This window comes from Spinacia oleracea, chromosome 5 (assembly GCF_020520425.1).
Source record: "Spinacia oleracea cultivar Varoflay chromosome 5, BTI_SOV_V1, whole genome shotgun sequence".
Lineage (NCBI taxonomy): Eukaryota > Viridiplantae > Streptophyta > Magnoliopsida > Caryophyllales > Amaranthaceae > Spinacia > Spinacia oleracea.
The window spans coordinates 49,629,080-49,773,258 of NC_079491.1; the positions used below are offsets into that span (position 1 = coordinate 49,629,080).

At 38.4% G+C, this 144,179-nt stretch overlaps 6 protein-coding genes across 7 annotated transcripts; 3 read left to right on the forward strand and 3 right to left on the reverse strand.

The window, feature by feature from the left end:
• Window positions 1-35,227: 35,227 nt before the first annotated feature.
• Window positions 35,228-53,322, forward strand: LOC110775208 (uncharacterized). The gene is made up of 7 exons (XM_021979807.2): window positions 35,228-35,625; window positions 37,104-37,198; window positions 39,806-39,923; window positions 40,037-40,155; window positions 46,413-46,599; window positions 46,701-46,844; window positions 52,794-53,322. Exons 1-7 carry the CDS (start codon window positions 35,356-35,358, stop codon window positions 53,082-53,084), a joined length of 1,224 nt encoding a protein of 407 aa, XP_021835499.2. The 5' UTR covers window positions 35,228-35,355; the 3' UTR covers window positions 53,085-53,322.
• Window positions 53,323-54,526: 1,204 nt separating this feature from the next.
• On the reverse strand, window positions 54,527-58,326 carry LOC110775214 (BTB/POZ domain-containing protein At5g03250). The gene is made up of 4 exons (XM_021979814.2): window positions 58,034-58,326; window positions 56,629-56,698; window positions 55,279-56,547; window positions 54,527-55,043 (listed from the first exon to the last, which is right to left on the reverse strand). The coding sequence occupies exons 1-4, from the start codon at window positions 58,090-58,092 to the stop codon at window positions 54,528-54,530; spliced, it is 1,914 nt and encodes a 637-aa protein (XP_021835506.1). The 5' UTR covers window positions 58,093-58,326; the 3' UTR covers window position 54,527.
• A 9,537-nt stretch (window positions 58,327-67,863) lies between these two features.
• On the forward strand, window positions 67,864-76,321 carry LOC110775209 (protein IMPAIRED IN BABA-INDUCED STERILITY 1-like). The gene is made up of 11 exons (XM_021979808.2): window positions 67,864-68,443; window positions 69,420-70,054; window positions 70,141-70,299; window positions 70,421-70,703; window positions 72,182-72,625; window positions 73,047-73,331; window positions 73,419-73,742; window positions 73,830-74,057; window positions 74,773-74,870; window positions 74,995-75,112; window positions 75,968-76,321. The coding sequence occupies exons 1-11, from the start codon at window positions 68,024-68,026 to the stop codon at window positions 76,316-76,318; spliced, it is 3,345 nt and encodes a 1,114-aa protein (XP_021835500.2). The 5' UTR covers window positions 67,864-68,023; the 3' UTR covers window positions 76,319-76,321.
• A 10,649-nt stretch (window positions 76,322-86,970) lies between these two features.
• LOC110779764 (amino acid transporter AVT1I) lies at window positions 86,971-119,370 on the forward strand. Its single transcript, XM_056828719.1, has 4 exons — window positions 86,971-87,343; window positions 105,630-106,237; window positions 106,387-106,833; window positions 119,147-119,370. Exons 1-4 carry the CDS (start codon window positions 87,202-87,204, stop codon window positions 119,237-119,239), a joined length of 1,290 nt encoding a protein of 429 aa, XP_056684697.1. The 5' UTR covers window positions 86,971-87,201; the 3' UTR covers window positions 119,240-119,370.
• On the reverse strand, window positions 94,005-101,149 carry LOC130460908 (uncharacterized). Of its 2 annotated transcripts, XM_056828717.1 has the most exons (4): window positions 100,331-101,149; window positions 100,013-100,125; window positions 95,459-96,471; window positions 94,005-95,368 (listed from the first exon to the last, which is right to left on the reverse strand). In XM_056828717.1, exons 3-4 carry the CDS (start codon window positions 96,152-96,154, stop codon window positions 94,763-94,765), a joined length of 1,302 nt encoding a protein of 433 aa, XP_056684695.1. In that variant the 5' UTR covers window positions 96,155-96,471; window positions 100,013-100,125; window positions 100,331-101,149; the 3' UTR covers window positions 94,005-94,762. The 2 variants fall into 2 exon arrangements, with proteins under 2 accessions (XP_056684695.1, XP_056684694.1); XM_056828716.1 differs by having other exon boundaries at window positions 100,013-101,149.
• Window positions 96,465-100,025, reverse strand: LOC130460909 (uncharacterized). Its single transcript, XM_056828718.1, has 2 exons — window positions 97,808-100,025; window positions 96,465-97,621 (listed from the first exon to the last, which is right to left on the reverse strand). The coding sequence occupies exons 1-2, from the start codon at window positions 97,985-97,987 to the stop codon at window positions 96,548-96,550; spliced, it is 1,254 nt and encodes a 417-aa protein (XP_056684696.1). The 5' UTR covers window positions 97,988-100,025; the 3' UTR covers window positions 96,465-96,547.
• Window positions 119,371-144,179: the final 24,809 nt, after the last annotated feature.

Genomic DNA, 144,179 nt, shown 5'->3' on the forward strand with positions numbered 1-144,179 from the left:
ATCCCACTTCCATCCAAGCACTTCTAAAGGTTGAACTTTCCCCATGGGTCTTTTGTGGTCTATTTTGACTTTCTGACAGGTTAGGCATCTAGACACAAACTCGGCAACTTCCTGTTTCATATTAGGCCACCAATAGATTTGCTTTAGGTCTTTGTACAACTTGTCACCCCCAGGGTGCACAGAATATGGAGTATTATGCCCCTCATCCATAAGACGTCTCTTGAGTTCTTCACACTTCTGTGGTACACACCATCTCCCTTTGAACCTCAAACTACCATCTTCATGAATCTTGAAATCTACTTCTTTCCCTTGACCCATCTTTTCTTTGATTTTCTCTAAGCACTCATCCCCAGCTTGACTTTCTCTAATCTCCTCGAATATAGACAACCCCAATGACAATGCACTCAGTTTTGCTTTGGTTTCCCCAGGATTTACTATTTCCAGGCTAAGTTTCTGCATGTCTCGACACAACTCTTCAGGCACTACCAAGACATTCATACTATGGCTAGATTTCCTACTCAATGCATCGGCAACTACATTTGCTTTCCCCTCATGGTACTGAATGTTCAAATCATAGTCCTTGATCAACTCTAACCATCTTCTTTGTCTCATGTTGAGATCATTCTGGGTGAAAATGTATTTTAGGCTTTTGTGGTCTATGAAGATCTTACATGCTGCCCCATAGAGGTAATGTCTCCAAATTTTCAAAGCGAAAACAATCGCAGCTAGCTCTAGATCGTGGGTAGGGTAATTAGCCTCATATGGTTTTAATTGACGCGACGCATACACAATCACCTTCCCATTTTGCTGTAACACACACCCCAACCCATTCTTCGACGCATCACTATATACCTCAAACCCTTCATTCCCATCAGGCAAGGTCAAAACAGGTGCTGAGGTTAAACGCTCTTTGAGAATTTGGAAGGCTTCCTCACATTTTTCGCTCCACTCAAATTTTGATTCTTTCTTCATCAAGTTGGTCATGGGTCTTGCTATCTTTGAGAAATCTCTCACAAATCTCCTATAATACCCAGCTAGACCTAAGAAACTCCGAATATCAGACACATTCTTTGGAGTAGGCCACTCACTCACAGCTTGAATCTTGGCAGGATCCACAGAGACTCCTTCCTTTGACACATAATGTCCCAAAAATGCTACCTTTTCCAGACGGAACTCACACTTAGAGAACTTTGCATACAACTGGTTCTTCCTAAGCGTCTCCAAGATAACCCTCAAATGTTCATCATGTTCCCTTTCATTCCTCGAATAGATCAGAATATCATCAATGAATACCACCACAAACTTATCTAGGAATTCATGGAAAATCATATTCATCAAATCCATAAATATGGCGGGTGCATTGGTTAACCCAAAAGGCATTACTGTAAACTCATAATGGCTATAACGAGTCCTAAATGCAGTCTTAGGAATGTCTTTCTCAGCTACCCTCAATTGGTGATATCCCGAACGCAAATCAATCTTTGAGAATACACTTGCCCCATTCAACTGGTCAAACAGGTCATCTATCCTAGGCAAAGGATATTTGTTTTTGATTGTTACGTTGTTCAACTCCCTATAATTAATACATAGCCGCATACTCCCATCTTTCTTTTTGACAAACAATACTGGAGCTCCCCACAGTGATGCACTAGGCCTAATGTACCCCTTGTCGAACAAGTCCTGCAATTGTGTCTTTAACTCACTCATTTCTGGGGGTGCCATCCTATAAGGTGCTTTGGATATAGGTGCGGTTCCGGGATTTAACTCTATGGTAAACTCAAGGGCTCTAGCCGCTGGCATACCCGGGATCTCATCCGGAAATACATCTACGAATTCTCTTACGATTGGGACATCCTCTATCTTTACCCCAACTTCCTTACTCACATCTTGGACACTACAGAAAAATAGTTCACACCCTTTATTGACCAATTTCCTCACTTGCAATGCGGAGATCACCCCAAAGTTCCTAGACTTCCCAAAACGTCTATATGATATTGATTTCCCAGTAGGGTTCTTTAGGCTTACTTTCTGAATCTCGCAATCTATCCTGGCCTTGTATAAGCTTAGCCAATCCATCCCCAAAATCACATCTAGGTCCCCCAAACTAAATTCTATCAAATTAGATGGAAAAGTGCAATCTTTTATCTTCAAGGGCAAGTTCTTAAATAATTTCGTACACCTTATGGTTGCACCAGTAGGCATACTAATAGGTAAATCAATTGCCTCAAAATCTACTAGCTTCAAACTTTTAACAATAGAGGACGAAATAAAAGAATAAGTTGCCCCTGAATCAAACAACGTTTTAACAGGTAAGGAGGGAACAAAGAAAGTACCCGAAACTACATCTGCAGAACGTTCAGCTTCATTTCTACTCATTACGAATAGCTTTCCAGGAGCCTTGTTGTTATTGTTGTTTCCATTGGCAGGTTTGTTTTGGTTTCCCTGGTTATTTGGTGCCCCAGCAGGCTTCGAACTTTGGTTCCCCGAATGGTTAAACCCTGGTTTCCCTTGGTTACTACTCCCACTACCATTCTGCTCTTTCTTCTGCTTTGTGAAGCACTCAAACTCCCTATGTCCCTTCTTAAAACAATAGTTGCAAATTACCAATTCCCCTTTACAATCCTTCCCAGGGTGGTTGTTTTTGCACCTCCTGCAGTGGTATACTCTGTCGGTTTGGTTTCTGTTGTTATAGTTATTCCCCTGGTTGTTTCTTCCTTGGAAATTACCATTACCATTCCCATTTCCATTTCTATTCCTTTTGAAGTTCCCCTGACTTCCCCCAACATTAACCTCTTTCCTTTTATCCCCAACAGCAATATTCTTTTTGTCTCTCCTGGTCTGCAGGCCATAAATATGAGCAGCTCTCCCATACACAATGTCTAAGGAAGTAAAGGTTTCCCCGCCTAATCCCAGTTGGATCTCATCGGTTAACCCCTTCTCAAACCTCTGAGCCTTTAGTTCCTCAGTAGCTACCACCTCAGGTGCAAACCTCGACAAAGCTATAAACTTACTGTAGTATTCAGCAATGGTCATATTCCCCATCCTAAGGTTGATAAACTCCTGGGCTTTTTGCTTCCTCATAAAAGGAGGATAAAACTTCCCCCTCAAAGCAACAATAAAAGAATCCCAATTGAATCCCTCAACAGCACTTAGTCTAGTCCCATTTTCCCTCCACCAAAGGTCGGCCTCATCTTTCAGGTAGAGGACAGCTTGGCCTACTTTCATATACTCAGGACAGTTTACCGCCCCAAATAGTTTCTCAAACTCCCTGACCCAGTTTTCAAGGAAGGTGGGGTCTGCCTGCCCCTTAAAGTATGGTGGCTTAACTTTCGCAAGCCTTTCAAACATGTCCCCTGCAGAATCGGGGCGCTCAGTTCTTTCCTGGGTTAGTTTTTCCGCCAAGAGGCAAATAGCAGCAGCTAGGTCACTATTATTGGCCATCCTAGAGCGCGACCTGAAATTAATATACTCTAATTCAGGTTCAAACTTTACTTATATTATCCTCTAGTAATGCAATATCACATCAACATTCAAAATTCACACAAAATGAACAATCATGCAGAACATTCAACTGAGAGACAAGGAATAACTTCAAACATCACGAATAATAAGGTAGAATAAAAGAATAAAACATTCCCCCTTGCGTGCCCGTAATAAACCTTGATCTTTTAGATAGTCAATAATCTAGCTTTTATTCCTCAGAAGAATGTCGATAACCATCCTAAATATTAACACACATGTTCTCAAAATAAAGAAAAAGGTTCTACGATATAAACATAAACTGTGGTTGGGCGAATTGTCCAACATTTTTCTCACACACAACTAAATATGCAAGCAAAGCTAAAGGGAAACATCATCAGACTTGTCCTTTGATTCGCTATAACCTTCTAGGGTGAATAACTCATATTTAAGTTCATCATCATCATCCATATCAAAATAATAAGCTTCCTTTCTTGGCCTAGAGGATCTTCGTAGACCTTGAAGTTGATGATTAGCTTCCTCTAGCTCAGGCTCAGGTTCAGGTTCATGTTCAGGCTCGGGTTCAGGCTCAAACTCAAACTCAGGCTCAACCTCCAATTCATGCTCGAACTCAAACTCAAATTCATGTTCGAACTCATACCCAAATTCATGCTCAAACTCAGGCTCCGAATCGCTTTCAGGTCTCAAAACAGCTTGATAAATATCGACCCTAGTTTGCCCTCTAGCACGATCAAATTCACGAAGGGCTTCATCATCACTATCAGGTTCTCCTGCTCTTAAAACTTGACGCAGAACAAGTTCATGGCTGGTGTAACTGTTAATGTCAGACTCGTAATCCATTTCATTTTCATCATCGCTTAGAACAATAGGGTTAGAATTGCTCCCTATTCTATTTCCTTGTATGCCATACATGATTAGTGATCTATAACAATTAAACATAGTTTCTATGTTAGTAATTAGTACTCTCGCTTGCCGTATGATCCCACAATAAACAACAAGTAAGAATATGTATTAATGGCAAAGCATAGGAAAGACACGACAGTTAGCAGGCACAAAAGTACAATCATGTTGACATAATGCAGACACAATGTTCCTATTCTATATGCCCTTTCCTATGCTACCCATCTCTCAGAATAAACATAGTATATCAAACATTGAAGCATAAAAGAATAAAACGAGAATGATTTATAAGAATTAATTTGTTTAAACGAATAATTATTTAAACGACAAATAATTAATAAATAAATACAATATATATATATATATATATATATATATATATATATATATATATATATATATATATTTACGGTACTGTAGCAGCAGCAGTAAATTTTTTTTTTTTATTATTATTATAATTACGAAAATATTAATTTAAATTTAAAAAAAACGAAATACATGAAGTCACATAAACAAGAACGTATTTCAAAGCATGTAATTCAAGAGTTGATTTTAAAATAAATTCAAACATTTCTAACTAATAACTTTCAATTTATTCACTAGTTGTAGTTTAATTCAATGAAATTCTTTTTACGTAACTAATTAGTTAGGTAGGCGCCTAAAATTTAAAAGGTAGACACGAAATGTCAGTAAAACCTTTAGCTCTGATACCACTTTGTAACACCCCGACAATTCCCATTCTCTAAATTAACCCTTTTTAAATATAACTGTAGGGAATTATCAAAGTATTATCGCCCGTGTGAAAACGTAACGGCTTATTCAGAATTTTGCAGCGGAAAACATAAAACTAACTTTTAGGTTCATAAATAATCTTATTACATATTAGGTCCAAAACCAATTAACTGAAATAAGGAAATACGAATAGTACGACAATTTCAAATTTAAGTTAACAAACCAAATCACTTAATAAAGCAAATATGACTACAAGCTCTCTAATCCCGATCCCAATGACGCATCATCTTCAAACCTGTAGATGGGCAACGCTTATTGATCCTTAGAGACTGCTCACCAAAGTTGGGTCATCACAGGATCAATAAGGCATAGCCATGATCAACACACACAAACAAAGCACGTAATCAGCAAAGCTGAGTACTACATACTAAAACAATGATAATCCTAACATGATACTATTAACGAACAACCCTAACATGATACTAATAAACATAAACAAGGGCAGACATAACATGATAATTTGACGACCATACTTGACTAGACTAGGCTAGACCTACAACAATAATATTATTTTAGTTGAAATAGACAATGGACCGAGTTGACCGTCCGACAGCCTTCACTAAGGAAGACGAGGTACGGGCGCGACTTCGTAACCTCAGAGACCTGCGATATCGAGGAACATTTGAATAAAAATAGGACACGGTGATCAATCCGGCCCGAGATAAAGGCCATGGGCTACCACCATGAACCCCAACTCCTGTTTGTCCGTCACTTTAGACGTGCACAGTCTAAAGCTATTGCTACTCAGTTTCACTTTACATGATTTACAAATTGAGACTCTGTTATGACTCAACAATCACATAAGGCATATAATCCACATTCGTTCACAACTGTTTTTATCTTGGAATTAAGTACGTGATTATAAAGGCATCAATCAAGACTCATTCCAATTTACCCAACCTTTCCTTTAACAATGATCAACCCTGTATATGGGTATAAAGTTTCAACTTACTAAACAAGGTCCTCGGCCCTCATAAAGTAGTGAAAAGCTAAAAAGGGAACAACAACCAATCGATCCAAACCAATCATATAGAATAATCTAGTGTCCCAAACCAACATGTTTGTGTGAGGGGTCGAAAAAGCGCGAGGCTAATGCGTGACCTGTCCCTCGTGGGTGTGACGATTCTTTTTATTCAATCAAGTGTAATTGGATTTCCTGTGAGTATACACCCAATTGACTAGTAATATAGGAGTCGCCGTTCAGTTTTTAACGACAATGAGAAAAACTGACAAAACCCGGTTATCGTGACATAAAGGGAGTGCAATTATGTTTGACCACGACGGCCGTAGGTTCCCTTGTGTTCCCTGGTGTGGGGATCTCTCAATATACACCCGCAAGGTAGAGATTGAGGGTTCGGGGGACTGTAACTACCGAGAGGAGTAATTCGCTCGTCGATAAGTCCAGAGGCAGGATATCCTTACTAGCTCAGCATAAATAATTGAAGGGACATGCGTTAACTATTAAACTAATCTGAATTGATTTTAGCAATATACAACATATAATACTAATTCGATCGTGATTATCTGATTTAAATATCATTAAGGGACCTAGCATGATAATCCGATTTCCCAAAAATATTATATTTATTAGGCGTGATAGAACAATCATATTAGGTTAGTTTAACAGTTCATAAAAAGGGCGAGGAAAGCAGTTAAATCATCGAAAAGGGACACATTACGACACACCCTTGAGAGGTGCGTCAGGATTCTCAGAAAACTAACCACTTTGACTTTGCTATTTCTCCTTTTTATTTAACGAATCTCGATTATGGGACAGGATACGTTCTGTTCGATTTATGGATCGATTGCGACAGAACGCGTGAACAGTTTCGCAGTGAGAGGCTTAGGCTAAGGGGTTTTGAGTCAATACTCAGAGCATATTATGTGTTGTTGTGTGTTGTTTCACGTCGAAACTAAGGGTCTATTTATAGGGAAGAGTTCGTGGAAAGATAGAATTGCAGAGTTCTAATCCACAACGAATTAGGAAAAAATACGTACCCAGGTATTTTCAGCGCCCAGGCCTGGGCGCCGAAGATTTCGGCGCCCAGAGCCAGGCGTTGAAAATAGGGTCTGGGCAGTTTTTTGTTTAGTCAGATTCGGATTCTAAAATCCGTAGAGTTTGAGATTAATTTGAGTTTTTTAGCGCGTATCAATTTGTGACGGAATGCGTCTGGGCCCGTTACGAACTCTAGGCTCGTTAGGATTTTAATTAATACGTAACTCTTATTTCCGAACCCTATTAGGAATAGGATTCACGCGGTTTTCTATCTCATTTAGGATTTATGTTGGAATGCAATACCTAATTCTGACAGGTTTCTATCTTTTATGATTTTGCCACTTTTAGAAGCTACCTTTTACGGCAATTGCTATTTTTAGCAGGTTTCCATAAATAGCAGGTTTCGGGTGAAATGAAATGGGGAATCGAGATTCGTTTATTTTATAGGAGATGTGTTGTCAAGTGGAGTTCTTATGCTTTCATCATCGAACCTTTCCCTTGCGGGAATGGGGACAAAAGTAGGTGTCTACAGTTAGCCCCCACTTTGACTGAGTCTTGGAGTAAGACGATGGTCAAAGTATTAGACGGAGTGCGCCGCACAAGCCATGGTGTATGTGACCTGTTTTGCGAGGGTCTCACGAGCCCCCGAGTGATAACATTTGACTTAAGGGTCATCACTTGAAGTGTCGACATATCCCTCACATGTCATTGGGATTTGTCAACTGATAGTATAGAAACTTCCTCACTTTGTCATTGGAAGGATCTAAAGGTGCGTAGAAACTCCCTCACTTTGTCATTGGGAGTAGCTACAAATGTTTTCGAAATTAAAGCTGTAAAGTGTAATTGGGTCTGGCCAAGCCCAATCACGAGGTAAAACGTTTTTTAAAGATTCTCATTTTCAGGGCTGGCTAAACGAGAAAACCCCCTTGTTTTTATAGGAAGTAAAACGAAGGAAAATCCAGTACCCTTGTTTTTATAGGAAGTAAAACGAAGGAAAATCCAGTAAAAGTTATCGTTGCAGCGACTAAGGACCTGCGCTGTTAGTGACGCAGACCCCGCCCGCTGAAGGTGGGCGAGCCTGTCCTCTAAGGGGGACCCCCCGCCCGATAGAAGTGGACGAATCTGTTTGATGTTTTTGAAAATAAGGACCTACGCGGTTTGTGACGTAGACCCCGCCCACTGAAGGTGGCGAACCTTGTCCGCTGAAGGTGGACACCCCGTCCGCTGAAGTGGACGAATCTGTTTGAAATTTTTTGAAAATAAGGACCTACGCGGTTTGTTACGTAGACCCCGCCCACTGAAGGTGGCGAACCTTGTCCGCTGAGGGTGGACACCCCGTCCGCTGAAGTGGACGAATCTGTTTTGAAATTTTATTTTGTTTTGTCTTTTTTTTTTAAAATAAGGACCTACGTGGTTTGCGCCGTAGACCCCGCCCACTGAAGGTGGCGAGCCTATTTTAAATTTGAAGACTTTATTTTTCGAAAACTGAGGACCTGCGCGGCTAGTGACGCAGACCCCGCCCGCTGAGGGTGGGCGAGCCCATTTTGATTTTCTTATTTTGCCTATGTAGAAGGGCTTTTGTGATTACAACTTGTTGGGGGGTCGTAATTTTCCCTGATTAGATGTGTCCTGTAAGTGGGTCCACATTGTGTATATTTTTGTTTAACAATATTTTTTGAGTTATCCAAACATATTATGGTGCGTAGCGCAGTCTGGGAATGTGATTTTGATTGCACGCTTTTTGTTGGAGTCCACTTTTCGTGAGCCCCCAAGTGTTGGGGTTCGTCGGTTGTTTTCCGCGTCTTGTAATCATGTTCGGGGTCAAGCTCGTATGTGCGAGCGACCTCCTATAGTAGTGTGCTATTTTAGTGAAGCCGTGGAGTGCGACTTTAGCTTTCAGGTGACATCCGGTTTTGGCTTGGCCCGGATTATCCCTTTGACAGACAGACATTTTCTATTTGGAAAACCAATGACTTGACGACACATATTTTGGTGTTTCGAAGAATGACCATGATATTTAACTTGCTTTTCTTTGAAGAGTGTACATGAGCGTTTTCTGAGATGAGTCTAAGTTTCGACCAAGTTTCAATGTTATTATTATTTTTTGCTTATTTGGGAGCTAAAGGTGCTTTGGGCTTGATCTTACTTGTAATAGGGCCTCGTGTTTTAGCAACACGGTCTTAAGTCCTTTCCTGTTCCGTGTTTTTTGTGAAATCTGGGCCTTGGGCTGCATTTTCAGCGCCCAAGCTCAGGCGCTAAAAATTTCGGCGCCCAGGGGTGGGCGCTGAAATTTCTTTCCTGGTAATATTTGATTTTCGGATTTCTAAACACGTTTCCGAATGGGATCGGGATGTTTATTGGGTGCGTTCAGCTATATATAGGGGCTAGGTACGTCCTTATTTTCCACCACTCTCAAATTCTTTCTCTCTTTTTTGCTGTGCTCTAATTATTTACTGTTTTTGTCATGTCGATCCCTACTTTCTCACTATAACGGACTGTTAGGCGTTGGCTACGAGCCCTTACTCCCACAGAAAAAGCTTTGTTAAAAGAATACCACTTAGAGGCACTTTTAGGCTTACAACAAATTAATATTGATTATAATTTTCTGCATGCTGCCCTAAACTTTTGGGACTCCGATCATCATGTTTTTTCCTTTCGGGGCAATGAAATATGTCCTTTGCCTGATGAATTTGCTGCGATCCTTGGTTATCCTACTAATGCTACTCCTGTTACCCCTGGCACTATTGAAGAGGGTAAAACAACCATAAGGGCTTTTCTAGGGCTAGATGATAACATGTTTGCTGAACTTGTTGTAGATGATAAGGTTAACTTGGCAAAACTCGTAAAACATCATTTTAGGCCTAGTAAGAATATGACCGAACAAAAATTGAACATTCGAGCCCTTGTATTTTGCTTGTTGAATCATTATTTGCTGTCGAATAATAATGGTGAGTTCGGTGACATAAGGCTGATCCCCTTGATTAGCCAGATGGAAAGTTGCTATTCTATTATGCCGTTGGTTGTTGCTGAGACTTTGCTGAGTGCGGATGAGCTGAAGAAGGATGCCAAATCCGAAATTTTTAAGGGAAGCCCCCTATTACTGCAGGTAATCTACTTTTTTCTTTGCGCACATATACGCCACTTTTCTTTTTTTTCCTGGGGCTGAGTTTCAGCGCCCAGGGCTGGGCGCTGGAATATTCGGCGCCTGGTCCTGGGCGTTGAAACTGCGCCCCAGGAACCTTTTTTTCTTTCTTTTCATTCTTTTGATTCGATCGTACCTGTTTTTGCAGATTTGGCTTGCGGAACGGCTTAGACTTTTAGAAGCTCCTGCCGATCCTAAACATTATCGCCCTATAGCTTTGGGTAACCGAAAATACTTGCACCAAGGCCAGGACGAGCCCGAATGGACCTCCTTTTTTACTTATGGCATTTGTTCTATTAAGTGGGTGGTACCATGGTGGGGTTTGACTACTATGACAGGGGGGTCTGATGTATCGGTTTATATTTCTTTGTCGGGGCTATCTTGTCCCATTTATATTTTCCCTTACCGAGTCATGCGTCAATATGGTTTAAGGCAGACTATCCCCTTTTCTGATACGGTACCACCTAAGGTAGCGACCTTTGCACAAACACGGGTCTTAGCGTGGGCTAGGTATTATGTTGGTCTCCCGCGTTGGGCTGTAGCTACAACTGGGTTTGTGGGTCTTTCTGAAAACTATAAGTTGTGGATGAGTTCCGATGACAAAGATGTGAGGACCGAGGCTCGTAATGGAGAGCCGGCTGAGCTTTTGATACCTCGTATTCGTGTTAAGTATGAGGGTCCTGATTCTGCCAGACCTCGTACCTATAGTTTTAAGACTGTGAAAGCTCGTCCTGATCGAAAGCGAAAGGAAGTTCTTCCCCATTCCAGTGTCAGGCCTAAAAAGGTGCCTAACATGAAGGGGCCTGCTGTTGTTAAAAGAAATGCAAGCTCTCGCGGAGACCGTCGCCGGAACAATGTATGGGTTAGGAAGGCTCAGCCGCCTGTAGAAACAGTGGCTGGTCCAGTCGATGATAGTAATCCTTCTCCCACCACTGTTTGTGCCCTTGAGGCTGAGCAGGCTATAACTGAGAATGTTTCTAAAGCTTTGGCATCTTTGGAAGTTAGTGTCCAAGAGCCGGTTCTTATGGAGATTGATATTGGGGCAGCGCAGAAGACTGTGGGGGTGGATCCTGCGAACATTGCTCTCTACAAGACTTTATTTGATGATCCGGAAGAACTAGAGTAGTGTAGTTCTTGCTAGGGTGTAGGTGCCCTTTATTTATTTCAGTTGTGTTTGTTTTTATTCCTAGCACTTTGTTTTCCTTCTTATTATATTTTAATAAAGGCGTATTTTTAGTTTCCATTCAATTTTGTTTATATGTCTAACACTTTTTTACACAAAGAATATAATTTTGTTATTATTATTTAGACCGAATCCTTGGTAAGGATTGCCTACGTATCTTGTCAGAATCAGGTCGCGCGTAGTTCTTAGCTTTAGAATAAGTTCTAGTATGCCGGATCTCGGTAGATATGTCCATAAGTGGAAACATATCACTTAATCGGTCAAATGAGTGAAGTATTTGCCATTATTTTCATCTGCCGTTTTCCATAGGTTGCGTAAAATACAACGCGTAAAATTCGACCAATTTGTTGGTAAACTTACTTGGATACGTACTGTACCCCCAAGTGTTCGTTATTTTTCCGTTGTGTGCGGATAAAATGACGAGCACTTTTCGAAAAAAGGAAAACTTTTGGCAGGCAGAGAGTTTCAATGCCCAGCTGGGGCGTCAGAAATTTCGGCGCCCAGCCCTGGGCGCTGAAAATAACTTGGGCGGTCAATTTTGACGTTTTTGCTTCACATGTTCTTGCGTTTTTTTCGTTTTTTTTTTTTTTTTGTGCCTTGATATTTTGCTTCATAGTTAAAGTTAATTTTGAGGCTGTTTTTGAGGTTTTTTTACTGTTAGCGTGAAACGCATTTTTGTCCAGATTAATTTTTTCTATTGGTGACTCAAAACAGTTTTGAAAATGGAGTTAGGGTGCGGAACTTATGAAGATCTTTGTGGAGGGTATGATGGAATCTTATGTGAAAGCTGTTGGTGGACTCTACGTTTTATGAATTTATTTTTTTTGGTAACATTTGCATTTGTTTTAAATTTTTGATTTCTTTTTGATTTTGGGTTGCATGGGTTGGCTCTCATGATGTCATTGGTTGGCTTTTTGGGTTTTGAGGATGGGATAGTGTGGTTTATTTTGTGGGTTTCGGGAACTGGTTCACATGGCATTATTTCAAAACCGAGTGGGCTTTGTTTGTTGGGCCTATAGTGGGCCGCTTCTTTTTTATTTTGCAAGTATATTTGGTGTTTATTTAGTGTTAGAATAAAAATTTTAGGAAAAATATTACGCCTTTATTGGTTTGGAAAGTAAGGAAAACACACTGAAATAAAACTGACCCATATTCTAAAGGGCCTTAGGACCATCTAAAGTCTCTATTGTTTTTTCTATCAATCTAAAGAACTACTAGGCGCTTTTTACTAATGGTGCTCTATGTGGCTCAAGCCTGGGGTTTAGTCTCATAAAACTTCGGTCCTTCACCGGTACTCATCTTGAATTCCATTCCTTTTGCGTTGACCCACTGATATGTCTTCACCCATCCGTTCTCGACCTCTTCTAGTGTCGATACAGTAGAGATTAACCGGGTTGGATCGAAACTTTCATCTTGTAAAGCTAGGGTAGTCATCGCAGTCTCGTTCTCCATAGGCCTCGATTCGTTAAACAATGTCCATAGAGCCTGGTTGTCCAATATTTCAGCTGTTTTAGTCTTGGTGGGGTGGGGTGCCTCATCCAAGGCGTGGCAGTCATGTAAAATTTCAAATCCGGGTTTCAGCAAGCCATCCTGAACGAAGGGTTCAGGGAAATCACAGCATGGGTGTTCTTCTCCTTCCCGAACAAACATCCCATTAAGGGTCCTTTGATATGGGGGAAGGAGGGTGGTTTGCTTGGCTTTGTTAAGGCGTAGCCTAGATAGGCGGTCAGTAATATCTTCCTCCGTTGGTTCATAACCTAAGCCAAAGGGAGTAGATTTGTCGGGAAAAGGATGGAATGTGCATTCCTTCATCCTTATGCCCAATGGGGTTCCTGGGAAATAACCTTGAGCCAACAGCATTCTAGGGATGACTCGGGATGCATGCGGGTCTAGGAATGCTGGATCATAATCTTCGATGAACTGGATTGCTTCTTCCATTTGAAACCCATAAAGGTCATCTGCAGTTTCGGCTGTTCCAACCATAGTACAACTGACGTCGAGAGGAGGGGCGCGGATTTCTAGTATTACCCCGTTATGGTTAAGCTTAACCATTTGGTGCAAGGTTGAAGCCACACCTCCTAAGTCATGGAGCCAAGGTCACCCCAAGAGGAGGTCGAAAGTGGGCTTGATGTCAATTATTTGAAACTCCGTGGTGCGTGCCACAGGCCTAGTTTGTATGGTAAGGTTGATTTTTCCCAACACAGGCCTTCGGGAGTTATCATAAGCTCGTACCCCTTGTGAGGAGGTTTGGAAGTCATCGCTTCCTAGCCCCAAGCAATGGGCGGTTCGCAATGGGCAGACATTAACCGCCGAACCATTATCTACGAGCGCTAGGGGGATGTTTTGTCCTTTGCATCCAACCACTAAGTAAAGGGCTTTATTGTGAGCACCCCCCTCTTTGGGTAAGTCTTTATCAGTGAAAACTATGGCCTTTTCTCCGGCATCTCTCGTGACATGGCTAACCAATGAGTCAGGTGTGATATCTATGGGTACTGAGATGAGGTCAAGTGAGCGAATAAGCTTTTCGCGATGTTCCTTTGAAGTACACATAAGATCCCAGATGGTCATCTCAGCCTTGGTTCTTTTCAGTTGTTTCAGGAGAGGATTTTCAATGACTTCCGCGACGGTGGCGTGCCGCCCGTTCTCAGGAGTTTGCCTAACCGGGATGTCGTCCATAGGAGGTGGGTGAATATCCGGTTGGTATATCCTTCCAGATCGGGTGAGGTTGTCGACCTCGGGCTCCTGAGGGGTGGTGTCAATGAGAGCATACCCGGGCCAAGTTTCAGTGAAGAGGTCCTGGCCCGAGACTTGAGATAGGTAAATATCTTCAGCATCATCGTTCCACACACCGCACACTTCCCCCTCGATTCGATCCATAGGTACCACAGCGAGTGGTGCACCTTGAGGTGTAATATACACCGCGGGGTCGAAATTCTCTAGTTGGTCGAGAGAGATGTGACAAGAGCCGAGTGGGCTCTTGTTGTTGTTGGGTTTGCCAACGTTAGGGAGAGGTATTACTTCATCCTCTATCATGTCCTGGATCGTATTTTTTAGATGCCAGCAGTTTTCAGTGTCATGCCCATTTCCTTGATGGAATTTGCAGTAAGTACCTTCGACCCAATATTTGTTTTTGAGAGGAGGGTCACGGGTGGGGCCCATAGGTCTCATCTTTCCTTGATTAGTTAGTCTTTCAAAGGCTTGTACCAAAGTTGACCCGAGTGGGGCAAACTTTCGGTCTCAGACCCATCTTACAGGGTATCTTCGGGCGGGAGCCTCTTCTACAGCATGGACTTCTTGGGCTTGAGGTGTGCTACCCCGATTATAGGTGTTGGTCTTATATGCAGGTTTGCTCTGTATGGTTTTGGCGAGGTCGTCCTCGATTTTTATTCCCACATCATAAACCCTTTTGAAAGTGTCGAGTCCCAGGTACCTAAGGTGTTGCCTGTAGGGCGGGTCTAAGTTGTCAATGAATTTTTGGACCAATTCTGTTTCGGGAGGCCTATTGATTACCTGGGCCGCCTGGTCCCTCCATCTAGAAAAGTAGGTTGTGAAACCCTCATTTTTCTTTTGGAAGAGAACTTCCAGCTCGCGCATGGTGACTTGGAAATCCATGTTCGACGAATATTGCTTGATGAAGACATTGACAAAGTCTTCCCAAGTGTGGAAGAGCTTAGGGTCCTGGTGATAGTACCATTTGAGCGGCACAGGTTCCAAGGACAAAGGAAAGGCAGGTAGGTACATGGACTTGTCCACGCCTTTCAAGTTCATGGTATTCACAAAGCTCAGTAGATGATCACGGGGGTTATCCGTGGCCTTGAACTTTGGTAAGTCAGATGAACTGAACTTTTCTGGTAACTTGCCAGAAAAAGGTTCAGGCTCGAGGGAGAAGTATTTGCTCCCCATGGTTTGCTGTAGGACCATTTTTTCGATCCTCTTCTCGTTTTCGAGGTCATTTTTGGCTTGCGCAGCCGCTAAGGCTTCATTTTCCATTTTCAGTTGGCCCATGAGTTGGGTCATTTGGACCATCTGGTCTCGCAAATCTTCGATGGACATGTTTGGGGGTGCGAATCGAGGTTGGGGAAGCGGAGATCCTTGAAATGAGGGACGACGGACGGAGCTTGGGGTTTCTAAACCTGATGTTGGTGATGTATCTTCGAGACGTACTAGCCGTTGATTCCCTGATCGGCACCAAGTGGCAGGACCGGTCCTAGGCATAAGATAAGCTAAAGTTTAGGTTCCCAAAGTTTCAAGCATTACTTAGTCTAGACTTCGACTCTCTAAATTGGTTTTTCACTTTTTCGCTCTTTCTTTTGTCGGTACACTTTTTGGGGGTTTTTTTTTATTTTGGTCATTCTTTGGATTTTCGAAACATTTGCCCGTGTGACATTCATAGTTGTTAGCATGTTCGGTTTTGGTGCCGAGCATTGCCGTCGTAGGAGGCCTAACGACGACACAAAGAGTTATTAATTTTTCACGAGTCGCCTTTGAAATCGAGTGCTTTCCTTACGCCCTCGTAGAAATTCTTTTGATGAATATTTTTTGTGGCTACGTACTTTCTTTTTGCTTGGGCACCGAGGCTGCTGCGCCTGACCAGAAAGTCAAGCAGCAACTTCAGCGCCCAGCTGTGGGCGTGAGAAATTTTGGCGCCCAGCCAGGGGCGTTGAAAATGCGTCCCTGGCTGGTTCTCGTTTTCTGTTTTCTGTTTATGCGACTTCGATTTGTGTGCTTGCCTAATAACGTCCTTTACGCGTGACAGCGATTGTGGGATTCGTTACAGGCCATCCCGAGCGTCGCTTATTTTGTGGCGATCATTCGGGTTTGCGGAACACGTGTTTCGGTATAACTCTTTGGCAAGTTAGTTCATGAATGTTTGGGCAACTTTTAAGGTCATTGGTTTTCTAGGATAGTTTGTCACACACAATCACATATTTCGCTACACATAACTACATTACAAACATGGATTTGAAAATTAAATATGCCACGTAGTATATGATAGGCTTCTATGGGTAGTTTATTTGCGCCTGGCTTGGTACCGCTTCTATCGTAGATCCAACACATGCCCCGGTCAAGGTAGTGTCTTCAACAGATGAACTTCGCTCAAGAGGCCAACCCGCAAGTGCAAGCCAAGGGGGCATGCAGGCGAGAGGGACCTAATGGGCGAGCGATTGGGTTCGGGATAGGTGTACTACCTGCACAAGTACCGAGTGGGAAACATGCGCGGCGTATACACCCCCCTATTGGCGAAAAGGTATCCTTAGTCCCAACTCCCGAGGGAGCCGAGATTCGTTATGATGTTCTGCCCGTTCACATTAATATGCTGATTTTCAGGTCGTCCCAACTTGATGGGGAAATAAACGCGGGGTAGGATCGTTTCACCCTTCGGCTATTTTTATTACCTACAAGCACGAATATTTCCTTCACTATCCCCAGTGGAGTCGCCACTGTGAGGGGGTCGAAAAAGCGCGAGGCTAATGCGTGACCTGTCCCTCGTGGGTGTGACGATTCTTTTTATTCAATCAAGTGTAATTGGATTTCCTGTGAGTATACACCCAATTGACTAGTAATATAGGAGTCGCCATTCAGTTTTTAACGACAATGAGAAAAACTGACAAAACCCGGTTATCGTGACATAAAGGGAGTGCAATTATGTGTGACCACGACGGCCGTAGGTTCCCTTGTGTTCCCTGGTGTGGGGATCTCTCAATATACACCCGCAAGGTTGAGATTGAGGGTTCGGGGGACTGTAACTACCGAGAGGAGTAATTCGCTCGTCGATAACTCCAGAGGCAGGATATCCTTACTAGCTCAGCATAAATAATTGAAGGGACATGCGTTAACTATTAAACTAATCTGAATTGATTTTAGCAATATGCAACATATAATACTAATTCGATCGTGATTATCTGATTTAAATATCATTAAGGGACCTAGCATGATAATCCGATTTCCCAAAAATATTATATTTATTAGGCGTGATAGAACAATCATATTAGGTTAGTTTAACAGTTCATAAAAAGGGCGAGGAAAGCAGTTAAATCATCGAAAAGGGACACATTACGACGCACCCTTGAGAGGTGCGTCAGGGTTCTCAGAAAACTAACCACTTTGACTTTGCTATTTCTCCTTTTTATTTAACGAATCTCGATTATGGGACAGGATACGTTCTGTTCGATTTATGGATCGATTGCGACAGAACGCGTGAACAGTTTCGCAGTGAGAGGCTTAGGCTAAGGGGTTTTGAGTCAATACTCAGAGCATATTATGTGTTGTTGTGTGTTGTTTCACGTCGAAACTAGGGGTCTATTTATAGGGAAGAGTTCGTGGAAAGATAGAATTGCAGAGTTCTAATCCACAAAGAATTAGGAAAAAACACGTACCCAGGTATTTTCAGCGCCTAGGCCTGGGCGCCGAAGATTTCGGCGCCCAGAGCCAGGCGTTGAAAATAGGGTCTGGGCAGTTTTTTGTTTAGTCAGATTCGGATTCTAAAATCCGTAGAGTTTGAGATTAATTTGAGTTTTTTAGCGCGTATCAATTTGTGACGGAATGCGTCTGGGCCCGTTACGAACTCTAGGCTCGTTAGGATTTTAATTAATACGTAACTCTTATTTCCGAACCCTATTAGGAATAGGATTCACGCGGTTTTCTATCTCATTTAGGATTTATGTTGGAATGCAACACCTAATTCTGACAGGTTTCTATCTTTTATGATTTTGCCACTTTTAGAAGCTACCTTTTACGGCAATTACTACTTTTAGCAGGTTTCCATAAATAGCAGGTTTCGGGTGAAATGAAATGGGGAATCGAGATTCGTTTATTTTATAGGAGATGCGTTGTCAAGTGGAGTTCTTATGCTTTCATCATCGAACCTTTCCGTTGCGGGAATGGGGACAAAAGTAGGTGTCTACAGTTTGTATCAATCATCCATACTAACATGTTACAGTTCTCTTAGTGAAAAATAAGTTCAATAAGTTTGCCCAACAGTATTAAACATGCACATTCCATATAACCAAGTTCATCCATAATATCAACATCACCAAGTTCAACAATAATATCAACATAACCAAGTTCAACAACAAATTCAACATGGTTTCAACAATTAGCACACATTCCAAGCACGCAGGTATGTACGTACCTTGTGTAAAAAAACTGATAGGCCACTTTAACACTTTCAAAAGTCGCCTAAAGAGAATTCTCCGCCTAAACAACCAACAAGTAGTCTCAATCAATTTCTAATCATTGACAACCATAATAAAGCATTCTAAATGCATCCTAAATATATTTAGAACTTTCCCCAATATCAAAACTTGAATATTTGATTTCCTAGCATCATAATTATTGAACTAGTGATTGAAATTCGTTGAAAACTTTTGCAAACATCGTACTTTAAATTTTCAGCAATATAAATTCATTTAAAAGCTTCACCAAGGTCAATCTACGTTCCTAGTATCTCAAAACAACCAATTCAATAATTCATACTCAACCTATCATGATTAAAAATCATAAAAACCTTGAATTTCATACTTTAAACAATCAAAATTCATATTTCAAAGTAATTTGATAATCTGAAAATTAATAACTTTATTATATAATTTGCATAATCTGAAATTTATAATTTAAATTACAAAAATCATCACTTTAATTCAAGAAACATAATTCAAATTAATAAATCATAAATAAGCCCTAACTTATAATTCAATCAACCAAAACTTGAAATTAATTCGTTTATAAACTCAACCAACATCTGAAAATCATGTTCAAACCATAAAAATTATGAATTTAATATCAAGAACATAATTTAAATTAACAATTATAATTAATTAAAATAATTAGTTACTTAGGGTTTAAGAAATAACCAAGAACCAAAGAGGAGAGAGAGGTTTGGCCGGCTGGTAGGTGGTGGCTCACGACGAGCTTGACCGGCTGATTGTTGGCTGGCCTAGGTCGCGGTAGCTGCGCGACAGTCGAGGACGTTAAGGGGAGGACGAAAACAGAGGGGAAGGAAAGAGGGAAGACGAAAAAGAAGGATGAAGAGGAGGGTGTTACCGTACTGGCGGCGGCTAAGGAGTGCTGGACGGCGGCGGCTCGGCGACGGCGTGGAGGGAGAGAGGACGGCTGAGGGTGAACGTGAGATTGGAGGAAGGAGTTTCCTCTTTTTTTTTTTCTTTCTTTGGTTTCACGTGAGTATGGAGGGGAGAGAGGAGGGTTTGGTTTGGTTTGTTTTACGTGAATGAGAAAAGAGAAGGGAGTATGGTTTTGGGGGTTTTGTTGGTTTGGGCTTTGCCCAATTGGGCTAGGAGTAGAATTTAGGTTGCTGAATCCGAAATGGTTAGGATTTGCTTTCTAATTTCAATAGAACGTGATTTCAAAATCCGAATTCGTTTTAATGTAAAATTCAAAAATCAATTTTGATTTCATAAATCATTTAAAATATTCAAAATGTAATAACATAATTATATTTTAATTACATATTCATTTCTAAAATTCGTAAATTACATTTAAATATATTAAATATACGTTAAAATATATAAATAAAATATAATAAAATTACGGGGGATTACAAGGCACTCACAATAGTTATAACTTCAACCCCTATCACAAGCTTAATACTCATAATTTGGTCACTCTTTCGAGACACGTCCACTACATCCGCACTAAGTTCTCGGTCAATAAGGATATCTACCCCATTCCTACCCCTAGCTTTTCTCGAATACCAAAGCTTATAACCCCATGGAGTTATTTCTCTTGCCTTGTTTCAAACCCACTTGGTCTCCTGCAAACATAATATGTTAATTCTCCTCTTTCTCATAACCTCTAGTAATTCGACTGATCTCTTTGTCAAAGAGCCGACATTCCAAGTCCAAAACGCATCCTGCTACCCCTACCCTGTAACACCCCAACAATTCCCTTTTTCTAAAATAACCTTTTATAAATATAACTATAGAGAATTATCAAAGTATTATCGCCCGTGTAAAAACGTAACGGCTTATTCAGAATTTTGCAGCGGAAAACAGAAAACTAACATTTAGGTTTATAAATAATCGATTACATAACAAGTCCAAAAACCAATTAACGGAAATAAGGAAATACGAATAGTACGACAATTTCAAATCCAAATTAACAAACCAAATCACTTAACAAAGCAAATCTAACTACAAGCTCTCTAATCCCGATCCCAATGATGCATCATCTTCAAACCTGTAGATGGGAAACGCTTATTGATCCGTAGAGACTGCTCACCAAAGATGGGTCATCACAGGATCAATAAGGCATAGCCATGATCAGCACACACAAACAAAGCACGTAATCAGCAAAGCTGAGTACTACATACTAAAAACCATAATGATCCTAACATGATACTATCAAACGAACCATCCTATCATGATACTAATAAACATAAATAAAGGCAGACAAAACATGATAATTTGACGACCATACTTAACTAGACTAGGCTAGACTGGACTAGACTTTTATAACAATAATATTATTTTAATTGAAATAGGCAATGGACCGAGTTTTCTAGCTAGAGGCTTCACTAAGGAAGACGAGGTACGGGCGCGACTCCGTAACCTCAGTGACCTGCGATATCGAGGAACGTTTGAATAAAAATAGGACACGGTGATCAATCCGGTCCGAGATAAAGGCCATGGGCTACCACCATGAACCCCAACTCCTGTTTGTCCGTCACTTTAGACGTGCACAGTCTAAAGCTATTGCTACTCAGTTTCACTTTACACGATTTACAAATTGAAACCCTGTTATGACTCAACAATCACATAAGGCATACAATCCACATTTATTCACAACTGTTTTTATCTTGGAATTAAGTAAGTGATCACAAAGGTATCAAACAAGACTCATTCCAATTAAATCCAACCTTTCCTTTAATACTGATCAACCCCTCTATATGGGTATAAGGTTTCAACTTACTGAACAAGGTCCTCGGTCCTCATAAAGTACTGAAAAGCTAAAAGGGAACAACAATCAACCGATCTGAATCAATATATACAAAGTAATCTAGTGTTCCCAATCAAACATGTTTGCATCAATCATCCATACTAACATGCTATAATTCTCATAATGCAATATATATGCTTAACATGTCCATCCAACAATATTAAACATGCACTTTCAACATAACCAAGTTCATCAACAATTTCAACATAGTTTCAACAAATCACACACATTCCAAGCACACAGGTATGTACGTACCTTGTGTAAACAAACTGATAGGCCACTTTAACACTTTCAAAAGTCGCCTAAAGAGAATTCTCCGCCTAAAACAACCAACAAGGATTCCCAATCAACTTCTAATCATTCGCAACAATAATAAAGCATTCTAAATACATCCTAAATATATTTAGAACTTTCCCCAATATCAAAACTTGGATATTTACTTTCCTAGAATCATAATTATTATATTAATGATTGAAATTCATTGAAAACTCTTCAAAACATCATACTTCAAATTTCCAGCAATACAAATTCGTTTAAAAACTTTCCCAAACCAAATTATCATGCTTATAACACAAAAATAATAGTTTTAATAATTCATACTCATTCCACCATGATTTAAAGCCATTAAAACATTAAATTCATGCTTTAAATAATTCAAATCCTTGTTTCAATATAGTTACATAATCTGAAAATTAAATTATTATTTAAGCATAATATATAATCTGAAAATTAAATTATTATTTAAGCATAATATATAATCTGAAAATACTAATAAATCATAAAAAAAATCATAAATTTAATTCAAGAAACATAAATCAAATTATTAAAACATAATTAAACATTAATTAGTTTTAAGGGTCTAGAAATAACCAAAAGTGAGGAAAAAGGTTGGTCGGAGGTGGTGCAACAGCGCGGTGGTGCAACGACAAGGGGAGAAGCCGGACGGCCGACGGTCAGACCGACTCTAGGCGGAGGAGTACGGCGGTGGTTGTGGTGCCTTGCGCAAGGAATACGAAGAGAAGAAGAGTGCTGCGCGTGTGGAGGAGATAGGAGGAGGAGGGTGGCCGACGGATGGCGGCACGACAACAGGAGGTCGGTGGAAGCAGGCAGGAGGTCGACGCAGGTGGCTGGTGGTGGTGGCAAAGTGGTGGTTGCTGGGGCAATAATAGAAACAGCCAAGTAAAGAGATTGAAAAAAAAGAACGAGAGGAAGAAAGAACGAAGCAATACAGGGAGAAGGAAGAGGTTACCGACCGGAGGACGACTAGTGGTCGGGTGGTTGGTCGCCGGAAGTCGAGCTTGGTGGCTGTTGTGGTTGCTGTGGGGAAAACGGAATAATCGAGTGAAGAGCGGGGCAAGAAAACGAACGAAAGACAAATGAAGAAGAAGGAGTTACCTACGAGGGACGACGGTGGTCCGGTGGCTGGCGGCGGCGGTTGGGCAGTAGCAGCAAGGGGGAGCAATTCACAGTTCACGTGAAAATCCTTGAAGGAGAGAAGGGTTTTTGTTGGTTTGTTATTTTTACGTAAAATTGAAAATGAAGGGAGGAGAGAGTTTTGGGTTTTATTAGTTTGGGCTTCACCCAATTGGGCTAAAATTAGGATTTAGTTTTAGAACTTGAATCCAAAACCGGTTAGGATTGTTTTTCAATTTCGAACGTGTTTTCGTAATTCAAATTCTTTTCAACATAAAATTCTAAAATTATTTTAATTTCATAAATCGTTGAAATATTTAAAACGTATAAAAATAAATATTCGTTAATTATATATTTATTTCTAAAATTCGTAAATTCTATTTAAATATAATTAACTATACATTAAAATATATTAATAAAATTTATAAAATTACGGGGGATTACAATCTACCCCTCTTAAAAGAAGTTTCGTCCCGAAACTTGACACGAAAATTCACACATTATTCAAAAGTTTTCAACTTATTCTTACAGAAGAAATACTTGTGCCACTCATATGCACTCTTTTGCCCACTTAAAGTTGCTTGTGTTACTCATGAATACAATTTTCTTATGCGGAGAATCTATTTAGTTGCATCAACATGCATAAGTTGCTAAAAATGAGCATAAAATGCATAAAATTGCCATAAAAATAGGTAAAAAGCGCGAATTTCTATCGCATTCTACCCCCTTAAAGAAAACGAGTTACGCCCTCGTAACTCATCTCAGGGAATAATTCTGGATATTTCTAATTCAACGAATCCTGTTCTCAATACAACATTTTCACGGAGGTCATTCCAGTAAGTGGGATTTCTACACTTATTTGCATACAACGCCTCAATAGGTGCCATCTTAATGCTCGCATGGTAACTATTTTTGTAAGAAAATTCAATCAAATCTATGTGGTTCTTGACTACCCTTAAAGTCAATTGCACAGGCTCTCAACATATATTTTATAGTTTGGTTAGTCCTCTCAGGCTGACCACCAATTTCAGGGTGGAAAGCAGTACTCTTTTTTCAATGTTGTCCCCAAGATTCAACTGGACCTTATTGCTAGAATTTCAGACTTTTGTGCTCGGTAAGGATCTTACTTGTTGCCCTATAAAGGTAATGTCTCCAAATATTCGCAGATAACACAATAGCAGTTAGCTTTAGGTCATGGGTAGGGTAATTAGCCTTATAAGGTTTCAATTTATGCGAACAGGTGCGGAGGTCAAACGCTCTTTTAAAATCTAGAAAGCTTGCTCACATTTCTCACTCCCCTTGAATTTCGATTCCTTTTTCAACAAGTTGGTTATTGGTTTTGCTTTCTTCCGAAATTCTTTCACAACCTCCTATAATGGTCACCTAGGCCTAGAAAACTTCAGATATCGGACGCGTTCTTTGGACTAGGTCACTCACTCACAGCTTGAATCTTAGCATGATTTACAGAAACTCATTCTGCTCAACTTTTCCTTTTTACCGAACCTCATCACGCCTTTCATGGATGCATAACTTTGGGCTTAACTCTTAGCTCTTTCACCAATTCATATAATTCCTCCCATCTTTTCAAGACACCAAATGATTTCTAGCGATATTGGACCACTCGAATCTTCTCTTAAATTTATTCCTTTACGTAACCTAGTTTTCAATCAATTTGGTCCTTCACTTTCCCGTCGGTGTCACTTATACACACATGACTTCAAGATTTCCATACTTCATCTAATAAAACTACATTATTTCTAAGCGTCTCCAAATAATCCTCAAGTGTTTGTCATGCTCTTTCTCATTCCTTGAATAAATCATGATATCATCAATAACATAATAACGAACTTAATTCGGAATTCGTGGAAAATCTTATTCATCAAATCCATAATTATGGCAGGTGCATTGGTTAACCCAAAAGACATTACTCTAAACCCATAATGACAATAACGTGTCCTAATGAGGTCTTAGGCCCTTATCAGCTATTCTCAATTGGTGGTACTTCAAACACAAATCAGTCTTCGAGAACACACTCGCCCAATTCAATTGGTCCAATATGTCATCTATCCTAGGCAAAGGATACTTGTTCTTGATGGTGTTTAGTTCCCTAAAATCAATGCATAATTTCATACTCTTGTCTTTCTCCTTAACAAACAACACAGGAGCTCCCCACGGTTATGCACTAGGCCTAATATACCCCTTAACGAAACAACTCTTACAACTGTGTCTTAATTCGCTCATTCAGGAGGTGCCATGCTATAAGGTGCCTTGGATATAGGTGTCGTTCCAGGATTTAACTCTATAATGAACTCAAGGGCTCTAGCAGGTGACATACTCGCAATTCCAGTCGTAGACACATCAACGAATCCAATGACCATGGGAACATCCTCGATTTTCACTCAAACTTCTTTACTCACCTCTAACACACTACAGAAAAATAGTTTACACTCTCTATTCATCAATTTCCTCACTTGCATTACAGAAATAACTAAAGGTTCTTGGATTTCTCAAAACGTCTACATGAGGTCAACTTTCCAATAGGGTTCCTTAAACTTACTTTCTGAATTTCACAGTCTACCTTAGACTTGTACAAGCTTAGCCAATCCATTCCTAGAATTACATTTAGGTTTCCCAGATTAAACTCTATCAAAACAGAAGGAAAACACAATCTTTTATCTTCAAAGGCAAGTTCTTAAACAACTTGGTACACCTTAAGGTTACACCAGTAGGTATACTAACAGGTAAATCAATCACCTCAAAATCTACTAAATTTTGACTCTTAATAAGAGACGACGAAACAAAAGCTTCTTCCGAATCACATAATGTTTTAACTAACACGAAGTTAATAGAAAAAGTACCATGAACTACTTCTGCAGAATGTTCAGCTTCATTCCTACTCATCACGAACAGTTTGCCTGGAGCCTTATTATGGTTGTTGTTCTCATTGGCAAACTAATTATTGTGGTTTCCCTGACTGTTTTGCGACCCTACAGGCTTCGAACTCTGATTTCCGGATTGGTTATACCCTGGCTATCCCTGGTTACCACTCTCATTACCATTTTTGCCCCTTTTTCTGCTTAGTAAAGCACTCATACTCTCTATGCCCCTTTTTCTGACAATGGTTGCAGGTCACTAATCCCCCTTTGCAGTTTCTACCAGGATTGTTGTTACTGCACATCTTACAGTGATACACTCTCTCATATTGGTTCCTATTGTTGTGCCCCTGATTGTTCCTTCCTTGAAAATTTTCATTTCCATTTCCATTCCTATTCCCATTCATATTCCTCTTGAAATTCCCTTGGTATTCCCCAGCCTTAAACTCTTTTCTTTTCTCCCCAACAACATTTTTCTTGTCCCTTCTGGACTACAGGCCATAAATATGAGCAGCTCCCCCTTACACAATATATAAAGACGTAAAGGTTTCCCCACGAAATCCTAAGGTGGTCATGCTATAAGTCTGCATAGTATTCAGCGATGGTCATGCTTCCCATACTAAGGTTTATGAATTCCTAAGCTTTTTGCTTTCTCATAAAAGGTAGCGTAAAATTTTCCCCTTAAGGTAGTAACAAATGAATCCTAATTTAATCTCTCAGCAGCGCTAAGCCTAGCTCTATTCTCTCTCCACCATAAATCAGCTTCGTCTTTCAAGTACATGACAACTTGACCCACTCTCATGTTCTCAGGACAGTTCACAGCCCCAAACAATTTCTCAAACTCTCCAACCCGGTTTTCTAAAAAGGTAGGGTCAGCTTTTCCGCCAAGAGGCGAATAACAGCAGCTATGTCATTATTGTTGGTCATCCTAGAGCGCGACTTGGAAGTAATATATTCTACTTTAGGTATAAAACATCACTTAATTGTAATCCCCCGTAATTTTATACATTTTGTTTATATATTTTAACGTGTATTTAATATATTTAATATATATATTTAAATATAATTTACGGATTTTAGAAATGAATATGTAATTGAAATATAATTATTTTATTTCATTTGGAATACTTTTAATGATTTACGAAATCAAAATGCATTTTCGGATTTTACGTCAAAACGAATTCGAATTACGAAATCACGTTCGATTGAAATTAGAAATTTGGATTCTAACAACTTAAATCCTACTCCTAGCCCAATTGGGAAAAGCCCAAACCAAAAATAAAAACAAAACCCAAACCAATACTCCCTTTCTCTTCTCTATTTTCACGTGAAACCAAAAGAAAGAGAGCAAACCCTCCTTCTTCAACCTTACGTACAACTCAGCCGTGTCCTCTCCTCCGCCTTTCTCTCCACGACGCTGTCCCATCCGCCACAGCCACCGGCGACCTAACGCCGGTAATCCTCTTCTCCGTCGTTCCCTTTCTTCCTCCGTTTACGTTCTTTCCTTCCCCTGTTTTCGTTCTCCTCCTAACTTTCTTGATTGTCGCGCAGCTGCACCGCGACCCAGGCCAGCCACCACCGTCCGCCGGTCAAGCCTTGCCGCGAGCCACCCTCTGTCAGCCGGCCAAACCCCTCTCTCCTCTTTAGTTCTTGGTTATTTCTTAAACCCTAAGTAACTAATTATTTTAATTAATTATAGTTGTTAATTTAAATTATGTTCTTGATATTAAATTTATAATTTTTATGGTTTGAACATGATTTTCAGATTTGGGTTGAGATTATAAACGAATGAATTTCAAGTTTTGGTTGATTGAATTATAAGTTAGGGCTTATTTATGATTTATTAATTTGAATTATGTTTTCTTGAATTAAAGTTATGGTTTTTGTGACTTAAATTATGAATTTAAGATTATACGAATTATATAATTAAGTTATTAATTTTCAGATTATCAAATTACTTTGAAATATTAATTTTGATTGTTTAAAGTATGAAATTCAAAGTTTTTATGATTATTAATCATGGTAGGTTGAGTATGGATTATTGAATTTGTTGTTTTGAGATACTAGGAACGTAGATTAACCTTGGTGAAACTTCTAAATGAATTTATATTGCAGAAAATTTAAAGTACGATGTTTGCCAAAAGTTTTCAACGAATTTCAATCACTACTTCAATAAATATGATGCTAGGAAATCAAATGTTTAAGTTTTGATATTGGGGAAAGTTCTAAATATGTTTAGGATGCATGTAGAATGCTTTATTATGGTTGCCAATGATTAGAAATTGATTGGGATTACTTGTTGGTTGTTTTAGGCGGAGAATTCTCTTTAGGCGACTTTTGAAAGTGTTAAAGTGGCCGATCAGTTTGTTTACACAAGGTACGTACATACCGGTGTGCTTGGAATGTGTGCTAATTGTTGAAACCATGTTGAATTTGTTGTTGAACTTGGCTATGTTGATAATATTGTTGAACTTGGTGATGTTGATATTATTGACGAACTTAGTCAGGTTAAAATTGCATGTTTAATACTGTTGGATGGACATATTGAACCTATAGTGCATTATGAGAAATATAACATGTTAGTATGGATGATTGATGCAAACATGTTTGATTGGGAACACTAGATTACTTTGTATATGTTGATTCAGATCAGTTGATTGTTGTTCCCTTTTAGCTTTTCACTACTTTATGAGGGCCGAGGACCTTGTTTAGTAAGTTGAAACCTTATACCCATATAGAGGGGTTGATCAGTATTAAAGGAAAGGTTGGATTTAATTGGAATGAGTCTTGTTTGATACCTTTGTGATCACTTACTTAATTCCAAGATAAAAATAGTTGTGAATAAGTGTGGTTTGTATGCCTTATGTGATTGTTGAGTCATAACAAGGTTTCAATTTGTAAATCATGTAAAGTGAAACTGAGTAGCAATAGCTTTAGACTGTGCACGTCTAAAGTGACGGACAAACAGGAGTTGGGGTTCATGGTGGTAGCCCATGGCGTTTATCTCGGACCGGATTGATCACCGTGTCCTATTTTATTCAAATGTTCCTCGATATCGCAGGTCTCTGAGGTTACGGAGTCGCGCCCGTACCTCGTCTTCCTTAGTGAAGACTGTCGGACGGTCAACTCGGTCCATTGTCTATTTCAACTAAAATAATATTATTGTTATAAGTCTAGCCTAGTCTAGTCAAGTATGGTCGTTAAATTATCATGTTTCGTCTGCCCTTATTTATGTTCATTAGTATCATGTTAGGATTGTTCGTTTAATGGTATCATGTTAGGATTATTATTGTTTTAGTATGTAGTACTCAGCTTTGCTGATTACGTGCTTTGTTTGTGTGTGTTGATCATGGCTATGCCTTATTGATCCTGTGATGACCCATATATCTTTGGTGAGCAGTCTCTAAGGATCAATAAGCATTGCCCATCTACAGGTTTGAAGATGATGCATCATTGGGATCCGGATTAGAGAGCTTGTAGTTATATTTGTTTTATTAAGTGATTTGGTTTGTTAACTTGGATTTGAAATTTGTCGTACTATTCGTATTCCCTTATTTCCGTTAATTGGTTTTGGACTTAATATGTAATCGATTATTTATGAACCTAAAAGTTAGTTTTATGTTTTCCGCTGCAAAATTCTGAATAAGCCGTTACGTTTTCACACGGGCGATAATACTTTGATAATTCTCTATAGTTATATTTATAAAAGGGGTTGTTTTAGAAAAAGGGAATTGTCGGGGTGTTACATTAATAGTGTCCTATACCACGTAATATCGCCCCAACAGACAGAATTCACGTAAATCAAACAATCATTTACGAATGTGCAACAATTATTTACGAAGGTGCAATAATCATTGCAAAATAATCCTCCTCGATCATTCGTGAACGACATTCACATAGAGGACATCCGATCGAGGGAAAACAAATCAAATTCAATCATTACAAATAATAATAATAAAAGAAATTATTCCTCTTCGCGTGCCCAAACTAAATCATTGACCACAACTGGATAATTAAATATTCAACTTTAATTCCTCAAAAGAAACTTGTATTCCTCAAAATAAACTTTTATTCCTCAAAAGAATATTAATAACAATTTCTAAACCATAATAACGTACTTGTCCCAAAATAAAATGAAAGTTCTATGATATAAACACAAACTATTGTTGGCGAGTTATGGAATTCTCAAATTGGAAACGAATATTTTAACTTTTATTGCTAACTCTATAAAGGTTTAGTACATCCTTGAAAAGAATAACGAATAATCAAACTTTTATTGCTTTAACTTTAAACTGATGTAGCTTTGCTACTTATTCTTTAACATAGAACTAAGTAACTATTACAACTTCAAATGTATAAGGCATCTTGCCTATCTGCTCTTTCCTTGGAAACTTGCGGAGTGAAATCTAGATCTTCAAGATTCGTCGAACTCTTCCTCCAGCTCCCTATCTGAATCACTAGAGATTTCAATAGTAGGCTCATGGGCCCCTGGGTTAGGGTTTTCTGCCTCAACCCCTATATTCTCGTCCTCAATGGCTACATCATTTCCCTCTAGATCATTATTTACACCCACTCCCATAGGTTCCTCAATAAATGTGTCCCAAGCATGACTCCCTATGTCGTCTTTACCCTCCTTGAATCGACTTTCTGCTACCTAAATAATGATGGTCGTAATCTCTGAGTCGTATCTCCAACTACCATCTTAGTCCATACTTAGCCAAATTTGGTGTTCCATCATTAGAATGCAAGTCTTTAAACCTATCTTTGAGTTCTAGGTATGGCATTTGGTTAGGTAAGCAATGAACAATAGTGGATGATATGATGCCTTCTCTCATTAAGGTGGCTTGGTCTTGTATCCTAGCAAAATACTCACATCCAAACACGACTTGGAATCCTATGGTGGTGTACTTGGAAAGCCACATTTTATTCCTAAAAGAAACAACTTAAAGTCTCACTAACGATTTCCAAACCAAACTATAATCAAAGTTCAACAAAGCAATAAGTTAGGTGGAATCAAACAATTTCTCAAATGCACATTTAAATGCAACACTTGAACATTTAACACATGCATATAGCAATTAACTTCTTATGCTAGAATTAACTAGCTACTAATGCACACGTAATTCTATCCTATATGCCCTTTCCTATATTACCCGTCTCTCGTAATAAATCAAAAAAAGTAAAACATTGAAACACTTAGAATAACAAGAACGATTAATGAGAAAGAAATTTTTATTAAACGAATAAATAATAAACGAAAAAATAGAATAAGATTTTTTTCTTTAATATATATATATATATATATATATATATATATATATATATATATATATATATATATATATATATATATATATATATATATATATATATATATATATATATATATATATATTTCGAATATATTTAATTAAATTCGAAAAAAAAGAACGTACCTAATTCACATAAACGAAAAGTTTCAATAAATAAGTTAATTTCAAACTTAAATAAGAAATATTAATATGCTTTCAAACAAAATAAAATGAATTTGGTCCCCCCTAAAAAAAGTACGCATTTTTGAATGATATAATAGGTAGGAGCTCAATTATAGGAAATTCGTTTTAGGAAACTAGCTAGTTTAGGCGCCTAAAAATTATTGAAGAAAAACCATAAGCTCTGATACCACTTTGTAACACCCCGACAATTCCCTTTTTCTAAAATAACCTTTTATAAATATAACTATAGAGAATTATCAAAGTATTATCGCCCGTGTAAAAACGTAACGGCTTATTCAGAATTTTGCAGCGGAAAACAGAAAACTAACATTTAGGTTTATAAATAATCGATTACATAATAAGTCCAAAAACCAATTAACGGAAATAAGGAAATACGAATAGTACGACAATTTCAAATCCAAATTAACAAACCAAATCACTTAACAAAGCAAATCTAACTACAAGCTCTCTAATCCCGATCCCAATGATACATCATCTTCAAACCTGTAGATGGGCAACGCTTATTGATCCTTAGAGACTGCTCACCAAAGATGGGTCATAACAGGATCAATAAGGCATAGCCATGATCAACACACACAAACAAAGCACGTAATCGGCAAAGTTGAGTACTACATACTAAAAGCCATAATGATCCTAACATGATACTATCAAACGAACCATCCTATCATGATACTAATAAACATAAATAAGGGCAGACAAAACATGATAATTTGACGACCATACTTAACTAGACTAGGCTAGACTGGACTAGACTTTTATAACAATAATATTATTTTAATTGAAATAGGCAATGGACCGAGTTTTCTAGCTAGAGGCTTCACTAAGGAAGACGAGGTACGGGCGCGACTCCGTAACCTCAGTGACCTGCGATATCGAGGAACGTTTGAATAAAAATAGGACACGGTGATCAATCCGGTCCGAGATAAAGGCCATGGGCTACCACCATGAACCCCAACTCCTGTTTGTCCGTCACTTTAGACGTGCACAGTCTAAAGCTATTGCTACTCAGTTTCACTTTACATGATTTACAAATTGAAACCCTGTTATGACTCAACAATCACACAAGGCATACAATCCACATTTATTCACAACTGTTTTTATCTTGGAATTAAGTAAGTGATCACAAAGGTATCAAACAAGACTCATTCCAATTAAATCCAACCTTTCCTTTAATACTGATCAACCCCTCTATATGGGTATAATGTTTTAACTTACTGAACAAGGTCCTCGGCCCTCATAAAGTAGTGAAAAGCTAAAAGGGATCAACAATCAACCGATCTGAATCAATATATACAAAGTAATCTATTGTTCCCAATCAAACATGTTTGCATCAATCATCCATACTAACATGCTATAATTCTCATAATGCAATATATATGCTTAACATGTCCATCCAACAATATTAAACATGCACTTTCAACATAACCAAGTTCATCAACAATTTCAACATAGTTTCAACAAATCACACACATTCCAAGCACACAGGTATGTACGTACCTTGTGTAAACAAACTGATAGGCCACTTTAACACTTTCAAAAGTCACCTAAAACAACCAACAAGGATTCCCAATCAACTTCTAATCATTCGCAACAATAATAAAGCATTCTAAATACATCCTAAATATATTTAGAACTTTCCCCAATATCAAAACTTGGATATTTACTTTCCTAGCATCATAATTATTATATTAATGATTGAAATTCATTGAAAACTCTTCAAAACATCATACTTCAAATTTCCAGCAATACAAATTCGTTTAAAAACTTTCCCAAACCAAATTATCATGCTTATAACACAAAATTAATAGTTTTAATAATTCATACTCATTCCACCATGATTTAAAGCCATTAAAACATTAAAATTCATGCTTTAAATAATTCAAATCCTTGTTTCAATATAGTTACATAATCTGAAAATTAAATTATTATTTAAGCATAATATATAATCTGAAAATACTAATAAATCATAAAAAAAAATCATAAATTTAATTCAAGAAACATAAATCAAATTATTAAAACATAATTAAACATTAATTAGTTTTAAGGGTTTAGAAATAACCAAAAGTGAGGAAAAAGGTTGGCCGGAGGTGGTGCAACAGCGCAGTGGTGCGACGATAAGGGGAGAAGCCGGACGGCCGACGGTCAGACCGACGCTAGGCGGAGGAGTACGGCGGTGGTTGTGGTACCTTGCGCAAGGAATACGAAGAGAAGAAGAGTGCTGCGTGTGTGGAGGAGATAGGAGGAGGAGGGTGGCCGACGGATGGCGGCACGACAACAGGAGGTCGGTGGCAGCAGGCAAGAGGTCGACGCAGGTGGCTGGTGGTGGTAGCAAAGTGGTGGTTGCTGGGGCAATAAATAGAAACAGCCAAGTAAAGAGATTGAAAAAAAAAGAACGAGAGGAAGAAAGAACGAAAAAATACAGGGAGAAGGAAGAGGTTACCGACCGGAGGACGACTAGTGGTCGGGTGGTTGGTCGCCGGAAGTCGAGCTTGGTGGCTGTTGTGGTTGCTGTGAGGAAAACGGAATAATCGAGTGAAGAGCGGGGCAAGAAAACGAACGAAAGACAAATGAAGAAGAAGGAGTTACCGACGAGGGACGACGGTGGTCCGGTGGCTGGCGGCGGCGGCTGGGCAGTAGTAGCAAGGGGGAGCAATTCACAGTTCACGTGAAAATCCTTGAAGGAGAGAAGGGTTTTTGTTGGTTTGTTGTTTTTACGTAAAATTGAAAACGAAGGGAGGAGAGAGTTTTGGGTTTTATTAGTTTGGGCTTCACCCAATTGGGCTAGAATTAGGATTTAGTTTTAGAACTTGAATCCAAAATCGGTTAGGATTGTTTTTCAATTTCGAACGTGTTTTCGTAATTCAAATTCTTTTCAACATAAAATTCTAAAATTATTTTAATTTCATAAATCGTTGAAATATTTAAAACGTATAAAAATAAATATTCGTTAATTATATATTTATTTCTAAAATTCGTAAATTCTATTTAAATATAATTAACAATACATTAAAATATATTAATAAAATTTATAAAATTACGTGGGATTACATACCCTTACCATGAAATATTGGATAGTTAACACCTCCTTGGGTGGCGCGCCACTTCCAGGCGACGACTTAGCAACCCTTGCATATTTTCCACTACACCCAGGCCTAGGAAGTGTAGCGCACCCTTACATATTTGACACCACCACCAGGTGTAGCGGTGGCCGCAGCTTATGGGCGACGACATAGCAACCCTCACATATTTTTCACTACACCCAGGCTTAAGAGGTGTAGCGCGTCGCTGAGAAGGGGACGCCCCCACGATATTCCATTGTCGATTCATGTCATGATATGTGAATTAGTTTTACGCTGGCAGCCACCAACCTACCGCAACCCTTCTCCTATATCCGGGCTTGGGACCGGCAATGAATGCCGCATACGCGACACTCACAAGTGAATGCCGCATATGTGACACTCACAAGTGAATGCCGCATACACGACACTCCATTAAATTTTGTCAAATTTGTGAATTAATGGTGGTGAAAAATTATGTGAATTCATGAAAGATAAGGAAGCAGGGGAAGAGAAGAGAGTTAAATACATGAAATCTGGAAGAAAAAAATATATCAGAAATATTACCGTTATTGTGGCCCAACATAACATTTTCATATATTTTTCCATTTTCCAGGTGGTGAAAAACAAATTTAATTTTTTTTTAAGGTGCTAAAATACAAGTTTTACTTTTTTAGGTGGTAAAAAATAAAATTCTAAATTGGAACATCATTATGGAACAAATGGAGTATAATGATAACAAAATTGTATGGTAAAAACTAACTTTTTACCTATTAAAGTAGCTCTTTTTATCTTCTTAAAAAGATTGAGTTGCATAGCTTTTCTGCTAAAACTCAAGCTTGAAATACAAGCGAGTAAGCTCAAGCCGAGCTCTATTTTATTAAACGAGTTCAGCTCGAACAATACAATTTAAAACTCGTTCAAGCTCGAGAATACCCGAATAAGAATATTCCTTAACCAGTTTGGCTCGATAAGGTTATTACTCCGTTCGATTGTGCTCATTTCCAGCCCAGGTTTCTGTTGGATAAGCGAACCCGAAAAGCCATTTTTATTCATGCAGTAGCTTCAATTATGGCATCGTTTTCATGCTCAATTTCTTCTCCATTACCCCCAAAACTTATTTCTCACAACAAATTCCAACCGATTTACCTACCATTCCCAAACTTCCGCGCAATTCCCACATACAACATCAAAAATCGATCCACAAATTCAACTAAAGCTACTACTACGACTTCACCTTCTGGGCAAGAGTTGGACATAGCAGACGAGGACTCATTGGGCATTGACAATCTCCATCAGTTTGTTCAACTCAGCCTCGGCAATTGGGTCGGTTCTTTCTATGTGGGTATCTTTTTCTTCCTTCCCATATCCTCTTTTGTTAGAAAATTTTATGGGTTTTGTTTTTATAGGTAGGGAATTATGGATTTGAATAATTTACATGATATATATACTCCTTCCGTCCCATAATTATCTTCCTGTTTGACAAAAAATACGAATTTTAAGAAAAGTGGAATGTAGTACATTAAAAAGTGGAATAAAGTACAAATGATATTGAGTTGTATGGAAAAGTGGAATAAAGTACATGTGAAAGAGAATATAGTACATGAGAAAAGTGTTAATGAATATAGTACATGAGAAAGTGGGGACTTTAGTAGTCAAAATTAGAAACTGAAGATAATTTTGGGACGCTCGTTTAGGAAAGCAGGAAGATAATTTTGGGACGGAGGGAGTATTTTTTTACTGTAATGTTGATTAATGCATCTTCATCATTAAGTATGTGTTTTATTTGTTAATTCATTAGGTAAGATTTAGGTGGTAATTAATGTCAATGAAAAAAACTATTTTTTGTTCATAGAAATGCTGGACATTTTATTTGAAGTTGCACTTTGTATCATTCCTTTAGTTTATGACATTGTATCCGATGGACTGGATTTTGGGGTAATAATTAAGTCAGTATGGTTGGTGTTTGGATGCTCTTATTTCGAGAGTTAATTGTGATTTTGTGGAGGTGATATCAGATGTATATTGTGTAACATTTAGACTTCATGGCGCTTAAATAAAGGATGAAGTTAATGGATAAAATAGCGTTTGACAATTGGTGTTTGCTAGCTCTTATTTTGAGAGTCAATCTGGGAGGTGATATAAGATGGAAAGTGAGCAACATTTAGGGTTTTAGGTGCTTAATAAGGCTGGGGGTAATGGGCGTAATGTTCCACGAAGTTGTTCCTGTTGGGTTTTTAACTTTTCTTTCTGTCATACTGCTTCTGGTAGCATACAACATATATCATTTAGTGTCTTGCTACAAAGGTTTTGCTTGCTGAATTACTCAAGATACTACGCCTCAGAGGGTTTCCTGCCAGTGGTTACTAGTTTGTTAACTGGATGAAGAGCTGAAAATGATCTTTAGTCTGAAAGGTTCTTGCAGTTAAAAGCTTTGGTATTAGATGATATTAGTGTATAGGAAAAACACCATGTCTGAAAATGTTATGTTTTTGCCACTTTTGTAGTTAGATCACATAGAAGGTAGTGTAAACCCTTTGCAGACGGAGGATTCTATGTTTTTGAATTGTTAGGCTGCAAACTGGTCTGGCTTTTGTAATAACCACTTTAGTATTTGATAAGAAAAAACAAAGAATGATACTATCACAAAATTAGAAGGACGCGTTCACCTATTAGTTGTTGAAAATTGAGTTTTTGGGTTAGCTTACAATTGTCGCAAACTTTCTTTTCTGTGTTTCTCTTTGATGTATTACTCATGCTAACTAGCACAACATTTTTCTTTTTGATGCACTTATAAGCGGTATGTTTAATGTTGGCAGCAATTTGATGCTACTGGGAAGCTTCTGCATAAAGTGACTACTAGGCTTTCAGCTGGCTCTTATGGTGAAGATGAGCTTATTAGCCTCATCCAGACGTATGTTAGCTTCTCCCTTGCTTTCTCATTGAAGCTCGAATAGATAAATCTATGATGTTCCACTATTATCTTTAGATTGCCATCTTTGACTCAGTAGATTGGCTGATATTTCATAATGTCAAGATTAAATTTGGTGTTAGTAATAGCTTCCAATCCTTAACATATTCTTGGAGATTTACTGGTAAGATTTCGAGAGATTTATTATTGAACGTTGAACTGGCATTTGAGTATTGAAACTGCTCGTGGGGTACATTTTACTGTTGGATGTAAATTGAACATACTACACAAATACACAGTTGTAACTTAAAAGTACAACTAATGATTTATTCTAGGTTATATCAATTGAACTTTTAAGGTATGGATACTTCTAAATAATTAGCCTAAACCTCTATGTACCTGGTTGAACTTGTAAATATGATTGACCTTTATAAAAAATATTGTTATTGTCTATAACAACTTTGATATTATGATGTGAAATGTGCATCTTACGTAAGAAACTTTTTATCAATGGAATGTGGGAAACCTTTATGCAGGGAATATATGCCAACCAACAATATGTTTGGAATTCTCTGAACACCATAGATGTCAAAGAAGCTAAAAATACAACTTGAAGTTGTGATCCCATAAGGGCCATAACACATCCACCTCATTATACTTATTACGGAAGATACGATCATCTTGCTCCAACTAAAGTCCTGAATCTCCACTATAAATAAATTGTTTACACCAAAAAACACTAGCACCTCATAATGCTTTGTATCACATGATAGATACAAACACTAGGGGTACAATTCTAGTTAACTTGTGTGCCTGCAAATTATTAAGAGTTAATTTCCTTTCAAGAAATTTCCATCCACATAAGCCTTAAATGATATAGAAAATAGAGAAAGCAGTGAAAATTGGAGTTTTCTGTAAAAGTATGTTAAAAAAGTGACGTGATAATCATTAAACTAGAATCTATGACTAGGATTATATGAACAAACATAGGAATCTAGAAACCTGATGGAGAGGCCACATCAATGCCACGTCCTTCAATTATGTATCTTGTGGATTTCATCTAATTTGGAAGTCCCACGGCTAGGTGTTTCCTTCCGACCATGAAATGTGAAATAGGTGTATTCATGTGTGGAGTAAAGTAGATGAATGAAAATTTTAATGGATGGACAAACAAGCTGTGGTGTTCTAGGATTTTCTTTAATCTATTTAGCTTTTGTTGCCCAAACTTAGGAATGGAATAAAATACCTTTGAGAAAATTTCACGAGCTATTGGAAACTGTGGTGCCAACCAAAGCATACCGATGATTGTTTTAAAGACTAATACCTCCTAATTGTTTTGGACCAAATAGAGTTAGTATTCCAAAGAAAACTCTACAACCATTTTCTCACTAAAGTGAAGTTGTACAATACAATATTCCTAAAATCTGAATTTGTTTATTTACTTACGACTTTGTTCTCTTTACCTGGTGTGGTTTGATTTTTGTAATTTCTAGTCTGGTTTGGTCTGATTCTCCCTAGTATGGTATGAATTTTTCTGATGTAGTCTAATTTGCCTGGTCTAGTCTAATAAGCAATAAGAATAAAGTGAAGAGAACAAAAATGTAAAGGTTATCTCTATTCCCCACAACAACCCTTCATGAATGAATTTTGTATACTTTTCGCTAAGTTCATAACTCCCCAACCAACATCCTAAAAAGGTATAGGCAGTAAACGAAACAAGGTATTAAATAAGAGAACTTCGAGCTGCACAACATGGCAGAGAAGCAAGGTTAGTTGGAAACGAAAAATCCAAATTATTATTAGAGATACTCGACGTACTAAGGATCTCAAGGCCATTCACTTGTTTTAGCAGTATTTCTCAGCCACCCCTTCGTTCTTTATTGGAAGACTACCCTTGTACATTACCCCTTCGAAATATTTATATAATAAATCAACCTAAAAAAGGATTACAAAATAGTGGATCACCTAATCTTGGACTTAGGACTCCTAACACCAACCTTGTTAGGCTTCTCTTTAATAACAAGATTGTAGAAAGGCATCCAAAATGTACGTCTCCTAAACCCTTATGTCATTGAGGTCATCTCCAACTTGTCCTCCATTCTTGTACTTTCTGCTAGTTGCTCATATATAGGTGTTGGCCTAGTTCAATACTAGTGTCTATGCATGCATTATGTGTGTGACATTTTACATAAATATTGTAATTTATATTATTAAGTATAGTAACACTAAATATTTCTTAAAATAATATATGGTGTATATTTATAAATGTTATTAACATTTATGGAAGTAGTGTAGGTATTTCACAGGGGGATACCAAAATTCCCTTATATAATAGAGATTTAGGCCCTAGAAACTCACCTGAAATCTTGGTCAAACACTCTTTGACTTTTGGATTATTAGGAACTTCAACTAGATCCAAGGGTCCAAACTAAGCAAGCCCTCTTTAGTATATTCATAATAATTATGGTGGTTATAATCGCATCAATTACCATCTTTATGTTGAAATTCTGTTGGATAGTGTGATATTGTCATATCGGGATATTGTGATCAGTGACTCCTTTGGTTTGCAGTTGCATAACTTGCATGCTATTTTCCTGGATTACTATCCAGGTTGTACATAAAACAACCTCTATCAGGCACATCTGTTTCTGGATATGAGGAGGAGCCAGAGTGGGCAGAGTACAAAATTAAAGAAAGTAATATGTTTACTGTCGACAAGTATCAACAGGTATTTCTTTACTTAGTGGTAGATGATCTTTAGATTCTTAAGCTTATGCCTTGGTTCTAGTGAATTTTCTCAATTACTCTTTTGATTTTGAAGTAAAACTGATTCATCTACAGATCGGCTTCTTTCCGAATGAGAGGGCATTTGCCCTAAGATACCAGACAGCAGGTATGTTAGAAACTGTATTACGACAGGGGGTTCTTGGGGAAGATGACACTGGAGAAGAATCTCCCAGGTAGGTGGTGTCTTCTCTGCTGCAATTTTTCCAGTGTTTTTTTTGTTGAGTACCTGAAGATATCTTGTTTAACAGGATTTGTTCTGGGAATATCGGACGTTTTGAATGTTAAATAATTATGTGGAATATACAACTAATAACACCCAGCTTGCTAATATTTCCATAATGACACGTTACATTGCTGACACGTTGCATTACTACTTTGGAAACACGTAGATACATATTTCGCTCTTCGAAGTCCATGTAGTACTTTCTTACGCACGAAAGGAACTGCAGATTGCATATGGATTACAAGATTAAGCTTTCCTAAGTTTAAACTTATCATTCAACTAAAATTTTCTCTAGTATGAGGCCTTTGATATGCCCTACATTTCTCTTTTGCGTGACGCAATTGCAAGTTAGACCTTTTTCCCTCTTTTCTGTTCGACATGGTTTAAATTTTCTTACAAAACCAAAATGAATAGGTTAGATCTGGATCAATAAATTTTTCCAATTAAAACCAATATTTTGTTACGACAACGACAACAACAACAACAAATCCAAAGCTTTTTCCCCAAAAGATGAGGTCGATTGCATGAAATAAGAATCTATCTCCCGTGGTCTCCACAAAGGCCCTTTCTTTATTCGCTTGTATCTACTGCTTCATGCTTTGGCAAGCCCACTTTCTTCATGATTTCTTTAACTCCTTTCATCCAAATGATCTTTGGTCTTCCTCATCTTCTATTGATATACCCACTATTCCAACACTCTACATGCCTTGCACGTGCATCCTGTGGCAGATGTCTCACATGCGCATCCTCAGTATCTGCAATTCCATCCTTCCTCCAAAGGTTAAACTCTCTTTCAGATATCAGGCGGGTGTTCAATATTTTAGGTTGGCTGTGGAGTTATCTAAAAATGATCAAAGGTTACACCGATACAAAATAAAAGTCACCTATTTTTTACTAATAAAATTTCTCTCTTTCAAAAAAATACCCCTTATAGAATCACTCATATTGTATAGGTGACTTTCAAAAGTTTACCTATTTAAAATCACTTCCTAATGTACAAAGTTTATCAAAACATGATAAAAGTTGCCCCAAAATTGTTTATAAGCTATCCCAAAATTAGTATAGGCCGATCCGGGTGCACACACGACCTTTTATTTCTATCTCTGAAGGTGTTCCCACACATCCATCTCAACTTCCATCTCTTTGACACCCATCTTCTTAGTCCGATCTTTCCGTAATGCCCAATATTCTAAATAGCATTCTAGTTGCCGTCCTATTGAATTTTCCTTTTAACCTTAAAGGCACGCTATGACCGTACAATAACCTGGTTACGGTGTTCCATTTGACACACTTGGACATAATTCTATAAGTTACATCTATCTCCTCCAATATTCACGAGTATCTCTTTACCATCTAATATCACGACATCCGCCCTCCCTCCCTTCTCAATACTAAAATGGCTCCATCTACTCAATTTTAATCCGACTTAGGCTAAACTCTCGATATTCTAAGTGTTGTCTCCAATGCTCCATCTTAGCATTAACCCCAACACTAGTCTCATCCACTTAAACGATATCAAACAGCGAACACCACGGTATCTCATTTTGGATAAACCACAATGCAAAGAAGAAATAACAACATAAGATCTTTGTTTACATAGGAGCTCAAAATATTGTGTTGGCACCATTCCTTCATGTACATCAGCATGTAGTAAGAAACTAGGTCGGGTCCTGTGTAACGTATGGAACACAAGTGAAAAAATTATATTCTTTTCAATGGAAATATATTAAAAAGAAACTTTAATAAAATAAAATAAAATAAACTGCAAGTTTTGACATGTTCTACTGGGAAATAAGTGGGGGAAAAAAAGAGCATTATAGTATTATAGATTATCTTGTATGCAAGTGTATATTCCTCATTATTTTTGTCCACCACTAGCTTTTTTATTTTTTAATAGGGGTGAACATGAGTCGGGTTTGAAACAAATATTGTTCAGATATCAATCTGATAACCAGCCAATAAATACATGATATCCATGAACCAATCAATCCGATAAGATTTGATTACCAAAACTTCGGGTATCTTTGGGTCGGATATCGGTTATCCGATATGATATCAATTAAATACTGAAGTTAGTGAATTGTAAATGAAATTCTAAAGTTAGTGATGTTATTAAGAAGTGTTGAATGATACTCCGTCCATCCCACAATACGTTTTAAACTTATCAAATATTATTTTATTGGAAAGGTAGATGTGAAATGAGATAGTGGGGTATTTTTTTTTTTGGTTGAAATGTAGATATGATAAAAGATAGTGGAGTATTTTTTTAATTGAATGTGAGAGAGTGTAGGACCCTAACTATTTGATATTGGGTAGAGAGAGGTATTAAAATAATTATAGGGCCTTTTCGCGGGACAAAAGTGTAAAAATTAATATGGGAGTATAGGACAGATGTAAATGGAAAGTGTACAAAACTAATACAGGACAAAGGGATTGTTAAAATAATTTAGTTTTAAAGTCTAACTTTACTTATAACTAAATTATTTTAATACTCCATCCGTCCAAATTAATCGTCGCATCTAGGTTTTCACGAAGTTTTTTGTGCGATAAGTTATTGTATGCTTATCTATTAAGTATATTTAAAAAGAAAAAATAGATGTGATGGTAGACAGTAGAGTAATTTTTTAATTGACTGTATGTGTGGGCCATGAGTTTGAGTAGTTGGAAACGAGAGGTAATAAAATATTAGTGGGTCCACGCCATTAAAGGAAATGTTACAATTAAATTAGGACAAATGTAAGTAGAAAGTATGATAATTAAATTGGGACGGAGGGAGTATCATTTAACACTTAATAATAACATTACCGCAAATTCTCGATAACATTAACAATAAAAATCACTATTTAGTCAAATTATAAGTGATTAATAAACACCTAAAGAGTTTAGAATTTCGACCAAAATGTTTAAGTAGGAAAATAGGAAGAGAAAAGCTTATCGGATCTTTTTAGCGTACCCGTTGATTTTATCCGTAACCGTACCCTCCCGATATATTGATTTTGGATCTTGTACGAGTTCTGATAACCACATCGGTTAAGGTATGCTAATTTTTGGATCAGAAATCTAATCGGGTTACGGGTTTTGAAATAATTTTACTCTAACACCGCTTTTTCACCTTGCCTCACAGGGGATGTTATAAAATACTATACACATATACACAATCTCCTGCAGTTTTGGTATAATAAGAGCAATTAGTGAAAGAAAGTTGAAATTCATGTTGAATATAATATCACACTCAATTGAGGAATTATTTGCTGAATTTCATTTCTTAAACAAAAGCATAGTTGGTATGTTTTTTTTTGTCATATATAATTAGATCTTCTATAGAGTCGTTATTTCTTGCAAATGTGCAATCTTATATACTGACTGAATTTATGACGAAGAGAAAATGATTATTTTTTATTTCCGTCTGTGTTTTGAAATATGTTGGCGGATATTTGTTGACTGTATGTATTAAAGGGTTTTATTAACATGTAATGTTACAAAATTACAATTGTACTAATAAAGAAAAAATCGAATAATTGAGTAAAAAGTTTGTTAAAGAAAATAATAATACTTCCTCCGCTCCGGAAATATCGCATCGTGGTTGACTTTTACTCCCCTAACCATTACTTTGACTTTTAATATCTCAAATCTTGTGCAAGTAAAAATTATAAAAAATTTATATTTAGAAAATTTATATTGATACGAATCTAACATGACCCCACATGACTAAAATTTCCTTACGTACAAATCACAAAAATTGGCCAAACGCGTAGTGTGAATAGTGTAATAAACAAATGGTGCTATATTTCCGGAACAGAGGAAATATTTTTTTTCATAAAAGAACAATCATATACTATACGTGTTATTGGGTAAAAATATATTTATACAGAAAGAAATCACATGACTAAATTAAAGGGAAAAACAAGTAATGTAACCAAAATTCGTAATTCTATTCATGCTCAACGTATATTTTTCAAATAAGTATTATCATATTATTATACTTCCTCCGTTCCATAAATATTGCACCATCTTGTTTTTTACACTATTCACACTAGACCTTTGGTCATTTTTTGTGATTTTTACCTAAGAAAAATTGTAGTCATGTGAGATCTTGTTAGATTTGTATCGATATATATAAATATAAAAGTTTTATAATTTTTACTTATACATATTTCGAGATATTAAGAGCCAAGTATTTGTTGGAAAACGTAAAGTCAACCATGGTGCGATATCTATAGAACGGAGGAAGTAGTTTCTTTCTATAATATTCGTTGTGATACTCCGTATGTTAATATGAGTTACACTTTGACCGGCACGGAATTTTAGGAGGGTGAGTTAATTTTACTCCCTCCGTCCCAGAATACTTGACCTGTTTTCCTTATCGGGCCGTCCCTTAATACTTGACCTGTTTCTAAAATTGGAAATATTCTAACAATATTATATTATTTCTCACTCCACCCCAATTAACCCACCTACCCCCTACTCCATACAAAAAATAATTAAAAATTCAACCCCTACTCTCCCCCAACCCCACCTCTTAACCCACCTCCCACTAACTACATTAAAATAATACCCCATTATCAACTACTACCTATTAAATTAAATAAGTCAATTCAAGTCCCTTAAACTCTATGCCGGTCAAACCGGGTCGAGTATTCCGGGACGGAGGGAGTATTAAAATAAGATGGATGTGGGATAATGAGTCATTATTTATTGTAAAAAATTGATAGTGGATGAATTATCTTTTGTGGGAAAAAGAGGATGTGAGTAAGTGTAGGAAGTTAGGAACCATTAGAGAGAGAGAAATTAATATAATCGGGAGTGGGGCCATGACATACCAAAAATAGGAAGTGTAACTCATATTGAAATACGTATGCTTATAGAAAATGTAAATCATATTAAAATACGGAGGGAGTATATATAGTTTATAATATTGAAGGAAAGAAATAGAATAGATCATATATATTCTTCAAATCAGTATAACATATTATTTTCGATTTTTTCTTAGTATTTGAAATCATATTATTTTTTGCGACATATATAGTCTAATATACTCCCTCCATCCCAGTTTAATCGTCGCAATTTCATTTTTTGTCCGTCCTAATTTAATTGTCATACTTCCTTTGATGACATTGACTTACTAATATTTTGTTACCACTATCTTCACACTACCAAAAGTTATGGGCCCACTTCCTCACACATTCAATTAAAAAGTTTCTTCCACTAACTCCCACCATAAGCTTCCAATAACGTATCGCATAAATCTCTATGAAAAGTCTATTGCGACGATTAAATTGGAATGGAGGGAATATTTCGTAGTACTTTATCTTTTCCATAATGTTACTCATGTTTACTATTCGTATGGTCAAAGTTTAAATTAGTAGTATAAATAATAGAAAAGTATTAATTTGTGGGATCTCATTGGATTTTTTCAATGTAAAATCTCTGAATATCAATTAATTTTTAATAATTTTTACTAATGCGAAAATAAACCTATTAATAGTCAAAGTAGTTCAATACTTCAATGGAGACCGCGTATAATGGAAAAGTGAGAAACATCATGAAATGGAGGGAGTATAGAATGGAAGAAAATTTAAAAGATGGAAAATATCTAGTTATTTTTTTTTTCTATTAGACATTAAAAAAAACACTGAGGAGGACTCACCTGGAGATTACACGTGTCATTACTGCTGTGTTTTTAGTATATAGTTATTGATTGATTCCCCACTTTCAGAGTTACTTTTTGATTTGAAAAATAATGAAGATTTTTTTTACTCAACCTCACTTATCTAATTGTAGAATAGTTTTCGACGAAAACCATGGCCTTCAAAATCATGGTCTTCATAAAATGACTAAGTTGACACTTGGACATTGTATAACACTAGTGGCTTTTGCTAAGTCCGAGTAACATAAGCTAGCATATGAAGCTGCCATAAATTACTCCAACATGAACAGTGTTGACAAATAGGATAGAACACCCGGAAGAAATGGATAAATGCTACCGAAGTAAATAAATAACACATGTAATTCTAGATATTTTAGGCATTAAGTTCAATTTGGGGGCCGGAGGAAGAGAGTGTGACTCCGCTTTAACGCTTTTAGTGTCAGCCTTTTCTTAATTGTCGCCAGTATCTCAGATTTAACCTCACAACGTTTTGAAAAAAGATTCTGAGTATTTTTCAATTCAAAAAGGATTGCTATATCATCTTTCTTTTGTTTACACAGAAATTTGAAGCTGCCTTCTTCCCGCCCATCTATTGTCTGTGAGAATTGCCTTTTCTCTATCAATAAAGATATGCGTGCTAGAGCATTTCATATCATGGACCCAAGAGGAGTTTTAGAGATGCTTCTTATATTTCTTGAAGAGAGAGGAGGCACTGTCGATGCACCCCCTTCCTTAGCAGACTCCGAGGTATCACTAAGCACCCTTGTAAAGTTAGTTTCTTTAATTGTTAAGTGGAAGTAAGAAGCCATGGAATTGAATCATTAGCTGATTATTGTCAAGTTTGGCAGGATGACGTGAACAGGCTTTTACCTTTTCTTGGCCGATGGAAGGGAAGCTCACTTACCAAACGCAGTGGTGTGTATGGTGCAACAATGGCTGAACATGATACAATAGCTTCCCTGGAAATTGATGAAAGTGGTCAGTTAATTCAGGTACGGGATTCCCCTGACGATTGAACTATAATTTTGGATGCTCTTATTACTTAAACGAATATTTTAGTGTTTGTTGAAATGCTTGATAGAGTAAAAAGTTTAAAGTATGTGCATCTGCTTACCTTGATGGTGTTCTTGTGTTGTATACAGTTCTGTTGCATTTGTAAGCTTATCTGTGTGCAGTTGAAACAATGTAAAAGGGAAGAATATTATGGATATGTAAACTCATTGTTGCTTCTACTAAGAAAGTAAATGAAAGTTATGACGCATTTGTGTCAATCCCTGAAGCCAGTTTTTGAATAGAATTAAGGGCTTCATTTTTTAATATCTTGGCATCATAGTGAACCCATTGAGATTAGAGTCAGCGTTTTGAAGTATTTGAGTGGATGAAAGGTAGCTTCTTTATTAATCAGTTAACTTAATGGGACTAGGTTATATTATGTGTCATTAATTTTTTGTTTTAACAGAGAATCTTGTTTAATTATCAATTCCTCAAGAGTGAAGGGCATTGATATTTTCCCTTTTGCTTTGAAAAATTTTCGGGCATAACTCTTGGGACGAAACCCTCAAGATTGGGGGTTGGGTAGCGCAAAATCTTTTGTGCACATTAGAAGGTGTATTTATTTGTAGTCTCTTGATTGGAGACTGTTTGGGAGATGACTCAAGCGTCATGTCCTTTAGATAATTTTGTATGTACTTAAACAATATATCCTTGATTTGTTTCTCAAGTTATATTTGGAAAACCATGGCCTGTAAGAAAGTTGAAAGCATATGTGGACATCATGCTTCGAGTTGGATAGGCTCTAACCCACAGACCTATACTATTATATTGAAATGCATTTTGTTTTATGGATGGTCCACATTGAATAACACAATAACACAGAGCTTGAAGTTGATGACTTTTGTTTCATGCATCAAGATTCAAATATCCATCCAATGAGGGAAGTGACAGTTTTTTGAAGTAATATTATTTAATACTACAACTTATCTATACAGGGAAAAAAAAGGGAAAGCCATAATCCTATTGTTATTTCTCTCACAAGTCACAACCAATTCAACACCACAACCTCTTTTCACATCTTCTTACGGATTTTGATAAGACAAATTCTCTAACCTTAGCTTATATGGCTGTTGCTCATTGAGATGATAAGAGTCAGTACGAATGCTATTTAATATCCACAGTTACATCTCCACTCCGTGTTAATTACCACCCACCACTCACCCATTTTGTCATGCCACAACCAGTCTATGAAAAAGCGCTCTGAAGCGCAAAGCGCTAGGGAAAAGCGCTAGGGAAGAGCGCTTAATTAGTCCTAGGCAAAGCGTTTTGGAAGAAGCGCAAGCGCGTGAAGTGTGTTTTTTTTGCACTTCATTGAAATTGGTTTTTTGTTTTTTTTGTTGGAACCTTCTGTTTTTATGTTGTTATTGTGTTCAGGACCACACCCTATTAATCCTTAACAATAGAAAGTGGGCCAAGAGTCCAAAAGAAAAGGAAAAAGAAGAAAAGAAGAAGACAACAACTGATGATGTTTATAGTATATTTGTTTCCTAGTGGATAGTGCATGATGAGAATTATGGTATATGCTTTGTTTTTTTTAGAACATTGAGTAATAAGGAAGCAAATCTGATGTTCAAATATTTATGTGGTTTAAATACTCTATTTTACTATTATGTGTGTGTGTGTGTATATATATATATATATATACATGTATATATATATATATATATATATATATATATATATATATATATATATATATATATATATATATGTGTGTGTGTGTGTGTGTGTATGCATACATAATAGTAAAGAAACCTTTAATTTTTAAAAAGTGTGTTTCATTTGGATGAGGGGCTCGCCTTGTGCTTGCGCTTTGCACTTTGGCCCTTAGATTTTCGGGGGCCCTATGCTGAGGACCAAAATCCACAGGGGCTCGGTCTCCCCTTCCTCAAAGGGGAGGGAGGTTTCGGCCATGGATTGTGCTACCTTATTACATGATCTTTGAGAAAAGGTAAAAATACATAAATCAAACAAACTAGCAAGGGAAAACATGTCATTTACAATCATTTGAGTAATCGTCTTCTCCTTCGAGAATTATTTACAAAAAAAAAAGAATATAAATAAAACGCAAGAAAGTAATTTTAACACTCCGATAATAATAATAAGATATGATCATAATCCATCTTTTCTAAGCACCTTCATATAATTAAAACTCCATAATAGTCTTCTCCAATCTCCATAGATAATATTCTCACATTTATAAGACCTTTAATAGTTGAAACATAATTTACATAATTTAATAACAATTGATTTGAATATGTTATATGTTGTGGGAGTTTTTCCAATAGTCAATGTCGAGGAGGCATCCGGTTCCAGGTAGAGCTAGATCCAATAACGGTTGGTCACGTCACCTAAAAAACAAGAATATTCCCGTAGGAATATTCCCTCCGATGCTTAAGTAAGATTAAGGGTTTTAAGAGAGAGAAAGAATGCTAAAATGTAAAGAGAAGAGAGAGCAATCAATGTTATGAATAGTGAGGTATTCAATGTATTGAAACTTGTGTCCCTTTTCCTTGGGAAATTGGGGTATTTATACTGTATGCCTCTTTATGGGAAACCCTAAAGAGGAAGGTATATGATTGGCTGATTAATGTTGAGAGGACATGTGTCTTTGTTTGGGCCTTGGGCCAGAAACTTTAAGGCGACTATTACTTAGCACTTAACCCAATATGGAAAAGTAGAGTGAAGCAATATAATGTCCTAGGTGCCATGTGGCTGATTACATGTCTATGTAGTGACACGTGGCGTGTCTTGATTGGCCCACGTAGGCCTGGTATTTTTACCCACATCATTACACTCCCTACGTCCCAGTTTAATTATCACACTTTCCATTTGCGTCCGTCCCAATTGAATTGTCATATTTCCTTTTATGGCATGGACCCACTAATATTTTATTATTTCTCTTTCAACTATTCAAGATTATGACCCCACATCTCGATCATACCATTAAAAAAATTATTCCACTATCTCTCACCCCACCTACTTTTCTATTATACTATACTCCCTCCGTCCCTTAATACTCGCCCCGCTTTCCTAATAAAGCCGTCCCTTAATAATCGTCCCGTTTCTATAAATAACATACTTAATATTATATTATTTCTCTCATTTAAACATGGACTCATACGTATGCCTACTTCCTAAAAAACATTAAAAGATTCAATCCCCACCCTCCCCTACCCCATCCCCACCCCTTTATTTGACACATTTTCCACTAACTATATTAAAATAACACCCCACTATCAACTACCATCTAATAAATTGCCTAAAACTATGTGTCCGTCAAACCGGGGCGAGTATTATGGGACGGAGAGAGTAGTAGATAACCCTACAACAATTTTTTTGCATAAAACACTGTGGAAAGCTTAGTGCGATGATTAAATTGGGACGGAGGGAGTAGAAAATTTGAAGTCAAAAATCGCTGATGAATTTTGAGTTAAGCATAAATCACTGTAGTACCTGATCAATTGTTGACATGAACCCTACTGCCTTTATTCTCAGAAAACAACCAAGAACCAGATGATCTATGCTAAACTCGTGATCAAAACCAAAATTGATTTAAAATCAACCCATTTTCATTGTTTCTACATTTTTCTGGAGACGTTATTAATGTTCTTCAAACTTGCATAAAATAGCTTACTAATTAATGTTGACATAAATCTGAATCATATCTATAATACTCATGTGGCAAAGTTCCTGGAAAGAATCTTCTGTCGTTATGGGGTCCCCCATGAGAGAATTAGTGACCAAGGAACCCATTATACACCTCATGTGGATCTAGCTTTCAACAGCGTAGAACACATTATGAGAGATGTTGAAGGGGGCTGGTTGTAATTCCCCAACTCAAAAGATTGAAGCTATTTCAATAACTGTCGAGCTCTTTGTGGTGTATGCCTTCATTTTTTTTCCTATGGATTCCATAAGCATAGCTTTAGCGTATATCATTTTAGGAAAATCGATATTAACAGGATTATTGCCATCACATAATGTGCAAGGGATAAAACCATTCCTGATTATATAGAATACGATCAACCTGTGTCTATAATGTTTAGATTGTTTAACACCCAAATCAATTTGTTTATGGTCTAAGTTTGTGAATCAAGTTCCATTATTATTTCAATTTAAGCTTATTATGTTAATGATTATAAGTTTTAATAATTGAATTGGAATTACATAGAAACATGAATGAGGTCTCAAAAGGTGAAAAAAGAAAGTTCAGGTCCTGAAAGGTGAAAAAACGAAAAGGTTAATCCTCAAACTTTTGATTTACTTTGACCTTTTAACCCAAAGAACCTAACCTTTAAACTACTCTAGTTAAATTTGACCCGAAAAAAGGAATGGGGTCCCAAACAGTGAAAAAATGGTATAGGTCATAAACAGTGACAAAACCAAAAGGTTCGACCCGAAACATTAACTTATCTCAGAATATAGATGATTGGTACAAAATATTATAACCATGGCTGCATATGTTTGTTAGGTAGCCAATATCCTGAAAGTGTGCCAACCAGAATTTTATATTTTGGAAGAATTGATGAGGGTTTTGCCTTTCCGGGTATACGTTTTTTTATCTGTATTCATCTAAATCAGTGAGGTCTTTCTTCCCTTAATGGAAATGCGAATGGTTTGGGCAAACCACCTTTTGATGCCAAATACTCAGTAAAGCAAGAACTGTATTCCTATGCTAGAACCTTAACTGACACAGTTGTTACTAAGCTTTGCGTTCAGGGATAGAGATCCAAGATCCCGCTTGATGGCTCTGGAAGCAGCTTGTGGGCTATGATTGGAAACCCAAGTTTTATAAATCCGGCCTCATGTTAGGACACGACCTTTCTATGATGATTCGAGATAAATTTTCTCAAATCTTTAACTTCAACGCCAAAGCCTCAAATCAAATAGGTTTGGATGTTGAAAGAAAGGCTAATGTTCTGGGCAGTATTCTAAGACTCCATTGTCACTCATTCATTCATTATTGTTTCCCCAGTGCCTTCAAAGAGTCTCCCCCAACAAGTGGGGTAAGAGAGGTCGGATGGACGCAACCTGCCAATCTTACCCCTGCAATAGAAAGGCTGTTTCCATATGACCTATAAGTGATAGCGGGATGACCATCCTCTACTTCATGGAAAGGAAACGAAGAGGTTTTGAGAGCCATTTTGATTTAGTCCATAAAATGACTGAAGGTGATAATTATTAAAACGACGGTGAAAGTTTCCAAGAAGAAAAGTTGTTGCTGATTTGCTCAATACTCTTACTAAGTGGTTTTAGAACAAGTGAATGAGGGAGGTTCTAAACTTGTAACACTGAAGTTGTAAAACCTGATTAGATTATATGATTACATAGGATTTAAATGATCTCTCTGGAAGGGAAATCTCTTCTCTCAATCAACCTTAACAGATTTTCTGTGGCATGTTACAGAAAATTTATGTGGCTATATCTAGTCAACTATTGTTCTGCCGGAAGAATATCACATAAAAGCAATGTTGAATTATTAATATGGAGGACTTAAAGTAGAATATAGTTAGTCTCTCAGAGCTAGGTACTGTATTCACAAGACTGGGAGGTATAAAAATTCACAACTTAGAAATAGGTATTGTATCCTCTAGAATTTTATGTCAAGAGACTAGTGAAGCTAGTCATTGATAACTATCGTGTTAACTTGCGATATTAAACATATATCATGAGAACTAATTCGGACCTCGAAATATATATGGAACTCTTAAACCGACTCTGTATGCTCTCTCTCTTTATCATAGTATATTCTTGCATAAGCTCGTCTGGTAGCGTTCCATTATTTTGATGGTTGAAATTGATGCAAAGCATGTGACGTGATATGATAATTTCCTTGGTTCATGTGTATGGTTCCTAATAATCTTTTCTATTAACATGTTTTGTAGGACATAAGTTCAACTACCAAAGGAACCGATGTCACTGCCAATGTTCGCTGGACGGGCACAATCTGTGATAATTTGATAACATTTGATAAAGGTTTCCAGTTCACTTTGCTGCCTGGAGGTATGTATATGGGATGTCCTACTGATGTGGCTAAAAGTATTGCTGAACTGAAGTCTTTTCATCTCGAGTTTTGTTGGCTTGAGTCTTCTGATAAAAGGCAGAGATTGGTTCGCACTTTTGATATTGAAGGTTTGGCTGTGTCTTCAACCTATTTTTTTGAGACAAAATTGTAGTACTTCTTGTTTAATGTATTATTACTTCTTTTCATCTTAAATCAATTATATTAAACAAAAATTACTACAAGTATGTTTTGAGGGTTTCTGCTATACTTATCAATATATTATAAAAATTTATAGGGAAAGTTCAGCCAGTTATCATAATTCATAAGGCTCTGTGTAGGATATTTCGGATTCAACGTTATTTTTACATTCTTGAGTAAATCTTTTCATCCATTCCATTTGCTTCATAGTATATGATTTTTGAGCTTGTATAATTTAATGTTTTCCCTTTACGAGGTCTAAATACTCATACAAGTGAATCAAAGTCATACAGCATACTGATACATACTTCCTCCTTTTTTTTTGTTTTAAATGACACAGTTATTTAGGCACGTTTGCAAATGCACAATTTTAACATTAATATCTTTAATTATTGATAAGAAAAAAGTATAAAAAGTTGATATTTAAAAATTATTTATTAAGACGAATCTAATAAGACCACACACGACACGACTATGTTTTTTCTTAAATATAAATCACAAAAGGAAGTCAAAAGAGCTTGTGTGAATAGTGAACTCAACTGTGTCATGTAAATAAGACCGGAGGAAATATGACATTGCTAGACCCTGACACCCTGTAAACTTAGCCTAAAAGGAAAATGTCCCGAATAAAAACCTAATATATCAAAGAAGAAAATGTTCCAAATACAAAACCTAAGTACTCCTGTACAAATCTACAAAATCAACATCTTTAATGTTCACTAGTGGATTGGCTATGGATTTGGATTATCTTCCCTTGAATCCTAATTTCAATCCAGACCATCTTCTTGTCTTCTTTGTAAATTTGATTTTCAAGGTACTCTGTTGGAATTGCTACACCATTCTGCAGTTTGAATCCGATTTGATCACCATATTATGTTGATATCTCCGTTCTTTGTCACATGACATTTGCTGTGTGGGTGCATAAAGTCTATATGGAGTACACCTTTCTTTTCTTCTAATACACCAAAGTATCCCAATTCCAGATGAAGGACCCATTCTGCTTCATTTTCTTTCAGCTTTTGTAATCAGACAATGTCGTCTGAGGTTCTGAGTCATCACCAGCTGAATGTGTTAAATTTATCACTGTCTGAACATATTGAACGATTTTACAAATTCAGGGTTTCGATTTCTTTACCAATGTGGACGAAACACTCTCTTCCTGTTTATAAAAAAACTGGAAATGAAAGGAGCACGCATAAACAAAAAACATCTAAACTTGATTATATTAAAACAAAATATCCAACTCTTATTCTATTCAAGCTTGCTAACATTACAATCAACTAGGTATATAGAAAAGGTGATGACTAGCAAACTCTGCAACACAATAAATAACAAGAAAAAAATTGTAGAAACTAGCAGTCTTTCCAACTAATTTAGCCAAGCAAAAAAAAGAAGCAAACTCAAAATGATAACCCTTCTAATTTTGATTTGTATTTTCTATTTCTGGAAATTTTTTATTTTCCAACTCTTGGTTTTTGAGAAGAGATGAATGTTGCGCTTTTATAAGAGCGGGTTTTGGATGGATCAACTGAACAGTAGCTCGCGGTTTTGGTCTGGCAAACATTCTAGAAAATATGCTCCATTTTTTCTTGGTCTTGGCCATTTTCTGTATTTCTTTTTTTATAGTTTGGTACTCCTTCTCAAGCTCAGAAACACGGTTCCTGACGTCACCGGCAACCACCAAAGCTCGATCCTGGTCTACAATCTCATCCTGATCCCTATTTTGCGAGCTATCAACATTATCAGATAAGAAAAACCATCCAGAGATCTGAGTTCGAAGCCTTAGTTGTTCAAAGAAAAGGACTTGGACTACCATCCTAAGTGGCAATCTTTCATTTTGTGCTGCATGAGTACTGGCTTCTAGTGACAGCTTCTGACAATTCATCAACCTGCAAATTTGTTCTCTCTCTGACTCTGTGAGCCATGGGTGTGCCTGTAATAAGTAGCACAAAAAGAAATTATAAGTATTGAACTCTTGAGATTATGTGATATGTGCAATATATGAAGAGAATGAATTATCCGCTATTTCACGAACCAGATGCTTACAACTGAAACATTTTGGTGCAGAGTAAGTAATAATAAGTGTAGTAGAAAAGTATTTTGAAGAATCTAAATTGCATTTATGTTGTGGTGATTTGTGGAAGACGGAAAAGGGAAGTAGATGATACCTTGAGATAGATATCAACAGCATGGTAGAAAGCATCGTATCTAGGCCTTGCATAATCAGGAATGACAGCAGCAAGAGCTTGGAATTTGGGAGGCTTAACATTGACATCTGGGGCAACTTCAGCAAGATAAGAATCGACAAGTTGAGCCACCAAAGTCATGGAAGCAATAGATTCAGATGCATTTATCAAGTGCACACCATCTTCTGCTGTTGTTGGAGAAGATGTTTCTGATACACCTAACTGCATTTTCATGAAATGATCAGCAATCCTCTGAACACAATCTATATCATACAAAGTTTCCAACGCATATCCTGTGTTTGGAATAAGCAAATCTACCAAAGTGGCTTGGTCTAGTTGTGCTCCTACTCTTTTCTCCAAAGTTTCCAAACAAGGAGGATTGCAATGTAAGTTGATAGCTGTTTTGAGTAATCTAAGAAAAAACTTGGTTGGTGTAACGCCTTTTTGTGCAGGAAGTAGATTTACTATATCTTCAAGAAGGTTCCCTTGGTCAACCTCAGACGAATGAGCAGTGGAAGCCTCTGATCCTTGCTTTGCAGTATCATTTTCAAGTTGTTTATTGAAAAGAGGAATATTCTTGGTAGCATAAAACATGATTGAACCAGAAACTCTTTCGGGTTTCATTCCCCTTGCTTCAACAGCTTTAATAAGCCTCTTATAAAGTGAAAAACTAAGAGAAGATGCATCCTCGTACCACCAATCATCAGCAGTAGCAGTAGCAGTAGCAGCAGTAGTAGTATTACTACTAGTAGTAGTACTAGTAATGTGTGATTTGTTTGCAGAAGAAATCCCGTTCCACAGAGACTTCTCCTTGGAATTCTTAAGTTGTCCACTAACTGGCCAACCAAATAAGCTTGGGTCTGAACATGCTTTAATAGCTAAAGAGTTTATGCACCTCGAAACAACATGAGCTTCCTCAGCTTGTTGGAGAACTTGTTCAGACGTCACAAGAGCTTGCATTGAATCTGTCCAACTGCTGAATACTTCACTGAAAAAGGCCTCAGTTTGGGCAACAAGATTTCCCTCTCCATATTCTTCACTCATTTCAAGGTATTCTCCTGCACATCGTAGTGATACTACATTGGAGGAATTAATCTCTATCTTCATTCCATAACAAAATTTGGCAACAACTTCAAATGTCTTTGATCCACCAGGTACTTGATCCAGTTTCACTACGCAGTTTGATCCATCTTCACTTGTCAACTCTTCAATCCTCTTCTCTAATAGCCCACTTCTTGAGATTAACGGAAACTGCCAATTTTTAAATTATAAGTAAACTATACAAATGAGTATATCACACAATTCACATTCCTATTAAGATAAAGGTACTACCTTGTGTAAGTGAAATGATATTTCTCCGATTTCAATGGTAACATCACTTGCTAAGCCAGATGAACAATGCCTGAAAATAAATCGTAATCAAACTATCAAACCAATAACAATGGAGCCTTAGTTTTGGTTAATGCTACAACCAAACAAATCAAATTTCGTCTTCTATTTTTTATTATCATGAATATGCATCTATCATCTTTATAAAAACTAGCGTACTACTCCCTCCGTCTCTTTTTGTTCTTTATGTTTTCCTTTTTGGTTATTTCAAAATGTTCTTTACATTTCTTTTATATTATCACATAAATGACTTAATATTCTATCAAAATTTGTGTCTAACTATTATTTTAACCAATTAAATTCATTGGGTCATTATTTAATGTCTCATACTTTTTCATTGGGACATTAAAATTTTCTCATTTCCCCATATCAGAATTTTGATAAAAGTGAAAACATTATAAATAAACGTAATTTATCTTGTTTAAATAAAAAATTAAATAGTATACGTATAAAATTATTCAATTATGTTTAACCAGTTGTGATTTGTTACTCCATAGTATAAGAAGCACAAATCAATACAAATAATATTTGATGTGTTATTGTAATTAACTCATTACCTTCTATTAGTACATTATCATAAATAGTTGTCGTTACAATTGATGAAAAAGCCATAACCTCTTTTGTCTTAACAAATACTCGGGACAACAACAAGAAAATAAATAAGAAAACAACAACAATCATAATAATAATAAATAGAAATAGAAATTCCCAGATCCTCCCTTTCCCTGAAGAACAACTTCAAGCTATTTTTCCCTAGCTAGAGAGATGAATTTGTCTAAAATCTTAGGTCGAATGCCTCGAAATCCGTACACAAACCGATTTTAAAGATTAAAAGCATTGAAAAAGAGATGCATAATTTATTTATTTTTGTTTTTATTTTTGGTGCGTATGAACCACAACGGCAATATAAATTACAAAGATACATAAATTGATAAATTTACCAAGTAAATTCTTTGAGGCAAAAGGGTTTATGCAGTGATTAATTAGAAGACAATTTCTCCATACGCACATCCATGAAAACCTCACAAGAATTATGGGTTTTCCAGACGTATTCGTTCCACATCAAAGGACATATATGTGCACTATTCTAACAAGATTATTGTTTTGTTTTTTTTGGTGCTAATGAGTCATAAGGACGGGGATGAGAATCGATCCCAAGATCACCTGAAACCGGGATGAAAGTTCTAACCAACTGAGCTATCCATCACTCTCACTATTCTAACAAGATGATAGACTTACATAATCCATCCCTTGGTACATGAGACCGTGAAATGAAACAGTAGAGAAATTTAGAATGTACAAGTAAAAAGATGGGAAAATGAACAAGTGGTGAAAGGAGGTAACATACCAAGCTTGGCCTTCGCGACGTAACGAGTCCGATTTAGACCCAATTCTCATGCATGCCATGTGTAATCTAGAGATGATGAACACACTAATTAACCATTAACTGAACAACAAAGATAGAGAGAAAGAAAAAAAAAGATAAGCAAATGTCAAAATGAGTGAGAGCAAAAGAAAACTGGGGTGTTTTATTTGTAATTAATTTTTAATTTCCTACCATAAAAAAAAAAAAAAAAAGAAATAATACAACATAGAAGACATCTAAATGAGATTAACAAGTTGCGAGTCTTAAGGTTGGTAAAAGGTCAGGCAAAGAATTCATCTATTCAATAGGAATAGGATGCTTGATCTACCAAAACCTTAATCCTAGGAATTACCATAACTAATTACTTTTAATTAAATCCCCAAGCACTATAATGCAGTAATTAATATTGTCCTATCCAGGAACGGGGAGCTTCTTGTCACACACGCGTGACGCGCGTGAAATAACAAAATTTATTACAAAAGGTCTTGCACGCACAAGGTGTACAATAAATTTATTGTACACCAAGATAACTTTAACCCTTTTTTTTTGTAACTTTAACCTAATTTTGATTAACTTTTATATTAATAAAAAAATTGATAGATAAATATTTTAAAGGGTAAAATGATTAATTTTATACATTATTAGTGATTTTGAAGAAATAAGTTTTACTAAAATGAAAAAATTTATCACTTAAAAATATACAACTTTTACATATATAAACTTAACTTTTAAGCATTTTGGGTTAACTTTTACCCCGGTGTACAATATTTATTGTACACCCATTATAAATAAGAATTTGTGAATTCACTAAATGCCCTCAGTTTTTTTTAAAAAAAATTGCCTCAAATGCTTAAGATCATTCTAAAATAAGAAAATAAAGATTTTTATTACCCTTCTATTCAATGGAAATCAACTTATAACTCAAAAAAAATAAATTAAATTAATCCCCGTTTTATTTGATACCTAGAGGAATGGTATGGGTCAAACCCACCTTCCCCCAAGGTTTCTAAACCCCATACCTCATGGGTTTAAGGTATGGGTTTAAAAACTTTCTAATTTTGCAAACCAAACACTAGGTGGGGGTTTTAGGCATTCTAAACCCATATCTGATATCTAAATTTTGTAAACCAAACGCCTCCTCAAACTTATTTTCTTGTAGTTGTCATTAGGAACTTCATTTATTTGCTACATCTCACGATATTAAAACAATTTATCTCAGCTAAAATGGTCTCGATTAGTACCACAAAAATGGCTTCTGATAGGCCTCTTAGCGTGAGAGGAATCAACCCCCAAAATCCAGATTTTTCATTATTGGGATAAAAAATGATTTAAGACAGACGGGCTGAGCCAGCTATAAGGACTCCGAGAAAAGCAAGTGGGGAAGTTTTTTCTTTCTCAGTGCAGTTTTTTTCGTCCCTCTTATTTCTTTTATTTAGGCTTAAAATAAAGTAAAAGATTACCAGAGCTGCTTTATTCTAAAGTATAATTTCCTGTTTATACTATGCGGTCTCAAGCAATCGAATAAAGTAATGAATATAATATGTTCTTTTTCTATTTTTAATTTATTAATTTCAAATCCTTTCACTCTTTTCAGTTTATGCCAAACTTTTGCCCGAAGCGAAGGTGGTAGTCTTTAAGAAGGACTTAACCACAAGTGCATTCGTCAAACATATTATATTTGACCTTGATGATTTGGCCACATTTTTCCATTTAATAATGTAGCTCCATACAACTTTAGAACCACATTAGTTAATTATTTTAGTTAATCATCAACAAAACCATATTGAGTCAACACAAAATTAACGAGAAAAAAACCTAACTCCAATTATTTATTTATTTTATTTTATTTAGATAAACTCCAATGATCTATTAGCCACAACATACATGCATACTCCATTACTCCGTAGTCATTTTCAACTTTTCATTTAATTTAATTATATTAATTTGAAATGAGTTACGTGTAGAGATTCACTTTTGAAAGGAATGTCGTTTCGCTTCGTGCAAGGGGGTTAACGATGATTATCAGAGTGATTAACACCATATTAATTAGTTTATAGTTTGACTTTCCACCATAAACGAAACAATGATATTAATAAATTGAATAAAAAAGGTTTATTCTTCGTATCTTCGAAAAGCTCTGTTTTGGACTTATTTATTTATTTATTTATGTATTTATTGTTGTATGGTTGTCCACTTGTGACACTAGCTTGTCCTCTTAGCAATATCAAAAACTATTTAGATTTTAAAGAAAATTTAATATTTCTAGATTTGTATGTCATACTAATAACTCCTAGCAAGTAGCTGAGACGGTATCCATCATGAACTTGCTTTAAATAGAAACTTTAAAAAAAAGGAAAAATTGATATTATCGGTCTCAACTATGGCCGATTTACTTTAAAAGGTCCCAACTTTTGATTATGTCAGGGTGGTCCCAACTATAGAGAGTGTTTTCCAAAAATGGTCCCTTAGTTAAAATTAAGTGCTAAATAACTTAATTAACACTCATATCTCTCGTGCAATAATCATATTTTTTAATTAAATGAAGTAAATGGAACAGTATGATATGCTTAAATCAACTTAATTAATAGTTTAATAAACCAAAGGACCATTCTTGGAAAACACACCTTAAAGTTGAGACCACTCTAGAATAATCAAAAGTTGGGACCTTTAAAAGTTAAACGGCCATAGTTGGAACTGTCAATATCAATTTTTCCTAAAAAAAATTAAAGGAAACTTTGAGAACAACTTCCTTTTATATACTATCTCCATTTCAAAAATAAAATCTTTATCGGTACTATTTGCATAAATATAAAGACAAGAGTAGAAAACTTGGTTGAATATAATAATATATCGATAAAGTATAAAAAATGTGTACAAAGGTAGGTGAGTGTAAGAAAAAATAAAAGGATAAAGTAAGAAAAAGTGAGTGAAAATTTGTAAAAATTGTTGGGTAAGTAAGGTAATAATTTTTTCATGTCCAAATACAAAATAAAGAAAAGTGTAAAATATATCAACAGAGTAAAACGGAAAGTTAAATATCATATTGAAACAGATGTAGTACTAATTTTGCGAACAATTGCTTTTTGTATTAGTTTTTTGTAAAAACTATCTTAAACATGCATTTGAGTTGGAAACACTGCCACTTTAAGTTTTTCTTATTTTAAAACGAAGATGTATAATTCTTAATTGTTTCAAGTGATTCAAAGTTCATTCTCTTTCTTTATGTAACAAATTAACTAACAATCAATAGAGTTCAACCTTGCTTTTTTAATTTGATGAAGGTTCAAATGAATGATAATTTTTTTTTTTTTACTTCTAAAATCTTTGTTAATTTAAAGATCAAATGAGTTGTTTTGAAGTATCAGTCTCTATGAAATCCTTACAGAAAAAGCAGAAAAATAAACTATGAATCACTTAAAATGGTTCAAAAATGAAAGAGATAGCTTGCTTATAAAATGAGAAAATTGTCAAATGGTACTGTTACCAACGCAAAAATATAGTTTAAGGTAGTGGTTTAAAAAAACAAAGTAAAATGTAGTTATTCACAAATTTTCCTTAAATAACAGATTAGTACTCCCTCCGTCTCTTTTTGTTTTTTACGTATTCCATTTTGGGTGTTTCATTTTGTTCTTTACATTTCCTTTTATATTATCACATAATGCATTAATATTCTATCAAAATTTGTGCCCAAATATTATTTTAACCAATTAAATTCATTGGACATTAAATATTTCTCATTTTCCCAATGTCAGATTTTTTATAAAAGTGAAAACATTATAAATAAACGTAATTTTTCTTGTTTAAGTAAAAAAGTAGAGGAATCTCAATGCACATTAAATAGTCGTTAAATCGCGTGAAAAACATCAAACGTAAAAAACAAAAAGAGACGGAGGGAGTACCTTGTTTCGTTCTACATATTTTCTAGCACATTAAATTAAGACAAACTTAGATAAAATAAATTTGGATAATTAAGTTTTTTAAATACGTATGTTTTTTCCCAGACAATTTCATAGAAAATAAGTTTCGATAAGAAAACTGTAGATAAATCCACATGAGATCAATTCAAACAAAATATGTTTAACCATACAACGCCTAATGTAGTTTTGGGGAAAAAAGATAGATGCTCTTTTACATAATAGTTAAATTAATTGATTGACAAAAAGTATGACATTTATATAAAGATTTGAAACTAACAAGGCCATAACAATTGCATCAAATAAAAACTTCATTTTAAACAAAGTTATGATCGTTGCATATCGAATATTTTGTATACCTTTTTTATATACATATTAGTTTGGTGATTTACCCCAAAGTGGGGGTCCATAGATCTTTTGTACTCATGGTGAATGTAGATGATTTTTGTTTTGGTTCATCTGATTGAAGATATTATGTAGTATTATCAATACTATATATTAAACGGATTTTTCATGAAATGCCCCCGAGGTTTGAAAAAATTCACCAAATACCCCTACACTTTTCATAATACACCAAATACCCCTAATTCAAAACTTAATACACCAAATACCCTTGATGACGTCATCAACTCCTAATCAACCCAATTAACATATAATTAACTCAACTAATCCCTAATTAACTCCTATACTAAACCCACCCATTAACAAACCTAATTAACCTATCCATTAACCCAATAACCCACCCATTTATTTTCTCTCTTCCCTCCCTTCTGCCATTAACCACCACCGCGTTCACCGTCAGCTCCCTCCTTCTGCTTCCTTCCTTGTCTCGCAGCTCAGCTCAATCGAAGAAAAACCCGGTCATCCCTCTTCCTCTCTCCTCCCCTTTTTTTCTCCTATGTATTCCACCGTTTACTGCACCACCGCTCACCGAGAAGTTGGTGCAACAAGGGATGATGTTGAGATTGTTGTTAGCTTCAAATTGGGTCGACACAAGACAAATGGGTAATTTGAAATCCCGAATACATCGACGGTTGTACGTCGTCGATAACACCGGTTAGAGATGAGATGTATAAGTTAGTCGCTGAAATCGCTGGTGAAGATGAGAAGTTTATGGTCGTGGATGAGTCAAAAAACATTTGACTCAATTTATGTAGGGTTACGTGCTGGAAAATGAATACTTCGTATATGGTTTTCTAGATACTTATGTTATGATATACAACTTTCGTTTTAAAAAATCTTTACGTTTTTCGTTTTAGTATGGTTCATTATATTCTTTACACTTTGTTTTATTCTATTTTTGGATATAAAAGTTTTACTACTTTACCTTTCTTACTCTACAATATTTACCATATTTTACTTATTTTCTCTTACTTTTATTCATTTTTTTTCTTACACCCACCCACCTTTTACACATTTATCTTACTTTATCCATATTTTATTATATTCACGATCTAATAGGACTGAAAGTCCCTAAACTTTGCCAAAAAGAGCAGTTTAGTCCCTACAGTTGCAAAATAAGCATTTTAGTCCCTCAAATTGGATGGAATAAGCTATTTGTTAACACCGTTTGATTTTCGTTAAAGTCAATAAAATAATAATAAAACTGCTTAAAAAGAAAAAAAAAACTAATTTACACGTGTATAAATGAATGGAAACAACTGTTTTTAATTATAACTTAGCCTTTTCACATAGCTTTTTCTCCATTTACACATTTCAAGGTTTCACCCTTTTCTCTGCGATTTTTCCTTTGTCAAATTTCGTCCAATATATGTTTTCTTTATCCATGTTTCTACTAATCTGGAGTTTGTCACGGAATTTCCCCTCCTGAAGCGCGTGCTTTAAGGCAAAGATTGCCCCATCGGGCTGCAAATTTGGAATGTTGGTTGATTTTTTCATGAACCTGACCATTAAGTCTCGAAAGCTTTCGCCCCCCTCCTGCTGTATAGCAGTCAGTTCGACGGTGGTTCGGTCGGGGTGATTGTTGCTTACAAATTGCACACAGAATTTCTCGCTTAGATCTTTGAAACTGTCAATCGATCCCTTCGGCAGCGATCTGAACCCTTCTCTTGCCACTCCGGTTAGCGTGGTTGGGAAGTATTTACACCAACAAGCTTCGAAATGGAGGCTCAAGAATATCTGCTGCTCGTAGGAGATGACGTGGTCCTTCCGATCCGTGGTTCCGTTGTAATGTTAGATGCGGTGGCAGCCTAACCTTTGGGATTTCTTCCATGACCAACTCTTCTACAAACGGGGAGGATGTTGGGGTCATGATCCTTTTCCCTAGCCTTGCTCTATTGCCTCCACTCGCCGAGGTTCCTGCATTGGAACGCTCGGGGGTACGTAGGGGGCTAGGGGAACGATCTTGCCTCCTCCTTCTTCTGCTCGTTGCTCGGCTGCTGGCCTCAGGCCGGCTACTGGATCTGCTTGACTCACCCAGCCTCTCGTGAATCGATGGTCTCAACCTGCTGAGCACCGAGCTTCGGATCCGAGTGTGCTAACTGGTGGTTTTGCTTCGGAAAACTTGGGGAGTGGGCGATCTGAACCACTCTGGTTGCTATTGAGCCGTTTTCTGTGTGTCCCACGTATTTTCCACCCACCTTGATGTTAGATGGGTTTCCGTCAAGGGTGGGAGTGTCTGGTCAGGCCTTGCGACTTCCTCACTAGGTGACGGTTATAGGTTCATTCGTCGCTTAGTTCTCCTCTCTTCGCGACGGTCATTTGCCAGGCCTTGCTCTTTCTCGTTGAAGAGGAAGTTTTGCATGATGGTTATGGCCGCGGCGAGCTCTTCCTGCGTAGGGATTGAAGGTCTGTAAGTCACTGCGGTGGTAGCCCTGCTCGGCTGTGACCTTGCCTCTGACCGTGGGTGCGCCTCCGATCGTGGACGCACCTCTGCTTCGGACTCTGAGTCCGTATGAATGCTGACTTTATTGTTATCCATTTTTATAGCAAAAATGGCTGATTTCTCAAGGCTATGAAATATCTTCCCCACAGACGGCGCCAAATTGTTCCGGTGAAGAAATAATGGGATTCGAATGAAGGCCCTATTCGTTGGTGTGGAAGATTTAGCTTGCTTGTGAGAGTTGTGTCCGAATTTACATGCACAATGAACAATGTAACTGGTCTCCGATGCCTAAGTAAAAACAATGCTCGGATTCTAGAGAGAGTTCTCTAGAAAGTAGTCTTAAGGCAATAAAACTGGACGTACCTTGAGGTGTGAGCCTTGACGGCCTATTTATAGTGTTTGTGTAATAAATGTCCCATAGGTCATTTATTACTCGTTGGGCCTTGAGCCTTATTGGTGGCTGAATAGCCTTTAAAAGGGTAAATGACTGTTATGTTATTGTGTTGAGGTCATTGAGCCTTTAGACTGATGGCCCAATTGGTCAATTGGGAGCCCAAATAGTAGGTCAACTTATAACTAAGCAAATACAACCCGTCCCACATTGACCAACCCCGTCCCGCAGGCAGGTGCAGTCCGGAGTAATGACAATTATACCACAGGTGAGAAATAATGGAGTAAAGGAGAATTTTGTTGGTTTGTGAAGAGTGCCCCTCATTACATTCTACTAGTCTCCCTCTCCCTCAACTAGTGGATTAAACATGTTGGGCGTAACTACAAACAGCTAATTAATATTTAACATTTTAATATTTGGAAGTTGTTGTTGTACACTTGTACTATGTGGGGAAGCATACCAACAATTTGGTCCACGTTAGATTCCCTGCTTCATCACAACGTCACCTATTAGTCCACTGCAGTTTGCAACTGCATTTTATCCAATTCTAATTTACACCCGTAGCCAATTGCTAAAACTCGCAAATTATGATGATGTTTTCATATAACGTGTCCGATAACTTGTCTTCTATTACATTTTTTTTTTTTTTTTTTTTAAAAGGTAAGAAAAGGAATTTAGGTACCCCTTCGCACAAGGGTGTAGCCTAAGTAGTCACTCTGTACAATTTCATCTAACTTGGGGCTGGAGTTCGGGGAAATACACATAGGATTACAAATAAGATGACCTACATTAGCAATCCAATCGGCTGCTCTGTTTGCTTCTCTGTATATGTGATTGATGTGAGCTGAGTCAAAACGCTGAAGGAGAATCTTGCTGTCATGAATAATGTTTTGTAGTTTCCAAGGGGGCTTCCAAGTACCTTTTAAAGAGTTAATCACTAGAAGATTATCTCCTTCGATGTGAATATCCTTTATACCTAGTCTTATTGCTTCTTGGATTCCTTTGTGGAGGGCCAGGGCTTCAGCCATATAGACTTGAGAGTTGCCGAAATTGAAAGCCTTAGCCTCGATAGCAGTCCCGGTGCTGCTTCTGATAATGATTCCTTCTGCTGCTGACGAAGATTTGCGAGAACCATCGAAGTTAAGTTTGAAGGCGCCTGTGGGAGGCGGAAACCACCTCACAAGGATGGTGGAAGGAGTGGAGGATTGGTTAGGAGTAGTAGAATGAGTGGTGAAATGGGTACCTCTAAGTTGATGAGAGTCAATAAGGATTCTGAATTCCCATTCTTTAAAGGTATTGAGGGCTCTGAAGAAACAGCGGCAAGTAGAGACCTTAGTGTTGGAGAAAACTAAGGCATTACGTTCCTTCCAGATAATCCAGCATAGGTTGATGAATTTGCGAAGAGCAACCTGGTTTCGTCTGAGGTAGTCTAGAGTTTTGAAAAAATCGATCATCGGGAAGGTGAAATCTAGCCAGTTTTTGTTGAGTCTGTGGGTCCAGACATTTTTTGAGTGTTCACAATGGAGGAAAAGGTGGTCTAAATTTTCGCTAGCTTGATTACATCTTGGGCAGCAATTTGTAGGAATGATTTTTCTATGGAAAAGCGTTTCGTTAGTTGGGAGACTTTTATGACAGATTTGCCAAAGGAAAAATTTCAGTTTCGGAGCTAAATTAAGCTTCCAGATCCATCTAAACTTCCATTTGTCGTCAGTTTTGGGGAGGTCGTGAGCAAGCCAGGTTGCAGATTTAACTGAAAAATCCCCAGAATTTGTGCAGCCCCAGATGGGAATATCCTGAAGGTTGTTCACAGGAATAGGAATCCCTCTAATCAATTGGACCGCATCAGGAGGAAGAACTGAATGTAACTTTGCAATATCCCAGTTTTTAGTCTCGTCAATGAAAAAGCTTACCGTCTTGCTATTGTCAATAAGATTCGTAGATAAACCCGGAAATTCAGCCAAGGCGTATTGACCAACCCAATTGTCTTTCAAAAAATTAATGGTGTTGCCATTCCCTAGTTTCCACCTTATACCTTTTCTAAGAATCTCTCTTTGATTCAGAATATTGGACCAGATAGGCGAGTCTCTAGATTTCTTTTTTGCTGAGAAAAAATTGTTATTTTGGAGATATTTCTTCTATTACATATATTACCATTAACTATTACTATTAGTACTCCGTATGAGACATCTAGAATTAAAAAATAAAGGAACACGCGTAACAATTAGGAAAATACAGAAAGCATTTTTAATTTTAATTATGATCAAGAAATTTTAAATGGCTTATTTATTCCTTTCCATAAATTCTATTTATTGATAATGAAAGATATTAATAGTTCAAATTGTTCATTTATAAGCGTAAAAGTCAAAGTGTTGCAAATAAAAAGAAATGAAGGAAATTTAACATTATGAATAATAAAAGACGAGTAAAACACTAAGAATGTAGATAGCATACGGTGTACTAGCTAGGGTATATAATAGACGGACATAAGAGTGATGGATAGCTTAGTTGGTTAGAGCTTCCATCCCGATTTCAGGTGATTCTGGGATCGATTCTCATCCCCGCCCTTATGGCTCATTCGCACCAAAAAAAAATATAATAGACGGACATAGCCGACTAATGGTAAATATAATGGATAAGAGGTTTACCAAGCTAGCACTATATAAACACCCATTCATGCCTACTTTTCCACAAACTACTTTCCAGACAAAGCAAAAGCCGATCAAAAGCCAATTCTTACATTGACAAAATCTTAAGTAGCCAAAAAAAAAACAAAAATAAAAAAAAACTTAAATTCTGATATTTGGAATTATTGAAACCGTAGAATGAGTGATTTTAAGGACATACATAAATTATTTGGGCAACAACAACAACAAAGATCAATAATAGCAATCCCAGCAAAATCAGGAACAGAGTCATCATCCACATACACCGGAGCTCTAGGAGGCAGCTCCAATTCTATGAGCAACCTTTTCACTGATCCTTTTCCGGAGAGCGAGTTCCGGTCTTTCTCTGACCTCCTTGCAGGAGCCATCGCTACGCACCTTCCCGCTACAGGGGAGCTGAACTGGAGTAATAATAATAAAGGAGAGAATAATGTTAATGGTGGTAATGTTGTTGGTGGTGGATGTTCCAGGTTTAAGGCAAATAGGCCGGGGAGCTTGCTTTTGCCACCGGTTACGCCGGCGTTTAATATTTCTCCTGGGTTTAGCCCTTCTGCTTTCCTCAGCTCACCTACATTTCTGGTACTCTTTAATCTCCTTCAAATATCTATCACTTCCATATTCCCTTCTATTCAGTTTTTCCCACATTTTCGCTATTATTATTATTATTATTATTATTATTATTATTATTATTATTATTATGTGTACGTACAAATTTGTTTTACATAACTAATTAATTTTTTGTAATCTAACAATAATTGTTCCTTCTTTATTACATGTACGCTAGAAATAAGAATTGTATGAATAATATCTTCAAATTTTGTTTGAAATGAGGTAGGAATGTACGATCGTTGACTTTTTTCACCCATGTTATATATATTGACTAATGTCTTAAGGATCATCAAAAGATAAGCTAATCCTAATATCAATAACATTTTGTATGTAATCATAACCCTCCACCTTATTACTAATTAACAAAAACGTAACATTGATAATCACTTAGCTTGTTTTTCGAAATAATCCCATGTTTTTCTGTAAATCTTGTTGATCGAATGAATTAATGGAGATCAACACATATTAATTTGGATTATATTTTGATAAAATGTCATCATATATGAGACGGATGATTAGTGTTTTGTTTTATTCTACGTGTGAAGTATTAAGTTCTAGGTTGGTTGGTTTAAATGAAAACATTTTGATCTAAATTTTTCTTTTAAAAAGAATTATTGTGTTTGGTTCGTTCTTTGATAGACAAGTTATGAGATAACGGGAGAGAGAATGCACGGGCCTAGAAGAAGCTAAGGTAAATGGTTGAGGATACAAAGTAAAAAGGAGTTACTGATCCGTAACATACATTTCTTATTTCTTATTTCTTATTTCTTATTTCTTATAAATGTAGCGTATTTTTTACCTTGGTTTAATTTTTGATAGTTAAAACATTCCCGTTAATAAATGAAAAGAATTTGCAAGAATAAATTTCCGTTCCAACTAAAGAGAGCCCAATTTAATTAAGAAAGACTTATATATGCATGCATGATATTGAATGTGTGAAATGCAGAGCCCATTAGGAATGTCTCCCCATCAAACCTTGGCTCACATAACAGCACAAGCAGCACTCTCTCAAGCTCATCTCAGCATTCAACAAGCGGACATAAATCAACATTCATCATTAGCGGCTTACCAACCATCACTCTTCAATACATGCACAGCAGCTCGGCAGCCTGTGGTATCGGAACATCCGAGCCACGACAGGAGGCCTCAAACAAACTTCCCAGTAGCTGTTGATAAGCCAGCAGATGATGGGTATAACTGGAGAAAATATGGGCAGAAGCAAGTGAAAGGAAGTGAATACCCGCGAAGCTATTACAGGTGTACCACTCCTAACTGTCCTGTTAAGAAGAAGGTGGAGCGCTCTTTTGATGGTCATATAACTGAGATTATCTACAAGGGTCAACACAACCACGAGCGGCCTCTAACAGGAAGACGAGGTAAAGATAGCAGTCTGCTGCAGCAGCTATCTGGTAATACATCTGATGCTCAGTTTGGTAACTCCTTGTGGCCGAGAGACTATGATTCTGCTCAATTACCAACCTCTATGCAGTTAAATGGACCAAGTGATAGTGAAGAATCTGGTGAAAACTCTGAATTAATTGATGATGAAGATTGTAATCAAGAGCCTAAAGCTAAAAGAAGGTAACATATATTTTTCCTAACATGTACGTACATGCATAAAGGAAATCTCTATACAAATTATTATAATATAAATAAAATGTAAGCAGGAATGGTGGAGTAGGGCAATGTGATGGTGGGTTTACACGCACGACCATGACTGAGCCCAAAATTGTGGTGCAGACAAGAAGTGATGTCGATCTCTTAGACGATGGATACAGGTGGCGCAAGTATGGTCAGAAAGTTGTCAAAGGAAATCCTAACCCAAGGTTACTAGCTAGCTAGCTACTATCTTTCAATTCTACATACTAGTAATTGTTATTATTCCTACGCCTTACCCCATATTAAATATCAAATATCAAATATCAAATATATTCTGTTACGTTGCAGGAGTTACTATAAATGTACGACAGTGGGATGCAAAGTTCGTAAACATGTGGAAAGGGCATCAACAGACCATAGTGCAGTAATAACAACCTACGAGGGAAAGCACAATCATGACATTCCGGCTATAAGAGGAAGCACTAGCAGCATCACTGCGGCTAACCAGCTAGAGGCAACTCAGATCAAGTTACACAATAATAATCATCTTATTGCTCAGGTCAACTTCGGAGCCAACAACATTCAAAGACCAATAACTCTCCGCCTAAAAGAGGAGCAACATGTTATTACTTGAACTCCATCTTTTTTTTACGGACTAACTAACTTCTGCATTTCATTCCTTTTATATTTTGCTGGAGGCTGCCCTCGCCGATCGACTTTGTTTCTTCTGTTTTTTTGACATCCTAACCTGCACTAAAACTGTAAATAGACCAAGGTACGTATATAACTATATAATTAAGGGTGCAATGTTTTATTTCTCATAATCATCGAGGATTATTTCAACATATTTCATTTTGTTTTATTTCTGATTGCTCTAAGTTTTGCACAATTTCTAGCCTAATGATTGTACTAATTTAACCGTAGTACGTACGTTTTCAGTCCTCCATTTTGTGTACGTGTAATTTGTTGGTTGGAACTTGGAAGTATTGTATTCATATTATTATATGGTCTATGTTGTTGTTGATGACAGACAATTCATACGTCCATTATGTTCGATGGTGTTGTATATTTAACTTAAGCAACAAATAATACTCCGTAAATCATTTGTAAATTTTTTATTTATTTGTTCCTTAAAACACACCAGGATATGAGAAGTATCATTCTTGGTATATCTTCTAATATACTTATATTGATTTTTTTTTTGAAGGATATATTTATATTGATTGATGCAGTAACTTTAAGGGAAATTAATATTTCAATTCAATCAAACAGATTATAAAAAATTGGTCAAATAATTTTAGAATATTCATGCATGTACGAGACTTTATCTAGTGTTTATTTCAAAATTAACGCATGCATCACGCAGTTATGGAACTAGTATAAAATTAAATAGGAACTACTCCCTCCAGATGTAACTAAAACATAAAGTGATCGGCACGTAATTTTAGGAGGGTGAGTTGAATTTATTAAAATAAGATGAATGTGGAGTATTGCGTTATTATTTATTGTAAAAAATGATAGTGGTTGAATTATTAATTGTAGTAAAAAGAGGATGTGAGTAACGATAAAGACCACAAGAGGAGAAAAAAAATTAATATAATTGGAATGAGGATCATGAGTTCATGACATATCAAACATCAAAAGTGTATCTTTTTATTAAATACGATCGATTATAAAAAAATAAAATGTATCTTTTAATTAAATACGGAGGGAGTGGGATAAAAATAAATGAAAGTGTATTAGGTGTATTCGTGGAGATTATAGGCGGAGTATAAATAGGAAGAGAAGAAATCCAATAGTTTTGATTTGGTAAAGAGTTGATGTTTGGCCCGAAATTTGCTCAATTATGCGAAGAAAACAATAGGAAAAAACAATCTAAATTTAAGATTGAGATAAAAGAAAGAGAAAATGAGAAGAAGAAAAAAGAAGCAATTGGCAATTCCTGGCCCCCAAAATTTCTCCCCCGTGTGCATCGACCCATCCCCTTTAATTTATCTGGGTCGATCAAATCCAAACTTTTCATTTTCCTCCTAAATTCCCCTAAAAATATAATATAAAAAAAAAAGTGAAAATAAAAAGTGGTTGATATTGATGGACATATATTGTTGAATAATGGGGTGCATATCTTCGAAGCGGTCGGGGTCATCTCCGGCTGCTGTCGATGATTTGGAGGGGGAAATTCGGGTAAAGAGGTCTACGAGTAGACGTCCGGCGGGGCCCGCTAGGTCTACAAGCAGTAATGGGACCCAACGTGTATTTGGGGAGACGCAATCGATGCCTGCAAAGAAATATAGTAGCAATAATGAAGGAGAGGGATCAGTTGGATTAGGAGATGAGGACGGAAATGAAAGAAATAGGAAAAAGTTGAAAGGATCAAAAAGCAAAGGCTCAAATTCGAATTTTTCATTAAGCTTACGATTCGGATCATCTAAGAGTCAGGTTGTTGCCGAGCATACGGCTGCCGGTTGGCCTGCATGGCTTACGGCTGTTGCTGGTGAAGCCATTCATGGCTGGGTTCCTCTACGTGCCGATGGTTTTGAGAAATTAGACAAGGTTATCCTAACCCTCCATCTCCTATTACTTTTATAGCTTAATGCGTCACACATTTGCGATATAATCTTTGACATTTCACCTAATTTTGAAATATTCTTCTCATTTCATTATTATTTTACCTTGTAACCAAAAATATTTATTCTTCAAAATCATATTTTATGGTTCGTAAGTCTAGTATTTAAGAATGTGATAAACGATAGAATATTAAATCACATAAGTAATTGAGATTTTGTTATTTATTTTGGGAGAATGAGACACAATGCAATACAAATTATAAATGGGGCGTACACATGTCCTCACTTTTGAATGGGTTAACAATAAAATCAAACATCTAATGTATGTTGAATGGGTTGTGAAATGTGTATTAACAATAAAAGTGACTTATATATGTATATGTATATGTATATGTATATGTATGTAGATTGGACAAGGTACTTATAGTAGTGTGTTCAAAGCACGTGAACATGCAACGGGAAGAATAGTGGCCTTAAAGAAGGTGAGATTCGACAATTATCACCCGGAAAGCGTGCGGTTTATGGCAAGAGAAATTACAATTCTAAGGAAACTTGATCATCCAAATATAATAAAGCTACATGGTTTAATTACCTCGAAAGTGTCGTGTAGTATATACCTTGTGTTCGAATACATGGAGCATGATCTTTCTGGCTTGCTCTCTTGCCCTGACATAACGTTCACCGAACCTCAGGTCAGTTTTCTTTAACTATACTACTTCCAGCTAGAGCTGATTGAACATTAGTTGTATAACATATTATATATATATATATATATGCAGATAAAGTGCTTTATGCAACAAGTATTTTACGGGCTAGATTATTGCCATGGAAAAGGTGTAATGCATCGAGACATAAAGACCTCAAATATATTGCTAAATAATGAAGGCATTTTGAAATTGGCTGATTTTGGGTTGGCAAATTTCTTGAATACAAAAAACAAGCAGCCTAAGCCTCTTACCAGTCGTGTAGTCACATTATGGTATAGACCTCCTGAATTGTTACTCGGATCTACTAATTATGGATCCTACGTAGACATGTGGAGTGCAGGTTGTGTTTTTGCAGAACTGCTCGTTGGCAAGCCTATTCTTAAGGGTAAAACCGAGGTAACCCAACCCAAAAACTAGCTTCTTTTTACTATTTAATTTTTGAATTCATTAAAAGATGATGATTATTATTATTATTGATGACAGGTTGAGCAATTGCATAAAATCTTCAAACTTTCAGGGTCACCACCAGAAGAGTATTGGAATAAATCTAAGTTGCCTCATGCCTCTAGGTTTAAACCTCAAACTCCTTATGAAAGTTCACTCCGGGAGAGGTTAAAAACTTTTCCAGACCATACTATCAATTTATTAGAGACCCTCTTATCAATCGATCCTATCAATCGTGGAAATGCAGCCTCTGCCTTAAACTCTAAGGTACTTAAACTCGTTTTGACTTTTTGCACTATTTACATAATTTACTTTGATCCTATTTTAATTATACGGAGTAGTATATGAAAACTAATGTTAGTATATAATATATTGTTGGCTTCATCTTAATATATATTTTCAAAATATTTATATTTTTATAAGTTTTTATAATATATAGTTAAAGAAATTGGTAGTCAAAATTATGCATTGGCAAGCTTGTCCGGTCAAAACAGGTCGAATATTAAGGGACATATGGAGTACTATTTTCTACTCGATCTACTCGTATAAGATATCGACATATGTACTCATATACTACTCCCTCCGTCCCTTAATACTCGCACCGCTTTCTTTTTCGGGTCGTCCCTTAATACTTGCAACGCTTCTATAAATGGAAATTTTTATCAATATTATATTATTTTATTTCTCACACTTACCTACTACCCCACCTACACCCTTATTCTTCACAAAAAATTATTTAAAAATTCACATCCTCCCCTCACCACTCCCCACCTCTTACACATTTCCCACTAACAATATTAAAAAAAATACCCTGCTATCAACTAACACCATTAAATTAATAAGTCAATTTAAATGTTTTAAACTCCGCACCGATCAAACCGGTGCGAGTATTAAGGGACGGAGGGAGTAGCTAGTAGTCGTGACTTTTATCCATGTATTTCTCCTACCTAGCTCGTTAATTTCCATATCTATTCTCTTTCAGTTCTTCCATACAATGCCTTATGCATGTGATCCATCAAGCTTGCCAAAGTATCCTCCTAATAAGGAGATTGATGCCAAATCTCGAGAAGATTCACGAAGGTATATATACTATTATTTTTATATATAACTTCCAAGTCTTAATCAAAAATATATGTATGCTCAAACTTACTTCATTTTGTTTAACACTTTTAAGCTCCTTGATCTTAATTCTTCATACTTTCAGAAGAAGGGCTGGTAAAAATCAAGATTCCTCCTCATCATCAAGAATGAATAGACGAGGGCGAAAAGGATTGCCGGAGCAAACCAGTGTTAGCATGTTAGGAAGACCTGGACAATTAGAGGTTCATCTCGATACTCTTTCCAATTCATTACTTTTCTAATTAGTTATCGGAAAATTAGTAAACAAACATAAGCCAACATATGACAATTCTTCTAAAAACAATATCACCTTTAAATAATTAATTAATAATTCAATCTTTGAGAGCTATTTTTCAAAAAAATATATTTTTACCTGCAACCTTAGTAATAGGTTAATGTTTTTAAAGAAAAGGTTAAGTGTGCGTGTTAAATGATGTCTTCTAATTGGTCTAGATCATTTTTATATTTATGTTAGTTATCAAAAAATCAAAACTAAATAAAGGTGGCAACTTGCGGCTTTTAAGCCGTGTTACTATAATGATATGACATGCTTATGTGTCATGAATGTAATTGGAAGCTAAAATATTTAACTTATATAACCTATCATACATGTTAAAAAAAAAATAGAAAAATCTTAATATTCTAATGTATTATAAATATAATAAATATTTGTTTTTTTTTTTCGTATCGACTACATTAATTACATATATTCCCATAGTAAAAAAAGAAGTATTGCATTGATAGTAAAAATATTTTAATGACGCATGACCTACATGACGCCTATATATAATATTTAGAATCCGACACGTAGAATTGCGACAACTAAATATTGTCACAACTTGCGACCTTTATCATCAACCCAAAACAAAAAACCTTCACTTTCCTGTCATAATTTTCTTCCTCCTAGGCCTCTAGCCCTCTACCACTGTTCCCATCTAGAGTGCAAGATGTCCTATCATCGTGTGTATTTCTCATTCCGGTTACCAACACGTTGAATAATTAATGTTTAGGAAAATACACATAGAATGATGCATATTATTGTATACCTACATTTCCAGGAAACTCAGGTGAACAGAAAATATGCTCGCCGAAACGGGACGAATGCACTTGTTACTCAAATAAGAAAGGGTGATGATGAGACGTTATCAATGGATATGAAGTCAGATGTTTCTCAAGTAACAAATGCATCCCAGGGGGATATAATATTTGGAGGCAATTATAATGGAAAGGCAACAGCTTTAGCATTGCCACCTAAAAGAAGATTAGTTAATAATGATGCTATAATATCTACTTCCAAAAATCAACATGCTCATACTAGTATTGATCCATCCAGTGTATTGTCCGCAAATAAGATGTTAGACCAACCACAAGATGATTACGAAGACGTCCAAGATTCAACCAAGATGTGAAAGGTCAGTCATAATTCATTTTATGTGAGTGAAAGTGAAACCCTAGCTCAATATTAATTGTATTATATTCTAGACAAAAGACAAATACCAACTACGTACTATAATTTACCAGGGCATTTCTTATCAAATATGTAAATAGCTCTGTATTATTATTATCAAAATATTCTCTCATGTATATTTATTAGGTAGTTTCAGAAAAACCGCGGAAAGTATAGGATTGTCACAACTCTCAGGCCATTTCCCCCTCAATGGCAATGAAGAGGTAAAGATGTTACTTTTTTTTTTCTCGTTGATTGCGTTATCAATTTGGAGTATTTTATTTAATTAACTTTCACTTATCTGAATTTAGCTGAACATATGTAGTTGTAAATTAATCCAACTTATTTAGATCAGCTTTTTTTTTTAACTTATCTTATCTAAATTTATGTGCATATATTCACTAAACTTGTACTACTCCTCTTTAACATTTACTATTTGTACGATTTCAATGAAATATTGTAACTAAGCATTAGTACATCAAGTTTTGCATGTGAAAAATTACGAAAATCATATGTTAAAAATATATATACAGACAAATTTAACAAAATTCCACATGACAATGTTTTAATGAATATAATAGTGAGAATTCACAGCCAATTTTTTTCAACTTTGGACATAAATATCGAAATGTTGCATGAGAACTTTTCAAAACGAAAGTAGCATGTTCATTATTTCTTTGGGAAAAAATAAAAATGAAGTTAACAGGGCATAGTCATAGTATTATAATTGATTAATTTTGTATTGAATTAAATATAATCTATTGAGGAAAATCAAAATTTATTTATAAATATTAATGAATAATAAATACTTCGTACTATTTTATATGTCTTTGAATATGTAGAGAGATGCGTATATAAATTGTATGTATTACGGAGTATAATTAATTTATTTAACTTATGTAGTGTAGTAAATGAGGATAAAAGAGAGATTTTTTTTATTTTTCCATAATAGGAATAAAGCAAAAGTACGTAGGAAAATCTTAAGCTAATCAATTCTAGTATTATTGCATTCTTGAATAACTGGAAATATGACCTCTTAGGCGTGTTAATGCTAATATATATCAATGTTAAACTGCAATTTCCGCACAATAAATCATAAAGAAGCAAAGGCGTACCCATATCTCAATGATGATAGTTTTCCTTGTTTTTCGTCTGCTCAATAAATTATGGTTCGTGCTGATAACGTGTTGTAAATGAAAAAGAGTCGAAAGAGAAAATTGTTGCGTATATTATTAAATTATATTAGGTCATGTGCATGCACGGATATTCGAAAATTATTATTTGACCATTTTTTTGATAAAATATTTAAACGAAATAATTATCCCTTAAATCTAATGCGTAATTAATAAATATTGAACATGCTCATTTTATCATATTGTATGCAATTTCGGTCCTACTCCGTATTATATTTTATATGTTAATATGATGATTTGACCAAAATTTTGATATTTTTAATACGCTAATTTGACAAAAAAAAAAATTGAGTAAGAATATTTTTATCATTAATATGACAATTTGATTAAAAATATTACCAGAATCGCCTAATGCTGTCATATACTATAATCCTATATATTCTTTCATATATAAACAATTTATACAAAACGAGAAAAAGTAAAAATAAGTAGATAAGTTTTTTTGGGGAATGGATTTTTGGCGAGAAATTTTTTGCATTAGGGTGTGACATGAATGACATGTGTCATTTTCGTTGTCTGTTTTAGTATAAGGTAGTATGTAGATTCTATAACCCTTTATATTTTTTCATACATAAACAATTTATACGAAAGGAGAAAAGTAAAAATAAAGTATACACTTCGTATGTTTTTCTTTTTAGGAAGGGGATTGTTTAAGGGAAAATTTGCAATAGGAAGTGACATGTGTCATTGTCGGTGTGTATTTTAGTATAATGTAATAGAAGGTTGTTAACATGAAATAACTACATATACTGTGTAATTTTTTTTATATGTTTTTTTTTACTTGTTAAACAAAAAAGTCATATTTATTTTCCTTTTTGCAGATAAGGCAAAGTGGGGGCAATAGCATCCATTTAGGAGGAAATGAAAGGATAATATTGGTTCAAGCACATTGTAAACACCATAATCTTCCACATAATCATTGTTTTTGGATCGAATTTGCAGTAATGTGGCTATTTTTTTCTGCAGAGTTTAGCAAGAATTTTGGGTTGGTTGATTTTTTTTTTCTTTTTGTTTTTTAAGAAATGTAAATTGATTAAAAACAAAAGGAAAGTGTAAAGTGTTTAAAAGCATGTGTATAAAGTTTATCTTTGAGAATGTGTCTATTGTTGCGATATGTTATAGGTGTCGATGATCCCTTCAAAAGTTCAAATTATTCCATAGGAGAAATTCCCTCCGCCGAAAATTAATAATGACCTCTGTTTTGGACGAATTCTATCTAAGGTTGAACTCGTCGAAGGGAGAAAATAAATCCCATGACTTCTAATCAACCGACAAAGAGTAATGATGGTCTTAAAAACACCAACCGCTTCACACTTCCAATAAATTTAGGGGGAGATTTGCAGAATTTCCACTTTCTCACGCCACCATCTTCTCTCTCTTCCTCGTCTGTTTACAATTTCAGAGTTTTCTCTCTCCTGAATTTAGGTAACTGCTTCTCTTTCCTTTCTCAATTTCGTTTCTACTTCTTCGAATCTTCCACTCTTATGTCAAAAATACGGGGACCAAATCCACCCGCGACAAAAACAAAGGCATCATAATTGACTGCGACTCGGAGGACGGGCCACCGCTGAGGTCAAGTAATGTTTTGATTCAAAGACCGTTTGATTAGGGGGAAAATGCGGCTTTCCAGCAGGGGCGGAGATCTACCTCCCTCTGCATGGCGAACGCGCCAACTGGCAAGCTGCCCGATGGGCCTGTTTTTATGAGTACCCCTTCGAAATCGAGTATGTATACCCATTCACGCCGCTGGTCAGAGGCGTTTTGAAAACCCTGGGCGTCTCGCTCGCTCAGTTGATGCCGCAGGCCTGGCGGGTTCTGCGAACTATAGATCATGTCGGTACCAAGTTGGGGATCAAATTCTTTGGTGGAGGACTTGGTGTATATTTACAAAGTCCACAATTATGGTGTAGGAAAGTATCTGTTATATGCGAAGGACGACAAGGAAGCCTTCCTGGGAACGGAGCAGTTGAACGACTTGGTTTATATGTAGAAGTTCTTTTTTTGTGAATTTGGAGGGTTTGGGTCCCAAAATTGACTTCTTGATTGGAGAGTGGAAGGCTAGAGGTATTGTATTGGATCATTTTGTGTGTTGAGCAAGTGTTACAATTGACCGTTTCTCACATTGTTTGTTTTGTAGGTGCAATCTGATGGAGCTGGTGCTCAGGCTGTCAAGAAGACCACACTCATCTTAGGGGCATCACTGACGAACAAGACCTTTACCAGGGCATTCTTTGAATGAGGCGAGACGCCACAAGAGGAAGAGCCAGCTGATCCTGAGGAAATGACCATTTCAACAGGTAAACGATTAGTGTTAGCATAAAATTTGAATAAATAAGTAAGCAATGTGGGGTGATGAGACTAAGTCGTCCATGATTAATGTCTTGTAGGGACTGGTAGATTATCCCGTTCAGTGAAGCCTCTGTCTGCTGACGCCTTACTAAAGAAGAGGCTTAAGTCATCAGGTGGCACAAGTCATCCTGCCCTTGTTGTTGCTAAGTTTCCCAAGAAGGTGTCTGCTGCGAGCCATGATGTGACTGTCGCCGACGAGACGAAGGCGTCGCTAGTGGCTGATTTCAAGATCCCTCCACCTTCTCGGAAGAGGAAGTTGACTTTGGAGTTTCTCGACGGTTACGGGACGGCCGATGCCCCTCCTTACGAGCCATGGCCTGAGGTGGACCGCTTATGGGTTCTGGCGAGCCGTGAGCGTTAGGAGGTCTTGTCCGCATCGTTGCCACTATCGACAATGTCACTGACGCATGGAAGGTACTTTGGTTTTTGGTTTCGCTGTGTTTATGTTGTGTTTGGTATGTTTTGATGTTGGAAGTTCATGTTTTTTTTTGTTTTTTTATTCAGACTCTGCAATCTGCCTTGGCCATCCGACATCATGTAATGACCCTAGAAGACAAGTTATCTAAGATAAAAGACGACCTAAAGTCGGCTAAGAAGGAGCAAGGGCGTTTAAATGGTGTTGCTGCCAAGGAGAAAGATAAGGTCGTCACGCTGGAAGCTGACAAGATGAAGCTGTCAGCTGATGTTGCAGCCCTGACTGACGACAATGAGGCCTTGTCAGCTGAGGTCGTCGAGCTGAAGGCGTCCCTCACCAGGGTCTGACATGATAAAGGAGTTCATGGAAGGAAAACACGAGACGAAGACTAGCTCTAACCTGATGAAGGCGTTCATGGAAGGCAAACACGATGCTTGGACCCCTCAAGATGACGTCGACAAATTTTTTCAGGAATTCCCTGATGATTATGTCCCCCTAATGTCGAGGATGACGATAAAGATTTTGAGGTGGGCGCAACTGCCACAAGCCCCAACACCAATGTTGAATCGGCACCAGGTGATGGGGAACAAGCAGAGAATGTCGACCGCGATGGTCAGCCCAAGTAGACTCCCCCCTCCTTTTATAAAATTGTGTTTGGAATTTGTGTAGCAAACTTAACTGGAGTTTTGTGTGTTTTTGTTAGGTTATGATACATATGAAAAACATAAATCATGCGGAAAAAACATAATGCCAGGAAACATATTATTTACACATAATCAGTTAGCATAATTCAGATGCATACACTTTTTAGTGTGCCCTCCCTAGCTGCGCCCGAACCGAACAAGAACAAGTCTTTAGGACTCCAAGTGTCGTCCCTCCGTAGATAGTCCATAGCACGTCCGGATCCGCCTTAAGATTGACCAACTAGAATCGCCCTTAAGGTACTATTATTTTCGGCTAAAATGGGCAAGTAATGTGACTGATTTTTCTGCTCAAAATCACAGCTTTTATTGTATGAATACTTGTTAAAAAAACTCGTGTATAAATTTATGACCCTAGGCATATATTTATAGAATCATGGAAAAGGATTTCGAATCCTGTTAGAATACTAATTAATTAATTGGAATCCTTTTAGAACTCTAAATAATTAATTTCTATCTTCTAGGATTAGGATTTAATCATAGTACGAATTCCGATAGCTTTCGGATTCGTATAGCACGCACACGAGCACCGCACAGCCCGCGCGCATGCCTCGCGGCCCACGCGAACTGCACGGCGCCTAGGCCCAATGCTCGCAGCCCACCTGATCCGTGCGCGCGCCACGCCTAGCTGGGCCTGGCCTTGCGCTGGGCCTGGCGAGGCTTTGGCGTGTGGTTTTGATGCGTATGGCTTGTTGGGCGACGGCCTGGCTTCGTGATGGGCCTTCGTCTAGCAAATCTCGTCCGATGCTAATTCGTACGATACGCTTCCGATTAAATTCCTGATTCCGGAATTCATTTCCGATACGAACAATATTTAACATTTCCGATTCCGGAATTAATTTCCGTTTCGAACAAATATTTAATATTTCCGTTTCCGGAATGATTTTCCTATTCCGATAATATTTCCGATTCTGACAATATTTCCGTTTCCGGCAATATTTCCGATTCCGGCAATATTTTAATTTCCGATAATATTTTCCGATACGTACCATGTTTCCGATTCCGGCAACATCTACGACTAAGATAATATTTATATTTCCGATACGATCCATATTTCCGTTTCCGGCAATATTATCGTTTCCGGAGTATTCATTTACTTGCCTTTGACAATCTTAGCTCCCACTGAAACCAAGATCCGTCGATTCCGAATATCCATAGATGGAGTATTTAATGCCATTGAATATTTGATCCGTTTACGTACTATTTGTGTGACCCTACGGGTTCAGTCAAGAGTAAGATGTGGATTAATAGTACGTAAACGGATCAAGTATTTAATGGCATTAAATACTCCATCTATGGATATTCGGAATCGACGGATCTTGGTTCCAGTGGGAGCTGAGATCGTCAAAGGCAAGCAAATGAATACTCCGGAAATGATGATATTGCCGGAAACGGAAATATGGATCGTATCGGAAATATAAATATTATCCAAGTCGTAGATGTTGCCGGAAACGGAAACATGGTACGTATCGGAAAATATTAATGGAAATGGAAATATTGCCGGAATCGGAAATATTGCCGGAAACGGAAATATTGTCTGAATCGGAAATATTATCGGAATCGGAAAATAATTCCGGAAACGGAAATATTAAATATTTGTTCGAAACGGAAATTAATTCCGGAATCGGAAATATTAAATATTGTTCGTATCGGAAATGAATTCCGGAATCGGGAAATTAATCGGTAGCGCGTCGTACGAATTAGCATCGGACGAGCTTGCTAGACGAAGGCCCAGCACGAAGCCAGGCCCGCGTCCAGCAAGGGAAACGCGCGCCACAACACGCCAGCCCAAGGCTGCGCCAGGCCCACCGCAAGGCAGGCCCAGCGCGCGCCCAAGGCTGCGGCAGTCGTGGGCTTCGTGGCAATTGGGCTGCGTTTCTCGGGCTGTGCGCGCGCGCGCATGGCGCCCCTCGTGGGCTGCTGTGCGTGCGTGTGTGTTTGTGTTCACATACGAAACCTAAAGCGTATAGGATTCGTTTAATGATTAAATTCCTAATCCTAAAAGATAAATTAATTAAATAAGAGTTCCACTAGGATTCTAATTTAATTAATTTGTATCCTAGTAGGATTCCAATTCTCTTTCCATACCCCTATAAATATGTGGCCTGGGTTCACAATTTATAACGAGTTTTCAAGTATTCAAAAGTGACATTTTTAAGAGCAAAAATTCAGTCATATTATTGCCCTATAATACCCGAAAATTATAGTACCTTAAGGGCGATTCTAGTTGGTCAATCTTAAGGAGGATCCGGACGTGCTGTAGACTATCTACGGAGGGACGACACTTGGAGTCCTAAAGACTTGTTCTTGTTCGGTTCGGGCGCAGCTAGGGAGGGCACGCTACAAAGTGTATGCATCTAAATTATGCTATATGATTATGTGTAAATAATATGTTTCCTGGCTTTATGGTTTTTCCGCATGATTTATGTTTATTCATATGTATCATAACCTAACAATGGATTGTTTTAAATTGGATTTTGGTTGAGCCTCTACGGTTCCAACTTGTTGTAGAGGCCATAACTATATTATTTATATTTTCAAAGTTAGTATTTCTGATGTGTAATTCTGGTACTAGCCTTAACCGTTATCGCGGTGGCGGTAATATTCTAGTAATTCCTTTATTTAAGTTGGAAAATAGTTTTATAAAAGCAAAAAATTATTAGGGTGTTACATGTTGGTTGCTTTAGTTTTTCCTAGACAGTTTATCAATTTGGTTATGAGTTTCCTCACATCTCCTAAGTTGTCTCATGTTGAATGGTTCTTTACATGGTTTTTTCAAATCAAAGAGAGGTTTAAGGCAAGGGGATCCTATTTCCCCTTTGCTCTTTGTCGTACCAATGGAGTACTTTGTCTAGAATCCAGATGAAAATAGCAAGTAAGAGAAGTTTCTAGTTTCACCTAAGGTGAAAATCTATGAGAATTACGCATATTTGTTTTGCAGATGATGTTATTCTATTTTGTAAAGGGGATATGGATTTCATTTTCATGATGTTAAGGGGCTTAAAGCTTTTCTCTGAAACCTCTGGCCTCCAGGTTAATGAAAGAAAAATTACTTTTGATTGTTCCGGCATGAACCAAAATTCAGTGGAGTTAGTTGAAAGAGTTATGGTTTTACTAGAGGTACGTTCCCCTTTATTTACCTTGGAATCCCAATCTGTTTAATGAAGGATTGTGAGGGTCTTGTAGAGAAAATGATGTCTAGAATAGAAATCTGGAGCTCTTATCATCTTTCCTTTGCCAGTAGAGTTCAACTGGTAAATTTTGTTTTGTTGAGCATTCATATATTGGGATCAAGTTATGTTGTTACCCAAAGTTGTCTTTGATAAGATTAATAGAATATGTAAAAGTTTCATCAGGCTTGGGTCCTATGACAAGTTGGGTCCGGGTTCTGTCTCGTGGGATAATGTTTGCAAGCCTAAATCTGCTGGTGGCCTGGGTTTAAGAAGAATTGATAGTTGGAATATGGAAGCTATTGGTAATCTTACATGGTTATTTCTTCTACATGGAATGTCGTGTATATTAAAAGGAGATATTGGTGGGACTATGAAGCTCCACCGGATAGTTGTTGGTGTTGGAAAAAAGTTTGTTGTGTTAAAGGTAGAACGAAGGATATTTTCTCTAAAACTGATTTCTTCCGGTTGCATAAGTTCTCCATTATGGAAACTTATACAAAGGCGTGCAACAAAAGCTCTGGTGGTGTTTGGTGTAGACTAACAATCCCAAGACCCCGTTTTGTTGTTGGCTTGTTGTGTTACAATTAGACCTGTCAAAAATCGACCCGACCCGAAAACCGACCCGAACCCGACCCGAAAATACTGGGTCCTGAACAAGATTTTGCGACCCGTAACCCGATTTTATCCGAACCCGAGCAACCCGAAAAGTAATGGGTCAAAACCCGACCGAACCCGTTTTGGACCCGATCGATTGAAAATCGTTGTATTTATAGTAATAAATGCGATTATGAGAAAATTTAAGCATAATAAACACGCTATTTTTTACTATTATTGTGTGTAATATGATTTTAATTTGAATTATACGCCATTTTACGGTTGAATTTGACTAATATAAACTTATGTAGGAAAATTTGTTAATTTGTGCCCATATTTTGTATATTTATCACCTAAATTAATGAAAATATAATGCGCGTTTTAAAATCTCTCAACCCGTTGGGTCAACCCGAACCCGAAAGTTCTGGGTCTTGAACAAGCATTTGTAAACCCGAACCCGAAAGTGACCGACCCGATCTAACCCGAACCCGAAAATAATTTTTTTACAACCCGACCCGACCGATCCGTTTGACAGGTCTAGTTACAATGGTTGAACACCATAGATATATTAGCTAAAATGGGCATTTGTATTGACATTTTATGCCCTGTTTGTGGTATACAAGATGAGTCGCATCAACATCTTTTTTTTACTGTATTGATAGTCAAAATTTGTCTCACTGCTATTAAGGCTTGGTATGGCATTCAGATAAGTGTTGGTGATGTTCTGGGCATATTGATCGATATGGATTTCCAGAAGAAAGGTTAGTAAAATTAGGAAAAATGTTCTCTACTCTATCATTGCAACTATTTATGTTTATCATCTATGGAAAGGGAGAAATGATGCATTGTGGCATCAAAGGGTCATGTCCGATCATAGGCTTCTCTCCGCAATTAAAGAAGATGTCAAACTTATAATTGTTAATTTTTTACCACAGAAGATAAAGCAAGTAGATATTGATTGGTTTAACACTCTTGTACAGTTTCTCCGGCTGTTCCTGGTTGTTTTGTTTGATCTCTTCGTTTTTGAGGGAGTCCTACCTAACAGGTTTGTCTCATACGTTGAGGCTCTTAAGTTGTATCCCGCTCCTCTATTATTCATTTTTACTTACTTACCATAAAAATAAAAATAAATGGAGCTATCCCAAATATTGTCACTTAGGACGATTTGAAGAAGCAGTGTATATAACTTCTCATCTCTTCAAGCCAATTGCATAAAGCCAACTGTGTACACTTACTATCTGATGCCGCCCGAAAATGGCGGCACCAAGCCATGGTGGGCCGCCCGGTAATGGTGGAAGACACCATGGCTTAACAGCAAATCGTGGGCGGCTGAGCCATGGTGGTTGCCACCATTACCGGGCGGTCCACCATGACTTGGAGCCGCCATCTTTAGGCGGCCCATGTAAATTTTAAAAAATATCTTTTGAACCGCCGAACAGAGCCACGAACATGCATGATGATGGAAATCTGTAGGTTAGGACGTGTAGGTGTTCAATTACAATGAAATTTACGATTTATTAAATTTATTTAGTTGTTCAATGTAAGTTAATTGGTTGATTCATTGTTACGGAGGAGTTCACACTGGTCAAAGTTTTGATTTTGATTTCGAAGTATTCGTTTTTTGTGTCTCTTATAGGAAGATCGTGGTTGTCGGGCGGTGGTCGGAAGCTCGTGGCTATGGCAGAAGCTGTGAAAGGTGAGGGGGAGAGGGGAAGGGTTGATTTGTTATCAAGGGTATTAATGTCATTTCACTATTAATACACGGGCATTTTTAACTAACGCGAGCGTCGTTTAAAAATCCCTTTCTTTATTCGATAACTATGAAGTATTTTCAACTTTTGTGCCACCTTGACCCAAATTTCTGTGTCCTCCACTGATTCTCCACCGGCCATCTAGTTTGGTAAGATGACAAATGACGTAAACGGAATTTGATATAGGAGATGGGTATCACTCCTCAAGACTTTACCAACTAAGCTAGTTGACATTCACTGCACCATTAATTGATCAAAGTAGTAAATAATGCAATACAATAAAATAATACTCTCTAGTCTCGATTTATTTGCTTCAGTTGATCAATTTAATTTTATGAGAATTTTTTAATCAAAATGAAACAAGTAAAATGATAAAGAGGGTGTAATTGAAACTGAGGTGTGCCACGAGGAACTTGCTAATAGTGATGTCGTACAAAAATAGAATCGCAGATGCGGTAATGGTAGAAAAATGAAAAGGTGAAGACGTGTAGTCCTCGTCCACAATTACCCATTTACCCCCATGGTCCCCATCCATCATCTATTATAAATTAGAATTTATGTATTCACCCATTTTTCTGCCATCCTTGTTAACTTTGTTAGGGCTTGAATCAGTGACTGCCCCCACTCTATTTAATAATGGAGTAGTAAATAGGGATAATTAAGTAATTGATGGAGGGTGAATCTAGCGAAAAGATTTTGATTAGACAAGCTCTATTGGAGAGTGATTTGCGAGACGACGACGCTAAGTATGTTCACCAAGGCGACGCTTCTTTCTCCAAGACTCTCTTCAATGGCCTCAATGCTCTTTCAGGTACTTTTCTTGTGCTATTATCAATTAGTTTTTTGGTTTCAATGATAATTGTTATTGTACGGGTATGCTACCAGCTGGCTGGTAGCATCGCCAAACTGTTAAGGATAAAGGCAAATAATCCTTAACGGCAGTTATTATTCCCTACCAGCATCTCTTACAAGCCGGTAGGGAGGAGGCACGTGACCAAATCAAGAGGTCAGCGGGTCGCTATCAATCGGGTAGGACCCATTTGTCCGTACGCCCGACCCGCGCCTATATATATGGGCTTCATTTATGACAAAAAGTACGCAAACACTATCATTTCCACTAAAACCAAAATACTTATCACTCATCATATCTGACTTTAGCATCGGAGGGGGGATCCTCGAATCACCCTCGAGGCTAGTTCATCTTTGTTATCTGCGCAGGATATCATCAGGATAACAGCAGCACTCAACCAGCAAGACATCTCCAACCGTTCCCAAATCATACCGGAACAATTGGCGCTAGAAGGAGGGGATCTCCCAACCTTGTCAAGTAAATCAGCCATCATGGATACCAACAACAAAAAAACTAGAAAAAACAACAATCTCCCACAATCAGCAGTGATCACACCAACATCAGTAGCACAACCCGCAGTCAAACCTTCTCTCTTACCTGTCTCAACCAGCCAAGTCACACCACTTACCGATCCTCCCCCCAAAAACACTCAAGTCACAGATAAGCATTGCCCCCCCAGGTTTTGAAGACCCGAACGACGTGATCATAGAGGACGAAACGTCCATGGAAGAAAGGGCACAAGATTCCCCATCACCCCCACAGATTCAGAGCAACCTCTCGGCGTTGTCCCAAAGGTTCACACCACAACAGCTGCTGACGGCGTCGGCCGTCATGAAAGCAATGGCTGAACTGTCCTCAAGGAGGACGGAGGGAAATCAGATCGTGGTTACCGGCAATCGCCCGGGTGTGATGCCGGTTAGAAACCTCTACGAAACCCTAGAGCATGAAGTGGTACTGCCAGCACAACCTGAACCAATACTTGTACAGAGTGAAAATCCGGGTAGAAGGAAAAGGCATAGCTCTCGGCGCAGAGAAAGGTCCACTAGACGCCGGGAGTCGGTGTCAGAGCAAGAAGGGTCGTTTCCTGATGGTAGGGAATCGACACCGTATCATGAAGAGTACATCGTACAGTCTCCACAGCCAGGTTGGAATAGATATGAAGGATATCTACCTCATCAGGAGCCGATGAGGCGAACCATACACCCCAAAGACTCCCCACTCTGCAGGGGTATACTGGAGCAACCTATGGAGAAAGTAAAGATGCCGACGTGCAAATACAACGGAACCACAGACCCCGAAAATCACTCCACCGCTTTCGAACAACACATGATGCTGTATTCTGACTCAGATGCCATGTGGTGCAAAGTGTTCCAAACCACATTATCAGGGGTGGCAGCCGATTGGTATAAGAAGTTGCCGGCCGGATCGATATTCAGTTTTCGGCAGATCCAAGAGGACTTTGTGAGGCAGTTCATTAGCAAGGTTGAACGAAAGAAAACATCTGGAGAGCTGATGTCAATCTCACAAAGGCCGAAGGAGCCACTGAGAGAATACCTTACTCGTTTTAACAACGAATCCATCACAATACCAGATTTACAGCAAGAAATAGCCGTCTTGGCTCTGTTGAGAGGGATGCAGGAATGCGAGTTCAAAAGGTACCTGGGAAGAAAGTCATTTACCTCGCTGGGGGAGGCCTTGAGAAAAGCAAATGAGTATATCAGGAGTGATGAGCTGATGCTAATATCACCCATGGGGGGAAATCAGGCAGTACAATCGGCCAAGAAGGATCATGTTCCCATACAGCAACACAATTACCGGAAAGATAACGGTAGAAAGGAGGGCCATCAGCAGAGAGGAGGATATCCGAACAGACAACAGCCGGTAGGGGCTTACCAGATGTACACTCCCCTAAACACCGCCAGAGCCACGATCTACGCAATAAATAAATCGGCAGCGTGGAGAAAACCGTTACCAATGGATGCCCCAGGTAACAATAAGAACTTTTGTGCTTTTCATAATGATCATGGTCATTACACGGAGCATTGCAAAGAGCTCAAGGATAACATCGAAGAGCTGGTAAGAAGGGGATACCTATCCCAGTACAGGGTTCGACAGGAAGGCCAGGGAGGAAATAACAGGCAGGGCAGTTCGCATAGTCATGCCCCATATACACCTACTCAGCCAGGGTATTCACAGCCCACTGGTAGGATTGAACAGGCACCACCATCCCGGCAAGAAATCCGGTCATTACCGGAAGCAGGCAAAGATGGGGCCGATAGGGGAAAGAGACCCACGGTTTGGGTGATCTCTGGAGGGCCCGTGCACGGAGGTACAGTCAGCGGGGCAATAAGAAATCTAGAGGAGCACAGGCATTTGGTGAGCTACCATAGCGCAAGGAAATGGCCGGAACCAATCCCCCTACCGGTCATCACGTTCACCTCGGACGATTGTCGCGGCATTATATATCCCCATGATGACCCGCTGGTATTGGAACTCGAGATAGCAAACTTCCCCGTCAAGAGATGCCTGATTGATGGAGGCAGCTCTGCGAACATCATATTCTGGGAAGCTTTCACCCAGCTGAACATAGATCACGGAGAGTTAACAAGGGTGAGCTATCCCGTTATCGGTTTCTCTGGAGCCAGCGTCTATCCAGAAGGCAGTATCCGTCTACCGGTTCAAGTAGGTAGAGGATCATCAGCCAGGGACTTAATGGTCGACTTTTTGGTGATAAAAGTACCAGCAGCGTATAACGTAATAATTGGTCGACCATTCATTCATGACGCACAGGCGGTGGTGTCCACATATCATTTGACCATGATATATCTCTCAAATCTGGAAAGAACAGAAAGGGTACATGGCAGTCAGGAGACTGCCAGATCGTGTTATCTGACAGCGATAAAGGCACCAGGAAGGATGGTGCCGAAAACCAGCCTTGCCCGAGAAGCAAACATGCCAACCAAAAGAAAGAGGGGCGATTTGAGCATGGAAAATTTTGATGAAAGGCCGGTTTGCATCCCAAGGCCAGCTGCAGATGGAGAAACTCGGGAAATTGAATTAGTAGAAGGAGTTCCAGAAAGAACGGTACGAATAGGTGCCGATATGGAGGCAGATCAGCAGGTCAATCTCATCGGCCTGTTACGAGAAAATGCAGATGTCTTTGCCTTCTCTGCAGATGAAATGCCCGGTATCAGCCCAGACATCATAGTGCACCGTCTGAATGTAGACAAGTCAGTCAGGCCGGTAAAGCAAAAGAAGAGAAATTTCTCCAGTGAAAAAAATGTTGCAATAAAAGAAGAAGTGGAAAAGCTGCTGGAAGCAGGGTTCATAGAAGTTTGTGATTACCCCGAATGGTTGGCCAACGTAGTCATGGTAAAAAAGTCAAATGGCAGTTGGCGAATGTGCGTAGACTTTACAAATCTGAATGGGGCGTGCCCCAAGGACTGCTATCCATTGCCACGAATCGATAGGCTGGTAGATTCAACAAGTGGCCACGCTCTTTTGAGTTTCCTGGATGCCTTCTCAGGGTATCACCAAGTCAGCTTGTGTAAAGCCGATAGAAAGAAGGCCGCCTTCATCACAGATTCAGGGGTATACAGCTATAAGGCTATGCCATTTGGGCTGAAGAATGCGGGAGCAACCTACCAGAAGTTGGTGGATAGGGTATTTGCTTCCCAGAAAGGGAGGAACATAGAGGTATATGTGGATGACTCAATAGTTAAAAGCCGATTGGCCAGCGACCACATCGACGACTTGAGAGAAACTTTCGAAACTCTGAGGAGGTTCAGGATGAAGTTAAACCCCAAGAAATGTGTATTCGGGGTCCGATCAGGAAAGTTCCTAGGTTTCCTAGTAAGCGAAAGGGGAATTGATGCCAATCCAGATAAGGTAGATGCAATTATGAATCTACCAGAACCCGGTTGCATAAAAGACGTGCAAAAGTTAACAGGAAGAATGGCCGCATTGACTCGGTTCATTAGCAAATCAGCAGATAGGGCGTTGCCCTTTTTCAACGTGTTAAAACAAAACAAGAAATTCAAGTGGGGAGAAACAGAAAGAGCAGCCTTTGAGGCAGTAAAACGGCACCTGCAAGTCCTACCCACAATAGCTCGACCAGAGGAAGGGGACACGCTGCAGCTATACATATCTGCTTCTCAACACACAGTAGCAGCAGTTCTGATCATAGAGAAAGATAAAACACAGATACCGGTGTACTTTGTCAGCCACATCCTGCAAGAAGCAGAAACGAGGTACTCCTTGATAGAAAAATTGGGGTTGGCAGTATTGATTGCAGCCAGAAAGCTGAGACCTTACTTTGATGCACACGGGATCCAAGTCCTCACAAACTACCCACTGGAAAAAGCAATGCAAAAAATGGACACATCAGGTAGACTCCTAAAATGGGCAATTGAACTATCAGAGTTTCACATGGAATATCGGCCCAGAATGGCTATAAAGGCCCAAGCACTGTCTGACTTCATAGTCGAAGCATCATACCAGGAGGAGGAAATAAAGGAAGGAATATGGGAAGTAGCAGTAGACGGCTCGGTCACCAAATCAGGGTCAGGAGCAGGGGTAATAGTTACCTCACCGGAAGGAGACCAGTTCGAGTATGCTATTAAGTTCTCTTTCCAGGCATCAAACAACGAGGCAGAATACGAGGCCGCAATCGCTGGCATACAGATCTGCACGGCAGCTGGTGCTCGTAGGCTCAGGCTTACAACCGACTCACAACTGGTAGCAAACCAGTTCTCAGAAGAATATGAAACGAAGGAAGAATCCATGAAACGATACGCCGAAAAGCTTAAACAGTCAGTGGCACAGTTGGAAAGCTTCGAAATAAAATTAGTACCCCGATCAGAGAACATGTTGGCAGACTCCCTGTCAAAACTGGCCAGCTCAAGTGCTCTGGTAAAATCAGTAATGATGGAAGTCATGCATCGAAGGAGCACTGAAGTATTGGGAAATCAGGTCATGGTAATCACGAGCCAACCTGAATGGTATGACACCTTGTGGGCATACAAGAGAGATGGAACCCTGCCTGCAGAAAAAACGGAATCAAGAAGGTTGATTAGAAACTCATGCTGGTTTGTAATCATCAGAGGCCAACTCTACAAACGGGGTTTTAGCTTGCCTCTGTTACGATGCATATCAGCATACGAATCGGCACAACTGATAGAAGAAATACATGAAGGAGTGTGTGGAAATCATCAGGGAGGAAAAACCCTTGCACTGAAATGCCAAAGGCAAGGATACTACTGGCCGACAATGCTAACAGACGCACAGGAGTACGTCAAGAAATGTGAAAAATGTCAAGTTTTTTCAGCAGTCATCAATCGTCCTGCAAACGATCTCATGCCAATCCTAAATCCAATACCGTTCGCCCAGTGGGGAATGGACATTCTGGGACCATTCACAACGGCATCCGGTGGAAGAAAATTTCTGATAGTGGCAGTCGATTATTTCACCAAATGGATAGAAGCAGAACCGGTGGCAAAGATAACTGCAAATCAGGTCAAAAAGTTCATATGGAAAGATATAATCACCAGGTTCGGATTACCGATGGCAATCGTGATGGACCATGGGGTACAGTTTGATTGCTCGCCAGTTCAAAGTTTTTTGAGTACGTACAAAGTCAAGTTTGCCTACTCTTCTGTTTGTCATCCCCAAAGCAATGGACAGGCAGAAGCTGCCAACAAGCAGATACTGGCAGCAATGAGAAAGAAGCTAGACGACTATAAGGCTGGTTGGGCCGATATTGTTCCAGAGATACTTTGGGGAAATAGAACCACCGTTAAGGAAGCAACGGGAGAGAGCCCATTCCGTCTATGTTTCGGATCAGAAGCAGTGATACCAGCAGAAGTAGGGTTACCTACATTCAGGATCCAGCATTATGAAGAAAACAAGAACGATCAACTGTTAAAGCAGGAGCTGGATCTTCTACCAGAAATCAGACTCAGAGCAGAAATCAGGTCGGCGGCTTACAAGCAGCGCATAAGTAATGCCTACAACAAAAGAGTAAAACACAGACAGCTTGAAGTAGGAGACCTGGTGCTCCGCAGAACTGCAGCTACAGGCAAGGCAAAGGTCCAAGGGAAGTTAACCCCAAACTGGGAGGGGCCTTATCAGATATGGGAAGAAATCGTACCAGGAGCTTTTAGGCTGATGGATATGGGTGGAACAGCACTAAAAAATTCATGGAACGCCAGCGTCCTTAGAAAGTTTTATGTGTAGTCACTAACCCAAAAAGGCCGATTGAGCCAGGCCTGTTATGGTCCATGAAATGAAAGAAAGTCGAGGAATTCAAAGCAGAAGAATCAAACCCTTAAAGTAGGTCAGCAAGGCTACTATCAGCTTGCTGACTCGGGGTAATATATAATCAAAAATCGTGATTCAAACCCTTAAAGTAGGTCAGCAAGGCTACTATCAGCTTGCTGACTCGGGGTGATACGAATCAAACCCTTAAAGTAGGTCAGCAAGGCTACTATCAGCTTGCTGACTCGGGGTAATGTATAATAAAAAATCGTGATTCAAACCCTTAAAGTAGGTCAGCAAGGCTACTATCAGCTTGCTGACTCGGGGTGATACGAATCAAACCCTTAAAGTAGGTCAGCAAGGCTACTATCAGCTTGCTGACTCGGGGTAATGTATAATCAAAAATCGTGATTCAAACCCTTAAAGTAGGTCAGCAAGGCTACTATCAGCTTGCTGACTCGGGGTGATACGAATCAAACCCTTAAAGTAGGTCAGCAAGGCTACTATCAGCTTGCTGACTCGGGGTAATGTATAATCAAAAATCGTGATTCAAACCCTTAAAGTAGGTCAGCAAGGCTACTATCAGCTTGCTGACTCGGGGTGATACGAACCAAACCCTTAAAGTAGGTCAGCAAGGCTACTATCAGCTTGCTGACTCGGGGTAATGTATAGTCAAATATCATGATTCAAACCCTTAAAGTAGGGCAGCAAGGCTACTATCAGCTTGCTGACTCGGGGTGATACGAATCAAACCCTTAAAGTAGGCCAGCAAGGCTACTATCAGCTTGCTGACTCGGGGTAAAGTACCAGATTCAAGCAGCACAATTGCATAAATGAGGGCAAGCATAAAATGGAAAAGTAAAGCAAACAACACAATATCATAAACATAAGAGCAACACCATCTGAATAAAGCAAATTCGACAGCCAACACCAAAACTGACATTTGTTAGCTGATTAAAAATGGCACAAGGTAAAGTTTACAAAAAACAAGCATAAAATATCCCAGGGCAAAAAGTGCCACAAACAGCTGATACCAAAAGTGCGTTTAAAAAAAATAAACTAATCTTTAAAAGCAGCAACGCCAGATGAACCACAGGATGATACCGGTGATGACTGCCCGCACCTTCAAACTTGTTGATGATCCGTCTGGTTGGTACTGGAAGACAGCAGGGCAGGATCCAGGTAGTCTTCTTCCTTCAGCTCAATGGGAGGGAGAGTCAAAGGATCAGCATTTTGAATAATCTCTTCAGGAATGATCTGTGTCTCCCAACCAGTAGGTTCCTTGTGCTTCTGCTCCACCAAGAATGCATACTCAATATCCTGGCAATCCTCCTGTGTTAGACCAATGCCATGCACACCACAGCGATGAGCCGCAAACCAGCCACCGTTGTGACTATCAGTAATGCGTTTGCTATAAGTCTGACTACGGGTGAAACGCAAGGCACCATCTCGAGCACCGGTTCTGTAGGCAGTCTTGGCATTTTCATCTGCCTCCTGCAGCTTCTCAGACAACTCTTTATTCTTAATCTCCTCTGCAGTCAACTGGCTCGCAACACTCTCCAGCTCTTTGTTTCGCTGTTTCAACCTCTCCAGCTCAGAGGATTTCTGATCCAGATCACGTTTGGTATCACCCAATTGTTGGTCCAAATCAGCTTGCCTCTTCTGCAGGGCCTCATTCTGCTCCTGGTAGCAAAGGTACAGCTTCACAAGCTCCACTGCAGAGTTGCAAGCCTACAAAAGACAGTTCGTTAAAAACAGCACCGATTGCATACCATATATATATACGAAAAGCATACCATAAAAATAACACCGATTGCATACCTTGAGCATATCATTCATATGTTGGGCAGCCGGCGCGTCAATCTCAGCAGCAGGATTGTCGCGAGGAGTAGCCAGATCCTTCAAAGCCCTCCAACCCATACAACCACCCCCTTTGCAGTCGTCGGTGAGTATCGACTCACCACGAAGAAGATCGATTTTAGGGTTCCAGGGTTCATCAGGCTCACCAGGAGGAACCTCAAAGTACTTCATCTTCTTGGGGGATAGGCAAATCGGAGTCTTCTCAATCCACTCCCCAGGACGGACAAAGACACCCATGTTCAGACCAGAGCTGGTACCAGCACTCTGGCTAGGGCGAACATACCCAGAAGAAGTATGAAGAGTAGGAGGCATGAGAGGAGGAGTCTTCTGGCCCATACCAGCAACATCAGTATCATTTACCTCTTGCTCTTGGTTCTGGCGGGTTGGAGTCATAAGATCCACAACCATCAAGTCTGGTTGGGCTATCGGCTCAACATCCGCAACAACATCACCCCCTTGGCCTGCGATGTTCACATCGGCAGCTGATTCAAAACCCTTCTCAGGAGACTTCTGCTGAGACTTGTCAGGGGCAGGCTGCGCAGTACCATCCACTCGAGACCGATTCACCCGAGTGAAGGGTTGGTTACGATCACGAGGACGCCTGCCAGTAAGGGCAGCACCGCGACCGCAATCCAAACTTTTAAAACCACCGGCCATATCAGGAGCAGTATGAACGTTTTTGAAGACAGGTTTTGGAGCAGGATTATCGGGAGCAGTATGAATGGTTTTGAAAACAACTCCAGTAGGTGCACGGATGGAAAGCGGTTTGGGAGCTAGTATGGAGCTTAACCTCTTTGTCTTCTTAGCAGGAGACTCACTCACAACCTCCTCCCGAATCGAGCCACGCTTTTTGTTGGCTTGGGTCGCGTAGGTCGACAGAGTAGAAAACACACCCTTCGGATTGGGAGGGTTGTTGTTAGTAGGGCGACCGTCTTTACCCAAGCCAAGAATAGCAAAGTTGAGAGTATGCAGGCCTGGTAAGAAAAAACAAGCAAATTTTTTTTAAAAAACAGACAAACAACATTACATACAAAACAAGAAAAGCATACTTTAAACAATATAAGAGGGGGATATAGCTATCAGCCCCACGATCATACCAAGAGTATGGGTGTGGCACAAGCCAACTGCAGACAGCGGCCCATTTCCCAAAATATACTTAGCAGGAGGCAACCAGTACTTAGGAACGGTCACAGACTTCTGCAAACCGGTGTCAACATGCAAACATGACACAAACTGACGGGCCCTTTTCTCCCTGAAACCCAACTCCCGAATGGGGTAATGGTTCATATGAGGACGGGGGAGATGAAAGCGAGTCCGAATGGGGAAATCAGAAGGCACTCTCAACCAGTAGAACTTCTTTTCCCAATCTTTACAGCTAGACAGCTTGGGGTTGACTGTCATTTTACTTGCCTTGGTGTAAAAAGACCACCATCCAGACTTCTTCTTGTACTTTTTCAACCAAATCAGCCGCCTAAACAGGTTAATGGTTTGGGGCCATTGTTTAAAAGATAGCAGCCAGGTAAAAGCCACAACATTCCTCACTACCTGAGGCGTTACCTGCGCCAAACATACATTCCAAGCCCGGAATACCTTCTCTATAAAAGGATGAAGAGGAAATCGGAGGTCGAAATCTAGATGATGGGCATACACGCCGATATGATCAGGAGGACAATCCAAAATCACACTCCCCTCAGCAGGAATCACGAGACGGTACCCTTTGGGCAGTTTCAAATACTCTTTGGCCCAGCGCGGATGGTCGTCTTTGATAGCCCTATCACGGAAAGATTTGATTATTTTAGCTTTGTAAACGGCACTACCAGCAGGAGGAGGACTCTCAACCCTGTAGCTCATCTCCTCCGTATCGGAATCTGGTTCCACATCCAGATCCCCTTCTCTCAAAACCTGCTCACATAGAGAGGTCACGTCTTCACCATCATCCCACAACTGGCCAATATCATCATCAGACTCCAAAATTGAATCCCCTATATCCTCATCCTCTCCCCCACCGCTACCGGCGGAGTTATCGGACCCCGCAGCATCGTTAGCACGACTGCTAACCTCCCCTTCATCCATCTGACGGCTCCCACCAGCCACGTCCTCTAGATGGGCACCCCTGACGGCATCCTGGTTAAAAGACACAACAACATTGCCAAAATTAGTGCCATAGTCACCATATCCTTTACCGGCAGGGTCCATAAATTGCGTCCATGATCGAAGTTCGTACTCAAGGGCAATAGAGGGAGCATCCACTGCCGGGATTGTTTCGCAGTTATCTACTAAATTCAAATCATGACGAATGTCGGCTCGTACCTGTTTGCGCATATGAGCCTGTAATTCCTTTGCAGCATCCTCGTAAGACGGCTCAAAATAGTCAGAGGCAGACGGTTTATCATCATCCTCAAAATTGACATCCTCAGAGGTAGACGCAGGGTCAGCATCGTCATACCCAGCCCCACTCAACACATTATCACTATCTCGCTCACTCGACATTACACCCAAATATAAACCTATACGAAGGAAGAAACAAAAACAAAAAAGACTATACCTTCTCGCACAACGGAAATTTAGCAGCCCAGAACCGAGGTACAACACTTCCGCAAGCACCACAGTCAGCAACAGAAACAGCGCCGAAAAAATAACTCACAGGAACAAAGGAGAAGATTTGAGAAAGAGAGAGAAAAGTTTGAAGAAAAGAGCGAAAGTGTTTTGACGTTTTAAGAAAAGAAAGTTAAATAGTCAAAAATCGAGGAAAACGGGCGATTTGACAGTTAAAGGAAGTTGAAAGGACAGAGCAAATCTCAGCCATTGAAATAAAATGATAAAGCGACACGCGTCGCATAGCACGCAGATGCATCACACGTGGAATAAATTTAAGCGGTACAAATTCAAAATACTTCCTAAAAAATTCCAAAATCTCAAGGGGGCTAGTCAGCATCCAAAACCTCAAGGGGGCTAGTCAGCATCCAAAACCTCAAGGGGGCTAGTCAGCATCCAAAATCTCAAGGGGGCTAGTCAGCATCCAAAATCTCAAGGGGACTAGTCAGCGTCCAAGCATCCCCAAAGGAGCATATCGGTAAGAGGGAGCAGGACACCCTATCTGTTTAGTTTCAGCGAAATTACAGGTGGTATTCACTACGAGAAAGCTAATCAGCACTTAACGCATAAACACACCAGCATTTCGCGGAAAGCGCGCAGTCTGAGGGGGCTAGTTGTAGGGAGAGCACTATTTTCAGAGCAAGCACATCCGTCAAGACAGATATGCTCACTCTGAGGGGGCTAGTTGTACGGGTATGCTACCAGCTGGCTGGTAGCATCGCCAAACTGTTAAGGATAAAGGCAAATAATCCTTAACGGCAGTTATTATTCCCTACCAGCATCTCTTACAAGCCGGTAGGGAGGAGGCACGTGACCAAACCAAGAGGTCAACGGGTCGCTATCAATCGGGTAGGACCCATTTGTCCGTACGCCCGACCCGCGCCTATATATATGGGCTTCATTTATGACAAAAGGTACGCAAACACTATCATTTCCACTAAAACCAAAATACTTATCACTCATCATATCTGACTTTAGCATCGGAGGGGGGATCCTCGAATCACCCTCGAGGCTAGTTCATCTTTGTTATCTGCGCAGGATATCATCAGGATAACAGCAGCACTCAACCAGCAAGACATCTCCAACCGTTCCCAAATCATACCGGAACAATTATTGAGAATGATATTTGGAGTAGTTGAAGTTGATAAAAGGGTGCAACAGCAACATCTATCTGTACCCAGAAATCTAGAATCATCACATGCAATTCCGTCATTGCCCTATTTTTTACACTAATAAATGTGAAGAATGCCGCCTTCACTAATCACTAACTTGGGTTTGTATGTATGAGTATGAGTATGAGTATGAGTATGAGTATGAGTATGAGTATGTGTAATACAGGTCTGTTATACTTCCATAGTTGCATCACTTTCACTTTATACACTATTTATATATTAACTTTGACTCTCTTTTTACACATATATAAAATATAAATATTATTATACTTCCTCCATTTTTTTATTATTGCACCATTTACATTGGGCACAAGAATTAAGAAATGTGGTAAAAGGTGAGAGAGTGACAAAAATACCCATGTGATTAAGTACAAGTTTTTAGGTAAAGAACAAGTGGGGTTTGGTCCCCACCACCCATATAAGGATAAAAATGTCATTTTATGTAAGTAAAATTACTAAAAAAGGAAATGGTGCAATTAATATGCAACTTCCGAAAAAGGGAAATGGTGCAATAATAAAAAAATGGAGGAAGTATAAAAAAATGGTTGGATTAGTCTCAATGTCTATTTTGCATATTATCAAAAAAAAATTATTTTTACTAATAAATAATCAGATATATTAACGATCAAAGTTGTGCGTTGGCAAACGTGAAAGTCAAAGTGATGCAACTATTTCTAAACGGAGGAAGTACTGCTTATACCGAAGAACGATAAGTCATAGTAGCCAACTTACGCACAACCATACATACCAAAAATATCTTGACCTAATGATCAATGTTGGTGGTTTATGTACGTTAGGTGTCAGGTTCGAATGTCCTTCAACCATTTGTAATTTGTACTACGCCTCCTCCCTAATTCGCACCTGAAAAAGACAACAAAAAAACGCAGGTAGATGTGTGACTGTGTGCCATCTTATTAAGTAGAAGTTGGTATTAGGTATTATTGTATTAAGGTGAATAGTACATGTAAAAAATGTAAACAACGACTAATGCTATTTACCTGATAGAGTTATAGCTATTGACCTTAGCTACTTATCTTAATGGAAAAATTACTTTAAATAATCCTACCTTTTGACGATTTTCCGTTAATAATCCAACTTATGAATTATTATTTAATAATCCAACCTTTATACCCCATTAACTTTTATTGAACCCAAGTTACCGATAACCGGTTAAAAAGGTCAATTTTTCTACCTCCTTCCTCATCCTTCTTCCTCTTTCTTCCGCCTCCATATTCATTCTCTGATCTTTCTTCTACCCCCTCCCAACAACTACCATGCTGCCAACCCCACCTGAAAACCACCCTCTAGCTCACTCATGAAATCCTACCCCCCTCCCTAAACCATTAACCCACTCCTGATACTCTCTACCTCTGCCAATCTACCATCCTCATCTTCATCTCCAACAGCAATCAACACCCTAATCCCATTCACGCAACCCCGTAACTCCAATTCCAACCAATTCTTCTCCCATCGAACCCGACGTGCGGTCGCAATTATGTTATATACAAAATCAATTTGGGGATTATGGTGTTCTTCTGTAGGTGGTGCTGAAGATGTCCTTAGTGGAGTCCGGAGATGCGATGGGGTGCGTTGGAGGGGGAGGAGAAAGAAATGGGCATTAATGTTGTTGGAGTTGTTTTCATCGATGTTGTCAATGGTGTAGATGTTGTGGATGGTGTTTATTGTTGTTTGAGTGAAAAGGTTGAATATGGTATGTGTTGTTTGCGTTTGACATTTTTAAGCATTAATATATTTATTTATTTTTAAATCAAAAAATCAACTAAACAATTAGGATTATCAAAAATAAGATAATGGTGGTAGGATTTAAGGGTGGGCATAGAAGGAGGCTGCTATGGCGTATGTTGTTTACTGTGGAGGAAGGAAAATAAGGAGGAGTGAAGGAAAAGAAAAGAGGAATCAAAATTTTACTTTTTAAAATAAAAATAAATTATAACGAATAGCAGAATGACACGTGTACATGGTACCTGTTGTATCAGGTTGGTGACCGGTTAGGTGCAATAAAAGTTAAAGGGGGACAAATGTTGGATTATTAGATAATAATCAAAAGGTTGGATTATTATCGGAAAATGGTTGAAAGGTTAGATTATTTAAAGTAATTTTTCCTATCTTAATTACCTCCAAAACAATGACTACTCAAGTAAGTGCTCACGAGTGAGGAACAGGAGAATAAGAGTATTGTATAGGTGAATACTTGGTAGGGGTGTTCATTACCGGGTACCCGGCTTTTCGGGTACCCGTAAAAGCGGGTACCCGCTTTTTCGGGTAGTTGAAAAGTCGGCCCATGACCCGACCCGTAATAACCGGGTACCCAGTTCCGGTACCCGGTTATTACGGGTCGGGTCACAGGGTACCCGGATATTTTTAACTTCATGCGATTCATCCCTACCAAACTTTAGAAACCATCGAGTTCTACATTATTAACAAAAGAAAAATGAATTTCCCAGCCAAATAAATGTCAAACTAAAGAGGATTAAGAATTCTGTTACAAAATGCAAACAAAACACCAAAAGTTTCATAGCTTTCCAAATGAAAAACATACGATCAAGCAACAATTCTTTAATTATCGTCTTTAGATCTGACTAATTGGTGTCGACGGCGAAAATGGGCGTCGTTATATAACAACCTACATGTTAATATCTGATCAATTGATGGTTGATTTTGACCACTGGAACCGTGAATTTAAGTCATTTGTGGTCAAATTCGACCACCAATGGTCGGATCCATAATTAACATGACTTCAATAATCGACACATGACATGTACGATGCTATATTACACCAGCTTCAAACAAAATTTTCACGACCATCTCTTACAAATATGACCAAAGCTAAATAGATAGATAGAAGAGTTAATACTTTCATGGAGAAAGTACATGCAGAGTTGATGCTTTGTTGGAAGAAGATGAGTAATTGTTGGTACTGGGAACTGGGAAGGAGTATGAGAAATGAAAGGTGCGGCTGCTAAGGGAAAGTGAACGAGAAAAACCCTATTACACCCAAATTTGTCATTTAAAAATTAAAAAAAAGTCACACAGTAACGGGTTTTCGGGTACCCGCGACCATCAAAGAGAGGCCCATGACCCGACCCGAAATAAGTCATTTTAAGCGGGTCGGGTACCCGGCCCACTAATTTGGGAAAAATAAGATTAATACCCGGTTATTTCTTACCGGGTCAGCGGATCGGGTAATGTGGGTCGGGTATTTTTGAACACCCCTAATACTTGGGGTCGTTTTTTCGGAGATCGGATATGTGTGGCAATACAAATATCAGCTAAAAGATAAATAGCTAAAAGACAAAAAAGGAAGTACCATTTTTTGTTAAAAAAAGTACCATTTAATATTTTTTTATCTTTTTTCTAATTTTGTCTTTTGCTATCATATGCATTTGCAACCAAATATTAAATATCCGAAAATACATCCTCGTGGATACTTTGTAGTCCACAAGTTGATATTTACTTTGAACCCAGGCTATACTAGATCGAAGTTGGGATAAGTGGGGCCGCTATTTACATTGTAGTACTCCACTTTGTGAGTTTGTGGACACTGGCATTGTTACAAACGAGCAAGACAAATACACATCAAACAAATAAGCAAATGTGATATCTCAATACTCAATACTCAATAGGCATCCGCATCGCCCAATATTACTATATTACCCATACACGTTGCCGTAAAGCTAGAGTGCACGGCCCATCCGGACCAGCATGGCCGCTGGTGGGTCAACCGGGTGAGGTTAGGATCTGACATAACTCAACCCACTTTGACCCAGCTTAGATAACCCGATACATTAATCCCACCCAACATATCTTATAATATATACTTCCTCCGATTTTTAATACTCGCAACGTTTGTCAATTTCACGCATGCCAATGCACAACTTTGATCATTAATATCTTTAATTCTCCTTAAGCAAAAAGTACAAAAAAATTGATATTTTGAAAGTACACATTGAGACGAATCTAACAACATCTTACATTACTATATTTTATCTTACTTATAAATCATCAATAGTAGTCAAAGTAGAATATGTAAATAGTGTAAAAAATCCAAACGTTGCGAGTATTAAAAATCGGAGGAAGTATAACATATTGAATTGATTTAGGGGGTCAAATTGTAGATGGGACAATGAAGTATGCAGTGAAGAAGATACTCGTGGGAGTTGATCATAAAATTTTCTAATGAAAATTTGGTCTGTCCCATGAGAATGAAAATGTTATTAAACTAGCTGCCACAAAACTTGAGGTGTTAATTTAGATTATCTACTTTTTTAAATTACTCTATTAATCACTTTGGATCAAATTAAGTCAACTTCTTTAGCTCATTGTATTTCAATTCTTACGACCCGATCCGAAAATACTGGGTCTTAAACAAAATTTTTACCCGTAACCCGATTTTATTCGAACCCGTTTTTACCCGACCGATTAAAAATTGTTGTATTTATAGTAATAAATGAGATTATGAGGAACTTTAAGCACAATAAAAACGTTGTTGTTCATATTGTTGGGTGTAATATGATTTTGGTTTTGAATTATGCGTCACATTATGCTTGAAGTTGACTAAATATAAAATTGTGTATGAAAATTTGTTAATTTATGCGCTTATTTTTTATATTTATTAACCAAATTAATTAATAAAAACATAATACGCGTTTTATAATCTTTCAACCCATTTGGTCCAATCGAACCCGAAAGTTGTGGTTCTTCAACAAACATTTATAAACCCGGACCCGAAAGTGACCTGCCAGAATTAACCTGAAGCCGAAAGTAACTTCTTATAACTCGATCTGACCGATCCATTTTACAGGTCTACTTACAACCACTCACTGGATTTATTTTAGCTCATTTTAGGATGTTTGGCAAATATGAAATGTCAGCTAATTTCTAGGAGTACTTAAATAAAGTGATGTTGATATTACGTAGAATTGACATGCATAGTATCATTGATTATTGATTATGTAAATGTAACAATTATTTTCTGAAGGTATGGACTATGGAGGTACTCCGTAGTAGTCAGCTAGAATACCATGTATCACTGGCATTTCAAATTTATAAAATATGTCAGAGTAGACTAGGGATGAAGCAATTTTTAAATAAACTTTTCTTAAACTTTGTTTTGTTTGGCGGAAAACAATTTCAGTGAAAATTTGATTTTCCAAAGAATTTTTGTTTCTTTACAAGAAAAATCATAGAGAAAATGAAAATGGCAGTAGATGGATAAGGATTTATGGGAAGAGAAAAGAGAGAGATAAAAGAGGAAAAGTGATTTTCCTTCTTTTCAAATGGAAATTGTTTTACATAACTTTAGCTATTAAAAATCCAAAATCTTCCCTTGTCAACGCAAAGAACGGAAATTATTGAAAAAGGGAAAATCATTTTCCAAGAGCGAAAATGATAAAGGTTGCAACATACAACCTTTAACCCGTGTCACAATGATGACATGTCATGCTTATGTGTCATGATTTAAATTGGAAACTAAAATATTTAACTTATATAACTTATTATACATGTTTCATAAAAGGTAGGAGAATCTTAATATTCTAATTTGTTTCCTTTTTTATATCGACTACCTTATTTACAAATTTTCTTAGTAAAAATATTGCATTGATAGTAAAAAAAAATATTCCGATGAATGGTTGATTATTATGGTCTTTTTTTTTTTGGTAAACTAAGGAGAAACAACATTACTTAAGTTGAGTTAGAGGCATACAGCCTACTACAGTCCAAAAGCAAATCAACTAAACAATAACTAGGGGGATGGGGAAACATCCTAGTTACATTCACTACAAAGTCATCCTTCCTACTTCGTTTAGCTAAAGTGTCCGCTACTACGTTGTCTTTCCTTGGCACGAACTTGTAGTCAACGGTTGTAAATGCCTCCTGCAACTCCCTGCACATAAGATAGGTGTTCGAGAGGCAGTTAGTTTCTAGACCATGGTTCTTTAGCGCTTTGGCTGCACGCAAGCAATCAGTGAGAATTGTGATGCTATTACATTTTGTCTTGGCAACCTCCATAGCCTCTCGAATTCCCAGCAATTCCGCATGTAGGGGGGACACAGCATAAACTAGTTTTGAGAAGCCGAGTAACCAAGTACCTGCAGAATCACGAAAAACACCTGCAATACTAGATGGGGTATCATGGTGGATAAAGGATGCATCCACGTTCACATGGATATTATTTCGAAAAGGAAGGGGAGGGTCACCATTACTCGACCAGACCTTTGGTGGCTGCACATTATGAGGGTGAAACTTAAGAAATTCCATGGCAAGAGAGGTAGCTTTTGTGATGGTTAGGTTCGGGGGATTATTATGGTCTTGATAGCTTGATTTGAGACCTTTTAATTAAGCAGGAGTTGGAATACTGTCAGTACCATATGCTCTAGCATCAGGTGGTTGGTTAAGTGTGCTACTACTGTTTGCCATTGCCGTGGCAGCTTTTTATGCGGGCTTGCTTATTAAACGATGTATGGAAGTGGATCCAAGTATAACATCTTTCCCTGACATTGGAGAACGTGCATTTGGGAATATAGGGAGAACAGTTGTAACGGTGTTTATGTGTGCAGAGCTGTACTTGGTCGTAACAGGTTTCTTGATTGTGGAAGGAGACAATCTACATAATCTTTTTCCAAAAATGAACTTCAATGTCTTTGGTTTAGAACTTGGAGGAAGAAAAGGTTTTGTGTTGATTGTTGCGCTTCTTATTACTCCTTCCGTTTGGTTGAGTAACATAAGTATCCTTTCTTACATATCCGCTACTGGTGTTATAGCTTCTGTAATGATAATTATATCGGTTTTATGGGTTGGCACATTTGAGGGTATTGGATTCCACAGCAAAGGTGAGCTTCTGAATTGGTCAGGGATCCCTACGGCTGTCAGCTTATATGGCTTCTGTTATTGTGCTCATCCTGTTTTCCCTACTCTGTACCACTCCATGAAGAAAAAGCACAACTTCTCAAAGGTCAAGTTTTCCTTATAGCTAGAGGTGTTCATTCAACTTGGGTTTTGTTCGAGTCATTATAATTAAGTCAATTTATTTTAGTCAATCTCCCTACAGAATCTGCTCTATACTTACACATTTTCCATTTTCCATTTTCCATTTTACTACAGGTACTACTGTTATGTTTCGTCTGCATGACCATCAGTTATGCTTCCATCGCAATATTTGGCTATCTGATGTTCGGTTCAAAGTTAAATCCAGAGATAACTCTAAACCTTCCAATTGAAAAACTGAGCTCAAAAGTGGCAATATATACAACATTGGTCAGTCCACTTTCTAAATACGCACTTATGTTAGAACCAGTTGCCAGTGCAACTGAGAGCTGGTTTCCGAATTACCACAAGAAAAGGTCCTTCAGAATTCTCATCCGGACAGCTCTTGTTGCTAGTCAAGCTATTATAGCGCTAAATCTTCCTTTCTTTGGGCATTTTATATCTCTGGTCGGATCATTTTTAAGCGTTACTGCATCAATTACGATTCCATGCTTGTGCTTCTGGAAGATTTCAGGTTCTAGACTAGGAAGTGAACAAGCTCTTATCATAGCCGTTTTGCATTCTGTTCCGGGTGTGGAATGAGAACAGCTGACTGTGGGATACTGGATTCCTGTCGAGAGTGCCGGTTGGTATCTGCACAACAGAATGGATTAACTAGCCTCGGGGGTGGTTCGAGGATCCCCCCTCCGATGCTTAAGTAAGATTACTGAGAGATTATGAGATGATTAAGAGATGATTAGAGAGTAAGAAAAAAGTGTGTTTAAGTGTTTGTGTACCTCATATCAATAAATGAGGTGCTCCTTATATAGACCAATCCAAGGGTACGATCAGGTGGGTCCCTTGTGTTTAGATAGCGACCTGTTGATAGTGACCCTTGGTTGGTTATCTTCATGATAATGCCGGTAGGGGTCTTTCCCAATATTGCCGGTAGCCCTTCTGTTCCTAATATGACCAGATTATCTGCAGGTTAAGTTTACCTACGGGGAGTTCTGCCGGTACCAAGTGGTGCCGGTAGGACACCCCGTACAACTAGCCCCCTTAGAGTAAGCGCATATATGACAATTGCTGCGCTTGCTCTGATTAAACCGGAAAAAATAAGTTCTATTTTGATACCTGGTGGTACAACTAGCCCCCTCAGAGTGAAGTGCGGGCGTAGACTGTGTTGCTGGTGTTTGTGAGGAAAGACCGCGAACAGTTTGCCGACTGCCTTCGCTCTGAATGAAGAATTACATTGCTAGGTCCTTTGGAAAAAACATTCGGGCGACTAGCCCCCTAATAAGAAAAAATATTTGGACGACTAGCCCCTCTAAAAAAAACATTTGGATGACTAGCCCCCTTGAAAAACATTTGGACGACTAGCCCCTTTAGAAGGCATTTGGATGACTAGCCCCCTTGAGAAAAAATATTTGGACGACTAGCCCCTTTAGAAGGCATTTGGATGACTAGCCCCCTTGAAATAATTTGGACGATTAGCCCCCTTAGATAACATTTGGATGACTAGCCCCCTTAGAGAACATTTGGATGACTAGCCCCCTAATAAGAAAAAATATTTGGACGACTAGCCCCTTTAGAAAAGAAATATTTTTCGGCAACTAGCCCCCTTGATAACATATTAGGGCGACTTTGATAATACTAGGACGACTGGCCCCTTTAGAAAATTTTTGGCAACTAGCCCCCTTGATAACATATTAGGGCGACTGGCCCCTATAGAAAATTTTTGGCAACTAGCCCCCTTGATTAAAGATTTGGACGACTGGCCACCTTGAAGATGCTGTGGGTGACTAGGCATTATTTGAATTTTTATCTTGCAAGTGGCGGGAGATTGTTACCCACGTTCTCCCACGTGGCCTTCATCCCGAGCATTATTTGGTGCGCTTAATCTGGGTCGTTTATTTCGAGTGTAACTGACCTTTTAACTGCTTGACTTACGGGTCGTGACGTTTCGCATACCCCCCCCTTTGACCCATAAAAGCCCTTAACCTCTTCGAGATTTTTTATTTCGTCCACTTTTTTCTTGAACTTCCGACCTTTCTCTCTCTCTTCCTCTGGGGTTTTTCGCTAAACTTTGTTGCTGTTTGATTCTCAAGCTTTTGCTGTTGTTGTGGTTTGAATTTTCCAAGGTTTACTAGCCTCCCTTTTCGTTGTTACTGAATTTCGGGTTTTTCTTCCTCTCTTTTATTTTTGTGCTTGATTTTCTTTCGTTTATGTGTTTTTTGTAGGTTCTCCCTGTTTTTATCTTTCGCGTGCTTCATTTGTATTTCAAACTCCAGAAAAACAGTAGGTACCCCCTCCTCTATTTTGCTACTCTTTGCTATATATATATTTTTGTTTTTGCTTTTCTGTGGTGTCAAATTTTTTAATTATCCGCCGCCTTAAAAACAAAATGACCAAAAATTTGGGTGGGGACAACCCTTCTTCTCAGCCTTCTGGGTTTACCGGTTGGAGTGTTCCTCGAGAGAGTAATTGTAGTTGGGCCCGGGAGGAGCCGTACTCTCAATCTAATTTAAGACGGACTGCCATTCGTGAGGTTTATGACGAGGGTTTGAATCAGGCTGAGAGAGAGCGTTGTTATGCCCTACATCATCTGCGGGCTCAAATGATACGGGAAATGAGGTCTCATGAGCATCCTATTCCGGCTTCTGAGCCTGCTTTAGATGTTTCTCCCCTTTCGGTGCGGTATTATATTCGTGATTACCGGGAATTCTTGGATTCCGCCGGCAGTGGCCACGGGCAGTATGGAACTAATACTGGCAACTTCGGTGTTTCTTTTGGTCAGGATGATAGGATGGCTTCCGAACAACCGGCTAGCACTAGTGGCCGCCGCCCTGGTAAAGAGCCTGTTAATGATGATATTGATATGGCTACCGGCGAATACTCCGATGGTGATTCCATCTTCGAGGATTCCGCCGGCAAGGATGTTGATGATCATAGGGGTGATGATGGTGATGATGCTGGCGTTTCTGGTAGGAATGACGCAGACACTGGAGACGACGGTATTGGTTCAGATGATGACGATCCGGCCGACGTGATAGTCGCTGAAGTTCTTGCGGATGAGGCTAAAGAGCAGCCTTATTTTACCGACAACTCCACGGATGTTCATAGGAAAGAAGAACTCCCTCCCTTAAAAAGTCTTCCTCGTACAACCGCGATTTTGACGACTTGGCGTGATCTGATCATAAAGAAGAATCATGTGGTTCATGGAGGGACCTTTCTTGGATTACCGGCTGAGTATAAGCTGGTAGTGCCGGATGAAGGTGCAACTATATTTGACTGTCCTCCCGGCCATATTGCTGTGTATGCGAAGCATTTCGATTTTGGGCTTCGCTTTCCTCTGCACCCTTTTGTTGAGAAAATATTCCGGGCTTGGAATGTCTGCTTGGCCCAAGTTACCCCTACTACCATCAGAAATGTTATCTCATATGTCTGGTTGTGTTTGTTTAAACAATGGCCGCTGACGTTGAATTTATTCAAGCGGCTGTTATGGTTGAAGAAGGATGGAGAGACGGGGTGGATGTCGGCGTATAGCGCAACGAAGAGGAAGACTGTGCATCCTCCTTTGTCGAGCTGTAAAGATTGGCAGGATCGTTTTTACTTCGTTCAAGTTCCTGACGACTTTTTACTCCGACGGACTTTTACTAAACCCCGGCCTCGAATGGAGCAGTACAACCAGCGTGGTTTGGGCCGGCGGGAGAGAAAGGCTTTTGATTATTTGGCGTGTGACATTTTAAATGTCGGCCTCAGCAAAAAGCAGGCTGTTAATCGGAATTGGCTCCCTAATGCCTATTATATTTTGGGTAATCAGCCCTTGTCCGCTGTCGGCCTTTGCAACACCCACTGCTTTGGTAAACATATTTTTAGCTGAATGGGATGTACTTATTATTGCTATTTATAGTTTTGTGTATTGCATAAGTTCGTTGCCGATTTTAATTGAGTCGTTGTCTTTGCAGGTACTAAAACATTGGATAGAGAAATTCTCGGATTTGACGAGAATTGGAGACCTGTGTGCACACAGCCTCCGCCACCTAAGGGAAAGTACGACACCATATCAACGTACTCCACACGGGCCTCCTCCCGTCGTTCAACTGCTACTGTTGCAAAGAATCGTGTTGCCGGCGGTTCTAAAACCAAATCTTCGTCTGTCTCTATTCCAAAAACTGTGCAACCGCCCACTATGCAATCTAATCCAACCGGCCATGGTGGGAAGACTCGAAAGAGGTTGTCACTTACTAGTGGGCGTTTTGACCCCACTAAGAAGTCTAAGGCTGCTGACGGCGATGATGTTTCGGCTGCTGTTAACAACTACGAATTCCCCGCTGACGATATTCTCAAAAAGACGGCTGATTCTGCTGTTGCGGTTCACCCGTCTCCGCAGCCGTCCATTGAGATTTTGGACGTGAAAGGTGGTGGCGGCGAGAATGAGGCTCTACTTCAGCACTGTGCCACGTCGGCCGCTGTGACAGGGGGTAATTCTAGTATGCCCCCTGTTAGTCGTAGTGAGCATCGATCTGGTGATTCTCGGCTGAATTATCATCTGCCGCTTCGTACCGGCGGTTGGATTGAGGATACACCCTTTAAGATCCCGGAAGCAATGAAGTCATGGTTCGGGTCTTCTGGCGGCGAACCCACCGATCAGTTCTACCCACACATTGATCAGCTGTGTGGGGAGTCGGTGGCGACCGATTCTGCTAAGGACGGTGGGGATTTGGGCTACCGTGCTTTTCGGGATCTGATAACTCCTGCTGACCGGCCACAGGGTCAGATTGACGCCCCTGCTGCTCAGCATTTCAACGATTTGTACAAGGTATTTCTTGCTTAATTTGTTACAACTTTCTATCCGGCTATTTTTGATTACTCATTTGCTTTTTGTTTTGTTTCTTAGGCTGTTCAATCCAGCATGGATTTATGTCTATCGTTGGAACCAGATGCAGCTGACGCAGAATAGCATTGATATTGCCGAGCTGAAGAAGCGGGCTGAGGCGGCTGAATCTGCTTTGAAGGATAACGAGAAGAAGTTGGAGAGTGCTTCTTCGGATTTGGAGGCGGCGAACAAAAGGCTGGAAGAGGTTGAGCCGAAGCTGAAGGCTGAAACTGAGAGGGCAGACGGTCTGACTCAGGAGCTGACTGATCTTAACCAGAGTTTGCCTGGGGTGAAGAAGACTGCCGCCAAGAGGGCTGTTGATAAGCTTCTCCAGTCTGACTGGTTTAATGATATTCTTACTCTGCGCCATAACGGTGGTTGGTGCGCTGCTCATCGGGTCGTTTGCCATGTGAAGAAGCTGGATGAGGATGGGTGGCAAGAATTTGAGGATGGGTATGAGGAGAAAGAGCTGTACAAGGTTGCTACCGGCTTTGAGCCTCAGGAGCTACCCGAGGCTGTGATTTGCAATGCCAATCAAAGAACCTTGCCCCCTTGCAAGTTCCAGAAGATGCCTACTGGTCTGGTGATGAGCGTGCCATTTGACGGTCTTGGCAGTCATCACCCTCCTCCTCTTGCGGATCCTCTACTTTTCCCAGCCGACCTCATACATGTTAGGGTTTTTTAGTTCAGGCGGTTGGCTTTTGACTTTTTGCCAGATGCTGTTAGGGCACTTATTGTTGATATAACATATCTTAGAACATCGTTTTATTGTAGGGGTGTCGGTTTTTAACCGACATCTTTTGTGCCTTGTGATCAGCTAATCACTTCGCAAGATTTTTTGGTGATGGCTGTCGGTTTTTAGTGTTTTTCTGCTGTAATCGTGCATTTATAACAAGTACTTTTTGATTGTATGTTTACTTCATTTTGCGTATGATACTTCCATTTTATTAGCATGAACTCTTGTTTGTTGTCGGCCTTTCTATATTGTTAACTTGTTGAACGATACACTTCGAAATGAATGTTATACTTCGAAATGGAGTGCATCTTACCAGCGTTTATTTTCTCTAACAATTTTAATTACAACAACTTATTATGGAATGCTACGCTTCACAGTAAAGTGCCCATACGACATTTATTTTCTTTACGGCTACTAATCACATCCACATAATTCGCTGAATGCTACGCTTCACAATGGAGTGCCCTTTACCGGCATTTATTTTCTCCAAAGTTACTAATCGCATCAACCTATTATGGACTGCTACGCTTCACAGTAAAGTGCCCAAACGGCATTTATTTTCTTTACTGTTACTGATCACATCCATACACTTCGTTGAATGCTACGCTTCACAATGGAGTGCCCCTTAACGGCATTTATTTTCTCCAAAGTTACTAATCACATCAACCTATTATGGACTGCTACGCTTCACAGTAAAGTGCCCAAACGGCATTTATTTTCTTTACTGTTACTGATCACATCCATACACTTCGTTGAATGCTACGCTTCACAATGGAGTGCCCCTTAACGGCATTTATTTTCTCCAATGCTACTAATCACATCAACTTATTATGGACTGATACGCTTCACAGTAAAGTGCCCAAACGACATTTATTTTCTTTACTGTTACTGATCACATCCATACATTACCTTTGCGTATGATTTATGCAGCGTTTGATTTTTGCTTTTTGCTTCCTTCATTTATGGACTGGTCGTATTTGAGGACCGCCCTAACTATACATAACAGCAAAATGCAGACTGCTATTGCAATCAGTCTGCTCATACGTCATCATTACAGTTTTTTTCAAACATAGTACTTTCTCAGAGTACTGGCGTTCCAGGAGTTTTTGAGCGCGGTACCATCCATTTGCATTAACCGGTATGATCCAGGAACAATTTCCTCCCATATCTGGTATGGTCCTTCCCAATTGGCTGTCAGCTTTCCTTGAGCATTTCCTTTTCCTGTTGCCGCCGTTCTCCGCAGTACCAGGTCTCCTACTCTTAGAGGCCGGTGTTTCACTTTCTTGTTGTATGCTCTGCTCATTCTGCTTTTGTATGCTGCCGAACTGATTTTTGCTTTCATACGGATTTCTGGCATGAAATCCAACTGATGTCGCAGCAGCTGATCATTTCTTTCCTCATCGTAATGCTGGATTCGCATTGTTGGCAGAGCCATTTCTGCCGGTATGACCGCCTCAGACCCGAAGCTTAACTTAAACGGACTCTCACCGGTAGCCTCCTTGATAGCAGTTCTGTTGCACCACAAAATTTCTGGCATAAGATCTGCCCATTTGCCTTTACAGTCTTCTAGCTTCTTTTTCAGTGCAGCCAGGATTTGCTTATTCGCCGCCTCTGCTTGCCCATTGCTCTGTGGGTGACATACTGATGAGTGAGCTAACTTTACTCTGTATAATCCCAGGAAGCATTGTATGGGTGCAAAATCAAACTGTGATCCATGATAAAAAAAACTATTGCCTGCGGCAGCCCGAATCTTGTTATTATATTTTTCCATATGAACTTTTTCACCTGGTTTGCCGTTATTTTTGCTACCGGCTCTGCTTCTATCCACTTGGTGAAGTAGTCCACTGCTACTATTAAGAACTTGCGCCCTCCAGCCTCCATTGGGAATGGTCCCACAATATCCATTCCCCATTGTGCGAATGGGATTGGGTTCAGAATGGGCATCAAATCATTGGCTGGCAAGTTTATCACAGTCGAAAACTTTTGACATTTCTCGCACTTTTTTACATATGCTCGACAATCCTCTAACATTGTTGGCCAGTAATAGCCTTGCCTTTGACAGATGATGGCAAGGGGTTTTCCGCCGGCATGGTTCCCACATGCTCCTTCGTGCATCTCTTCGATCAGCCTTGCTGACTCGAATGCTGTCAGGCACCTTAAGAATGGCAGGCTAAATGACTTTTTGTACAACCGCCCCCACAGGATGATGTACCAAACCGCGTCCCTTTTTGTCTTTTTGGCCTCTGCCGAATCTGCTGGTAGGGATCTATTCTGTATGTATGTTTGGATATTATCGTACCATTCTGAGGTAGTTGTGATGGCCATGACCCGTATTTCCTCCGACTCCGTACTTCGCTTATTCATGACTTCCATCATGACTGTTCTTTTTAAGTCGGCGACATTTGAACTTGCTAACTTTGATAGTGCATCTGCCAGCGTATTTTCTGCTCGGGGTACCAGATTAATGCTGAATTTCTCTAGCTGGGCCGACACTGACCTCAACTTCTCCAGGTATTTGACCATTGAAGGTTCTTTGGCCTCATACTCTCCGCTGAATTGACTTGCTACCAGCTGGGAGTCTGTTGTCAGTGTTACTCTTTTGGCATCTGCTGCGAGGCACATTTGGATGCCGGCAATTGCTGCCTCGTATTCTGCCTCGTTATTTGACGCGTTGAACATAAACTTTATAGCATACTCAAAAATATCTCCTGTCGGCGATTTCATGATTATTCCAGCCCCACTGCCTGTCTGTGCAGCTGAACCATCCACTGACACATCCCATACTTCAGCTTGTACTTCACCCTCTTGGTATGACGCTTCGACTATGAAGTCCGCCAATGCCTGGGCTTTGATTGCAGTTCTTGGCCGGAATTCCAAGTCAAACTCGGACAACTCTATTGCCCATTTCAGCAGCCGGCCTGATGTATCTAGCTTGCTGATGGCTTTTTCGAGAGGAAAGTTTGTTAATACTTCGATTGTATGCGCATCAAAGTATGGTCTTAACTTTCTAGCCGCGATAAGGACGGCATATGCCATTTTTTCCACCAACGTGTATCTTGTTTCTGGGCCGTTTAGCACATGGCTCACAAAATATACTGGCTGCTGCCCTTTGTTTTCTGTTTCGGCTACCAGTACTGCTGCAACTGTTTTTGGCGACGCCGATATGTACAATTGTAATTTTCCGCCCTCTTTTGCCCTTGCTATTGTTGGCAGGTTCTTTAGGTGACTTTTTAGAGCTTCAAAAGCCTCTTGCTCTGCCGGTCCCCATTTGAATTTTTTGTTTTGCCTCAATGTTGTGAAGAAGGGCATTTGTTTATCTGCCGACTTGCTCACAAATCTGTTTAAGGCGGCCATTTTTTCTGTCAACCGTTGTATGTCTTTTACGCTTTTGGGTTGCGGCAGACTGATGATTGCTTCTACTTTTTCAGGGTTAGCGTCTATGCCACGCTCGCTGACCAAGAAACCCAGGAATTTTCCCGACCTTACTCCGAAGACGCACTTTTTTGGGTTTAATTTCATCCTGTACTTTCTCAAAGTTTCAAAAGTTTCTCGGAGGTCGTTAACATGATCCTCCTCTTTCCGGCTTTTTACGATAGAGTTCTCTACATAGACCTCCACGTTTCTGCCTTTTTGGTCGGCAAACACCTTGTCGACCAGCCTTTGATACGTTGCCCCTGCATTTTTCAACCCGAATGGCATCGCCTTATAACAGAAAACTCCCGCATCCGTGATAAAAGCCGCCTTCTTCCTGTCTGATTTATGCAGGCTGACCTGATGATATCTTGAGAAGGCATCTAGGAAACTGAGCATTGCATGGCCGCTAGTAGAGTCTACCAGCCTATCGATCCGTGGTAGTGGGTAGAAATCTTTCGGACACGCTCTGTTAAGGTTGGTGAAATCCACGCACATTCTCCATGACCCACTCGGCTTTTTTACCATTACTACATTTGCCAACCATTCAGGGTAGTCACATGGCTCAATAAAACCTGCCGCCAGCAGTTTATCCACCTCTTCTTGTATTGCTGCCATTTTCTCCGTGGAGAAATTACGTTTTTTCTGCCGTACAGGCCTAACGTTTCTGTCGGCGTTTAACCGATGGACCATTATCTCTGGATCGATACCAGGCATCTCATCCGCCGAGAATGCGAAGATGTCCGCGTGCTCCCTCAGCAAGCTTATGAGGTTGACCTTCATGTCACTCCCCATTTCTGTACCGATCACGACTGTTCTTTCCATATTTCCAACCTCCAGCTCGATATTTTCTGTCAGACCATCTGGCATTGGTCTTGGTGCTGATACCGGCCTCTCATCAAAGTGTTCCATGTTCAGGTCAGTTCGAGCTCTTTTTGCGCAGTTCTTCTTTTTTGGCAGTTGTTCTTGTCTTGCCGGCTTAGTAGTCAGGTGTACCTCTTGCCTTGCCGGCTCAGTAGTCAAGTTTACTTCTGGGACCATTCTTCCCGGTGTTCTCAGAGCAGTCAAGTAACAGGATCTTGCCGCCAACTGACTTCCCCTTATCTTTGCCGGCCTTTCCAGGTTCGACATATATATCATTGTCAAGTGATAGGTGGAGACTACCGCCTGCACGTCATGTATGAATGGGCGACCGATGATCACATTGTATGCCGCTGGTACTTTAATGATTAAGAAATCCACCACGAGATCTCGCATTTCAGATCCTTCTCCGATTTTCACCGGCAGCCGTATGCTACCCTCTGGGTACACTGTAGATCCTGAGAAACCAATTACTGGGTAGTTCACCTTTTGAAGCTCGTCCTCTGGTATGTGCAATTGTTTGAAGGCTTCCCAGAAGATGATGTTTGCTGAGCTGCCACCGTCTACCAGTACTCTGTTCACATCGGCATTTGCTATATCGATTGTGAGAACTAGCGGGTCATCATGCGGGAAAATGATGCCTCTGCAATCCGATTCCGAGAACGTCATCACTGGTATGCTGGGTGGGGTAGGCCACACTCTTGTGTTATGATAGTTTACCATGTGCCTGTGTTCCTCCAAACTTCTACTGGCGCCGCTTATTGTCCCTCCGTGGACTGGACCGTCAGAAATTACATATACGGGTGGTTTTTTACCGCCATCCCTCTGCTCTGCTCTGGCACTGGTTTCCGGCTGTTTTTGCTCGATTCTAGGTGGCTGATATGGCTGTTCGATTCTAGGGTACTGTTGTTGGTTTTGCTGTTGTGGCCGGTATGAATTGGCAGGGTTTCCCCCCACCGAGTTGTTGTTACCATTTCCTTGCCTCGCCCTATACTGTGAAAAATACCCCTTTCTGACCATATCCTCAATGTTGTCTTTGAGGTCTCTGCAGTCCTCTGTTAGGTGGTCGTGCTCATTATGGAAGTCACAAAATTTCTTGACATTCCTTTCCCTACTCTGCATTGGTGGCGGCCTTCTCCAGCCGTCCATCTTGTTGTTTATATTATAAATTGCCGTCCGCGGTGTGTTCAGTGGAGTATAGTTATCAAAGAGTCCTCTGGACTCCCTTCTGTCTTGCCGGGGTCTCTGCCCCTGTGGATTGGCATTTCTATTATTCTGGTTTCTCTGGCTTGCCCCTTGCTGATTATTGCTCTGATGGAAATTGTTTCCTCCTTTTCCCGCCTGGGGGTTATAGCCTAGATTGTACCCGACATTTCCGCCGGCTGCCACTACCACATTGGAGATCTTCATCATTTCATCCCCCCTGATGTACTCATTGGCCTTGTGCAGGACGTCGCCCAGATTAGTGTATGACTTCCGGCTGAGGTATTTCTTGAATTTGCACTCTTGCATTCCCCTCATCAGAGCCAGAACAGCAACCTCCTGCTGCAAATTGGGAATAGTGATTGATTCGTTGTTAAAGCGGGTGAGATAATCTCTTAACGGCTCTCTATCTCTTTGAGCGAACGACATCAACTCTCCCGATGATTTCTTTCTCTTCTGTTTGCTCACAAATCGTGACAAAAACGACGCCTGCAGCTGTCGAAAACTGTATATGGAGTGCGCCTCTATGCCCTTATACCAGCTTGCTGCAACTCCTAAGAGTGTGGACGGGAATACTTTGCACCACATGGCATCAGAATCTATGTACAGCATCATGTGTTGTTCGAATGTGGTGCAGTGATCCTCCGGATCTGTCGTCCCATCGTATCTCCCCGTCGGGATTTTTATCCTTTCCATCCTTTCTTCTAGGATTTCTCGGCACAGAGGAGAATCCTCTGGCTGGATTGTCTGCCGTCTAGCTATCTGTAGAACCGGCGCTCTTCGCTCATATTCCGCGGTTGGGACTTGCTCTGTTTCAGGCCATTCTGTTTCCGCCGAATCCGAGCGCTTTCTTTTTCTGGGGTGTTTTCTTGATTCAGGGCGGTTAGGAGATCCCTAACGGGTAACTGGGGAACCGCCGACCTGGTCTTTCTCAGACTACCGACTGAACGGGTTGGTAGCTCTGACAAAGCGGCCATCACCGCTGACAGTGTTTTCAATTGCTCTCCCGTGAATACTTCCGACAGGGGAGACAGGCGCTCCTGCAGCGTCTACTCCAGCGGAGTTTTCGGTTGCTCTCTGGCTGGGCTTTCTATTTTTCACTCATCGTCGTCCTCCACTGTGAATTCCTTTTGTGCCGGTATCGAGGTGTTTTTTGCTGTTGGGCTTATAACTGATTGTGCTTGTAATGGATGGGCGGGGTTTAGAAGCGAGGGTTGGAATTTGGAGGTTGTTACCGGTTGCGGAGTTGTTGCTTTTTCCTGGCGTTTCTTTGATTTTTTACCGTCTTTCTGTGAGAGATCCATGCTGACTGTTCTACCGTTTCAAGGGATAAGGTCCCCTCCTTCTAGCGCCAATTGTTCCGGGTGTGGAATGAGAACAGCTGACTGTGGGATACTGGATTCCTGTCGAGAGTGCCGGTTGGTATCTGCACAACAGAATGGATTAACTAGCCTCGGGGGTGGTTCGAGGATCCCCCCTCCGATGCTTAAGTAAGATTACTGAGAGATTATGAGATGATTAAGAGATGATTAGAGAGTAAGAAAGAAGTGTGTTTAAGTGTTTGTGTACCTCATAGAAATAAATGAGGTGCTCCTTATATAGACCAATCCAAGGATACGATCAGGTGGGTCCCTTGTGTTTAGATAGCGACCTGTTGATAGTGACCCTTGGTTGGTTATCTTCATGATAATGCCGGTAGGGGTCTTTCCCAATATTGCCGGTAGCCCTTCTGTTCCTAATATGACCAGATTATCTGCAGGTTAAGTTTACCTACGGGGAGTTCTGCCGGTACCAAGTGGTGCCGGTAGGACACCCCATACACATTCAGTATACTCATTGCAATATTTGGTACCTATACGTCTTTGTTACATCTTCTACAGGGTACCGTTTTGCCTTACTAACTACTGGTTTATGGTTTGTATGAAATTCATAGAAAACATCATACTTTTCTGCATGACTTGCTTTCTAGTGTATGAAACGATAAAAGAAATGACATTAACAAGAGGATAGATCCAAGAAGATTGTATCTTCATCCGCATATTAACTAATGGGTCAATTAAATCGAGCAAAGTTGAGAGTCCCAATGAATTTTTTTTGGAGATTCATACACCATTAAGTGGAATTCGAAAGGGACACTAGGGACAAATCATTTTGTAACAAATGCACATAATGATTTCTGTCAAATTCTAAGGAACTTGATTTTAAAATGACCATGACCCAAAGATGGATACAGGGACAAGTTTATGGTCGATATTGTATCATCCCACCCACTTTTGATCTCTACTCCGATTCGTATAATAAATGGGTAATGCAACAACAAAATCTACAAACATCAATCTATGTCTATTATATAAGGGAAGAGATGAGGGTACTATAGTAACTCCACTTTTGGTGTCCCTCTTGGAAAAGTCCATTATACCCTTGATAATTGAAAAAACAAATTATTTTAAGAAGTTTGCAACTCTCAAACCGTTCACCGTCTTCACTTCCTCATTTTAAACCTCGCCACTTTCTCTCTCATACTTTCTCTCTCCTCCTGTTGCTCAGTTGTCCGCCGATCATCGACGTCGCCACCCTCAGTCTGCTCGGCCTTTCATCGCTTCCCATCGTCGTGCGCTTCCGATCTCTGCCAGTAAGCAGCGCAGAACCACCAGCAACAAGGGCATCACTCACACACCTTTATACCTCCACCCTCCTTGCTCCCGACCGTCACCATCATCAATCTCACCGGCTGCGTGAGTATCACCAAGTTCCTCCTTTTCTCTCTCCTGGAACTTTTCCGTTGCAACTTTCCTTTCTTGCTTTTGGTTGATTTTGATTTCAGTGTGTGTTGGATGTTTAGAGTAGGTACTGAGAAGCGGCGAAAATTTCCTAACAGATCCAAAAGACATTGATTTTGATTCAAAACTCTCTATCTCTTCTGCTTTGTAAGTTCCGCTGCGGAACTTTTTTTGTTATTTTTTAAAGAAATCTCAAAATTGTGAGTTTTTTTATTGCTATTGTTGTGATATTGGTTTGATTTATTCAAGTCGTTGATGTTAGTTATAAAATGCAAAGTGAGTTCGTGTTTCTTTTCCAGGATGTGTATATGATGACTAATTAGTTCAAAAGAAACTAATTTCTTTGATTGATTAAGTGTTCATAGGGTTTAATACAGTTAGTTTGTTCTGAATTATATTGCTTCTGTGCCTAGGCTTTGAGTTGTGGAATAATTTAGATTAGTAGTTTTTTTTTTGGCAAATAAAATATATTATTCATTTCCAAAAATAAGGGATTACAACAGTTCAACTGAACACCTAGGCCACAGCCAAAACAGCCAACCAGACTTACTACAAACAACAAGCCTACACACTACAGTAATTGCTCACTCATCTCATCAGTACATCTACAAGCAGCATTAAACAAAATTCTATTAACAACAACAGTTGCAGGGTTAGCTTTGCTAGTGAACATCCTCTGGTTCCTTTGAAGCCAAATCTGATACACTGTCTCAGTGAAAACTAGGCTGAACACTTTGTTCTTGGTCTTTCCTTTCCTACATTTCTTTGCTGCTTTAGTAATCTCCTTAGTAAATGGCAGTCTTGTCTCTCCATGTCATACTTTCTGAATCACAATATCCCATACAGCACTTGCATAGTCATAGTTGAAAAAAAGATGATCAACAGTTTCATTTGCCTGGTTACACAGGTTGCAAGTACCATCAATATCTATATGCCAACTGAGCAACCTATCCTTGGTGGGAAGCCTATTCTGAATGGCCAACCACAGAACAAAGACACTCTTTGGACTAGCAGAATTATTGCAGATTAGTATTTTCCATTCCACCTTCTGACTTTCACCTTTCAAGCTTTTGTACATGTTCGTGATACTATATTTCCCACTGAACACATATTGAGTAGAACCAGTAGCAACTAGATCCTTCCTTCCACTCCAAATCTTCCTCAATGACCAGGTGAGACCAGAAGGCACCTCCATGGTCCAAAAATTCATGTTCTTCACATAATACATGTGAACCCATTTGATCCACAATCTATCCTGTTTCATGGATAAAGCCCAGCAATGCTTCAATATAGCTGCTTTGTTCCAGATTGTAAGATCTTTAAGGTGCCAACCCCCACAACTTTTAGGCAAGCAAAGATTTTCCCAGGCAACATGGGCTTTTTTACTACTTATATCACCTCCAGTCCATAAGAAAGTTCTGCAAACACTATGGATTTCCCTCATAACCTTCTTTGGCATGACAAATATTTGGCACCAATAGAGTTGCATTCCAGTAAGGACAACTCTAACAAGCTGTAATCTGCCTGCATAAGAGAGGAGTTTTGCTGACCATGATCTGACCCTTGCAACTGTTTTATCAATCAAAGGTCTGCAGTCACTGTATTTCAGCTTTCTAGTAGTGAGGGGAACTCCTAAATATTTAAAGGGAAAGGACCCTTGCACCATACCCAAAGAGTCCCTAATACTTTGTTCTTCCAAACCTGTGATTCCAGCAATATAAACACTACTTTTGTCAAGATTAGCAGCAAGCCCAGAAGCAGAAGAGAACTTTGAGAAAGCATCAAAAACAGTTTGCACTGAATGGTAATCAGCTCTAGAGAACAGAAGCAGGTCATCTGCAAACATCATATGGCATGATGTTCAGCTTTTTGCATCTGGGATGAAAATTGAAGCCAGCAGTAGTGGTTGCAGCTTGGAGGCATCTGGATAAATACTCCATTCCTATAGCAAATAAGAAAGGTGACATAGGGTCACCCTGCCTTAAACCTTTCTTTGCAGGGATGGGAGTAGTAGGATAACCATTCAGCAGAATTGAGTAAGACACTGTGTATAAGCAAGCCATGATCCACTTTACAAATTTGCTAGGGAAACCAAGTTCTTGCAGCATAGTTTTTAGGAAAGGCCACTCTAAGGAATCATAATCCTTCCTTAGATCAATTTTAATCATACATCTTGGGGAGATGTATTTCCTGTTATAGCCTTTGATCAGCTCAGAAGCAAGGAGAATGTTGTCTGCTATAGATCTGCCAGGGATGAGTCCAGTTTGAGAATTGCTGATGATTGTTGCCATTACTGGTTGCATCCTTGCTGTGAGGATTTTGGCAATAATCTTGTATACTACTGAATAACAGGCAATAGGCCTAAAATCAGAGATTTTTGAAGCATTTTGAACTTTTGGCACCAGAGTTACAACTGTATTGTTAACTTGTTTTAGCAATTTTCCAGAGTAAAAGAATTCCAGGATTGCTTGATGTACATCCTTCTTAATCACAGGCCATGCTTTTTTGAAGAATCAACTATTCAGCCCATCAATGCCACGGGCTTTAGAGATATCAATCCCCTTGAGAGCATCATCTATTTCCTGGGTAGAAACAGGAGCGATTAAAGCTTCAGTGTGCTCATTTGAAAGAATATTCCCACTTCTAACAACTGTAACATCAATACCCTGAAGAGTAGGAGCAGCAGAACCTACTAAAGTTGTGTAGAATTGAGTGATTTCCTTAGTGATGTCTTCCACAGTAGTCAGCATATTACCATTGTTTTCATAAAGCATATCAATGATATTTCTCTTATATCTCTCTTTCATTGCTGAAAAGAAGAACTTGTTATTTGCATCCCCTAGCTTTAGCCACTGAATTCTAGCTTTCTGCTTATAAGCACTCTCTTGAATGCCTAAGAGTTTCTTCAAAGACCCCAACAGATCCTTCTCTTTTCTCTGCAGAATGATATCAGTGTTATTGTCCACTAAAGCAAGTTGAGTAGAATCCAAATCCTGTCTCAGCTGATCAATTATGGACTCTAACTTTGCAAAATCTTTGGCATGTAATTTCTTCAAACCAGTTTTAACATGTTTCAACTTGTTCCACAGTCTATACACGGCACATCCCTGAATTGAGAAATCCCAACCTTCATTAACAATTTTATCAAAATCAGTGTGATCAGCCATATAATTGAAAATTTTAAAAGGCCTACTCCCTTGTCTGGTATCCACTTCACTCCTAAGAACCAAAGGAGAGTGGTCTGAGAGCCCCGGAACCATGTATTCTACCCATGCATCAGTGTAAAAAGTGTGCCAGTCAGAATTGCCAAGGCACCAGTCAATTCTAGACTCAATTCTCCTCTCCCCTTCCCCTTTGTTGCTCCATGAATAAAAGCATCCACTAGATTTGATCTCAACCAAATCTGTATTGTCCAGGAGATGTTCAAAGTCTTTGGTTTCTCTAAGAGTTTCCATTGGATCTGTATGCACCAGTCAAGACTGCATTAAAGTCTCCTATAACACACCAAGGACCAGTCATAGCATTAGCCGAATTCTCCAAATACCTCCACATTGGCACTCTATCTTCCACTGTGTGTCGACCATACACCACAATTATCTGAGCATTAAACTTACCATTCTTAGAATTAACTAAGCAATGGATGCCATATTCCACCCTGTCATTCACCTGTAAACTGATTTCATTGTGGAGCCATCCAATCCATATCCTACCCCTGGGTGAACAAACATAGTTGTCAACCCAAGACCAGTTAGACAAATTTCTTCAATATTCTACTACTATTATGTTGTTTTACTCTAGTCTCTGACAAAGCAACTAGAGTAACTTTGTTTTTATTCAAGAAGTTCTTCACCTCCCCTACTTTAGAAGGGTCATTAAGACCCCTCATGTTCCCACTACAGAAAATCATGGAACTATATTAGGAGGTTAGATTAGTAGTTATTGTTTCTTAATGAAACAATTAGCTTTGTTTGCTTCACTTCAGTATTGATTTGACGTTATTGATGTCAGTGGAAAAATGTGAAGCTAATTCGTATTTTTTCAAGGATGTGATGGCTAATTTGTTAAAAATAACTAAACTTTGGAAATTGTTGAAGATTTTATAAGGTTTAGTCATGGTTTTTGGGTAATCATGGTTTTTTTTTTTAAGTTTAGGCATGTTGGGTAATCATAGTTTTTGTTTTTTCTCAATAAGTCAATTATGAGATGGAACTCCAAATGTGGATGTATTTCCTTAAATGGGGTTTCCTGTAACATCATAATAATTCCTTGCTTTTTATAAAACATTTTCCAACTTAAAACATAGGAATTACCAAGATATTACCGCCACCGTGATAACGGCTAAGGCTATTTACCAGAATTACGCAGCGGAATTAACTAACTTTCAAAACATATTAAATAAACAGTTAATGGTAATTAAAACAAGTTGGAACCGTTGAGGCCCAAACTAAAACAAACTGTTGAAATCTATTAACTGAAAATAGTAGTAGTCATGACTATAAATAAAAATAGAGTTTAAGTATTACGGAAGAATAAACTCTCAACTCGAATCCCATGATAACTTCTCCCGCAAGTTATCTCTATAAACCTGCTTTATTAAAATTCTACTCCCCAACAACGCAAATGCAATTGATGGATCATCATAGGGTCATTAAGGCGAAGGCCATGACCAGAAGACATGAAGCACGAAACCAGCAAAAGCTGAGTACGAACAAGCTAGAATAACATTCTATCCTAACATGCTTCACTCGACAAATTAAATAATCAACATGCAAAAGCCATATAATAAACAAATAAACATGGAGACAAGACTAGACACTTGACACGACTCTTGACTCACAGTTTAATAATAAAGTAGCTTCGAGCGGGTAAAGTAAAGTATCCTCAAAAGGAAAGAAAAGGGTGATGGGGCCAACCATACACCAAAATAAGTCGGGATACTACCGACAGTCGGGCCATACCGACAGGAAATCCAATGCACAACGGCATAAAAGAGAATGAAACAACATCTTGTATCATTCTAGGAGTACAAGTTTTCCGGCAAGACTCCCCCCATCGTTCATACTCAAGGTATATTCCGACTAAAATGACTCATTTCGATCTCAACTTACAACTAATGAGCATAAATAAGTAGTTGAAACCCTTTACATGTTTATAAGACTCATTTTCACTTAATTTGATCAAGTTATGCACATTTAAGACTAAGTTTGTTCATTATAGGTCATATTAATAATAAAAATGGCTTATTTCGCTTCCAACTTTCAACTAATGAACTTAAAAAGTATTTTAAACGTTTTACATGTTTAATATACTTAGTTTTATGTTTCAAAAACTCATTCTCACCTACTTTGGCCAAGTTATGCACATATAAGGCTCGTTTGATCATTAAAGGTTACATTTTAACTAAAATGGCTTATTTTGATCCCAACTTTCAACTAATAAACCTAAATAAGTATTTTAAACCCCTACATGTTTATTATACTTAGTTTAATGTTTGTAAGACTCGTGATTAATTATAAAATCTTTTGATTCATAAAAATTGCATCTTGCGGAACAGTAGCCATGCTCATCTTCTTAGTTTCTTTTAAATGTGAAAAAAAGAAATATTTTACTGAACAATTCCAAGCAAAGAGAGGATGAGAATTTGAAAAGAATATATGACATCACATAGAGTAAGTACTTACTACATCGGCAAGCATGTCCAAGAAACGCCTAAATGAGTGATAGGCAAAGTGTTCTCTACTTTTTGCTCCTCCCTTGTCATTCTCTATCACTCCCGATCCCTCCAGGATATCCTCCCACAAACTTTCAGGAAGCTTTTTGCTATGGTCCTGATACTCTTGGCATGCTTCTGTAGAAATGGAGATAAGCCTATACAGGCCATTACTGCAAGATTTGCTCCTATGCCCCCCAACTATGTAATACAGAAAAGAAATATCTCAGCACCAAAAATATGGTACACTCCTTAGTCAAATATTAATGATAAATGCCACTAGTGCTCTTATAAACTACTGTAACATAAGAAAGATAATATTTATGAATGCCAGCTCAAAAATCTTTTGAACAACAGAGTTTGCAGAAATATGCTTCTGAATCACACTGCGGAATATAAGATTGCAAGGATTTAAAGGGTAGGCACAGAAAACCCTAGAAGTAGAACAATAAATTGACTAGATGAACTCAGTAGAAAAGAAAATATGTACAACACATCAGTGAAGATCAGACACAACTAAAAAACAACTTATCGAAAAAAAGTCAACCGGAGTCAACTCTTACCAAACCTGAACAATCAGCAGCGAAGCAGAAAGGTCACTGCCACGCATCACTGTCCTCTACGCTAACTCAATAAGTCTAACTCTTTTTTCCTCGTTCTCCATAATCTGCATTCTGATCTGCACTGTTGCTCCTGCTTAGTGCTATGCTTACTGATCTGCAACTTTGTTGCTTGTTTAGCTTGGCACTGTGTTGGTTATTTTACTTGTTTCTATTGTCGATCATTCTATATGTTATTCTGACCTGCTACTGATCAGTTAACTAGAGGCTAGAGGACTGTTAGACTTGAGTTGGCTAGAGGACAGTGGTGCGTGACAACGAACACAGTACCAAACAAAACAAGCCACAAAGTTGTAGAGAAGTAAGCATCAACAACAGTCTCGATCAAAAGTGCAGATCAAAGTGCACATTACGGAAAGGGGGAATACAAGATATCATAAGGTTTTCCAAGGACACATTTACAAGAAATCATACCAAATATGTGGAGAATTTGAATACAAGATCCAAGACTTCCAAACCAGTTAAAAAAAACAGAAAGGGGGAAAAAGGGGGGGAGGGGGGGTGTAGTCAGCACTCAGAAGAATTTTTAGGGGAACATCAAACTCTTCCTAATAGTGGAAAAAACAGCAAGATTATTCAATATAGAAATCCTGTGAAATGCATAAGGGCCACCATCGTATTACTAAGGAAACATTTTTAAGTTCTCACCCTACATCGATTCATGATCAATATCCATTAATCTCAATCATGCATTTGCTATATTTATTGATTTTTAAATGCCATAGTGCAAGGAACTGACGGAGACCAAGTGGTGCGAGATAATTTCCCAAAGAGATCTCAGTTTGCACGGAAATGACATGTAAATGCACAGTAACATATTACAGGTAGAAGGATAATAGTTACCTGTTCCTGTGAGCGGAAATACATGAAGGGGGTGTAATGAAGGAAATTTGAAACTCTAGATGTATAAATATCAGCATATCTGCATTTGTCAGTTAAAAATTAAAACAACGAACATGAAAGTTATCAGAAAATGATAAAAGCCAGAATACAAAGTAACAGCAGACCCCTCTTTCCTCAACAAACACAGGGAAAGAAACTTACTTCTCAACTTGCCTCATCAAGTGGCTTTTATCCCACAGACCTGCGCGAGAAATAAAACCCCACCTGATTCAAGGGGTTAACAATAATTAAATTCTTGTCAAAGAAGTCCCAAAAACTACGCATGCATTGCTATGGAATGGCATGAACTGCAATGCTTGTGCAGGCAGAACATCAACAGACAAAAATTTGAATGAAAACTCTAGTTAATAAATAGAGATTCCTCCAAATACACATCATAGCATAATATCAGTATAAATTATCACAATACCTTAGCCATTTGTGAAACTGTGAGATATAAGTCTCCAATGTGATCTTGCCAAGCTACTGCGAAACCAGATTTTAACCACAAAACAGAATTAATAAGACAACATACATCATCCACATTAGCACTCATACTTCCTAGTGAATGGTGATTGTTATTTTGTAATCTCTCATAAATTATGCTCCAAGCTCAAACCTTACATAAACCCGACCATTTTGGAGCCTTAAAACATCCAATCTATTGCAGAACAAACGCAAAATCCCCACAAGAAATCTACCAACCAACACCGCAAAGTAGCACAATGACATTCTTTTGGCTTTCTGCTAAAAATCACCACCTTAACAAACCATTTATTGCTCAATGTGTAATTTAGTAAATAACAGCCAGCACAGTGAGCATTACAAAGCAAAAAAAGCATGACCAAATCGTTGTATGCTAATCAAACAATTTGGAAAAACACCAAAACAAGCACAACAGGATATATTTAACAATTTGAAACCTATCCTATTAGAAAAATCAAAACATACCGTATAAAACGAATCTCGCAACACCAAAAACCCATAATATATTTAACAATTTGGAAAATTGCAAATAAAATCAACAGAAAAATCGATTGTAGATAATTACCGAGAATTGCAGCACCAGAGAAGGGGGGGTGGTCGGCAGAGGCGGCGACGACTATGGATACAACTCCAATTACAAGAGACGCTGCGGTAACGGAACAGCAGTTGCGGTAACAGCAGTGGCGACGCGGCAGGAAGATGAAGAGATTGGTGGTGACAGAACAGTTGCGGCGGCGCGGCTTGTCGTGGTGTGTGATGTGAATTTTGAGTTTCGGGTCTTGTTAGAAACCAGAGAAAAAGAGAACTATAGAAGGGGAAGGAGGAGATGCGAGAGAATGAAAAAAAGAGCTTAGGTTTAATGTCAGAGAACCAGAAAAGGGAAAGGAGGAGAAGAGGGAAATTTTAATTTTTTAGAAATATTTTGTGCTGCTCCATTGTGGAATGAGCCCGCACTTGAGTTTGAAGCCCGCACTTGAGCTCAAGTGCTGCCAATTTTCTTATCGAGCCCGCACTTGAAATCAAGTGCTGCCAATTTTCTTATTGAGCCCGCACTTGTGAAAATGTATTTTTTTTTTGTGCTCTCAAGTGCTGCCAATTTATTAAATGAGCCGCACTTGAAGAGAAGCACATGATGATTTTTCCTCTAGTGTTAGGACTTGTGATCAAACAAGACTCAAGTGAAATTACTCCCATTGTTCCTTCTCAAAAACACTGTTTGAGATAACCCGGCATTGCCTATTAACAAGCGGGGTGTGCCCTTAGCACGAATTGTCCTTAATTCAATCCACATAGACTCTCTAACATATTCTACCCCTTTGGTAGAATATATATTGCTCACTGGCAATATTCGACTAGCTCAATAATTATGCTAGACATCCTGTACTATAGCATAATAATAATAACAACTTGCATGCGCACTACTCATACATGCAAATCACTTGAACAACATGCTTGACATAATTCAACGATTATAAAGTCCATAACATGATAGTTCAACAGAATATATAAAGCATAATTCAATTCATCACATGCTCGTTCACATAGATTCACAAATAATAATAACATGCTTGTCTACACATCAAACATGAATCTATAATAACATATTCATTCTCAATCATCAAACATGAATTTCCAACATGTAAATTCACATGACTCACATTCAATATACTTCACAGAGTCCTCAAGGGATGGGTGGTCACCCTAGTCTTGTACGTACCTGGAATACCTAAGTACGGGGGCCAATGTGCGAATCACGACTCACTAGAAATCAACTCCTATAAAACCAAATAAGAGAACTAAATTATTATCCATGTTTACTAAATTTCCAGCAACTATTTAAGATTCTAAAACTCTTAGTTTAATTAGAAATCATTCATTAATTGGTAATTTAATAGTCTCAAATAGTCAACTCAAGTCCTAACATAAAAACATTGACTTTTTAGCTTTAAAACCATTAAAAACCAACTTTTTAAACCTTATAAACAATCTGAAAATTAAGATTGATTCCCATAATTTAAATCATCATTAAATTATGAAAATCAATTGCCTATACAGTTGGGATTAAAACCCTAGTAATAAACAATCATAAAAACTATGTTTTGGTAATAAAAATTGACACTTTATTAACTCATTAAATCTGAAAATAATAATTTCAATCATCAAAACCAATCTCTTTAATTAAATACTACCATAAACCAATACGGTGTTCATAATCGTTCTAATCAATTTAAATAATCCAAAACAATAATAACAATTTAATAATTTAAAAACGGAATTTGGAAAAGGTTAAAAGTATACGGAGTATGAACGATAAACAACAACAAAACACACACACGACACAATTGTGTTGCGTGTGGGCAGCGGCACAAGGCAGCACTCGTCAAAGGCAGGGGCGAGCCAAGCTCGTGGCTTGCTTGCGGCCTGCAGCAAGATTTTAGAATGCTCATAACTTCTAATCTATAACTCGGAATTGATTGATTCTTGAGGCAAAGTTCAATAACTTTTCGAGATCTACAACTTTGAAGAAGAAATATGTTTCTGAAAACGAACGAAAGTGTGTGAAAAACGGCCAAACATAAGTTCGACGAAAGAAAGAGGAATTTAGGGTTAGGATTTTACTTTTAGGTTTAATGAATAATAGTGAGGGATTTTGAGGGTGAGCACTTATATTTATAGGCTTAGGAAACTCAAAGATGGGCTAGGCTTTAGGATTCCCTTTCGGGCTTCATTAAACATAAGATTGGTTTGCTTAGTTTGCTTGGACTTGAACTTGGAATTGGATTGGGCTAGATTAATTTAAAATCGTTTTACTTTTGAAACCCAATTAAATCCCAAATGAAATAATAAATTTGTTTGCTAATTAATTAAAAATAATAAATATTCTAATTAATTAAAAACACATTTAAATAATATTTAAATGCGATTTAAATTCTAAAAATCATAAAAATACTTTATAAATATAATAAAATATATTTATAAATACAGAAAAATACGAGGTATTACATTTCCCTATTTTTTTCTGCTTTCAATCAAGAATTATGTTGTTTTGAAACTAAATGCGAGGCTCACATATGTAGTTGTTGCTGGTAGAATTTGGGTTCAATATTTTATCTAATTTCAGTGTATATAGAGTTTGTTGGGTGATTCAGCCTGGCCTAGATGATCGTGGGGCTGCGGCACGTGGTTGGAGGCATAAATGCATTGTTATTATTCTAGTTTGCTGGTGATAATAAGGCATCATTAAGTTGGATGTTTACTATGATGACGTGGTTGTTGTACGGTATTTTCAGTCTGGCTTCTTATGTATGTTTTGCAAGTGGTAACATATAATTATGTACCCTTGAAAGGATATTATTGTTTGGTTTATTATTCGATTTTATGATTGAGGTGTCGTTGTAGACACCTAATTTGTGTCTCCCCTAATGGGATGATGACGAGACCATTGTCCTTGCTAGGTGGTTGGTACAACTCTGTGCGGAAGTCCCAATTGCTAAGATATATTCCAAAATCCAAAATTCAAAGTCCGATTCCCGAGCTTGCTCCCGTTCCGGAACTCGGTACAAAATTCAATTTCCAAAAATCAAATTCAAAATCCAAACACAATCTCACCTAATGGACCTCTCCATTGGTTTTATAAGGTCATTTCCAGTCGAAATTCCATTAAGAAATCCAAAATCGAGCGTCGACCCATAAAACCGAGCATGTCGGGCCCCGTCCCGTAAAACCAAGTCCAAAATACAAAACTCGAGTACACAAAAGGGAGTTTTTTTAGACGCAAACTTCCTTAACCTCGAAACAAAGCTATGTGTCAAAAATCGTACAAGTCGTACAAAGGTACAACACTACAAAACAAAGCACAAGGACGGTGTCATCGTCCTTGTTTGGCGAAACCTGGGACACGTCATCAGCGTCGGGCGCTGGCCTTGCGTTGGGCGCTGACGTGTCTTGGCATTTAGACGCTTAACCTCATATTTAAACCCTCATTTCCACACCAAATATGGGGGCATAATTCAATACAATGTCGTAATTTTAATTTTTCCTCTCAAATTCCAATACAAAATTCAAGTATCCAATCTACAATTTCCACTACAATTTCTCTAAAATATCAAAGAAATTGGGAGCACAAATCGGAAAAATAACCTAATCCTAAATAGGTAAATCCGAATCCCTAATCAAATCATCATGATGTTTTCTACTTTTCTACATTTCTAAATTAAATATTCAATTCCTATGATGTTGTCATTTGAGTTCATGCTCATGATAAACTAGGAAATATGCCCAAAAGTGCAATCTTTGGGGAGGTTTTCACTCTTGAAACTCTTCCCAAATGATTTTCTAAGCACATTTTCAATATCAATATGCAAGATTCAAGCTTTATTTTGAAAATGATTAGTAAAGTGAAGAACTTTCATACTTGAAAGGTTTCTCCTTTACAACAATAATCATACAATTTTACAAAATATAAATCGTTTTAAAGTTCAAGGATGTTTGGAAAAGTGCAAACCCTTTTCCAAACTAGAACACATGAACACTCCACTTTCTATGTTCAAATACAAGTTCTATTTTCAATATTCAATGATGTTTAAGTGAGATCAATTCCTCCTTAAACTAGAATCAATTTCAAGTTATGGAGCACATTAAAGGTGAGGCATTTTTAACATTAAAAGGTCTAATCTTTATATAAGAACCAAGTCTCCTAATTTCAATATTCAAGTTCTATTTCAATAGTCATGTCAAGGATGCTTTATGATAAGCAACTCATCTAAAGTTGAGATTTTTAGAGAATCGAATCCGTGTCGGACACATTTATTATTAAGTGGTTGTTTGGCGTTCGGATCTCAAAGTACAATAATACAATTTCAATATCGTCATTTAAATATTGTCTTTTCAATATCGCACTTTCAATACCGCACTTTGAATACCGCATTTCAATACAGCAATTTCAATATCGCACTTTCAATACCGCACTTTCAATAACGCACTTTCAATATCGCACCTCTATTTTTTATGCTTGCGATTTCAATTCCGCACTCTTTACTCACCTTTTTTAAGGTGATGGTTTTGTACGCATTTCAATAATTCCTACTATTTGTGATGATTCTTTACATGTTTATCGCTTTCATCACCCAACATTCTAAATACAACAATATACAAAAGGTTACATCACGCTTAACAAAGATAATTTTTGGACGAACCGGCCTTAGGTTCCCTTAATTAACTTTAAAGAAAACCGACCACGCACAAATAACAAATACAATGTTCAAAATGCATGATTCACCCGCCTAGTGCCATGATTAGGATTTCATGAAAACGATCATTGTCTTGTGTTTGAACGTACTTTTCAAGTTTGCCAAAAATAAGCGGTTCGTTCCCGTACCCGAATCTCACCCGTTCGGTTTCAATATTCAATGCCTTATCCAAAAAGAGTCATAAGGTCTTTCCAAACTATACCCTTAAACATGTTTGGTGGCGACTCCTTCGACTTTCAAATTTTCAATAGCCGTAGGGGCTTCTATAGGAAAATACAAAATGAAAACCCTACACCGTTATAATTTGTTTTGACATGTGATTTTACATTATTGTGAGCTTATTACAGTTTATTTTTACTTATGTTTATAGTTTTTCCCTGGTAATTTTGACCCTTTGGGGGTTTCTTGGTCTCAATTTGATTACCGCGTCAGAGAACTCAGACTGTGGGTGTAAGCAGCATTCATCGGTGTTCAATCTTCATCCATTTCCTTTGTGATCTCCCAGTGAAGCAAGCGATAGTACTTGCCTTTCTAAACAATCTTCATCTATTACGAAGTACTTTTCAACTTATCGACATGTTGTAAATTTTATTGGTGGATGTCGTAGTGAATTATCGCATCTTTTCTCTTCACTCTTAATTAATTTGTTCTTAATTTTTTATTGAAAGCATTTTTTTGTTTTGTTTCAGCAAAATATCCAAAAATTGTGTCATAAAATTGTTATTTCTTTAATGATTAAGCCATAAGGAAGTTCACATATGGTTCTTCATATATTACTCAGATTATGTATTTTTCCCTTTCAAAATTCTTTTAAGATAAAGCAAAAGAATTATGAATTTTTTTGTGTTATTTGTTAATATTGATGATTTGACCTTGATTTTACAGTATGTTTGCTTAAGGGGATCAAATTTGATATTTTTATATTCGCACGCATCACGTGCATATAAAACTAGTATACTAAAAGAGAGGAAATCGTGTGGAGCTGAAAAATGTCGCTCTTTGATTTGCCTCTCTTATAGATATAAAAAGAATTGTTAAAAAAAATTGATTGCATAATTGCTTTTTAACTTTTACCTTATAAAAATATTTATTCTATTTTCCACAAATAATAACAAAAAAATGATTTTATTCCATACAAAGAGAATATTTTGTAAATTATCTTTTCTACAGTTTTTTAACAAATCTAACCTATAAGATTTTTTTATTATAAAAATTTAACCCATTATAAAATTTTAAGTGCATGTAGATTAATATGTACTTAAAATACACATAATGCAGAAAATCAATCAAGTATAGTGTATAAAAAAATTGTACGATTATGAAGAATCTAATTGACATGCGAAAAAATCATAAATTTCCAAAATCCAAATTAATTTCCACATAATCAATTAGCATAATTTAATATACATACTATGTGATGCGTGTCTTCCCTACCTGCTCCCGAACCGAACAAGAATACGTATAGAGCTCCAAATGTCTCCCCTCCGTAGATAGTCCACAACACGTTCGGATCCTCTTTAGTTTCAACCAACTAGGATATCTTCTAAGGTATTATGCACTCGAGAACTCACTAGCTATTAGTGATAGGCAAAAGTATTGAATATTATGTATCCAAATTTTTATATTAAATTTATGACTATGGGTCATATATTTATGGGAGATTAGATAATCGTATCCTACTAAAATTAGGATAATCAAAACCTTTAGAATTGGGATTTAGGTTAATCACAAACTCTTAAGACTTTAGGATAATCCCAAACTGTTTAGGTATTAGGATAGTCATAAAACTATGAAGTATGTAGGATTAAGAAAACGGACAGCTCTCATTCATCAAAATACCTACGTACATATCTTTCTGGTTGAGACCTATACCTTTGCTATCTACGTGGGGTTACAACTCTAGTTGGTACTTGAACCTTGGTAGATACTTCTAAAGATATCTAAGTCTCAACTTGAATATGATCTTGATCATTCTCTAGAGTTTTGTTGTCCGACTTACAGTTCTTCGAAGTCTACTTTTCTCCCAGTTGTCATTTTGGAAATGTGTTGTCTTTCCCAAAAGATACCATCTCGAGCAACAAACACCTTGTTCTCAGATGTATTATAGAAGTAATACCCCTTTGTCTCCTTTGGGTAGCCCACAAGGATACATTTGTCAAATTTCGGTTGAAGATTTTCATAAATTTATTGTTTGACGTATACTTCACAACCCCGAATCTTAAGAAAAGACGCTTTTTGAGGCTTTCCAGACCATAATTCATATGGAGTCTTTTCGATAGCTTTTGACGGAGCTCTATTTAGTGTGAGTGAGTGCATGTCCCCAAAATTCTATTGGAAGTTCAGCCTGACCCATCATTAATCGAACCATGTCTAGCAAGGTCATGTTCCTCCATCCCGACACACCATTCCATTATGATGTTCTACGAGAAGTCATTCTGACAAGATTCCACAATCTTTCAGATGGTCATCAAATTCATAGCTCAGATATTCACCGCCTCTATCAGACCGCAGTGCTTTAGTATTCTTGCCTAGTTAATTCTCTACTTTCACTTTGAAATTCCTTGAATTTGTTAAAGGATTCGGACTTATGCTACATTAGATAGACATAACCATATCTACTGAAGACGTCAGTGAAAGTGATAAAGTAGCTGAAACCACCTCTAGCATTTGAACTCATTGATCCACATACATCTGTATAGATTAATCCCAATAGATCACTTGCTCTTTTTCAACTTTAGATAAAGGTCGCTTTGTCATTTTTCCAAGTAAACATGAATCGCATTTGCCAAAATTCTCTAAGTTAAATGGCTCTATAATTCCTTCTTTCTGAAGATTTTCCATGTGTTCCATGTTAATATGGCCTAATCAAGAATGTCACAAATAGGTGAGATCTGAATCATTTGTTTTAGCCCTTTTGTTATTTATGTTATAAAATTCTTTGTCGTGATCTAGCACATAAATTTCATTGAATAATTTAGAAGATCCATAAGACATCTCTTTAAAATAAAGCGAGCAACTATTGTCTTTTATTTAAAAAATAAATCCCTTAGTATCTAAGCAAGAAACCGAAATGATGTTTTTAGTAATACTTGGAACATGAAAACAGTCTTCCAGTTCGAAAACTAGCCCAGCGGGCAACGAAAAATAATAAGTGCCTACAGTTAATGCAGCAATCCTTGCTCCATTTCCCACTCGTAGGTCGAATTCTCCCTTGCTTAACCTTATACTTCTTCTTAGTCCTTGTAGATTGGAACATAAGTGTGAGCCACAACCTATATCTAATACCCAATAAGTTGAAATAGCAAGTTTACAGTCTATAAAGAAAATACATGAAGATGGAATAATAGTTTCATTCTTCTGATCTTCCTTAAGTTTCAAGCAATCTCTCTTCCAATGCCCCTTCTTTTTGCAGTAGAAGCATTCAGATTCAAAAGTGGGTTGGCTCACTTTCTTCTTTTCAAAATTAGTGATGGCACTTTGCTTAGAAGGGCCGGTTTTCTTGCCACCTTTCTTAGCATTGCTCTTCTTGCCAGATTTCTTGAACTTTCCCCCACGTACCATAAGCACATCTTGCTTATCACTTTTGAGCAACGTTTCAGTGGTTTTCAGTATACTATGAAGCTCAGTGAGCGTTTTTTCCAGACTATTCATGATGTAATTCAGTTTGAACTGATCATACCCGCTATGAAGAGAATGGAGGATGGTGTCCACATCCATTTCTTGAGAGAATTGTTGATCCAGCCTACTCATATTCTCAATTAATCCAATCATCTTGAGAACATGTGGACTTACGGGCTCGCCCTTCTTGAGCTTGGTATCAAGAATTTTCCTATGAGTCTTGAATCTTTTGACTCGAGCGAGATCTTGGAACATGTTCTTCAAGTCACTGATGATTGTAAAAGCATCTAAGTTGATGAACGTTTTCTGTAGATCTCCATTCGTATAGAAAGAATTAGACATTGTACATCCTTGTTGGAATTAATCCAACGATTGAGGGCTGCCTGAGTGACCCCATCGCCAACGGCTTCGAGCATCGTCTCATCTAGAACATACTCCTTTCCTTTCTGCATTAGAACTATTTGCATGTTCCTTTTCCAGTCAAGGAAGTTTTTCCTGTTCAACTTATCCTTTTTGAGAATTGATCAAATGTTGAATGAATTGGTGTTTGCCATAATTAAAACTACAATTGAAAATAATAAACAAATAAATAATCATTCATACAAGTTCTTAATAAATTAAATTCAAGCAAACATGAATAATTCAAATTTATTAAGCATTTTATTCGAGTTTTATGTGTTCTGCCAGGTGCGAATAAAATGAATCCAAGACCCTCAAAATCATGAAAGAACTAAGCATGCTATTGCTTGACTAAATTCTAAAATATTTTAGGTAAGAAAATACTTTTCTAATAGTCTAGAAACTACGTACTCTTGGTTGATAGGTACATCTAAGAACTTATTAGGAAAACCTATCCCATTTGCCATGACATAAAAGGACTCCTTACTTATATCGTTGAATTCAACCAAAATCAACTTGTACTCACAACTGATGTGTACCTTACCCCTTTAAAATCAATAAGTAACACTGTGTTATGGCGAAAAACTATTACTAGATTGATGTAAAGGTGAGAAGTAAGTTTTATTTTGGAATGACACCTTTTACCTCAATTTTGCAGTTTGGAACTTAAAGCTTTTACTATGTTGGTTAGATTTTAAGTGAACTAAAATTCTTAATTATGCAACATAATTGAGTTAAAATCTCATGAATAATATCAAGACATATTTAAAGCAATATATACCTCAAAACATGCATAAGATATGATTGTGATCTAGTATGGCCCGACTTCATCTTGAAGCTTCAACTTCAAACTCCGTCTTGAAAATGGATTGGAAACTTCGTTCTTGAATTTCACCAGGGGAGGCGCCATTTTCATCAAATAGGATTTGCAATAATTAAACTAATTACAATAAATTGATTGTACGCATACCATATTTAAATAAAAACCACGGTGCATTAGACCATATTTTACATTCAAAATTAATGATACTCATACCATATTTTCTATCCTATTTGGGTCATACTATTCACTTTCCGCAACCTGTAAAACAATATATTTACATACCATTCACCCATTCATTTATCAATGAATGGCTCACTTAGCAAGTTAGCAGAAAATATGCATCACATAAACATGTGCAACAACTAACTAAGGCTTAAGAATCTACCAACTGTTTGACCTTATTAGTTATAATCAAGTTCTAAACCTTAAAGGAATAAGGACCTGATCAAGAGTTAAACCAAATATGAATAAAAAAACTCGCACTCAAACCATAAATTATATGCTTTACTATTTTTTAAACATAAAATTCTTTTCCAAGTCCAATCAGAAAACACATATTTAAATAAAAATTTAAAGCTCATATAAAATTATTTTAAATCCCTATATTTGATTTTTAATTAATTTAACAAATTAATTTTCATTTATTCAATGTTTTAATTTATTCAATGGTTTTATTTATTCAATGTTTTAATTTTATTAAATAATTAGTATAAAATTAATTATAATAATTTAACTAATAAAATTAAATACCTAGAAAAAATTATAAGCATGAAATCAAAATTAATTAAACTCCTCACTTGACGGAAAACCAAATTTGCACAAACGTGTGCAAATTGGCCAAGGCAAGGCACATGGGCGCAAGGCCCATGCCTCGCCGAGGTTGCAGCAGTGTCGCGCTAACCCAAGGCACGAAGCCCCAAGCCCAGGCATGCAGCAACAACGCACTAACGCACTAGCTAGGCCCAAGGCACGAACCCCCCCCCCCCCCCCTCCAGCGCACGGGCAGCGGGCAGGCTTGGAGCCTCGCCTGCCTTGCTTGCTGCTTAGTCTCTCCCTCGTCCACGCACACACACGCACACGGGTAGTGGCAGCATGCGAGCTCACGCCTAAAACCTCCAAAAAGTCATAGTTAAACTTCGAATTTTGGAATTCTGGGTTCGGCTGAAACCTATTATTTTTGTCAAAATTTAAAAACGTCGATTACGTGCGAAATTCACTATAAAAACATAAGATTCCTATCAAAATTGACAAAACTGTCGAAAATCCTGCAAGCATATAATTAAATAATCGCATGAATTAATTACACGAAATTAATTCACCCCTTTAATTCTTTGCAAATTTATAAAATTTAATCCATGTTAATGTAATTGATTAAGCAATTAATTAGAGGCTTGTGATACCACTAAAAGGTTATGAAAAATCTAATTGACATGTGGAAAAACCATAAATTCCCAGAATCCAAATTAATTGTCACATAATCAATTAACATAATTTAGTATGTATACTTGTGAGGGGGTCGAAAAAGCACGAGGCTAATGCGTGACCTCGTCCCTCGTGGGTGTGACGTTTCTTTTTGTCAAATCAAGTGTAATTGGATTTCCTGTGAGTTTACACCCAATTGACTAGTATCTAAAGAGGCGTAGAAACTCCCTCACTTTGTCATTGGGAGTAGCTACAGATGTTTTCGAAATTAAAGCTATAAAGTGTAATTGGGCCTGGCCAAGCCCAACCACGAGGTAAAAATGTTTTTAAAGATTCTCATTTTAAGGGTTAGCTAAACGAGAAAACCCCCTTGTTTTTATGGGACGTAAAACGAAGGAAAATCCAGCACATCGTTCTTTTTTGGAAAAACGGAAAACCAAAAAAAGTTATCGCTGCAGCGACTAAGGACCTGCGCGGTTAGTGACGCAGACCCTGCCGGCTAAAGATGGCGAGCCTGTCCGCTAAGGGTGGACACCCCGTCCGATAGAAGTGGACGAATTTGTTTTTGAAATTTGAAAATAAGGACCTACGCGGTTTGTGACGTAGACCCCGCCGGCTAAAGATGGCGAACCTGTCCGCTAAGGGTGGACACCCCGTCCGATAGAAGTGGACGAATCTATTTTGAAATTTGTTTGTACTTTTTGAAAATAAGGACCTACGTGGTTTGTGACGTAGACCCCGCCGGCTGAAGTTGGCGAGCCTGTTTTGAATTTGAAGACTTTATTTTTCGAAAACTGAGGACCTGCGCTGCTAGTGACGCAGACCCCGCTCGCTGAAGGTGGGCGAGCCCTATCCGCTAAGGGTGGACGCCCCGCTCGCTGGAGGTGAGCGAACCTGAATTCGTCTTTTTGATTTAAGATTCGCGTGCCGCGGTCTTGCCTGATTGAGGTGGACAAGTCCCTATTTCATTTTTTTCTTGTGAGTTCTCTTGAGAATTTCTTTTCTTATTCATTCTTGTAGGAGAGAATTCTTCCGAGGGATGCTCGGATTTAGTTACAACCTGAATGTGGGTTGACAACGTGCTTAGACGGACCATTGTCTTGTGGTCATCATCTTTCATGGTCTTGAGCTAGTCTTTACGGCTCAATTTTTCCACTACCTGGGTCCTTGATTAGGGGACTATGTATAAGTCTCAACGACGACCTTTGTCTTGAGGTCGTAATCCGGTTTTATTTTTTTAAGATTATCCAAACATGGGACTTCGTACAGCGTAGTCTAGGAATATTGTTTTAACCTTGCATACTCTCCTTTGAGATATATATTTTCTTTCGAGCCCCGAAGCACTCGTGTTTGACGGTCAGTTCTTGTCAAAGAGGTTCTTTGGGGATACGCATTTTGTAATGTCCTTGATTGTGTTTGGGATCGTACTCGTAAGTGCGAGCGATCTTTGAAGTGGCGTGCTACTCTTAACAAAGCCGTGAGGTGCGACTTTCAGTAAAGAAATCGGCAATTTTCGAGTCGAATGGATACGGCAGGGCCCTATAGGAGTTAGGACCTTTTTTGAGCCTGGGTTCATTTTCGGCGCCCATGCCTGGGCGTTGAAATAATTCAAGCCCTAGGTTGGGCGTTGAAAATGTTGTTTGGGCTGGTCTTTTGATGACACAGTTGGCCTCTTGTTCGTTCGTTTATTTTACTTGGAAATTCTACGCATTCTCTTCTCTCTTTTTTTTTCTTTTTTTTTTTTGGAACGTAGAATTTTAGAGATCACAATGAGATGATCTGATTTTCAGCACCCAGGGCTGGGCGTTGGAATATCTGGCGCCTGGTCCTGGGCGTTGAAAGTGCGTCAGGCGGGACTTTCTCGTGATGATTTCTCGGGAAGCCGTAGCTGATTGGTGGACTACGGTGTTTGTCGCTTTGGGGCGATTATTTAAAGGAACCGTCGTTCTTAAGGCGTACCGTTATTGCAATAGTTGGGCGAGTCTATATGGCCCGAGAAACATGCCTTGAGGCGTAAGACTTTGATCGCTCTTGTTGCTCTTTTGAACGTATATTTTTCTTTTGAACGTGTTCGTGAATGTTCGATACTTAGAATGTATGTGCAAACGAGCGTTCATAGAATGGCCGTTGCGTGCGGTCCATTAATCAGCTCGCTTGAATCATTTTTTTTTTTGAGCAATGACTGATGTTGAATAGTTTGCTTAGAAGCTTGATAGGGTTCAGGTCCATCCATGAAGTGGGCTCAAGCATCGTGCCCTTTTGATCGTTCAAACATTTTCTTTGAGATTTTTTTTTTATTTTGCTACGGCCGTTTCGCAGCTTGGAGCCCCCAAGCATGCATATTGGGATGCTTCCTTTTGGCGTACGATTTTTGTAGGTTCTTTCGAGAAAGATACCTTGGGGTTCCGCTCGTGTAGGTGCGAGCTATCCCTTCCGTGGCAGGTAATGTTTTGCTACTTTCAATCCTTAACGTAGAAGTCGTGTGGCTTGCATTTAGAATTTGGGCGATAAGTAGTCTTTGCCTCTTTTACACATGTTCTTAGTTGTGCCTGCATTAGCGCAATATGTCTTACTCTTTTTTTTTTAGACTTGTACTGTGGGATGGTTAAACTTATGGTGCGACGTAGGCTTGTGTGGCCTAACAGCGTGTCTTAGATCATTCCTCCAGGTGTTGGGATACTATTATTATTTTTTGCATTATAGTACTTCATCACGCCTCGTTCAGGTGTTTGAACAAGTGTAGCACCTTCTGCGTGAGTGTGCACGGCTTATTATTTCGTTCGATGCGAGGATTCATAGATGTTCCTTTTTTTTTTATCCTTGATTTTTCTTTTGCTTTTGCTTTGGAACGGCGTAGACTATGTAACGGGCGCTTGTAGGGCGAGCGTTATGTGCAGTAGTTTGATCGGAGTTTTGGTGACTCGCGATTTTCAGTTACCCTTGTTAGTGGGGTGACTTTATATATTCTAAGTAGCGCTTAGAATTTGGGAGGGGTTGTAGCCATTCTAAGGTTCGTTTTACATGATCAAACCTTAGTGTGAGGGGGTCGAAAAAGCACGAGGCTAATGCGTGACCTTGTCGCTCGTGGGTGTGACGTTTCTTTTTGTCAAATCAAGTGTAATTGGATTTCCTGTGAGTTTACACCCAATTGACTAGTAATATAGGAGTCGTCATTCAGTTTTTAACGACAATGAGAAAAACTGACAAAACTCGGTTATCGTGACATAAAGGGAGTGCAATTATGTTTGACCACGACGGCCGTAGGTTCCCTTGTGATCCCTGGTGTGGAGATCTCTCAACATACACCCGCAAGGTAGAGATTGAGGGTTCGGGGGACTGTAACTACCGAGAGGAGTACTCGCTCTTCGATAACTCCAGAGGCAGGATATCCTTACTAGCTCAGCATAAATAATTGAAGGGACATGCGTTAACTATTAAACTAATCTGAGTTGATTTTAACAATATGCAACATATAGTACTAGATCGAACGCGATTATCTGATTTAGATTGTATTAAGGGACCTAGCGTGATAATCCAATTTCCCAAAAATATCATATTTATTAGGCATGATAGAACAATCAGATTTAGTTAGTTTAACAATTCATAAAAAGGGCGAGGAAAGAAATTAAATCATAGAAAAGGGACACATTACGACGCACCCTTGAGAGGTGCGTCACGGTTCTCAGAAAACTAACCACTTTGACTTTGCTATTTCTCCTTTTATTTAACGAATCTCAATTTATGGGACGGGATACGTTCTGTTCGATTTATGGATCGATTGCCACAGAACGCGTGATCAGTTTTTGCAGCGTGAGGCTTAGGCTTAGGGGTTTAGAGTCAATACTCAGAAATAATAATTGTGTGTTCTTTTTTTACGTCGAACTTGGGCTATATTTATAGAAAAGAGTTCGTGGAAAGATAGAATTGTAGAGATCTAATCCACGAGGAATTAGGAAAGAATACGTCCCAGATAATTTTTGGGCCCAGAGCCAGGCGTTGAAAATAGGATCTGGGCTGTTTTCTTAGTCAGATTCGGATTCCTAGAATCCGGAATGTTTGAGACTTAATCGTTTTAGTGCGTATTAACCTTGTGACGGAATGCGTCTGGGCCCGTTACGAACTCTAGGCTCGTTACTCGTTAGGATTTCAATTAATACGTGACTCTTATTTTCGAATCATATTAGGAATAGGATTCTCTCATAATCTCTATCTCATTTAGGATTTATGTTGGAGTGCAACACCTAATTCTGACAGGTTTCTATCTTTTATGACTTGCCACTTTTAATACCTACTCATTACGGCAGTTACTATTTTTAGCAGGTTTCCATAAATAGGAGGTTTCTATAAATAACAGGTTTCGGGTGAAATGAAAAGGGGAATTGAGATTCGTTATTTTATAGGAGATGTGTTGTCAAGTGGAGATTTATGTTTTCATCATCGAACCTTCCCTTCCGGGAATGGGGACAAAAGTAGGTGTCTACAGTTAGCCCCCACTTTGACTGAGTCTTGGAGTAAGACGATGGTCAAAGTATTAGACGGAGTGCGTCGCACAAGCTATGGTGACCTGTTTTGGCGAGGGTCTCACGAGCCCCCGAGTGATAACATTTGACTTAAGGGTCATCACTTGAAGTGTTGACATATCCCTCACGTGTCATTGGGATTTGTCAACGGATAGTATAGAAACTTCCTCACTTTGTCATTGGAAGGATCTAAAGGTGCGTAGAAACTCCCTCACTATGTCATTAGGAGTAGCTACAGATGTTTTCGAAATCAAAGCTATAAAGTGTAATTGGGCCTGGCCAAGCCCAATCACGAGGTAAAAATGTTTTTAAAGATTCTCATTTTCAGGGTT

What these genes read in the sequence shown, in the direction of transcription:
- LOC110775208 (XM_021979807.2), top strand. Translation starts at nt 35,356, where the DNA reads ATGGCATCGTTTTCATGCTCAATTTCTTCTCCATTACCCCCAAAACTT. An exon ending in CTTATTAGCCTCATCCAGAC is followed by an intron (nt 37,199 to 39,805) that starts GTATGTTAGCTT and finishes ATTACTATCCAG; the next exon opens with GTTGTACATAAAACAACCTC. An exon ending in ACTGGAGAAGAATCTCCCAG is followed by an intron (nt 40,156 to 46,412) that starts GTAGGTGGTGTC and finishes TTGTTTACACAG; the next exon opens with AAATTTGAAGCTGCCTTCTT.
- LOC110775214 (XM_021979814.2), bottom strand. Translation starts at nt 58,092, where the DNA reads ATGGCATGCATGAGAATTGGGTCTAAATCGGACTCGTTACGTCGCGAA. An exon ending in TATCATTTCACTTACACAAG is followed by an intron (nt 56,548 to 56,628) that starts GTAGTACCTTTA and finishes AAAAATTGGCAG; the next exon opens with TTTCCGTTAATCTCAAGAAG. An exon ending in CTGTTGATATCTATCTCAAG is followed by an intron (nt 55,044 to 55,278) that starts GTATCATCTACT and finishes TACTTATTACAG; the next exon opens with GCACACCCATGGCTCACAGA.
- LOC110775209 (XM_021979808.2), top strand. Translation starts at nt 68,024, where the DNA reads ATGAGTGATTTTAAGGACATACATAAATTATTTGGGCAACAACAACAA. An exon ending in TCAGCTCACCTACATTTCTG is followed by an intron (nt 68,444 to 69,419) that starts GTACTCTTTAAT and finishes TGTGAAATGCAG; the next exon opens with AGCCCATTAGGAATGTCTCC. An exon ending in TAACGTTCACCGAACCTCAG is followed by an intron (nt 73,332 to 73,418) that starts GTCAGTTTTCTT and finishes ATATATATGCAG; the next exon opens with ATAAAGTGCTTTATGCAACA.
- LOC110779764 (XM_056828719.1), top strand. Translation starts at nt 87,202, where the DNA reads ATGGAGGGTGAATCTAGCGAAAAGATTTTGATTAGACAAGCTCTATTG. An exon ending in TGGCCTCAATGCTCTTTCAG is followed by an intron (nt 87,344 to 105,629) that starts GTACTTTTCTTG and finishes TTAATTAAGCAG; the next exon opens with GAGTTGGAATACTGTCAGTA. An exon ending in AAAAGCACAACTTCTCAAAG is followed by an intron (nt 106,238 to 106,386) that starts GTCAAGTTTTCC and finishes ATTTTACTACAG; the next exon opens with GTACTACTGTTATGTTTCGT.
- LOC130460908 (XM_056828717.1), bottom strand. Translation starts at nt 96,154, where the DNA reads ATGGCCGGTGGTTTTAAAAGTTTGGATTGCGGTCGCGGTGCTGCCCTT. An exon ending in ATATGAATGATATGCTCAAG is followed by an intron (nt 95,369 to 95,458) that starts GTATGCAATCGG and finishes TGTCTTTTGTAG; the next exon opens with GCTTGCAACTCTGCAGTGGA.
- LOC130460909 (XM_056828718.1), bottom strand. Translation starts at nt 97,987, where the DNA reads ATGTCGAGTGAGCGAGATAGTGATAATGTGTTGAGTGGGGCTGGGTAT. An exon ending in AGGCTCATATGCGCAAACAG is followed by an intron (nt 97,622 to 97,807) that starts GTACGAGCCGAC and finishes TCTTTTAACCAG; the next exon opens with GATGCCGTCAGGGGTGCCCA.